General features: G+C 37.0%; 2 protein-coding genes across 2 annotated transcripts; both read right to left on the reverse strand.

Annotated features, from left to right (window-relative positions):
• Positions 1–544: 544 nt before the first annotated feature.
• TMPRSS11D (transmembrane serine protease 11D) lies at positions 545–50,729 on the reverse strand. The gene is made up of 10 exons (XM_038555116.1): positions 50,599–50,729; positions 31,012–31,133; positions 28,980–29,098; positions 20,162–20,229; positions 16,069–16,226; positions 12,359–12,397; positions 9,189–9,366; positions 5,630–5,889; positions 4,361–4,503; positions 545–739 (listed from the first exon to the last, which is right to left on the reverse strand). The coding sequence occupies exons 1-10, from the start codon at positions 50,604–50,606 to the stop codon at positions 578–580; spliced, it is 1,257 nt and encodes a 418-aa protein (XP_038411044.1). The 5' UTR covers positions 50,607–50,729; the 3' UTR covers positions 545–577.
• A 22,387-nt stretch (positions 50,730–73,116) lies between these two features.
• TMPRSS11A (transmembrane serine protease 11A) lies at positions 73,117–108,288 on the reverse strand (the record flags this gene model as incomplete). The annotated part of the gene is given in 10 exon segments (XM_038555080.1): positions 73,117–73,205; positions 77,791–77,944; positions 79,673–79,815; positions 81,350–81,609; positions 85,543–85,714; positions 87,640–87,678; positions 91,571–91,731; positions 93,701–93,768; positions 106,121–106,275; positions 108,159–108,288. Coding segments are annotated over 10 exon segments (1,371 nt in total), but the record flags the coding sequence as incomplete, so codon positions are not given.
• Positions 108,289–131,469: the final 23,181 nt, after the last annotated feature.

Consider the following 131,469-nt stretch of genomic DNA (forward strand, 5'->3'; position numbering starts at 1 on the left):
CAGTTCCTATGGGAGTGTGTTTTTATAGGATAATTAAGATTGCTGTAGGGATCTAGGACTTATACCACTTGTAGAATATTGAGTAAACAGAAATTTCAAGTAAATAGTATTTTTCTTGCCTCTTGCTGTTCTTTCTGTCTTGAAAGTTATCCTGCCACTTTTTCCCCTTGTGAGTTTCTCTATTTTGCCTACTTATCAGTTTCAGTGAGACTTTTTGGGGAATACTCCTCTAACCCTGCAGACTCATCCAGAGTCCTCTAATGTTTAACTCGCAGGGTACTGGTTTTTCTCACTCCTCGCTCTTATCACAACTGCTATAAAATTGTTACCTCTGTAGCTAGTTTACATGTTACCCCTGGCACAAGCCATGATACGAGGCAGCATTCATATAGCTTTCTTGACAAAACTTAAAATCCAGAGTAATAAAGAACATATAGTGTTGATGAAACCATATCTATGTAGTAACAGGATGTTAAAATAGGGAACTTTCGGTTTCTTTAGCAGCTGAAAAGGAAAGTCTTGGAATTTTAGATGTACATCTGCATACAGACTTTGCCACAAAGATGCATTTATTGTGCTAGACTCCAGTTTTTTCAGTTATCCAGTCACGGTAGGCTGTCACTCGAGTGTACACTCCTGGCTTATCTGGCAGACCGCATCGGTCCCCCCAGCTTACTATCCCCACGAGGAACCAGAGCCGCCGTGAGTCCTCTTGAACCAGTGGGCCACCCGAGTCACCCTGAGGGAAACACAATGATTAATTGCTTAAGTGTGAGACAACCTAAAGTATTAAGGAGTTTATTTCTATATCAGCAGAAGTCACATCCATTATGACAGTAAATAAATTTAGTCTAACATTCCCTATTGAGACATTATACAACGTTGAAATACTATACCAATTTTCAAGTGAAAATTACCAAAATCCTTCAAGACCACATGTTGTTCCTTCAGCAAATGTGAGAAGATGAGAAGCACGTTTCCCACTGTCCTCAGTTGCATGGCTGAGTGCTTCCCATCCCAGACGTTACCTCTTTTGGGGAGCCTTCCCTGGCCTGTATCTTCCTCCCCACTGTCACCCCTACTAGCTTTGGGCTGGATTAGTTTTTCATTGCCTGTGCTCCCATATCTGTGTACATCTCTTTCCCTCCTGTATTATTATTATTTTTTTTTTATTTTTATTTTTTATGATAGTCACAGAGAGAGAGAGAGAGGCAGAGACATAGGCAGAGGGAGAAGCAAGCTCCATGCACCGGGAGCCCAATGTGGGATTCCATCCCGGGTCTCCAGGATCACGCCCTGGGCCAAAGGCAGGCACCAAACTGCTGTGCCACCCAGGGATCCCCCCTCCTGTGTTATTTTTTATAAGCACCTCGGGTGACTGTTTGAACTTACTCCCTTGTACCAGTTCCCCTCGTGGCATCTGTGCATTGCTGCAAAACTCATGGCTTGTAGAATACTTGCTAATTGTCTGGTTTTTTGGCTACTCTAGAAGGCCTGCCAGGGAAGGCCTACCTATTCTGGACACTGCTGTATCCTAAACTTCTATCTCATTGGTGATGCTAAGGAAATATTTGTTGGATGAATGAGTCTTCAGAAGTCTCACTTATCTTCCTTTTCATAGTCCTGCATGGTGTCTGAGGCATAATATATTATCAAAAAGTATTCTTTGGTGAATAATGAAAAAGACATTTATATGGCAATGAGTAAAACATTCCTTATGAAATACCTACTCACCAATTATAATAAACTAACCAACAAATATTTTAATGCAGTAATCTAGATGGGGAGACAAATTTAGTCTGTTTGACATACTGCATGGTAGGTTAAGTCTGTGGCTTCTGGAGTTAGAGAGCCTGGGTTGGAATCCTCTGCTTATCAGCCATATGAACTTCAGTAACCTAGCTCTCTCTCTCTCTCTCTCTCTCTCTTTTTAATTGAAGTTCAATTTGCCAACGTATAGTATAACACCCAGTGCTCAGCTCTCTCTGCCTTGGTTTCCTCATCTGCAAATAATGCTTCTATAAATGAGTTTTACACACACAACACTTTCAGTGCAACCTGGCATATGGTCTGTACTAATAAAAGTTAGCTTTTACCACGTGTGAGTTTAAAATAGTTTGCTGTTCATTTGACTATGCTTAGTAGCTAGCTTTTCATACCTACTTAATTACTGGTCTAGATGGGGAGAAGGGTCAGTGTGTGAATCACCATGGTAAGCACTGCATAGAGCTAATTGGCACCTGCATCCTTTGGGTTGTGTGTTTGCACTTCAGTTAGCCAGTTCTCAGCACTTACTCATCATTGTGTTTTTGCTGTGATTTCTTCTCCTTTCTAGTAAGAAATTTCTCTGCATGTCTTACCAAGAGTGGCAAGCAGATGTTAACCTAAGAGGCACACATAATTTTCCTGATTCTGGACAGCTTCACTGCCTGATCAGACATTTGAGCTTGTGTTCTGTCTTCTAGACTATATAGCTTTCATGAATGCAAGGACTACATTGCTATGCTGGCACAGTATCTGGTGTACAGAAAGTAATTCATACGTTTTCTCTGAATGAATGAATGAATGAATGAATGGGTGGATGAACTGAAACAAGTATGATCTCATAAGCCTTTTTGTAAACTGTGATTTCTTTTTGAGGCACAAACTCTATGTATTGTTGTATTTCAGTGAAAATTATTGAGTTCTGGAGTGGAACACACAGGGGAAGTTTCATGATAAATTAGGGCTTGATCTGGGCTTAAAAGGAAGAGCAGAATTTGTGTATGAAGGTGGAAAGGGGCATCTTGAGTGAAGCATGAGTAACACCCTTTTATCTTTCAGGTGTTTCCTTAACTCAATCTAGTTAATGCTCTTAGTAGAACCAGAATTGTCAGCGTACAGGTATGTTGCTTATTTGATTGGTGAGTTTTTTTGAAAATCACTATGAAATTTGAGAATTTGTTGATACAGAGCTAGCAATAAAAAATAAACAGGAAGTGGAACAAGAAGTGTTCTCTATCACAAAGACATCTCCACTTAAAGGGAAAAGGCCAATGGGTAATTAATGGTATTTTCAAAATTGATAAACAATTCCTCTCCATTTACACAACCTTGCAGTCAATAAAAATGTTTAATTTTGGGAAAATGCTCATAGATTGGGATCTTTGAGAAAACTGTGGAAGAGCTACTTCTTATCTACTTTTTCAAGAATGTGAGCACTAAATAAAAAACTCAGTAATGTTTGAGGAAAGAATAAACCTGATTTTTTTGCATACTATCTGCCCCCCCCAAAACAGCAGCAGATTCCTCAAGAAAAGATTAATTTTTCTAAATTTCTAGAAATGTAATTTCTGATAGTAAGTAGTTGTTGCTGTTACAATATGGAGTTTCAGACTTAGGATTAAAATCTACTAAAAGACATAAACACGTTAATTGTTTAGATAATATAATTAAAATGTTAGTATTAAAATGCTATTCTGGGCAGCCCAGGTGGCTCAGCAGTTTAGCGCCGCCCTCAGTCCAGGGTGTGATCCTGGAGCGATCCAGTCCCATGTCAGGCTCCCTGCATGGAGCCTGCTTCTCCCTCTGCCTGTCTCTGCCTCTCTCTCTCTCTCTCTCTGTGTCTCTCATGAATAAATAAAATCTTAAAAAAAATGCTATTCTAATAACTTTAAGATTTCATAATTATTTGCATTTTTATGTTTGGTTGAAAATGACAGGCTAGATCTAATAGTTTCCCCCCCTCCTCATTTATGCTGTTTTACAGTTATGGAAACTGTTGTGACTATAGTAACTAAGCTTTTTGTGTACATTTTTTTTATCCTCAAGGTGCTGATATTCAGGTTTTATTTATATTTTAAAATCAATTATTGTCTATGACTCTCAGGGTACGGATTAATTTATTTAAACCTTTATAGTGTTTGAAAGTTTGAGATTGAATTTTTTTTTTTATCAGAGATTGAAATTACATCAGTGGTCATGGTCTAGGTTAAAAACAGGAAAAATAGCTGAGATGACTGAGATTTCTTTGTTTTTTAGCACAGGCCTGGCTAAAGTTCAGTACTATTATTATCCCCATTTTACAGATAAAAAAATTTGTCATAGAGGTTAAGGAATTCAATGCAGTTCTGTCCTGTTCTTGAACTTGGGTGGTTAACATTCTGGAATTTGGTTTCTCAAAATTGGTGTTCAATAACCACAGCAACAAAAATTGGTGTTCAACTGCATAAGAGAATTTTAACTCTAAAATCTAGTTAAGTTTTTAGAGGATCAAGGCTGTGTATTATAATTATGTTACCTCTATGCCTATCACAGTATCACATGCTAGTAAGTACTTACAAACTTGGATAATGATGTGATAATATTGTCATGAACTTACCCGGCATGCATCCACTCCACCTTGAGGTAGGCCAGCACAGAGCATTCCAGGCCTGACAGCTCCGTTATAACTAGTTGGTGCATTACATACATCATTACTTATTATTCTGACCCGTGCTTGCTGTAGATCTGAAACTGTGTTACCTGTGAAGTATAAAAGCAGAAATAAAATGGATAAATTAATAACCTTATGATAAATATGTGAAGGAATAAATGTATCCCAAACACTATTTCTTATGCAGCAAAGGAAGCTATGGAAGATATATGTCAGAGTTTCTTGTCAGAAGAGATTCCTATAGTAGAGTAGAATAACTCCTTTATACAGGTCAATTTTATTTTTTTCCTTTAGCTTTGCCATGCTGTGCCCCTTAGAACCTGAGAGCAAAATAAAACTGCTGTTTTAAGATCTACTAGTAGGATTTAAATTATTCACTGACTGACTTTGAATTGGGAAAATAACACATTGAATAACCTTTAGTCTAACAATGAAAGAGAAACCAGTTGGATTTCAAGGCTAGAGAACTGATTTATTTTATATTGATGTTCCTTCAAAGGGGCACTGCCATTTTTGTGATTGGCACAAATTTTATCTATTAAACTAAATTTTTTGGGTCATGAAAACACAGTGAAATATTTTCTAGGACAACTAAGCCTTCATATTACTCCTTGGAGACATGATCTACAACATGAGCTGAAGCATGTGGAAATTGTTAATGCCATCCTTCCACGCCCTGGCTGATATTCTTATTTTCACCATGGCCCTATTTGTTCTTTCACATTGCCCTCGTTTTTATTCCTATTTTATTCCTTCAATAAACAAGGGTGGGCAATGCACATGTAGAGTTTCTTGCTTTAGAGGCAGGATTCATTTCATCTCAGAATACCTTAATGGTTGTTAATACTTTAAAGGATGTTAAAACCCTTAGAGAATACCTATCCAAATATTCTATTCAATTATTTTTAATTTTCTTTATAGGGGAGACATTTGAGACCTAGGGCTTCTGCATCATTGAAGAACTCATATTTCTTCATCACTTTCTTTTACATGTCCCTATTAATATGTTTGAAAATTTCCTACAATTTGTAGGGACACTGCTTTGCTTTGCTGAGGAAACTCAGGAATAACCAGAGCTTGGGCTCATCAGAATATAGAATGGTTTCTTCCATAAAACATGTCCTTCACGTGTTCCCTAATTAAAAAATATTGCATAGCAGCAAGTACCAGGAGGTTTTGTTGCTGTTATTGTTTTATTTTTCCCGAGACACTTACCACCGTATTCTTGAGATCCCCATCCTGTTACATAAGCAGAAGAACCAGGTGGAATATTCTGGGTAGCCTCTGGGAGACACACCCTATGGATATTTTTGGTAAAGTTGATACCTCCTTCAAGTTGTATAGCTGCAATATCATTTTCATGAGTTGCAGGGTTATAATTGTTATGGATTAAAATAGTCCTTACTCTTCTTTTCTGTTTAGGAAATGCTATTGAAGCACCAAAGATGGCAGTCCACTGACGAGGATTAGATTGGCTAAAAAAATATGAAAACATACTTTGAATACGGAATTTGTGAGCATGTCAAACATTTGAATTTTGTGTCTGTCATCCCTGTCACCAGCTAGCAACTGTTTGATCAATATCTCTTTGGTATGTATTTCTGGATTACACAGCTAGTAAATGAATGATCATTTATCTAAAGGGTCTGTGATTTGGGCTTGATTAACTCAGTGTTGCTCCTAATGTTGAATAACAATAAAATGTAACCACATAATAATGTAAGAGTTTTGTGGAATTTAAATAGAGATGATACAGAAATAAAAATTTTATGTCCAGGAAATAATTTTATAAGGTAGAGTAGCTTGTGTGAGAGTGAATGCTAAGTAAAAAATTCTAAAGAAAAAAGTAGTAAAAAAATTAAAAAAGTAGTTTACAACAAGCAAATTACATGATTTTTTTTATATTGAACTTCTGCTCAGGATCTTTACAGAGAAGATTCTAAAGATATTCTTCATCTCTTCCTTCCCTCCTTTTTTCTCTCATCCAGCAAGTGAATAAGAGCATGATTTTGGAGCCAGTTAGATTTAGATTTAAATCTTGGCCATGCCATACATTAACAGTGTTATTTAGGGAAACTCATTTCATATCTCTAATTCTTAGTTTATTTTTGCATAAAATATGATTGATGATATCCTCTAACACAGTTGTAAGTATTGAGACGAGTGTGTCAAGCACAGTGTTTGGCACACAATAAGCATTCAATGAAGGTAACAATTATTTTCATCAGTTAGATTTGAACAAGGCATTACTAAGTGTCTACTTTGTATAAGAAACAGTGTGAATGTCTGGGAACAAAAATATAAATAAGTATGCTACAGCAATCAGACCCAAAAAATGACATAGAAGTCATCTGAATCAGCAAGGAAGAAGTACAACTTTCAGTATTCGCAGATGACATGATACATACTATATCTAGAAAACCTGAAAGACTCCACCAAAAAACTGCTAGAACTGATAAATGAATTTAGTAAAGTTGCAGGATACAAACTCAGTATATAGAAATCTTTTACATTTCTATACACCAGTAATGAAGTAGCAGAGGGAGACATTAGGGAATCAATCCCATTTACAATTGCACCAAAACCAATAAGATACCCAGGAATAAACCTAACCAAAGAGATGAAAGACCTATACTCTTAAAAACTATAAAACACCGATGAAATACATTGAAGAGGACACAAAGAAATGGAAATACATTCCATGCTCATGGATTGGAAGAGCAAATATTATTAAAATGTCTATGTACCCAAAGCAATCTACACATTTAATGAAATGTCTATCAAAATATCAAAGGCATTTTTCACAGAACTACAGAAAACAACCCTAAAATTTGTATGGAACCACAAAAGACCCCCAAGAGGCAAAGCAATCTTGAAAAAGAAAAGGAAAGCTGGAAGTATCACAATTCTGGACTTCAAGTTATATTAGAAAGCTCTAGTAATTAAAACGGTTTAGTGCCGGCACAAAGACACATAGATCAATAGAACAGTGAAAACCTAGAAATGAATAGAAAACCTAGAAATGAACCCACAATTATATGGTTAATTAATCTTTGACAAAGCAGGAAAGAAGATGTTTCAAGCATTTAAAATCATGAATTCCTTTGGTAATCGGTGATATTTATAACAGTGGTTTTCTTTATAGTGATATCCTTTACTTAGCATTTGGTGGTTGGATCTGTGTAGGGCTTAGAATACAGTACAGTTTGTATTATATCCCTGATGATGCTAAGTGCCTGCTAAATCCAGGTATTGCATTTAAGAGCAGTTGCTCAATCTGTTTCTTTTCCATAAGGTGTTAATATCCCTTTCCCCATTTCTTCCCTTTGGAATTCTGAAGAATCTTCACCATTTCTAAGGAGTCCTTTGCAGATTTGAGGGTACTGCTGCATAACATAGTGCCTGTTACAAAACTATTATGAGGGAGTTAAGTTTAACAAGACTACTGCACGATACTCTTAAATCCGAAAAAGTACGTAGAGTCCAGTAGAAGAGAATAATTCAGTCTGCTTGGGACTCAAGGTTCATGCTTTGAGAAATGTCTGGATTGATCGGATAGGAGGGCTCTGGGTATGTGGTAAGTTGGATTTTAGACTGTGGCTATTTAGTGAGTCTGAGAAGAGGATAGATATGGTCAGAGGCACATTTGATTTAGATCTTCACTTTTTTGAGTGAACATTTTGAGTTTAGTTCCCAGCAACTGTAGGGATCTAGGATGCTCCAATAATAAGGTTGTGTCTTTCCCTAACAGATTTACTCATCTGTCTAAAGTCCTTCTATTCTAAGTAAGTTTTTCATCCTACTCTACCCTGACAGTTTATTACTTTCATGTTAGCAATAACCTTCAGTCACATCAATGAAGAAATGAAGAACTTTAAGTAGTTTAAATTCATGTTATTTACGCTACTCATCATTATTGATCATTATTTTTGTGCATATCTATCTCTAACATTAGAATGTAGGCTCCTTTAAAGTATGAGCAGTGTTTAATTAGCTTCTCTGATAATACTATGCTCATAGTAGATATTCAATAATTGTTTTGAGAGAATTAGTTAATGGCATACAACAGTCTCAGATCAGCCATCAGCCCGCTGATCAGCTTTCATGATATAATGTGCAAACATCCTGTAGCAATTCATTTTTTTAAAATTTTTATTTATTTATGATAGTCACACAGAGAGAGAGAGAGAGAGAGGCAGAGACACAGGCAGAGGGAGAAGCAGGCTCCATGCACCGGGAGCCCGACGTGGGATTCGATCCCGGGTCTCCAGGATTGCGCCCTGGGCCAAAGGCAGGTGCTAAACCGCTGAGCCACCCAGGGATCCCCTGTAGCAATTCATTTTGCTACGATTTAACATATGTTTACATTAGTGTATTTAATCCTATCAAAAACACTAAGACATAGATAACAGTATGCCCTTAATTTGGAAGAAAAATAAAAGAGGCTTATAAAGGTTCAATAAATTTCCCAAGCTTTCATAGCTAGGATTTAAGTGAAACATTCTGACATATAAATCATTGTTCTTTATCATGATGGCATGCTATTGCCTGAAACAGAAAAAAATTGGATTAAATTTAGCAAGCTGAAGGGAGAAAAAAAAAGTTTGTTTTTGCTATTATGAATAGGAAGAAAACACTCATTAATTTTTTCTTTTTGCATTCAATTCCTTTTAGCATAATCCAATTACGTTCAGTCCTGGGAGGTATGGGTGGAGTTCTTCTATATATGTCTCTCCTAGTCATTCCTGGATGGGTAGGTAAGCTGTGGTCTCACCTTCTGAAGCAGTGAGCTGCTGACAGGATCCACATGCTACTGATCAGGACACCTCCACAGTGGTGAACATTATTCTTCTGTAGACTGACTTGCCATGGCCAATCTCCTTCTTCAGCCTTGTTGCCTCCTAGGATCCTCTCCTCAGACAAAGTTATTAGGTCTGGACGGGCCCCACATCCTAATGAGAAAAAGATATTAAAGTGCTGGAAGATCATGATTCATTTACTTTGGGGAAATGCTGCCAAGAATCTATCTTTTACAACTTGTCTTTTATGTATTCTTCCCCAGGACATGCTAGGCTTTCCAAAAGCATGATCAGTGTGTTATTTTTTAGGGTATTTATGTGACTACTATTGACTATAGACTGCATTTTATTTATTTTTTTAAAAAGATTTTATTCATTTATTCATGAGAGAGAGAGAGAGAGAGAGGCAGAGACACAGGCAGAGGGAGAAGCAGGCTCCATGCAGGGAGCCCGATGCGGAACTTGGGTCTCCAGGATCACACCCTGGGCTGAAGGCGGCGCTAAACCATAAACCACTGAGCCACCTGGGCTGCCCTATAGACTGCATTTTAGAGATTATTTCTGAATTTAATTGACATGGAGCTTCAAATTCTGGAGCAGCTTGTGTTCTCTGGAATTTTCCATGAAAATAAGTTAAGATAGGTCAGTGCTGGATATAACAGCTTGAGCCACAAGTTTACTAGGAAATTTCCATCTTCTCTATAGCTTTCCTATTCAAAAGTGCAGTCTGTGTACCTGCAGTACCGGCATACCCTGGAAATTTATTAGAAATGTTGCCATTGTGTGAAGATAGCCTAAGGGTCTATCAGTGGATGAATGGGTCAAAAGAATGTTTACACACACACACACACACACACACACACACACACACACACACACAGAGGGTTATTATTCAACCTTAAATAAGAAGGAAATTCTTCTGTTTGCAACAATGTGGATGAACTGGAGAGTATCATGCTAAGTAAAGTAAGTCAGACAAATAGTACCACCTATATGTTGTGGAATCTTTTTTTTTTTTTATGTTGTGGAATCTTAAAAAAAAAAAAATAGTCAAGCTCCTAAAAAGAATGAGTAGAAAGTAGTTGCCATGAGCTAGAGGGTTGGGGAAATGGAGAGAATTTGGTAAAAGTGTAAAAACTTTCAGGCATAAGGTAAATAAGGTCTGAGGATCTAGTGTAAAACATGATGACTATAGTTCATAACACTATTGTATAATTGAAATTTTCTAGGAGTATAGAACTTAAATGTTCTCACCAAAAAAGTGTGTGTGGAGAGGTGTTAAACATGTGAGGCTATGAATATGTTAACTAGATGGAATTTTTTCATAATGTATACATATAACAAATCATGATCTTGTGTACTTTAAATATCTTACAATATTGTCAATTATACCTCAAAGCTGAAAAAAATGGACTCTAAGACCCACACTAGGGAAGAATCAGAAGCTGTGTTCTCCTCCTCCTCAACTTTATTGTGGAATAATTGACAAATATAATTCTGTATATTTAAAGTGTACAGTGCAATGAGTTGATATACGTATACATTGTTGATTGCCAAGATCAAGGCAACCAACACCTCCATCAGCTCACATAGTTAACTCTTCTTGTGCATGTGTGGTGAGAATGATGAAGGTCTACTTTTAGCAACTTGCAAGCATACAATACTGTTATTGACCATAGGCACCGTGCTGTGTGTTAGATCCTCAGAACTTACTAGAAGCTGCATTCTAACAAGTGACTCATGTGTACACTGACGTTGGAAAACTGTTCTTATCAAGAAATCTTCATAGTGGTAATTCAACTCCTCATGTAATTCCCGGGCCATCTCCATAATCAACTCTACATTACCAGATGTGCCCTTGAAAAAGAGTTACTTCAGGTCCACAGACTATTCTTGAGGGTAAGTGACGGTCTCTCAGTATCTAGAGAGGCTTATTTACACATCATAAGAGAGAAAACCCATGAACACTCCAATGGGTGAAGCTGAAATGATCATTCAAGTCCTCCCAATTCCCATCCCCATGATTTGTTTCCATTTTTTAAGTTGATTACTAAGAAATTAGAAGTAAGTCACCAACAATAATTTCTATTGCTCTAAAGTAGTGAGATTGCTTCAATAGGACATCTATCCAAAGGTATTTTTTCCTAACAGACTTTCCAGATAAAGGAGGGCCAGACTTCCATTAAGAGTATACACAGAACATAAGTTCCTCCCCTGTATCCTTCAACCAAATTCCCTAGTAAATTACTGAAGCACGTTTTCATTAAAAGGAAGCATGAATTAAATACATAATGAAGTTGAAAAATACCCATAAAGGTAGCATAACCTTGTAACATCAATTAAGTATTTGATATAGGCCAGCTATTGAGGTACACTGAACTAGTTTCTAACTACTTTCATCACTAGAGAAGTAAAGAGCTCTTTTCTAGGGTTTATATTTCTGTTGTGGTAGCCTGAGAATATACTGAATTACATTGAAAAGTAGTGACTTTTCTTTCAGATTAGAGAAATTAAACTGACAATACTTTTATAATTTTTTTATTATTCCTTTTTATTTTTTATTTATTTTTTAAAATAAATTTTATTTATTTATTCACGAAAGACACAGAAAGAGAAAGGCAGAGACACAGGCAGAGGGAGAAGTAGGCTCCATGCTGGGAGCCTGATGTGGGACTCTATCCTGGGACCTGAACCGGAGGCAGATGCTTAACCTCTGAGCCACCCAGGCGTCCCTATTATTCTTTTTAATTAACTTAAATTACCCTAAACAACAAAGCAGACTATTCTAGTGGTTAGGGGGAGCCATATAAATGGTATCACCAAACATAATTTACAAGTCTACAGAAATGCCAACATAGAGCAGGATAAGAAAAGGTTCCCAAGGCTGCCACGAAAATTATCCTGAGGTCAGACTCGACCCAGAATGTCACTGCGGCCACCTCCTTTTAAAAGGAGGTGAAAACCTAAACATCACTCCATGGGCCAATGGAATCAGTGATGTTTTATCTCAACAGCAGGCACAAGAGTGAATTGAGAATAAAGATAACACCTTAACAGAAACTACCTTGGCAAACAGTGCAAACACTTGAACATTTACTATTCATATTTTGGTAAACCATTTTTATGAGATAATTTTGAAACTTACCTTCAGTGAAAATATTTACTGTATCCTGGTCAGTAATGGCTGGTGTTAAAAAAAAAAAAAAAGTGAGAGTAAGATCAATACCAGAAGGACTGTATATTATTTCACCTTAATTTCTTAAATGTAGTCCTCAGACAGCCATCATCAGAATCACTCAGAGAGCTGATAAGATACAGATTTCTAGGCTTCTTCCTAGACCTGCTAAAAGAACCTCTGAGTCATAAGCCCCAGAAATCTCTGCACTTACAATATTCCCCCAATTTATTGTTATTTATATTAAAGTTTGTGCTTTAATTTCTTATCAAACACTAAAAGATACTTAAAAGATATTTAAAAGATATTCCTGCCCTCAAGCTACTCGATTTAGTTGGGAAAACAGTATAAGAGAAGTTAAATTTTCATTTACTTGAATATATATGCGGGTATATAGAGATGTATGTACTACTTTAGTACAAGAATACTGATACTAATCTTGGTACTGCAGGTATAATAGTGAGCAAAACACAGGAGGTCTGCCCTCACATAATTTACAGCTAGAAATTATTCAAGGACTCATTCAAATAAATTTAAGTGGAGAGGAAAAGGGAGAGGGTTATCATGCTACCTGAGGGATTCACTGAGTTATCATGGTGAGAAAAACATTTCAGATGCATTTTGAAGACCTAAAAGGAACTTTCCAGGCAGACAAGCAGTGAAAAGGTATTCCAGGTGGAAAGTGTAGTGGGTCCAAGTGTATGGAGATGTATGATGTTGTGGAATCATCAAGTCAGTAGAGCAGTGCAAGTGCAGCAAAAGGGAAATGGTGGGAGGGCACAGACAGAAAAAATGTTTAGCAGATAGTAAAGGTCTGTCTATTCCAATTTAAGGTCTGCTTACAGAGCTGCTTTCTTTGCACGTCCTACAGCCATCTCAAACTCAACGTGACCAAATTTACCTCAAATTTGCTACTTATGTTATATTTCCTCCTTTAGGAAATGATCCCACTTCTACTGGTGGCTAGAAATCTGAAACAGTCTCTAATTCTTCCCTTCCTGTCATCTTCACCTCTTACTGTTTTTCAGATTTTGTACCTTCTAGCCTCTAACAAACCTTTGAATTAGGTGCATCCCATCCTCTCCATCCCCCTGGCTATAACTTTAATTCATACTTTCATCATTTGACATCTTTGCTAATTACAATAACTTTCAATCTGAATTCCCTGCCTCAACTTTTGTACTTTTCAGTATGTCTATCTCTACTTTGCCAGGCTGTTTTTTTTCTAAAAAATGTATGTCAGACATTTCCTTGCTTGAAAACTTTTAATGAGAAATCAGCTTACTTCCCATAAAATAAACGTAAAACGTCTCAGACAAGTTTTCATGCTCTCTAAAATCAGTTTATCCAAACTTAATTGCTGCCAAAAGTGTCACAGGGTTTGGGAATTATATCGCTTTGTGAGTGTCAGAGGAGCCAAAACATCCTTTTAGAGGCAGGAAAGAACTGACCACCCCTTTTTGTTCTTTGGATAAGAGACTTGAGTTCAAATCCTGCCTTCCCTACATGCTGATTGTATAACCCTGGGTAATTCTCTTCTTTTTTGAGTGGGAACAATAAAAGTATAAGACATGATTGTTCTGAGGATTAAGCAAACTGTAATGGATGAGCATTAGCCAGTCAGAAAGGACACAACAAACCTTGGAGCTAGAGCAGCGTCTTGGAAGTCCTAGCTATGCTAATCATTAACTCTTCAGTTACGGGGGATGAGCTGGGAGTCCAGGGTAGGGATGGGAGGATTTGAAGAGCCTGGGACGACACCTCTGTGGGCCTAGTGCAGTGGTGGTTTGTCAACACATAGGAAAACATTTCAATATCTTAACAGTTAGTGTAGCTGTCACAGGTGTATACTGATTGAATACCAGTCCAGCGTGGGGGCTACCAAAATCCTTTAATGTTGAGCTTATTATGAGGGAATCATGGTTTATTAAGATAGTAGTGCATGACAAAGTTGGAGGAGAGTCTTTAAATTTTATGCACATATTAAGTCTTTTTTTTAGTCATGCAAGAAATATTAATGGAGTATCTATTTTTTGTTAGATACTGGGTAGTAGAAGGACATTAGGATGAACAGGACAGACTGATTCTTGCCTTCAGGAAGCTTACAGAGTAGGATGAAGACAAACAATACAAAAATCACACAAAATGTTTTGTGGTTTCGATTGTGACGAATGTTATGAAGGAAAATGAAGTCAGTGATACAGGTAAATAATTGAGTAATGGAAGTTTAAAAAGGCTTATGTTAGAAAGCTGTGATTCAGGTAAGACCTATGGATTCAAGGGGGTGATCTAGTGAGTATCATAAGAAACTGGAACAATGGGGACTCCTGGATGGTTAAGTGCTTGCCTTTGGCTCAAATCGTGATCTGAGGGTTCAGGGATTGAGCCCTGTGTCAGGCTCCCTGCTCGGTGGGGAGACTGCTTCTCCCTTTCTCCTGCCTGTCTTTCTCTCTTGCTTTCTCTCTCTCCTTAAAATAAATAAATAAATAAATAAATATATATATATATATATATATATATATATATTTTTTTTTTTTTTTTTTTAAGAAACTGGAACAATGTATGCAAAAGCCCTGAGGCAGGAAGGAGAGGAGTTTGGCAGGTGGAAAAAAAATGAAAGTGTGACCGGATTATGGTGAATGAGGAAGAGTGGTAAGTGGTATAATAAGTAGCTGAAGGGTCAATTATGAACCAGATAATGCAGTGCTTTAGAACCGATGGTCATATCATTTAGTGTCGAGCCAGGATACCAAGGGATCAATATTAATAATGGTTCTTGGACAATTGGCATGAACTTGGACTGTCCCAGGTAAGCCAGGAAATTTGGTATCCTAGTTACAGGTATTTTTTGTTTGTTTATTTTATTTGTGGGAAGTCATGGGAAGCTTTTAAGTAATATTGAAATTATGTTTTAAAATATTTCCTTGATCAGCATGTGGACAGTATTTTGGAAGGGGCCAAGAAAATATTTAAAAGAATAGTATAGAGGCTACTGCAGTAGTTCAAGTCAGATATTATGTTGGCTTGGACCAAACAGGTAGCAATAGGGTGGGAAAAAAGTGGAAATAGACTGAAGACAAGCAGAGTTACAGATATTTTCAGAGAGGAGTTAGGGATGTCGCTAAATCTAATTTTCGTCTTTATTCTACAAGTATTTATCAGATACCTTCCAATTGCATTCTGTGTTCTGGATGAGGTGGAGTGGCAGTTAAATTGTTCTCTGATTTTTGTGGTAATTCTGAATGCTACCAAACAGCCTTACGTATCTACAGTCATCAAGACAAGTATGTATTCTACTGTAGAAAAATTGAAATGACATTTATTAAAATAAGTGTTCTTTAAAAAAAATTGTTCTGATCTTGAGCAGCTAGTTACCATTTCTATGGCATATCTACAGATTGAACATCTGGCAACAACATTTCTCATAAGGAGTGTTGAGATGGAAAATTACTAAAGAATTTTTAGCTAATAAAATTTACTATATGAATACTAAATGATTCTTTAAACTTTAGAATGTTTTATTTTGGAAAACTATGCATTATGTCTACCCTTATAATATATTGTTTTCTTAAAGGTTAATTTCAAGGAAATAAAAGGTCAGTTTCATTAAATTAAAACCTGAATTATACCTGGTTAAGTTGATATTTTAGTATAAAATGGCATATAAAAATGGTACTTGCATGTTATCTCAGTTGAAGGGCTTATTTCCAAGTTTCCAGAATTATTCAGCATTTGGTGTAAAACAGACTTAATTCTGCTTTTCATCAATGCTCCATTGTTATTTCTAGTGAATTTAAATTTCATGACAACATCTGCTATCACACCATTACCTTCTTGCCTAAAAACCATAAATATATTAAAAAATAAATAATTATAATTTTCTGCTATTCTGTTTATATATACTCTTATTGATTAAACATTAAAAAATTTACTTGGGGAATTTGACTTTAGAACAGATTCATATAACAGTGTTTGCATACTTACTGATATATCACAATGCTATTCCACAAATATTTGATTTCAGAGCGTAGTATACTACCCACCATGCAGTATAGCTGGCTTTGAAGTCGGAACACCAGAGGTTGAATATCAAATCTGCCATTTACTGTTCAACTTTGGTAAGTTATTGGTTCCTTAATCTTTCTGTATCTGAGTCTCTTCACGTTAAAATAAATTGTAATGAATGTTATGTGAATTAATACATGCTAAACTTTTGGGAAGAGTACATAGCATACAGTAAGTGAATAATTGTTAGCTATTATTAGACTTCACAAATCTTAAAAAAAATAGAAAACATTATCTCATTAAACAAAACTCTAAAGAGAAGAGGTTCCAAATTATGTGATTTAAAGGATCAGGTTAATTTTCTAGTACCTAAGTGTGTTAATGTGGCTACAAAAGCAAAATTTAACTTTTGTAGTCATATGTTAAAATTTTAACTCTTTGTCAGTTAGCCACAGATATTCTCCACAATGAGCCTTAGTAATTTGACTAAAGGCTATGATTATCATAAATCGATATAATTTCCACCTCCTTACATGAAAATTACCATGTAAATAATTTCTTCCACCTAACATTAGCCATTATCTTTTCTGAAAATGTGCATTAGATAAGTTTGTTCCTAGTATTTATTCTAGGTCTCTTCCTCTCCTCTCAATTGTCATTTCTAGAATAAAACTCATTCCAGATATTAATTTAATATTTACTTAGCAAATGTTAAATAGCCATCTTCTTGTACTAGGCATTGTTCTTAGTTTCAAAAATTACCTGTGACCAAGATTCATAGTTGCCATTCTCATGGATTTTGCAGTTTAGATAAAGGAGCAGACACTGAAGAAATAATTATAGCTTGCATTTCTAGCAACATGAAAGCCTAAATAGTTTTTAAAAACTTCTCCATATAAAATAACCAGAAATGCTCAATAAAATGTAATAAATGTCATTTGAAATATAGAACTAAGCTCACATTCAAGTAAGAGAAATCTTGGAAGACCAAACATAAAAAACATGAATATTATGTAGTAATCACTAGAATGTCCAACAGACTTGAGTTGTAGCATTTACATGTATGCTGGAGAGGAGGCTCTGGGCTAGTGCTAATTAGGGAGATGAATGTGAGGTTTCTAAATAAGACCAGGATTCTCAAAAAACTAAAAGTGAAAGCATGGATTGGAAAGAAAAAAATGTGCTCATCATATCATAAAAAAAAAAAAGAAGTTTATGTATCTCACAGTTCCAGGTCTAGACAGAAAAAAGAAGATTCTCCTGATAATTCATGATCATGAGCCTAGCTGCATGAAAGTTTTGGATTTGCATTATCACCATCAAAGCAAAACATAAAGGATACTTAAAGGTACATGGATTCGTGTGAAAATATGTAAAGGAAGTAATTCAGTAAGAAGGAGATTGAACCCAGGAGGTAGAGTAAGAAATAGGGAGCAAAGAAAATAGTAAACTGGTATTGTGTCATTACAATGACTAATTTGAGGTCATTACAAGTAGGATTGAACTAAAACATCATTCATAATAGCATGAACAAGAGTTCAAAATTCCCTCCATTATTTGGAAGAAGGATAGTGGATTAGGCCAACTCTCATTTAAATTTTAAGAAAATCACTAAAATAAGGCAAAGATGATCAGAATGCATTGGAAAATATAACTAGCTGTGTTTCTGTTTTAGGAGAAATGTATAACCTATAAGGATACATAAATATTGAAAATGAAATATTGAAAACTGCTCTTGAGGTTAGGCATAATGAAGAACTGAGTGAAGTCTAGTGAAACTGAGACTAGTCTAGATGGAGGGTAGTGAAAGATAAGCCCATAGAAGGAGATGGTAAGAGGAAGTCAGATAAAGGAAGATTCAGTAAGCTTTGTTACATATATATACACACACATTATATATATCAAGAATACATGTATGCTTGATATACATATATTTATATATAATATTTGACATATTGCAAGAAAGTGGTCAAGAAAAGGATTTTAACTAAGGGAGTATATATGTTTAGAATTTTGTTTCACAAAGTCTTTCTTGCTGCTGTGTAGAATGAGTGGAGCAAGACTAGGGGAAAGGAGACTCATTAGGGAGACTATTTATAGCCCAGGAAAGAGATGGTTGAGGGCACTATTTGAAGAAAAGTTGTGGATCTTAGAGACATTTAGGCAAATAGAATTGACATTAGGAAATAGAATTGAAAGATTAGATGATTGAGGGGGAGGAGAAATTAAAAATAACTTGCATATTTCTTTCTTGAGCAAGTAGATTGAAGGTGATGCCATTGATGGGAGGTAGGCAAGTAGAAGAACAACATTTGGTTGGGGAGAGATAATAGGTTCAGGTCTGGATACGGTAAAGCTGAGCTGACTGTGAGATATCTGTATGATGACGTCAAGTAGTGGCTATGTACAAGCATGTCTAGAGATGAGAAGACAGGACTGGCCCAGAAAGGCAATTTTGAGAATAAACAGATAGAACGTATAAAGGGCAATGAAGTCGCTGAAAAGAAAGAATGTAAACTGAGAAGACGAGAGGTTTATAGCACAGGGTGATATCCAATAATATTTGAAGGATGTGCAGAGAAGGAATTAGAGCTAGTGAAGAAAATTGAGGAGTAAATGGAGAGGTAAGGAAAAATAGAGGTATGCAGGGTCATAGAAACCCCGAAGTGCTACTATTTCAAGGATGATTGAAATAATTTACAACAGTATCAAATGCCATTGAGAGGTCCAAAAAGAAGACAAGTATAGTTTGTTTGGAGCTGGTGACCTGGAACTTGTTGAACTTGGCAAGGGTAATTAGCATTTTGTGGTAAGAAGTGAGACTGTAAGGGATTGAGCAGTAGGTGGGAAGGTGGAGGGGGAAATGCAGATGGTTCATCCGTCCTATGGATTTTGAGAGCTGGTGGCCAGTACAGAAATTTTCACAAGAAAGTGCAAAGGCGAATGTGCCCTGAACTGACTGAAATTCATTTTGATAAATACTCTTCCCATGGATTCTTCCTTCTCCACTCATTTCTTAACAAAATTTATCTGACCAGATGTTCATGCTCCTGGGACTTACTAAGTGATTCTACAAAAATAAGAAATGTTAATTTTCTTGTAGTGGTGTTATTTGAGAAATACCTCTCTCTCTTCCAAAGGACTTTGCTTATTTGAAGGATTGGGTAATGTGAGCATTTGAGGCATTTGTGGGAGGGTTGGTATTTTAGTTGAGAGGGCCTGTCTCATCACATCACACAGATAGGTACACATTCAACTAAGGCACGAATGTCAAATAACTACTGCTACTCCCCTTATTATTAATTCATGCAAAACATGCTTGGCTTTGGCCACAGCATCCTTTATATTATAGCATTCCATGCAGATACAAACCAAAAAGCTTGATGTTGGTCATAGACTTCTGATCTTTGTATGAATATGCCCATGACCAAAGCATTGCACAACTGTTTACCTACACTGTATTGTAAATGGGATCCACTGGATTTATACAGTAGGATGCCCTTGCTACCATACCTTCACCTGACTCTCTTTAACCTTTCTTCCTTTCCTATCAAGAATTGAAATGAGATGTGTAGCTACATTAGTAATTAGATCATATGTGGCATGTTTTGTTTTGGTTTTGGCATTGTTTTTTAAGCTGCCCAGGATACTACTTTCATAATATTGCGACAAATTGCACGAATGTCTCATTTATTATCCACGTTGTGAACAAGTCAAATGGGCCAAATTGTATCTAAACTCATATATTTTTTATATAGTTCCACTTACCTCAGTTTGACAACATGAGCTCTGATGAACTGATTTCTTAAATTTGATTCTCTGAATGTTTTAGTAATCTGTAGAAAGAAAGGAAAAGACCTCTTCATAGTTTCAGTTGTTCTTCCCCTTCCTTCTTCCTCCCAACCTTGCAACATAGGGCTTAAGTTAATGAGGAATAGGGACTAGAGTTTTCAGTTCAGTTCAATTCCATCTCAGAACACATGAGATTGATTTAGGCTGGTGATGCAGCCCTCTGATGCAATGCCTATTTCCTCATCTATGATACAAAGATGATAATGGACAAGATGTGTCTTCACTAGAAGTCATCTCAACATCAGATGTTTTACTTGGTGGCTCTCCCCATGAGTGTTCGGGTAGGTGCCAAGCCCACACTAGGGGAGTCCATGATACAATTTATATTTGTGTGATTCCCCAACCACTGTTTTTAAGTGGGTAAAACCAGAATAAAATGAGTGATGAAAAGGGGCACAAGATGCAAAGGGCAGTTTTTTCCTTGATAATTCTGACTAATATCTAAACATCAGAGATTATTTTTAACATCAGTTGGTAATTTCCTGACCTAACCTTAACCATTTCCCTGAATCATTTTTCAGTCCCAGCAAGGATGGTGCTCTTGAGTTATAAAGCTCAGCTTTGCAGTGAACTAGGGGCTGTTCTGTGACTGGAATGGTTCTTTCATGATGCAGGGTCAGTCAGAGGTACTGAGGTTTCCTATTAAGGGAGCAGATTCCACCAGCTTATATGGTAAGGCAGAAACAAGGGAGAGGTGGACATGGAAATTAAGTAGTATACTGAATGTTACATTAAACCAGGCTCTGACACCAATCCTTCTTGAGATTGTAATGTTTATGCAATCTCTATTACACCACATTGCATGTTTTAAAATATCTGTTCCTATAGGCTGGTATCAGACCAACCAGTTGTTCGACAAAATGATAATTTTCTTTCTTTTCATTACATTTTAAAGAGTAATGAGACTATTGGTTTTATGGAAATAGTTCATGTTTCTTTATTAAAAATCTTGGAAATACTAGTAAGTGTTAAGAAGAAAGAAAAAAAAACACTCTCCCCAAATTCTATGATCTAGAATTAATGGTTGTTGTTATTTGGTGAACTATATTCCAGTTAACTACAAAGAATGAGTTTTAATATGTTTATTAATATAGTATATTACAGGAGGTATCTTAATAAAATGATTTAACTTTAATTTTACTTGATTTTAACAGAAGTAAAAGGAACTGACTTAAAGCGAAAGAATTGCTAAAATTTGGATAAATGTTTCCTGTGATTATTTTTTAATTCATAGCTTGGCATTGCACCTGCACAGGTTAGATTGGACCAAAGTAAAAAATCCACCTCAATTATGACATTTTTGTTATGTGGAAAACTTTGGTGAAGACTAAGATAATAAGCAACATAAAGAAAGCAAGTTGATTCATTGGTTGATTTCAAGACACAAGGATAAAAGAAGAGGACCATGGATAAGATTTTATATTTCCCAGAGTGGAATGTTATTGACCCTTTCATTAGAAATTATCAAATGTTTGGTAGAAAATCAGTAAGCAGATGATTGAAGAGAATTCCAATAGGACAGTGAAAAAGGAAGCTGATGAAGAACACAGAGATAAGTTACTATGAGAACTTAAATGAGCCTTGTAACCTTTCTTCCTCTCAGTTTTTCCATCTGTAAAAGTACAGTCAAAAGGGGCACCTGGGTGGCTCAGTGGTCGAGCATCTGCCTTTGGCGTAGGTTGTGTTCCTGGGGTCCTAGGATGGAGTCCCACATGGGGCTGCCCCTGTAGGGAGCCTGCCTCTCCCTTTGCCTGCTCCCTGCCTTACTCTCTGTGTCTCTCATGAATACATAAATAAATAAAATCTTTAAAAAAGTACAGTCAAAAGTGTATTAAAAAATTATCTGTACACAGTTAACTACTACAACTTCCAAAGACTATGCACCTGCTTTTAGTGAGCTTTACAGTCAGCACTTAGCCTTTTCTCTTTTTTCAAAATTATTACTGTTCAAAAGGTAAAACAAGTTCACTTTCACACTTCTTTGATTTTGTCATCTGCACTATTAACACTTTCGTTACCTTGGACAAAAGTCAAGTACACAATGGAAAAAAAGAAATATTTTATATTTCCCTCCTGATTGAGGGGGACAATACTATCTTGGGATTCTAGTATGTAATAGAACTACCATACTTCAGTAATATTCATAGTTGATAAGAATTGAAGTGAGATGTTGATTATTTAAGGTCCAACAAAGTGAATCATTGAGTTTGTTAGTAGACAAGTCATTAAAAGGTAAAACATTACATACAGAAAGTTTGTAATTATCACACGTTTTCATCCTTAGAGAAAAAGATCTTATTAGCTACCCATAAAAATAAAGCACCTTATTTTCAGTGTCTTCTTCCTTAATACCTATAATTCTGTTGTTACTATTCATGAGCTGAATAATAGAAATAATGTTGTTTTGTGATTTCAACCACTTTCCAGTTACTACTTTCTTTTCTGTTTAACCAGAAGATCTGGAAAGCTCAGTTTTCAAGAAAAGATAAAATATGTAGCAATATGATCTGTTACTACAGTGGTCTCTAAATATTTTTGATTATGCACTCCTATGGGTAAAGCATTTTGGCATGAGTAGCCAAAACATGTATTATTTATTTATAAATTATATACATGTAATAATACCGTACTGCTGACAATATATATTATAAAACATTGACAAAATTAGAAATTAAAAAGGCTGAGTTATAGAACAAACATTAAGGAATTGTATTCCATTTATATTTAATAATAATATTTTCCCTGTTAATGTGACTGGATAGAATTTTTAATTTTTGAAACACTTTGTGATAAAATGACTCAAAGTTATGATTCTAAGTTTAATTTAAATACTTGGTTTGAAGTTCTGAAGAAGTTTCCACAGAATTATGTGGCTCATATGCATAAAGTACATCACCTGCAGAATTTAATAAATAATGACACAAAGCTGTCGGGCCATCCCACACATTGTGCAAAAGTTTTCTTGAAATTCAGCAAGTGACTTTCCATCTTCCCTGAGGTCAACTGGTTATCCTTGCAAACCAAATAAAATGTGTTTCATATTATATGTTTTTAAAGAAATGTGTTCCAAATCAACCAAGCATGATTGTTAATCCTTCTCCTCTGCTAATTTTTATGTGTGTACGTCTAAGCAGTTTCATAGATAACATGCATCATTTTCAGTAAGACAGAAGAAAATCCAAAAACCTAATGATGGACTCATTGCTAAACATGTTTTCAGTCTTCTCTCCATGGTATGAGTTTTATGTAAAATGTGGCTAATTTCTTTTACTTACACATGAAGAAACAGGATGTGTACATGTGTGTATGTGTCTTCAAAGAAAGGTATTGCTTCACCCGGTAATTTGGCTCTAGTCAGGAGCAGTAAAGTGTCAGTTCTGTCATTATGTTTCTGTTCTCTTACTGGTTCACTACTGTCCGTGCATATTAGAATGATCTCCACATTGTGGGTTTTAAAATTTGTGTTTTGCAGGATTTTCTGTTTTCCTTGTTGATTCAGTTTACTTTTAAAACTAGGTAATAGAATCTTTAAATCTAGCTGAAATTGCACATGATTGAAATCTATTCAGAGAACATAAATATACTGTAACCTAGTCAGTTCTGCTGTGTCACTGCTCTTCCCCTCTTCTCTCAAAATATCTTTGCGCACATTGTGTGGGAGCAGGTGACATAAAACCAAACAAGGGTGCCAGTGTCAATTCCCTTATTAAATAATAGGAAAGCGCTTCCTTTCTTCTAAAAAATATTCTTTGCGGGAAAAATACATGTAGAGTGATATCTGATTATTTGAGTATTCACAATTATTGTGAATCTCTTCCTGGAATGCACAACACCATTTTGGAGACCGCTGTGAGCCTAACTGCAATGATGTCTTTATTTTGTGTCCCTAAGAGTTGGCACAGGAACCAAAAGACAGAATGGATCATTTATTTATTCATTCAAAAAACATTTGAATGTCAAGTGTGTACCAAATTATTTTTTAGGCATTAAGTAACAATCGATGCTCATTAAATGAATGTACCTGAAATGAATTTTATCCAGAAGCCCTGCTGGTCTAAGTGATGCGATAAGATTAATCTCAAATTGATAACTGTTTTCTCTATCTTCCTATGTCCTAGTTTGTTTATGGGACTATAATTAGGTATATTTGGAAAAAATGGCAATTGTTTGCAGAATCTGTTGCAATAACAGTCCCGATACCAAAGGAGAGTTTCAACAGTTTAGCTGATCCCAGGTATGAATCCCAACTGAGGTCTTTTGTTTTACTTAGAAAGACCCATCCAATCAGAATGTACTCATAGTTTTGACGCATGTATTTTGCAAACAGTTTCTTTCATTATTTCTAGATGACCTTGTTCTTTTTTTCACTCATTCAACGACAGTTTTTGAGCACTTCCTGCACTGCACATCCCTTCTATCAAGCACTGGGATACAATGGTGATAGAAAATAAACAGTCTTTGTCATTATGGAGCTTATATTTAAGGGGGGGCAGACAAGTACCAATCAAGTTATTATTCACATTTGAATAAATTATAAGTACAATAATATTGTAGAGCCATTTGATCCAACCAATGAGATTAGAGAGATTCCTCAGAGGAAATGCTTATGGAGTTGAGATTTTTAGGAAGAATCAGTCAGCTAATTGAAGAGGAAGGAAAAGCCTCACAGATGAAGTCAGTGGTTCATGCAAAGTCCCGAGATGGGAACACACAGGTTGTTTTAGGAATGAAAGAAGGCCAGTGCAACAATAGCATGGAGAGCAAGGAGGCTAGGGTGACAGAAAGGCCAGACCATGCAGGTCTTGTTAGTGTGTAAAGATTTTGGCCTTTAACATAAATGGTGGCAGTCAGTGAAGTGTTTTAAACAAAAGGATAATATAGTTAGATTTGCAGTTTGAGAATAATTTCTTTTTTTGTAAAAGATTTATTTATTTTAGAGAGAGAAAGAGAGAGAGAAGAGCATGGTGGGAAAGGGCAGAGGGAGAGGGAGAGAGAATCTCAAGCAGACTCTACTGCTGAGTGGAGCCTGATGTAGGGCCTGATCTCAAGACTTTGAGATCATGACCTGAGCTGAAACCAAGAGTCAGACACTTAACTGACTGTGCCACTCAGGTGCCCCAAGAATAATTTCTTTTGTTGTATATGGAAATTCAACATTAGGGAAGAAATTGTGCAAATTAGTTGTGCTATTTTATTTATTTTTAATTTTTTTAAAGATCTTATTTATTTATCCATAGACACACACTGAGAGAGAGAGAGAGAGAGAGAGAGAGAGAGAGGCAGAGATACAGGTAGAGGGAGAAGCAGGCTCCATGCAGGGAGCTTGATTGGGACTTGATCCTGGGATTCCAGGATCACCAGAGGCCACCAGACTCCAGAATCCAGGCCACCCATGTGTCCCAGTTGTGCTATTTTAGTGCTTGAGAGTAGAAGTGGCTTTGGAAGAGCATGGTGTTAGGTATGAAGAGAAATGAATGGATATGAGGGACATAGAGGGGATAAAACTCACAAGGGTTGGTAATAGATTGGATATTTAGAATGATAGAGGACAGTAGGTCAAAGATGAATTCTAGGTTTTTGGTTTGGAAAAGTGAATAAATGTTGTTGTCCTTATGGGAACAGGGCTATTGGAAGAAGGCTACTATAATGTGGGGAGAACATGAGTTTGATTATGAGACATAATATATTTGAGATTTAAAAAACAACAACAGCCAGGTAGAGATATTAAGCTGGCAGTTGGGTGAAAAGGTCTGAAGTACAGAAGAAAAATCTGGGCTTGAGACCAAGTGAGTCATTAGATAAGTATTGGTTGAAGTAATATTCATGGATGAGATCATCTAAAGATACAAAAGTGTGACTGGAGAAAAGAGCAAGGTCAAAACCTTGGGGAATTTCAACATTGAATATTAGTGTACAGGAGGGTGATCCTGTAAGGACACAGAGGAGTGGCTGGAGAGGCAGGATAGGAAAAACAGATGAATGAATATCATGCTTGAAAGTCACAAAATCATAGACTTTTTATGTTAGAATGTACTATAAAAATCATCTGGTCTAATGATTTTATTTCACTGATGAGTAAACAGAGCTAGAAAATACATGTGAATTGCCTAATGTAATAGAATGTTCTGAGACTACTCTGCTTATTAAGTATAACAATGCTGTCTGTGGGACAAGGATAATGATGGTACTCATGTTACCATTGGGAAATGGTGTGATCCTTGGATTTGGAGTCAGGAGACCTTGGTTTGAATTCTGGTTCTACTACTCTTCACTTGACTGACCTGTTTCCTCATCTCACAACCTTTACTTTACCCATCTATAAAAATGATTTGTTAATTCATGTGGCTGTCGTAAACCGGAGGTTAGAAAGTGCCTTGTAAACTGTAAATTAACACTGCATTAGAGTATAATTCATATAGTGTTTTTTTATATAGTGTTTTTAATGTTCAAAGTGTTTTCACAGAAGGATAAATATTTCAAGGGAAATCTTTCTCTGCCAGATGTTTAGATATATTGTAAAACCACAGTACTCGAAATAGCATCGTACTGGTACAGGCAAAGATTAATCAATGAAGAAAAAGTACAGAAAAAAGAAAAGGAGCAATTTAGTGTATAATAAAGGTGGCCTGACAAATCCATTGCACTATTTAACACACTGTTTTGGTACTACCACCTACGTATTTTGGGAATAAAGCTGGATCTCTGCCCTATTGCAAAGTAAATTACAGATGAATAAAAGATAAAACTATAAAAACTGAAATAATAAAACTATAAAAAGAAAACGAAGGTGAATATTTTAAAGAGAATTTAGAGTGGAGAAAGCCATTTTTAGCTTGACACAAAAGTGAGCAATCATAAAAAAGATTGATAATTTGGCTATACGAAAAGTTAAATGTTTAACATTTAGAAAAACCTACAATATAAACAAGATTGAGAGTCAAATCATATTATTAGAGAAATATATGCAATTTGAATGATAGGCAGCTTTGATATTCTAGTAAGGATAAGTTTTTTATTTTTCCAAATCCACATAAAATAGACAAGAGCTCCAGAAGAAAATGGGAAAGGTCATGACCAGGCAATTCTCACCTATTGGATTAGCAACCATTAAAATGATTTACAATGCTGCATCATATTAATGCTGTGGGGAAATAAGCATACCTGTGTATACCTATGTACTGCTGTTGAGAATGTGAACTGGAGCACTTCTGGAGTTTAGTCTAAAAATTAATCTTAAAAATGCATTAGGCCACCAAATTTGATATAAGCAAGTGATTGAATAAATATATGGAGAGAATATACAAATAGAAGAATTTTAAATAGTCTTCAAATATTCAGAGCATAGCTCTCCACTCTTCTAACTCCTTATGTGTGGATTAGACATAGTATCTTCCTTCTAAAGAGTATGATATGGAAAAGGGAGGGAATAACTTTACAATGTTGAAACCTGATGATCACTGCTTCAGCTGGGTGATTAAGTCAACAGTGATAAGTCATATACTGACAGTGTAATGAACCCCCTTCATGTGATGGAATGAAAATGATACTTTTCCTCTTTGGTCTTCTTCCCTCCTCAAAACCTGTAACTCCACTCTAAACAAGAGAAAATATTGGGGAAAAAAAGGCCACTTGCAGTACTCTGCAAAATGTCAAGGTTCTCGAAAACAAGGAACATCTTAGGAACTGTCATAGAGTCTCTCCCCAAATCACTGATTCAGCTACTTATTCTGATCTCATTAAACATTTAAATGATATACCTAACTTCATTTGGTCTAATCCCATGCTAACTAAGCAGATGTTTCATAACTTGGCTTCCAGCGAAGTTTGCCTCTGGGGGAAAATGTGTTAGACAAGCCAATGATTCAGTCCTTCAGCCGTAAGAGTTCTCATTATAGATTAACTTAGTGGTTCCCAAAGTGTGGTCCTTGGACCATTAGCACCAGTATCACCTGGGAACTTAGAAATGCAAATTTTTGGATCCACCCTAGACCTACCTATTGAATCAGCAAGCTCTGACATCAGGACCCAGAAATCCATGTTTTGACAAGCATGACAGGTGACTCTGTTACATGCTAAAGTTTTAGAGCCATTGGATTAATTTGTATTCTTAGGACTCTTTAAAAAGGTAAGTAAGCAGCCTTGAGATTGGTCAACTCTGACTCTGTGGGTTAAAGACCAGACTCTAGTCCATGGTCATAAATGAATGCAAAAGGTCCACTTGTGGGGTTTCCTGGCAGGCCTCTTCAAGTGAAAGCCTGACCTTGCTTTGCATACTTTCTATGCCTATCATTGAACCAGAGTAAGATGTTGTCTAAACTATGTTATTATTGACATGCAAACATGTCTGTTAACACCTGCTACCTGTGTATTTAATTGGACAAGAAAAAAGGAAAGAAGGCAAAATGGAAAGAATTAAAAAGGCAATTTCAAGGAGAGCAGTCATAAATACTCAACTTGAACAAACAGCAGACTTCCAACCTTTGAAGTCATAATCATATAAAATAAGAATTTACTCAAGAGTTTTCTAATGCTTTTCACTTATAACTTAAAAAATGTAAAGAACCACTATACTAGCAAATTAACTTGGAGAAAGCCCAAAGAACCACATCTTTTACTATACAGGGAATTAAAATATGCAGAGCATTTAGTAATTACAAATAGATCACAAAATATTAGATTTATTATCAGACTTGTTTTATGATGGAATAAAGAGCAAAGACAAATATTAACTTACCAGAGATTCAATTCTTCCACTCAAAGTCCTGTATTCTTGTGTCCCTGGTGAATTTAATTGATTACTATATTGGACATTTAGGATTTGAAAACTGCTATGGTAAAAGTAAGACTTTTGATCTGGAAAACAAAGAAAAGGCAAAGTCAGTCTCACCACTAAGTACTTTAATTTACCCTGGATTACAGGATGCTATATTACACAATTAAAAAAATTTGGTTCTCTTAGAGAAAGCCCCAAACTTATTAGAAATGTAGCTATAATAAAATTATTTTCTTTCAGTTTTTTGAAAAACTGACAGATTTAAGAAATGTAAGGATGTAAGATGTAAGGATGTAATGATGTAAGGATGTAAGAAAACGAGAGCAGCATTATTTGTGAAATTAAACTGCTGAGATGTATCATAATTTTCATTTTTACTATGTTTTAGGGAGATTTATGATTGCTGATTTATTCATTCAAGAAGTATTAATGAATGTCTATAATATGCTATTATTCATTTATCACTAAGGAATAACCCAAATGAATTCTGAATAGTTTTAAAAATTATTTCAAATAATTATCATTGTAGAGGAATTGATGGCTTGTCCTTAGTTTTTTAGACTAAGCTAGAAAATAAGCCTTTGAACAAGATAACAGGTTGGTTGTCCAGTGTGAATTGTTTTTACCAAAAATAAGCCTTCCAGAGGACATATTCAGCCATGTGAAGAAAGTAAACATTTCCGAAACACGCTGTATACCTCTTAGAAACGTTATGAACATGAATGTAATTTAACCTGTCCCAGGAAAAATCTCTGCTTTCTTTTGATCATTCATATGTATAATTTATGCAGAGAATTACCTCAATCAGGGGAAAGAGCTGGAGAGCCTGGTGGAAGGGTAATATAGTCCTTTGTGGTGGAAGGACAAGTCTTTTGAGGGCAATGAATGGTCACTGGGACACATTCTGAAGAGCACTAACCTAGACTCCTCCACCTGTGTGATAATATAGTGCCATTAAGAGTGAAAATTCATTAATTTATTGGAAATTTGAGGTTTCATGCCTCTGTAATTCACCTTAGATGTAGTCAACTTCAGGTGATTTGATAGCAAAATGTAGCTATAATTTTATAATTAGCATGACAGAAAAGATTATTCATTATCACTGGTTTTCCTAATGTTGGTAATTTTATTATACCCTCAAGAGTTTTTCAACTTTCACATAAATAAACAGTTTTGCCGATTTACAAGAGAACATACAATAAATTATGTTCTGTCTCTCCATACTTATACATACCCATATACCTACACACACACTCACACATGTGATTTCAATGATTCACAGAATTATAACTGGAATAAAATAACCCCAAAGTGCATTTTAAAGTGAAAAAAGCAGATTATAGCATATATTATTTAGTGAATTTGACAGATTTTATTTATCTACATTAAAACATCTGAAAGAATATTCACTGGGATATTAAGAACATTATGAGTAAACAGGGTATCATGTATTCTTTATATTGTTTCTTGCTCATGTGTCCTATATTTTTGTATTATAATAATAATAAGAGAAATAATAAGAGATTCTTTTTAAATTTTGTTTTTACTTCTTATCTTTCATAATGGTCCTCTCAAGATTGTTTTATCTGGAGAAAGATCATGAATTAACAAATACTAACAGATTTTTAGATGTTGAAACTTAAAGTTCTTTGCAATATATCACTTTTACAATTTTATTGGGTTATTATATGAAGAAGGAAATAATGATATTAAATGAGAAAACAAAATAGGCAAATTTTGGCTATTTTGGCTAGAAAAATTCTTGCCTGGGTAATGATGTTTATTATGCTAAAAAAAGAGAGAGAAGAGAAAAAAGTACTGATTGAAGGAAAATATAGACATAAACACATATTTAGGGATATATAAGACATACAATTATGTTATATTAAGAAAGAAAAGTGGCAATAGAAGAGAGAATGCCAGACTTTTCATCTGAAGACATATTTAGTTATTTGGTTTGAAAAGTAGAACTTTGAGTCTTCTAAGTACTTACCAAACGCTAAGAAGTGGATGAGTAGAGCTATGGTTACGGCCAGGATTACCACCCCTGCCACAACAACGAAACACACTACATATGGATTCAGGAATCTTGAGCCTGATGGCACCCGTGCTGGCCTTAAAACAAGAGAAAATGATCAGAGACTAATCCTTTCACTCAGAGAAGCCATTACTTCAGTGCTCATGAACATTTTCTGCCTTCCTAAGTCTTTTAGCCTGAATATAGTTTTTTTTTTTAAGATTTTATTTATATATTCATGAGAGAATATATAATCCCCACAGGGAGCCTGATGAGGGGCTCGATCTCAGGACCCGGGGATCATGACCTGAGCCAAAGGCAGAGGCTCAACTCCTGAGCCACCCAGGTGCCCCAACATAGTTCTGTTTATAGGAAACAACATGATTCTTGATCAGGAGATGATCCTGAAATTGAACCTGAACTAACAACATTCTCCTTAATGACTTTTCTTTCAAAATTTTTTCAGCACAAAAATGCTGACATTTTGGTAGTTTGATGAAAAGATAAGTAAATCTGGCCTACGCTTTGCAATTATTTTCCCTTCTTCTGCCAGTTGATGAGGTTCTCAAGAGTAACAACTAATTGTACTGTTTTATTGTCTTTCCAAGACACTATGTTGGACACTTACTATAATAAATCTCCCTTAACTGGGCACCATCTCCACCAGTGTACAGAAGGGGAGTCATTCTGGGTGGGGAGAGGGGCGGAGGGATTCAGAACGTAGCATTTCTCACTGTCATATTCTCTATATTATTAAAAATGGGGTGTGACCAGAGGTTAAGTGCTCAGATCTAGGAGAGTAGCAAGCTCCTGAAGTGAATTAGAACTGTCCCAATAGCAGATTTGTGTGATTTATTATTTTCCCCCATGAATCTGTCAACTGCAGTCTAAGCCAATACATTTGTGCTAATATAATATCTGGTAATTATTAGGTCCTATCTTCTTCACCCCCTCCCCACAACCACATTCACTTGCACTGGGGAGGTAACCAGAAGGGCTGTGTGAATTTCTGTTTTATCACTTCTTTGCTTAGGGATCATGTTGTCATTTATCTGAGACTTTCCTATTCTGACAAATGGTATTAATAATATCTGCCTCACAGGCCGTCTTGAAGATCAATGAGGTTATGTTAGGAAATATATTTCTAGTTAAATAGGTTATCTACTAGGGCATGTGCTTCTTGAGGGGAAAGACAGTATGCATGTTTATGTTTCTGACACTTTGCAGAGTGCCTGGCACAAATAGGCAGTTCATAAATATTCATAATATTTAAAAATATTTGTTACATATGTTAACTTCTGAGCATGTTTCCGATATAAAGCCTTAACATAGCTGAAAAGCAGTTACATTTAGCAAGAATATAGTCTTTCATTTTTCCTATTTGTTTTGCCAACATTCTGATATAAGTGTAAAGAGAATACTCTGAGGGTCAGTGATTCCCAGACACTTAGTTTCCATAGCAGGGTTGCCTGATGTTGTTTGGCCTCTACACAACTCACAGACTTATAGAAGAGCACTTCCTGGTGTTTTGCAATGTACCAACTGCACATTGTATTCTGTGGTTCTGGGACCAGTAACATATCAGGTGATTGTTAGAAGCCAACCTAGACTTGGCCAACTTTCAGTTTTGGAGAATAAAGACATTAAACATACAGACCATGCTCAAACATTATCAGTTAGTGAAAGGTCATTCACGTGAAGTAGGAAGGACATAGTCTCAGGCTAACATAAAATGAGTGATTTAGCTTTAGCTTTATATCTTTTTACTATATTGCTCTTATTTGTTCATTTTGGTATACTGGTGAAAATCGACCTTTAATGACACCTGTCCAGAGTCCAACATTTGGAAACTCCTACTGTGGTAAGCTCCAAATGGAAAAAATTGGCACTTTAACCTTTGCTGATTCTAGAGACTCAGTTTACTTATCTGTCACCATATGTAGTCACGGAGCCAATGACATGCGATCACAAATGCACAGTGTTTGGCATTTGTGATGTCAGTAAATGTTAGTGGGTGCTGAGTAGTGGCAGAGCCAAAAGGAGACAGAATTGGGGTCCAGGGTAAACCCCAAAGCCTGAATAATTTCCAAACTGATTGATCCTTTTCCTCAACCGGAAATGAACTAATGTGTCAAGATTTATGAGTGTGGAGAAGAAGTGCTGACAAACAAGGAGTAAGCTGGAGGCCGAAAACAAAAACCGAAGGCTAGAGTCAGCATGTGCTGTGTTAGCTTGGATGAGGCTCCCATGGGAATGACTTTAGCGCCGACTTTGCTTCAGTTCATGGAAAACACCTTAAACTCAATGACTAAAAAAGCATCATGAGACATATGACTCAATAAACAATGGGTGTGTAGCTCAAATCACCTTAATCTCACATGCCATAACTAATTGCATAAGAATGGGATGTTCCACCCCGTAGAAACAGCTGAAGAATTATCTACTCTCTTGTTGGTAGCGCAACTTGTCATTGAACGTTTGTATGTGGTTGATGACAAAGCTTATGCTAACGCAAAGTACGTTGTGTGCAATATTTACTTTGTTGACTATTAGAGATAAATGTTTGCAAACACTGAATTTTGACTCGATGTGATGGAAATCTGTGCAAGAAAATACTTTGCTTTCAAAGCTGGTTCCTGATCAGTGAGATTTTTAGTGCTTGTGTTTGAACAAAGTAAAACAAATAATTCAGTTATAACATGTTTAGCCAGCTTCTCCTTCTCTTTCACTTTCTTTTATTGACTTGGAAAAGTTAACAATGTTGGAAAATTTATTCAATACCTTTGAGAGTCTAAGCATCAGGCATTGAACATGTATATCGCCAGTCTTCTCAATTGTAAAGCAGGTATTATGATCCCTGTTTTGAGGATAGGGAAACTGAGGCTCAGAGAGTAAATAACTCAAAATTACTCAGGAGTGGCAGAGCTGAGAACTGAAACTAGGTTGTTCTAAATCAACGCACATGCACTTCCTTTCACAGACAAGACCTCACTCACACTACGGAAGACAGGAAAGCTTTGGGACTCTCCTATCTCTTTTGACTTCATTTGGGGGAAGCAAAAGTGATCAACATCCACTGAGTGTTAGGACTCTGTCTCACACATAGCAAGTGTGCAATAAAATAATTATTCATTTAATTTTAATTTGAAAGAAAAATATTAATATATCAAAGTTATTTAGGAATATTAATTAATCTTTGCCATTGACACATAGTTATAACCAATATAGGGCTATGGATTAATAGAGCCAATTGGCAATCATTTCCATTATCTGCAAGAATGGAGGAAAACAGTGACAGGGTAATTGCAAATTCAAATGCATATGGTATGTATATAAAGGACTTATAGACAATTTTGTGTCCTTTTAAGTAAGATTTCAGGTATCATAGTAATCAAGATTTGGTCCACAGTCATCTTCTCCTGTGAAACATTCTTTCTTGATAATCCCAGTTAAAGACCATGGTATCAGGAAGCACTTTATAGGATAACATTTCCTAGGATAGATCCTCAGCCCAGAACTCTGTCTTTGAGCTCCATGCCATCATTGCCAGTCACCACCAGACATCTTATGGATGCTTACAACTTCCCAAAATGTGAGAGGTCTGGGAATGGGGTGAAGGTGAGATGTTTTCTCCCTGGATTTTTACCAGTCTCAGAGGATTCCAACTGTCACTTGATCACCAAGCCTTGATTGGTGTTTCCAATTGTTGTCCCTCCAGAGAGGGATTTTGCAGCTCTTGGGCTGGAAGGAAGCTGTGTGTGTGTGTTGTATTTATGAGTGTATATCTCGCACTCACGCATTGTCCTCTGCTATTTTTATTTAGGTTGTAGGTGTGAGGAGAGACTGTGTGTAGGGGGAAAGAAAGGTGAGACAGCTTCATTGTCTCTGAAATGAGAGCTTCCTTTTGCTTTCTCTATTGCCTGAGAGCTTTGGGTCTGGAGGCCTGACTACCAGGCCATGGGCTGCCCAAGTATGAAACCTAGAGGTGGTGGTTCATACCCAAACCACAGCCTGTATGTCTCTGGGGAACTTCTTTCTTTAAAGGGAAGGAGATGAGGGGCTGTGAATTGGTTATTAGTTTCTGAGTTTTACCTAGTAAAGTAAAATCTAAGAAAAAAAAAAGAAAGAAAGAAACCCATTCTGAAACTGAACTTTTCTCCCAGCACCACACTCCCTACTATTTCTAAAATTGATGAATGTCACTACCATCTACCTGATGCCCTAATTTGGAGACCTAGGAATTAGCTGCACCTGATCCCTCCTGGTCACTTATCACATTCAAGAGGTCACCACACAGTTTTTATCTTATACTTAAATCTTTTTTTCCTATGCCCTCTATTTTATTCTTAATTTTGACTGTTACCACTTGACTTATATTACTTGAAATGCCTCTTAACTGGTCTCCCTTCTTCCATTAACTCAGTCATTATTACTGTTATTAATTAGTTAACACAAGAGGCATTTGGTGAGTGACTTCAATGTTCTAGGAACTGGAATACAATGAAAAGAAACAGACAAACATAGCAGTCCTAATGGTGAAGGGAAACAGAAATGAATAAGATAAATAAAATAAGGGGAAAAAGCATAGAGGTGGGAAAGGAAGTGTGTATATGGTGCTGAAAATTTAGGTAGAGTGGCCAAGAAAGCCCACACTGAGAAGGTGACATTTGAATAAAGACCAGAAGCAGGTGAATTAGCAAGCTATGAAGATACCAGGAGATGAATGATTTCAGCAGAGGTAAGAATAGGTGCCGAGCCAGGAACTTGCTTGGTAAATTTGAGAAACAGCAGGGTGGGAGGGGGGGCAGCTGGACTGGGGTAGAATGAGCAAGGTAGAGAGGTGGTGAGCATGAAAAAGAGATAAGGTCAGAAAGATAGGAATAGGAGTTAGCAGGTGGGGCAGATCTTTTAGGGCTTTGCATGTAAGGGCTTTGGTCTGCCTTCTGAGTGAAATGAAAAGTCTTTGAGGGTTTTGAGCAAAGGAGTGACATCAGATCTATTTCTCTAATAGGATCACTGAGTGATGGGATGAAGAGGGGGATGACAGGTCATTCAGTAATTGAGGTGGGAAATAATAGTAGTTTAGACAAGCATGGTGGTAGGGGAGGTGGTGAGAAATGTCTAATTTGGATATATTTTTAATTTAGCCCCAAAAGGATTTGCTGATGATTCCCTTATGAAATATGGGAAAAAGAGGAATTTAGATTGAATTCAAGATTTTTACTTCATTCTAATCAACTTTTCAAATCCTTCCTGAGTTGTTTGAATTTACATCTTAAGTTTGGACACTCTCCCCTTCCCCTGCCTCACTTGACATTTATCTGTATAGCTTGTCAGATCCTCAGGATGTCATCCAAACCTTCCACATGCCACTGAAAGCCCTTCACAGTCCCCTGTGCAGCTTCAGCTCCTGCCATATCCCCCTCTTAACCCCAGCCAGCCCAAATGAGACAGCCACTTCTCTATGTGATGACCCTTTGCCTAGAAAATCTTATGCCTCAACTGTGTGCTAGATTCCCATTTTGTTCTTAAGGTAATTCAACCATCTTTCTTTTCCCTCCAGGTAGATACCTTCTTCTCCCAGAGCTTCCCCTCATCCGATCTCATACCGCCCAGTGAATTTCTCTATTCTAGTCCTTATTGCACCTGCCTCTAGGCTCTAACTCATGAAGAGTAGACGTATATCTTGTCTGTCAGGACATATCCCATCCCTAGCACAACACCCATTACAGAGTCCACATCAGGAATTATTTATGAAAAAATTGATGAATAACAATGCAAAGAGGGGTTTAAAAAATTTGACTATAATTTGGAGGAACTTTATATAGGATTATATAATGTGCATTTTTGTTTTAAATACTGGCAAAATATAGACTGGAGAATAATCTCTGCCATCTAATGAGTGCTTGCCATGTACCTGGCACTGTGTTGAGTTTTTCTACATCATTTAATTTAATCCTTGTAAATAAGCTTAGTTTACAGATGTTGAAATAGAAGCTTACTTACTCAGCTAGTAAGTGATGAGCTGGAATGTGAATCCAGGTCTGTCAAGCTCAAATTGCAAATGTCCACATCAAATGGGAAGAGATTTTTCTGTTAATTATGTTGTTGTTGTTATTCATTTCTATCACTCTACCTTATTGTTGATGCAAGGAAATGGAAGGTTCAAAAATACTGCTGTAGACCTTAGGTTACAGGATATTCAAACACAAATATTTGAATATGTGTGTGTTTATGTTACATTATACATTGGAGTTATGAAGACTATGAGAAATAGTCCAAAGTAAAGGGACTTAGTTTATTTTAGTCCATTTCATTAACTCTAGATGTTTATCACTAGGCAGGAAGTAGAGACTACCTAATTCAGGATATTAACTTTTTTCAGTTGAGAAACACTGCGTTTAAACAAGGTCTTGTTTAGAAGCTCAACAATGGAAAACACATTAAATGGAATAGATTTTCTGCTTTAATTTGGGATGGGAGAAAAGGATCCCCTCCTCCTCTTTCCAGCAAATTTTCACTGATCTAGTGCAATATTTTTCTTTTTTTCTTAAGGTTTTTTCTTCTTGGTAAACTCAAGTCCAGTGTAAAAGGAAAGAGAGACACGAGGATTATTCTGATTGCATGGTGGCAGAGTCAGTGCCACAGTTTTAAGACCTCTTGAATATATTTATTTTATTAAACCATGGTGCATTCTGAAAACTCTAGGTTCATATGGAAGATTAGAATCTTATCCTTGAATCACAAACCCACACCACTTTATGTGTGTATGCCTTTGGAATGTACTATGTGACTTTCTTTTAATTTAGGGACTTATGTGCCAGTTTATTTTTAGTAGTTTTTAAATAAGTTTTTTTTTATTTTTTATTTTTTATTTTTTTAGTTTTTAAATAAGTTTAAAATCACCTTATACTTTCTGAGGATACAGAGGCTGCTCAAGTAGTCAGGGACCTGAGCTAACTTATGTAATACTTTGGTGAGAATTAAGAAAAGGCAGCTTTTCTGGGAGACAGAGACAATTATAAAAGGGTGCTCCTTGGGTTGCATGCAGCTACCCTCTGGGACAGACAACTTGGCAAGAAGCATAGGCTCCTTCCTTCTCAGCTTCCAATCTTCCCCTGAGCCATGCAATTTTGTCCATTGCACAAACTTCACAACTGTATATAGCAGACCTGAAGTGGTGTGTTGAAGTTCTGGAATCTTCTACGTATAGGAAAAGCCAATCCAGGATTCAAATTCTTCTCACAAAGTTTGCAAGTTGATATGAACAAATGACTAGTGTGTGTGTGTGTGTGTGTGTGTGCTCACACACGTGCGTGCGTGCATGCATATATGTATGTATCTAGTAGTGGAGTTGGGAGGTGATGATGTTTTATGAGATCCTGCCGTTAATGAAGTTAAGAGTGTGGACTCAATTGCTTCACAGGCTAGTTAAGCTTTTTCTTTCGTAGGATTTCATATATACTCTGGAACTCAGATTCTTCTAAATAAATCAAGGTCATAGAATGAATCCCAGGAGAGAGTGTGGCCACAAGAAGGCAAATCTACCTTTATTGCTGGGGGGAAAATTGCCTTCTCTAATGATGCTCTATTCATACTTGTCTAATTGGTCCTAAAATTGAAGGAATCGTTTTCTTATACTGAAGTCCATGGGCCTTTTCTCCATTTTATTTTATTATACTATTGAAATGTATTTCAAGATAATTTACCACAATTATTGCCTGATTTAGAAAAATTTCATTGAGTCCTAGTGATTGAGGCTGCATTAAACAACTACTAGAGAAAGAATATGATGGTCATGCTCCATCATAGTGTATCAAATCTTAATTTATTTGGACCCTGATAAGTTGAAAAATGGTTTTAGTTTTATAATATTTTCTTTGTTAATAATGTTCACTTTATGTTTCTGCAATAAATAAGGCAGAAACTGACATTTTTTGCAATTAAAAATGATTTCTTCTTTGATGAGATTTTCTTTGCTCCAATAGCAGTCATATTTTTGAAATAAAAGATTTGAGATATAAAAGATTTGTTTAGTTGACTTTAAACTTCTGAGTATCGTGTTTCGTTCTCACATTGTAAAAGATTTCTACGGGGATGTGGAGAAAGACCTGGAGTTAGGGGATTTACATTGTAGAGTTAATCTTGTGTAATTATTAGTAGAAGATGTCTAAAGATTATTGACAGAGTCAGTTAAGGACTTGGAGGCATATTCTGGTTATTGCTTTGCTACACTTAATTTATACTTGCTTTTATAAGAAAGGCCATCTTTGCTGGAACTCAACAGCTGCCCAAAGGGTAGGTTCTGGCTCCCCTAATTGAGATTATGGAGGCTTCGCAGTATGCAAATGGGCACAGTGGCATTATGGTAGATGGTGGCATCTACGAAGGTGAGCCTACCTAGATGATTTGGAAACAACAGAACAGATAGAAATATTTCTTCTCATGGTGCTGATACTTTAAATGCATTTCTGTAGAATTCATCAATCTAGAAAGTAATGGGAGCAATATTTTGTTGACTCTACCATTGTCGAAGAATATATACCTAGTGTTTCAATACCAACAGTCATGACAGAAATTCCTGAGAGAAGTTACTTATCCATCTCCTTGCTAATTAATGTTAGGGAGAGCCTAGCATGTACTCTATGTACTCTGGAGGGCACTGCTATTCAATGTGAGTATTCCTTCTGAGCTCTAGAAAGTTAGCTATCGACAGAACCATTGAACCTAGAGCAGGTTCTAAGCAATGAACAATTATTTAGTTGAAGATTTGCTTCCATGTCTGCTTTCCGCCAAACAAAATTTTTGTCCTTAACTAGATTTAGTTTTCAAGAAATTAGGTGTTTTTCTCCCGCCCTTCTCTTTTCTTTATTCTTTTCCTTGTTTTCCTTTCCTTTTGTTCTTTATTTTTGACTGAAGATGATCTGTAACCTCTATTGGCATCAACATGATTTAGCCGACTTTCTGAAAATTATAAGGAAATATTCATGACAGTATAAATATGTGATATTTTATTTTCAAAAGGCTCTTTGGGAAATGAGTACCTGAGATTTTTAAATTTAAGCATATCTGCTGGGATGATTTTGATGATGGTGGCACAACTCCATAATATGCTAGTAACCACTGGATTGTACCCTTAAACAAGTGAGCTTTATGGTATAGAATTACATCTCAAAAAACTGTTAAAAATTAAAGTCATTTTTATTTTTATTTATTTATTTTTAAGATTTTATTTATTTATTTCTAAGAGACACAGAGAGAGAGGTAGAGACATAGGCAGAGGGAGAAGCAGGCTCACTGTGGTGAGCCTGATGTGGACTCAATCCCAGGACCCCAGGATCATGACCTAAGCCAAAAGCAGATGCTCAACCACTGAGCACCCAGGTGCCCTTAAAGTCATTTTTAAATGATTGTTATCTTCCTCCAGTAACACAATTATTAAGCTGTCAGTGAATAATTGACAGTGAGGGTAGGCTTGAACTCCCAGAAGCAGCAAAGGACTCAATAACCCATTCAATTCAAGTTTCAATCCCAGTGCCATGCAATTCTCAGTGAGGTACTGGGATCCAGTGGTGTAATATTGTTGATAGCAAGCAATTGGTTTCAAATAATAGTTAAAGCCTCAGAGTTTTGAAATGTTTACTTCTTACACAATTCAGAGCAGATAATTCTAGCATAACATTGCTCTTACTGACTTGCATTTTCTTATATTTTGGGGTGGAGTTACAAGTAGTGCATGGGGAATTGCTTATAAGCCTGGTTAGATACATGGGAGTGTGTCACACATATTATTGTCATGTGTCAGGGTGGGGAAGAAAGGCTGGTAAGCCTCAGAAGTAAGCTTATATTTAAATTCAAGCTGTGAAATGATAAAACCCATTTGTTCTTTACATATTCTCCAATTCTCCTGTTTCTTCCTTCCCACATGTGCCATGACCTGACTTGACAGCAATGTTTCCCAAGCTTAGTTGAGCACAGAAGTATTTATTCCTGAAATACCTTACATTTTGAGGAATACAATGTTCCCAGAATGCATATAAGAAAATGCTGCTCTGTGAGTTCTAACTTGCCCAAAGCCTTAAGTGTTTCTGCAGGAGAGGCATGGGAACTATTGCACACCCAGCTTAGAGGGCATGCTTATTCATATCTAAATATACAAGGATGCTTCTTGCTTACCTCTCTCCCCATTTTGGATACGTGAGAAATGACTGTTTAGCTGTTAAGTTTAATTGTAGTTGTTTAGTGCATTGTCAAAATTACTGACCCTAACATGGAACTAGATACATATTTCTTTCTACAGAAAATAAATGAGTAAAGGATTTAGGGGCCCTTACATCCAGTTCAATCTGACTTGATTTTTAATGGGAAACTGACAGTGTCAGGATATTTCATTATTTCTACAAAGTGAGTCCCACTGAGGCGAAGAATTTGGTACATCACACTCTAAAGAAGCACAAGGCAGCATTTTTGGCCCTAAATGTGTTTGATATGATTATTATATATAGACCCAAATACAAAAAAAAAAATCTAAAGATTGCCAGGAAACCATCCTGCTTAATTTGTATAGAAGGATATATGCCACGTTTTGCTTGGGGAGGGGAGCAGGGAGGCAGGGAAGGAGATACTGTGAATGACAGGGTAGAAGAAAGAAAAAAGAAAAGTATTTTTAAATGCATAGGTTAAGGAAGTAAAAATATACTAGTGAAGGGTCTAAAGCAAAAAAGACATTTCAGTACAATCTGGATGGCATAGGTTAATGGGCTGGATAGAATCTACCCAAGAATTTCCTGGAATGCTTCTCTCAGGAGAGGGTTATTATCTGTAACTCAGAGGGGATGAGTGGAGAATGGAATCAGAGCCCCACATCTATTCATTATAGTTAGTTATATTTTATTATATCTAGTACATGATAATTGTTCTCATGGAAAAAAAGGTGACTTCTAGTGAATCATGGAGAAAAACCGAGATTAGGTGTTTCAAATGCTCTTGAGTAATATTTAGTTACATCAATATGTTTTTTAAAACATCTAGTACTTAACCTCTTCTGAATTTAATTCTAGAGGCTCCCTGCCCACATTGTCTACAGAAGCAGAAGAAAGAATTGATACTCTCAGTATCATTTTCCCAGGATGGTTTTGTGTCATAATGAAATGAACAGTGATACTAATATTTTTGAGGCCTACACAATAAAATATGTTCCTCAGAGCTTAGGAAAAATGCAGACACATCACTTATCTTGGGAAGTAGTACGTATAGCGGTGGGTAAAAAACACTGTTGAAGTGGTTAGAAAAACTGCTTGACGTGAGGCAAATCACTTCTCTGGACTCCAGTTTTCTCATTTGTCATTATACAAAGAATCAGTGAGTTTTCTTGTCACCTTCCCACTATTCTTTCTTCCTTTAAAAAGATGGCTCCTTCTCATTTCCATGAGCACTTTATTGGTACATGTTCTCACTTTTACTGCCCGCTCTATTTTTGCAAACACTGTATTTTTTAAGAAAGTCTGCTTACAAAGTCCTTATCTCCCTCCCTTTCCCCCTCACCCCTCCTCCCTAGTAGCCTGTAAGCTCCATGAGTGGCAGCAGTTGAGAGCGTAGACACTGAAGCTCTACTAACTGGGTTCTAATCCATGTCTGCTATTTACTTTGTGAAACTGGGAAGTCACTTAACTTCTTGATTTCCTGACCTGCAAAATGAAGGTACCAGTAGTATCTACTTCCAGATTTTTGTGAGGACGAATGAATTAAACATTTGTTAACAGAACTAGAATTATGTCTGGTGCTTGGCCCTGTGTCAGTGCTTGGTCAATCGAATAAAGGAGGGCAGGCACTTCTGGTGATTAGTTCTCCATTGTATCTCCCAAAGTTTTTAAGTGGGGCTCTATAGGGGAGGATGGATTTGATGATGGAAGTGAGGCCCTGTCGACTCTGTAAACATGGCTCCTGTCATGGGCATGAAGAGATACACACATAGGGATTCTTTTCTGTCTCTTGAACTGGGTTTCTTCTATTTTTATATAAATCTTCTATGAAACACCAGTCCTGTCCATAATCTGTATTTTTAGTTACTACACAAGTAATATAGAAAGATAATATAGTACAATCGTGATAATCATGACTTTTTGTAATCAGACATGCCTAAGTGACCCATTGGCAAGTGATAAAACCCCTCTGAGCCTTAGTTTCCTAATTCATAAAATAAGGATTATCACATGCCTCAGAGTGTTGTGAGATTAAATGGGATGCTATTTGTAAAGTGCTTTAGAACTCTGACATGTGTTCAATAAATGGTAAATTTACATTCCTCTTTTAGGTATAACCTAGCTTTAGCTGCAAATAATATAATTTTTTATAAATGGCATTTCTCAAGAGTGATAACATCCTATAGAATCACAGAATGTTAGCAATAGAAGAGAGCTTCAGGAAGAACCACTCTGACTTCCCATTATGCAGAAGGATACACTGATCTGCAGAGAGATTAGATGATGCTATGGGGAGGCCTGTTGACTTTTTTGCCTGATATATATTTTTTAAAACCCAGGACATGGTGGGCACTCTATTAACAGTATTTATTAAATATATGTTAGAGAAATCAATAGTAACTGATTACTTATAATACCATTCTGCTAAGAACTGGGGAGATCTTAAAAATGGCCAAAATGTGCCTTGCCTTAAAGCATTCCTGTCTTTCTGGGGGAGGATAAGATGTCTGTTAGCAACGTTTTCCACAGCTGACCAATTCTTTTTTTTTTTTTTTTTATTGAAATACTGTCTTTTTTTTTTTTTTTTAATTTCCATGATTCCACATTCTTTCTATCCTTCTTATTCCCTTTTATATGTCTTTTGCTGGTTGCTTCCCCTCTATTTAATCTTAAGTTTCTGATGTTGCTTCATGCTCTGTCTGGGTGTTCTCTTTTCTCTCTAGCTGATCTCATTCAATTAGTTTCAATTACCATCTAAACCAACTGTTCTCAAGTTCTTGTGTGCATAAGAATCAATAGAGAAGCTTGGAAAAACAGATTCTTGCATCCAACATCCAGGCAGACTGTTTCAGTAGATCTGGTCTTGCTACTCAGAAACCTTCATTTAAAAAAAAAAATATTTATGTATTTTAGAGAGGGGGGGGAAGTACTCACATAAGAGGGAGGGGCAGAGGGAGAGGGAGAGAGAATCTGAAGCAGATTCCCCGCTGAGTGCAGAGCCCAATGTGGGGCTCCAAGCCAGGCTTGACGCAGGGCTCAGCCTCATGACCCAAGATCTTGATCTGAGCTGAAACAAAGAGTTGGACGCTCAACCAACTGCATCACCCAGGTGCCTCAGAAACCTTCATTTTTAAATAAGTATTTTAGGGGATTGAGATGGAGATTATATACTCTGAAACATACACTCCGGAAAACACTGATCTACACATGATTTTAAAGCCACAATACCAATTACATCTTTCACATATTACCACTTGATATTTAGAACTCAACATTTCTAAAGCTGAATTGATTGTCTGCTCCCTCCTAACACTCACAAAGTCTTTCTGTGCCATCAAATAGACCCATTGTCGGCATTTTCTTTTTCAGTAAATGACACCAACATCCATATAGTTACTCCTGTGGAAAAACTGAAAGTCCTATTCACCACCTCTCTCACCTCTTATATCCAATCAAGCACCAAGTCTCATCCTTTCTATTTATGTCTGTCTTCAGTTTTATTGCCATTCCCACCACTTTTGTCCATGCCATCTTCATCCCTCTCCTGAAATAATGAACTAGCCTTCAACTGGTCTTTCTTCATCAATCTTCTTTCCCCAATGATTATCCTTTATAGACAACCAGAATGATCTGGGAAAAATCCTAATATAATAATGTCTCTGCCCTCATTGTATTTTTTAAAAAGATTTTATTCATTCATTTATGAGAGAGGCAGAGACATAAGCAGAGGAAAAAGCAGGCTCCCTAATTGGGAGCCCAATTAGGGATTCAATCCCTGGACCTTGGGATCATGACTTGAGCCAAAGGCAGATGCTCGACCACTGAGCCACCTAGGTGCCCCTGCCCTCATCAAATTTTTAACAGTTTTACATTTCTCTCATGATATAATCCCAACTCCTTAATATGGCATTTGAAGACCAGTATGATCTGTTTCTTGCCTGCATCATCTTATTAAACAAATCAAAATGAAATCACATATTTTCATATGAATCACTGATAGGGTTTTGTCTAGGAAGGTTGTGATTTTCATCAAAGACTATCTTTTGCTCTCCTGAGATTTCCATAGACTAAATGTGTTCAATGACAGTTGTTTCCTTCCATTCATCTTAATTAGTAAAAGCCACCCTCTCAAACTTTTTTTCATAGTATTACCACAGCTATAACTAGATAGATCCTTGCTTATTTAAATGTTTTAGTGCTAGTCTTCCCAATAAACAATATGGGATCAGGGTTAAGGACTATGTGTTCTGTTTTTTATGTCTAGCGCACTACACAGCTACTCTCAGGTATTATGCCCTCAAAAAAGCATATATTTTTTAATGGATGAATAATGAATGAATGAATGAATGAATGATCATGAGTACTCATAGTACTTATAAGGAATACTAAAATATAAAAGTATAAATAAAGTGTTTATGTATATAAGATTCAAAATGGCTTATTTTGCCACATTGAATTAAAAGTTGCTTTAAAGCAAGAGCACTTTGGGTTTACCAATGAATAATTGAGGACTTGAGGGAACACTGCTTGTCCTTGGATACCATCAGCTTATATAGTATTAAAAACCTTGGAACCAGTTGGAATCACACAGAAGCTAAGTGTAGCTACAGAAGAGAAATTGTACCTCAAATTACTCAGAATTTGGGGACTAGAAAAATGAAAAAAATCCAGTAACAGAAACTCAGAAAGTTTGACAAGTGGGCTAGGATAAAAATTAAGAACAATGGTGTCTGAGGAGCTTTGTGAATATTGTATTTCAAGGAGGGAATGATCTGCTCTGGAGTAGTTAATTAACAATGAGTGCTGAGGTCTTACTATTGGATTTTGCAATGCAGACAATCACTGATGATCTGAAAAGAGCTATTTCAGTGCTGTAGGGATGAGAACCTTTTTTGAAGTGAGATAAGAGGGAATGGGTTAAAGCTAAACAGGTGCACACTCTATGACCCAGAAAATCCATTTTCAGGAGAAACTCTAGCATGTTTGTGCCATGAGATCCATTTGAGAATGTTCAGAGCTGCAGTGTTTGTAATGGCAAAGGACCAGAAGAGCAGCTATGTAAGTTTGAGTATATTCTTAAAATGGAACATCATATAGTTGTGTGAATGAACAAATTATTACTATGTGTTTTATGAAACGTAATTTTGATTCCATTTATATTAATTTTACATATAGGTAGAACCAAATGATTTGGTATTTGGGGTTCTGTCTATGAACAGTAAAAGTGTAAAGAAAATCAAGGACATTTAGATAACATGTCAGATTACAGATTGGGCAAGATCGGAGAGGGCAGTTAGCAGACAGGATGTTAACTGGTGATGCTATTTTTCTTAATGATGACTACTTTGGGATTAATTTTTAAAATTAGTCTTGATGTGATACATTTCCCAATAAAAAGTATAAAAAGTGAAGGGACTGACTAGGGTAGGAAAATTGAAACAGAGGCAATGGGTCTAGAGAAACGTTTGGAAGAGTTTTGCTATTGAGGGGAGGAAATGAGAAATAAGGCAGTAGCTGGAAGGGGGCTGTAGGTCAAAGAAGAAGGTTTTTGCTTTGTTTTATTGTTTAACTGGATATAGTGTGGTATGTCTTTATGCTGATGGTAATTTTTTAGCAGAGAAGCAAACTGTTTTAATTCACTCTTTGCAATATTGAACTCAGGCGATTATCCTGGCTAAGAAGTAAGATTGGCAGAATAAAAATTTGTCTAGGTTAGAAAAAATATGTTCAATGGCTCTTTTTAATATACTTCCTTGAAGCTTGAGCTCACATATTCTTTTATTAATCACTAAGACACTTGTTCATAAGTCTGGCAAATGGATACTCTAAATGTTCAATAGAATCTGCCATTTTCTTTCTGCTGAGTTAGTCGTTAGTGTATAAACTTTTCAAAAGTTAGTTTTATTTTCAATCATTTTAGATAGCTACCCAGTGAATGGTTTTATTAGGACGGTGCTTCTATTTTACATATTATAAGCATATGCTGTATTTAGGCTTAAAGCATACTCTGAAAAACTGAGATTATGGCAAGTTTTCTTTGCTCAAGAGAATGAGATCCTTCAAGTTGGAGCAATACCTTTTAAGGAATTGGATTGAATATCTTTAACTTTCCTTACAATAGTGGATGTTGATTTTTATCCTCATGACTTATTCTAGAGGTTTCAACCATAGTCATGTTAGGGGTTTAAGCATCATAAAAATCAGGTAAGTAACAAATTTTGGAGGATTAGAAAAAAAATTCTGGCTCAATATGGCAACTGTGTTAGCATGCAGCCTGAGGTGTTTGTGGGCAGAACTTGAACTTTAAATCCACAATTTTGGGGCTCTGTGACTGTAAAGATAAGGCCCATTTGTCTAATTGCTATTAAGAGATACATTCTTTGCCTAATGCTTTGCAATTTTAAGCATGGTTTTTGAAAGTTAACATAGCAATTCATAAAGCAGGATTAAAGCAAAAGGCAGAGTTTGAAATGTATTTTTGACAGCTATGGCTTTTTTTCCCTACTTTTGTCTCATGTTGTTTTGGGTTGGTAGAAGGCAAGCCACCTGATTGGCTTTGGCATGTCCGTTTAGTCAGTTAATCATATCACAAGCACAGACAAAAGGGAAGAAAATGGAAATAAGATTTGTTATGGTCTGAGGCATTCTGCTAAGACTTGTCTCTTCCTGAGCTGAGATATGCTCCCTACCTTAAGTCTTTCCTTAAACTGCATTCTGAATTCCAGCCTACAAATCTTTATCTTGTTTTTCAAACCTCATTTCATACTTTCATACTGTAATCTGGTGGACATACGCACACCTTATGTAGACTTGACAAAGTCTGGAATACACAGAGATTTGAAGTGAATAACAATTATATCATGATAATGTAGCTGTCCAGGTTCCTGAGCCCTGTGATAGGATTTCCTTCTTTGGAGAGGTGTAAAAAAGGTGGGTAACCTTTAGGAAAGGACAACCTGGAAGGGCCTGGGGCTTTAATTTATATATAAAAGTAAGCAAACTGTCCAAGAGCATCTATTTTCCATCTGGAGATCTACCAAAAATTACCTCGAATCACCTAAAAAATATATTATACACTTTTATTTTCCTCCCCTTATCCAATTTGGATGCTTTCTCAGAGCATATGGAGGAATTGGAAAATCATGGAGGTTGAGATTTAAGTTGGAGATAGCATAGCATACCTTTATGCTGATAGGAATATTCCAGCAGAGAAGGAAACTCTATGATTTAATTTATTGCTTGTAATATTAAACTGGCTTTGCAGTAAAACTATCAGACTGCAAATTTGTCTAATTTTAATTCCCCAGTCCACTTGAATATGCTTTCTGCTTTCTACTGAAAAGTCTGCTCTTTATTCAGGTTGGTGGATGGCATAGTTTTCTAGCCATGGATCCTCAAATTGGTGGATGAGGATCCGTAAGTTATTTTCCAGATTTCATCAATTTGACATGGTAACCCTGATGATCTCATTTTGGTAAAAACAAACCAACCCATGAAATTAATTGGGAATTACATAAATTTTAGGTTAAAAAAGGAACAATGAATTGGTTTTTAATAGATGTAGGCTATTAAGGGGATAAAATATCTCGGACTGTGATCTGTAGAAATCAAGGTTTCAAAGAGTCTTTTGTAATCAGAAAATTTGGTTCTGATTGAGTGTCATTTAATGTAAGGGTAAATCAATTTAGGAATTAGATACAGTCAAGGCATTCTGAAATTGTATATCTCTTTCATTTATTTGCATTGTTTATCTTTCTTTATTATCCCTTGAATGATATTTTGATGTACATTTAGCTGCTTTTAAGGGTCAATTTTTGAAAAATCAGAGAAACTTCTTTACGGAATTAAAAATGTTTCAGCAAAATGCATTTCAGACTGTATTGTGATTATCAAGACAATATTACATTGTTATAGAAATTTTAAAATAATGGAAAAAATATAATTCATAAGCTTGCCACCTTATTCCTTTTTTAAGATTTATTTATTTATTTTAGAGAAAGAGGGTGGGGGAAGGGGCAGAGGGAGAGAAAATTCTGAAGCAGACTCCTCGCTGAGCATGAAGCCCAACACAGGGCTCCTCTTGGGACTTGACATGGGGCTTGTCACTGGGGCTTGATCTAAGGACCCTGAGATCATGACCTGAGCTGAAATCAAGAGCCAGCTGCTCAACTGACTAAGCCACCCAGGTGCCCCAAGCTTACCACTGTAATCCAACAAATATGATTAGTGTTTTATATACTTCATTAGACTTTCTCAGATGTATACTTTCTGAAGTGATAGTCAATAAATAAATACAATTCTGTGATTTTTTTTGTATAAAGTGAGGACAGGTATAGTATATAACAAATTCATAGGCTTTAACCTCTTTTAATGAATTCATCATATCCGTTATGGAATATGAAATTATTTTATTTATATTACTGTTAATTCTTAATTATTTCTTGTTAGAAACTTAGATGGCTACCCATTTTTCACTTGTGTATTTATTTATATTCAAATGCGAATAACTGTATACATATTTTACTAAAATAATTTAAATTTTGATTGAGTTTTCTAAAGTTTGGTAGATTTAAAGTAAACTGAGCTACACAACATAGCTAATGCATTGCTTATGCTTTTATCACCTTTTTAAAATGGCTTATATCATATTTTTCTGTGTTCACGGAAAAACAAAATGAACAATATGTTCACTCATAGATGCACATACAAACACATCAAATTATATCATGACTGAGATTGCACCGACAGTAGATGATACCACAATTTGTTGCCTTTTTTGTGTGTGCATGTATATAAAAATCAGTATTCATTAACTAAAAGGAAAACTAAACAAATACTATTTTTTCTTACATATTAATAAAAATTTACTCAAAAATAGTGATATGGCAGGTATATGAAAAGTAGACAAATGTTATCTTATTTTCTTCAAGAGGACTTCAGGTTTCATTGTGTATTTCAAGCTAGTAATAATACAGAAGTCAAAATACAGAATCCTGGAAAAATTCTAGAACAACAGAGGATTTTTTTTACTGATTACATTTTTTTAAATCTACACATCACTCTTCGCACAGTTAAGCATGAGAGAACAAAAACACTTCCTTAAAGTTATAACCCTCAACTGTATTATTTACTCATTTTGTAAAAATAGTCACACAGCAAGTACCTTATTTAAACAATATCAAACATATTATCTAAACAATCAAATGTATTCTCTAAACAATATAAGTTTCAGTGAAGGCTCTGGAAAAGTAACAAGAAGATTGCTAGACACAGCCAAATTTCTTCAGCTTCTGTGTATTTTTCACATGCCCTAAGTGAATCATAAAATTTCTAAAACTACAGAGACAAAAACAGGACTTACCTATACATTTTGATCCTGAATAATGAAGAGATCCTTTCTGCTGCCTATCTAACTTCTCTGAGATTTCTACACAAATGAATGACTCTCATGTATTATGTGTGATCTATGAAGGAGCTGAAGACAAAGGAGGAAATCCCACATAATTAAAATCTAACTTGTTAAACAAGTCTGAAGGAATCAACTTGAACCAATAGTATGACTTGCGGGATGAAATCAGAAACAGGTGACTTCACAAATCAGTAAAAACTTTATTTATTCTGGTAAATTGTGACAAAACATGATAGCAGGTGATAACTATTTTGAGAAAGCTTGCAACTACTCCACGTGAATTTTTAATTCAAGAGGATATGACAACCTCTTACCTGTGTGGTGTTGTTACACACCTCCTTCTCTGCAAGCTGAGGGTGATCAGAAAATACTTTCTAAGCACTCATGGTAGTACTACCTCTGACTTCACTCTTTTCTGTGATTAAAATACTGTTTTTCTTATAGAATGTGAAACAGAGATTTAGAGAAGTAACTGAGTAGGAGTACACGTTGTTGGATAAGGAAGCAGAACAGTTGTAACTAAAGTTGACTTTGTCTTTTTTCAAGTATGTCTTTTGCAAAAAGTATTCTAACTCACTACCGGTAGCAGATGAGTGGATGGTAGACTGTAGTCAGAGCATGTGTGGGGTGAGGGTAAGGAGGGGGATGTCGGCAGTGTTTGCAGGCCAGGGCAGAGCCCATGAAAACACAGAGGCAGGGACAGTGTGGAAGTGAGGAAGGACATCTCTGTCTCATGTGTTGGGAAGGAGTAGGAAATATATCTGGAAAGTTGTGCTGAGGTAACTGTGTGGGAATTCCTGCATATTATAGAATTGGAATGTGGAATTGAATTAGACGGCGTACTAAAATTTAAATTTTATTCTTAGTTTATTCACCAACTAATTGTGTAGTCTAAGGGGAAAAATCACTTATTCCTTTATGAATCTGATTAACCTACTGAGAAAGAAAGCTGAATCAGGTGGCTTTAGAGGACTGTTTTCAACTCAAATTCTATGCCTTTATCTTGTAAATCACTGATAGCTAATGGCTAATGAATTCATTCTAGGACTTCAACTAGACAAGTGTTCAATTTCTTATATAATGTGTACATCAGACAAGAGGAACTGAAGGAGTGGGTCCTCCCCATCCTTCCCTTATATATTTTCATCAGATCCTATATTTCATGCCTGATAATCTAATTTTTTTAGTAAAAACATGAAAAAATATTTTAAAAACTTTTGTGAGTTACCTAAGCAAACTATCTTCATTTTGCATGTTAACCTTTAAGCAAGTATAAGCTTTTTTCATACAGTTATATCATAGTGTATAACTTTGTATTATGCTTTTTATACTTAATGTAATTTTTAAGTATACCTCTGTTATTAAATTTTTATGTCTAATAGCTATATATATATATTATTTTAGTAGTTGTATATGGACTTAATAGTTGTTTAGAATGTGCATTATAACTTTATTTTGTTGTAATTTCAAACTTCAAGAAAACTTACTGATATAATATATAGATTCATCAATTATTAACAATTTCAATGTTTGCATTTTAAAGGGTAAATCATCTTATACTGAATAGATTTATCATAAAATCTGTAGGTGATTCTTTTTTTGAGATTTTATTTATTTATTAACTTTAGGGTTTCTTTTTAAGATTTTACATATTTATTTGAGGAGGGGAACACAATGGGGAAAGCAGACTCCCCAGTGAGCAGGGAGCCCATAATAGGGCTCGATCCTAGGACCCTGAGTTCAGGACCTGAGCTGAAGGCAGACTGAGCCACCCAGGCACCCCAAGTAGGTGATTCTTTCAATGACTATCATTAACTAATATACTTTTTATTTTTCACTCCACTGCTAAATTTTCCCTTGAAATAAATGGAAAGGAAAAATAATGTATTGGGCCAAACTATATAAATATTTTAATGGGTTTTACAAATTTACTTTTTTAAAAATAATTTTTTCAAGGATGTGAAGTATTTGCCTTCTGTTTTTTGTTGACAGCACTTTCCCCCAATGATGCATGCTCTTTCTCCTCCATCTTTATATTTCCTGGAAATTTAGCAAAAGCCTTTTTTAGTGAGTCAGTACTTAGTCAACACATATTATTTAAATGTTCAGTAACTGAGTGTATTAACACAGACCCTAGTGCCCTATCACTATTCACAACAGATCTTGGGAGTGAATCAGAGGAGTGGCATGGGGAAAAAAACTGCATACAGTCTGAAAGCAACTTCCTGCTTGCCTGTGATGAGCTCAACACAGAAAGAGAGGTGGGGCATGAAATTATAGTTTGTGAGGCAAAGGAATTGCTCTTAATAGAGATTAGTTCTAAAGATGTTGAATCTTAATCTTCAGATCCTCAGAGAGTGGCGGGATAGTCTTGACTTTTCTATTCTTGAGGGGCAACCTATTGTAAGAATAAGGAATATAGAATGACATTATACCAAAAATAACAGAATCTTCTGTTTCCTTGTCATATGCTTGATTTTACTTCTCCAGTTGTGCATTCACAAAACCAAGACAACCCAACTTAAGGGGACTGACATGAATAGGGTTCGGGAAAATAGAAGAGATAATTTATTTTAGTGGAAGATAAATCATGCCCTGTATGAGCTATCAAAATTGGTCTTTTGCCTGCCTAGGCTGAGGGGGAGATATCATGGTAAAGAGAATATCTCCAAATATGCAAATGTGTACTAATAAACCTTGCTTTGACAGAAGTATGAATCATTCAGTGGAGCCCGTCATAACAATATGAGCAGAGAAAACAACCAAAAAGCAGATGATCTAAGAAAGTGTGGGCCAGTGGTATCTTCTTTGAATTTGGAACTTAAATGTTTAGTCATCAGGTTCAGGGTAGCGCAGTCATATGGCTATGGTTAGTAGTGAATGTGTCATGGGCTCCCTCACAGAATTATTATATAGATACAGAAAGAAAGATAATTGATGTGCCCACCATTTGAAAGTTGTAAAGTGTTATTTAAATATACACACTTACATTTATTATAAAGGTACATTTTAAAATCAGGTAATAATTGGATTTTGTTTGTGTGGCCAAATTTAGTTTTGCATATTATCATTTGTAGGTAGTTGGAAGTTAGGGAATCAGCATATCTCACTATGTTTCAGTGGCCTTTGTCTATTCAGAAGGCACGTTGCAGTGCAAACAGGACACTCTTAGGAGTTAGAATACACCTAGAATCAAATCTAAATTCCTCTGCTTACTACCCAACAGGGTTCAGAAAAATTGTTTATAAGCCTCAGATTTCCTACATGTACAAATGGAGTTAAAGTACTACTCTCATAGAGTCGTAAAACTTAAATTCAGTCAAATCAAATCAAATGAATGAACAAATTCGTTTAAAGCAGGGGCATGTTCAACATGTAATGTAGTCATTCCTTCACCTCTGATGCTCAAGGTAGTATGTGCATGTATGTGTGTAGGGGTTAAAATTACCTCAGATGTGGAGAGCATGTACTTTGGAAATGGCCCTGAATGTTTCTAAAATCCCCACCCACCTAGATTTGCACATGTGATCTTGCTTCTCCAAACCAATCTTATTCTTAAGGCATTTGTTCAAATGTGGTTCAAGTAATCCAGAGCTTATTACCTCCTCTGATGGCTTTCAGGTTGGCAGCCAGTGATTTCTTGTGCTTTCCTCCTGTAAGTTTTTTAAACCAGTTTCTAATAGTAAGAGGTCAAAGATGCATCTTGGTCATAGGTTCCTTTTAATCTTTTTTTAAATTTTTTTAAATTTTTATTTATTTATGATAGAGAGAGAGAGAGAGAGAGAGAGGCAGAGACACAGGCAGAGGGAGAAGCAGGTTCCATGTACCGGGAGCCCGACGTGGGACTTGATCCCGGGTCTCCAGGATCGTGCCCTGGGCCAAAGGCAGGCGCCAAACCCCTGTGCCACCCAGGGATCCCCTCCTTTTAATCTTATTAAAGGAAGAAGTATGTATCATTTACCCCTCTGTGAAGGTTTCCACATTAATCTCCCTTGTGCTGCATAGAATTATTTTCTCCTATGGAGGGTAAATTCCTGAACATAAACACAAATTTGGTTCTTGCACTTCTTCTTTACCTTCAGAAAAGCAATCCAGGCAAATTAATCTAATACATGTTAATATATAATGTAAGTGATCTTATCAACTGAAGGTTCTGGCTGATAAACTCAAAGTTATCCAGTATATCCACAAAAGTCTCCTAGGTGATTTTTTTTATTTGGTTGATAACAAGGGACTAATATGAACACCTGCAAATGTTTTAAGTAGTATCTATTTTCAGATTGATTGCATTATCGATTAACGACCGTTGGGCTTAACTGGTTCTTCAGTGTTGTCCAGCAATATAGCTAGGTTTCTCTGGTCAGTTTCTAGGTTAGTGTTTATAAAAACCATTTCAGATCTTCTCTACTCTTCCCCAAATATTTATTTTCTATTCTTTATTCCCTGTTCTTGCTTTTAACAGATTATTTACAGTTCTATTGTTGGAGAAAGATATAGACACTCTCAGATGGCCACTCCTTCGACTACTTATTGTCATATCCATATATCTTATGTGTCTGCCTATATCCTTCCTATTATAGTGGAAGAGGTTTCTGTCCTCCTTTGGGAGGCTAATCTTTCCATTTGTGCTTGGTGTTCACATCTTCATCTTTCCTCTTCCTAAACCTGCTTCTCCAGTATTCCCCATGTTCCCTCCCATTCACTCAGTTTCTCACACTAGAATCTGGATATCATTCTTGACTCCATCTCTAAATGTCTTATGTACATAGTTATTGAACCCATTTCCTTTCTGTCTTCAGCCCCACTGCCTCCATGTGATTCCAGACCACCACAATCCCTCAGCTGGTTTACTACCATTCTTCTGATTAGCTTCCCTATCTCTAATCTTTTCTCACTGTAGTACATTCTCCATACCTATAAGAATGACCATTTGCAAATTGAGTTATGTCACCATCCTAAAAACTCTTCAGTAGCTTTTTTGCATTTAACATACAGTTCATTCTCCTTTACATGGGTGGCAAAGTCCCACAGACTCTAGGCCTTGTCTATTCCTTTTTACCTTCCTCTCCTACCTTTTCCCCCCTCACTCTATATCCTATCCATTGTACTTCCTTTATTTTTTAAAAAGATTTTATTTATTTATTCATGAGAGACAGACAGACAGACACACACACACACACACACACAGAGGCTGAGACACAGGCAGAGGGAGAAGCAGGTGCCATTCAGGGAGCCCGACGTGGGACTCAATCCCTAGTCTCCAGGATCAGGCCCTGGGCTGAAGGCAGCACTAAACCACTGAGCCACCAGGGCTGCCCTTGAGTCTCCTTTAGATACTTGAATATACTGCCCTCTCTGTCTCCTCCAGTTCTATTCCCTTGGCTTTCACCATCCTTTTCCACCTTTTTAAATAAATTTCTTTTAAATTCTCAAATCTGATTCGTCTTTAAGGTATGCTTATATGCTTCTTTCTCCACCAGAACATCTTAATTGCTAGGATAGGTTGGTTGGTTCCTCTTCAGGATGATCCACATCAATTTGCTTCTCCTTTTATACTCATTTCAGAACTCAATACACATTCTGACATTCTTCCACAGTAGACCATAGGCCCGTGGGGGAAAGGACTGTTAAGTTTTCAGAGCTTGTCATCTCTGCCTGGCAGGTGGTTAAGCATTCATTCATATGGATGAGAAGTACCATAGCTATGTTTGAGCTTTTTAAAAAGATCATTCTTGTAGGATACATGGAGATATCCTTCAGATCATTTTTCAAGATAAAGTGTTCAGCTGCAAAGTATATGAGTAACTGTATTTTAAAATATAGATTTATAAATTTTATGTTTGTTTAGGTATTTTAAGGCCAGCAGATCAGGAGATGGTGGCTATTGAAAAGATTGTTATTTACTGCTCCCAAAAGGAAGGAGCATGCCATACTAGGTGGGGCCACCTGGGGAAGCACCAGGGTTAGTCAGGAGGCAGAGAGAAAAAGGAGGAACTATGAACAAAAGCCTTTCTTGTAATTTCATCAGAAGAAGCAAGTGAGGTAAGATAAGCAACTACAGGATGTAGGTCTGAATAATTTCAGTGAGCCCTGTGGTATAGGAGCTGTCCCTAAATTGTCTGGTACACAGCCCGGGTACATTCACTATAATAGAGGGCGCATTCCTCTATGGCAGAGGAATAATAGCTCAGAGTGTAAGAGCTCAAAAAAGGAGATGTTTGGGATATGAGCTCTGGCTTGGCTGGTTTGCCTATGAAGGACTCGCTCATGGGTGGAGCTATTTGCTGTCTCTAGGTATTAGCTAGCCCTGGGAGCAGCAGTCCCTCTAGGGCTAGCAAAGTCCCAGATATCAAATCATGAGAATAAAAAGATATGCTTAATACAACCCTGACAGGCCGTAGCTGCTACCTTTGTCCAGGTTTGCCTCAGTTTTAAAGTCAAGGGCATTTTCTTCTCTTGGTGGCTCCCATTCAATGACTGAGTGAGGTGGTGATATAAAAGTACAGCTATTGCCACATAATATGCATTTCTCTAACAGGTCATATTTACTCCAGAGTTCCCAGCTGGTAGGCAGAGATTTTGTCAGATAGGCATTGCTGTCTGATAACTCCCCTGCCCAATCCCACTTCCTTTTCCTTTAACAGGGAAAGGAAACTCACCTTTGTACTTCGTTTCCGAAGTGTTTGTTTCCAGAAAATCCAACTTGCATTAGGTGGTAGTGAGAGAGCTCCAAGAAAACAGGCATTAAGATGAGATTGGTGGGGGAGGGGTGCCTGAGTGGCTTAGTCAGTTAAATGTCTACCTTCAGCTCAGGTTATGATCCCAGGGTCCTCGGATGGAGCCCTGCATCAGACACCTGCCAGGTGGGAAGCCTGCTTCTCCATCTCCTCTCCACTTGTGCTCTTTATTGCTATCTCTGTCTCTCTCTCAAATAAATAAATGAAATCTTAAAAAAAAAAAAGGAATAAAATGAGATTTGGGGCCTGGATGACTCACCTCCCAGCTGGTAATGAGGACTTGGTGGTAGGTGGCAGGCCGACAGCCTCTAACACAGGCGTGATATTAAAACTCTTACCACTAGTGAGCTAGGCCAGCATGTTAGTAGAGGTGAATGCACTGGTCAGTGTGCTGATTCATGTATTTGAAAGGTAGAGAGGAGGGGGTGGTAAACATAAGGACAGTCAAATTGCATGGTTGCTGCTAGGTTGTGTGTATGCTGCATAATGCAATAATAATAATAATGAAATTTTGAGGGAAATTAACATAATTGAAAGTTGAGTATGAGATCCAGAGGTTCTCTTTGTTCAATTATTAAGAAGTCCTCATCTCATGCAGTAGATAGGCAGGAAAACAATACCAAACACAGGATTGGATAGACTGGCTGAACTCCCATGATTGTTGAATGCTCAACAGAGACAGGTCTATTATTCTAAAATCAGAACCCTACTTGGGAAGACCTGGGACCTGATACATAGAATGTAGATATTTGGCTAGATGTCCCTGAAGATTTTGGCTCAGCAGACTTCTTTTGAGCCTTCTAAATCCACAGAAGTAGGTCTTTTCTCTCTTTTGAGAGTTAGTGTTCTGCAGAGATGCAGAGGCCTCTTTCCTAGAGGTGATAGCTGTCCTCTTCAGGAGCTGCATGCATCTCCTCTCCTGGCTGCCAGTCCTCTAACTAAGGCTTGGTCACAACATAACATTACATCTGGGCATGTGTCAGGGCTAAAGAGAGAGGAAAAAGTTGCTGCAAAAATTAGCAGTAGGTGCCATCAGGGGCTGTGTGAGTACTTTCTGTTTGACTGGATTTGGGTATGCTTGATCTACTTAAGTAGTCTGGAACATAAAGCTGGATAAGGAGGGGTTGATTGACTCGGGGCAGTCTCTCAGTATATAGGACTGAGTACCTACCAAGGTACTCAGGGAATGATGCCTATCTGCTGCTGGAGTGGCTCTTAGAGCCAGGAAAAAACAATGGCCCATATTAAACAAGGTCAAAATTCCAGAATTTTGGTTAGAGACAAGGGATTAAAGGCTCAGAGACTCAGGCATGGTGGAATGGATATATTATGCAACACCTCATCACAGAATTATTTTGCATGGGCGAGACCAGATAATACACCATTCACCAAGGCCATCAGGAATGTGCTGGTGAGAGGGGTATCAACAGGGGATTGACTTCTTCCATTTTGCCTGGAACTGCCAGGCTTTAAAACTCAAAAGTCTAACATTCTGGAAATTCAGTCTTAGGTAAACTGGCATAGTTGGTCACTCTAGTGCAGTATCACTAAGTGTTGGCATGATGGGTGCATAAATGAGATGGCTGCAGTGGGAGAGATGGGGGCTCCATATGAGTCCAACAGCATGTGCTTACCACTTAACCAACACCGGTCTAACAAATGCCTTCTTAGAATGTCCAACCTACCATCATCATCAAAGACACACACTGAATCCACAAGATGGCACTGTTCCATAAGGAGACCAACTGGCCACCTGATAACGTATTGACTGCATTGGAACCCTTCCATCCTGAAAGCATCAGCCATTTCTTTCTTATAGGACTAGACATCTATTCTGGATAGGAGTTTGTCTTGCCTACCCAGAAGGCCATAGCCAGCAGCACTGTTTGGAGTGTTGTGAACATTCTAATTGGGTCAATTCCATATAATCACGAGTATAACTTTTTCTTTTGTTTTCAAAATCTGGAGATACTTCTTTAATAACTGATTTCGTTGTGATTGTTTCAAGTCACTAAAAGTACTGCATATTGTCCTGTGCATTCAAAAGTGAAATGAGAATGTCTGAAAATACCACCTGCCATTTACTTTCACTTTTTTTGACATGTAGGGAAAAAAAAATAACCAGAGAAGTCACAGGTTTTTGGCTATGAAATATGTTCTCTTCAGGTTATGACTAAGTGTGATTTGGGGTGTGCAATGGGGAGGCTTGCTTTTTCTACCGTCATATTTTTTTGTATCTGTCTTCTCATTTTAGAAGTATTCTTGAGTAGTCATAAAACCATGCACTGGTCTTTAAAATTGATTTTAAAATTGTATCAAAAATAGTATAAAAATCCCACAAGCATTTGGACATGGCTCTTGCTCAGTGTTAAGATAGTATTATTTAGAATATTTTTTCTAATATCATTAATGGTATGAAAGATAGCAAAGATGATTAAAAAGTGGAAGGGATTTGATTATAATCTTAAGGTCCAAGACAATGCCTCATCAAATATTGACTTGAATATATGGTAACATTTTTTAAAGTAGTTATTTTTGAAAAATATATCTCTATCTGTGCAGTGTTGTAATTTAAGGACTTTAGAACCTATTAAGTTATGAGTATGGATTCCCATGGTGAGTATTTTTCCGAATACCCTGCTGGGAGCTACCATGACTCTAGAGTACAAACCAGGCCTCTGGCAAAGGAGGGATTTCCCTGGAGAGGAGGGAAGAGAGGAAGTGTTGTGGAAGATGACATTACATTAAGTATTGGCATAAAAATTTTTGTTTTCATATCTGTTTCAGAAGTTTTAAAGGAAACAATTTATATATGTTTAAAAGTTACTAGACCACTATGAATACCATGTAGAAAACCTCCCCCAAGTGAGGAAATACACAGAAATATTTAGTAGAGTCTCTGTTGCTCTGGGGATGGGCATGTTTTTTGGAGAATAAAATATAGATAATTAAGAAATTAGGGCAGCCCAGGTGGCTCAGCGGTTTACCTCCACCTTCAGCCCAGGGCGTGATCCTGGAGACCTGGAATCGAGTACCACGTCGGGCTCCCTGCATGGAGCCTGCTTCTCCCTCCACCTGTGTCTCTGCCTCTCTCTCTCTTTGTCTCTCATGAATAAAAAAAAAAAAAAAAAAAAAAAAAAATTAGCCAGGCAACACAAGAAAAAAACACAGTAGAAAGAAAGGCAACAGAAGTTATAACGAACATAAAAACTACGCCAATATATATGAATGGTTTCAACAGCTATAGCAAAAAGTGAAGTCTCTTCTAATGGTTTTAAAAGGAAAATTCAATTGTCAGAAACCTGTACATTATTAGATGCACAACTAATTCAAGAAGAAAGTTAAAGAGAAGAAAAATAAAGCAAGTGAATATACAGATAGGATAAGAATGGAGGTCCAAAGCTACGACATTAACCAGGATAAAGAGGGTAGCTTGCATTGATAAAAAAGTACACAGATACACGACAATTAAAAAGTTGAGAACGATAATAACAAGAGATGTAGAAGAGACAAATTATAATATGTGACACTATGCTAAAAGTATTTAGTGTTCAGAAAATAGATTTCCGAAAAAAATATGAAAATTATCAAAATTGATTCAAGAACTAGGAAACTTGGACAGGAAAACAAGTGTGGAAGAAATGAAAAACATATAAATATTTGTTTCCTAAAAGCATCTGGACTCCTGATTGTTTCAGGAAAACAGTTATTTTTCTATGCTATCTTGGCTGTTCCCTTGACTGCATGGAACATGCTGAAAACTTTTCAGTGAGTTTTATAAAGCTGACATTATCTTGATTAATTAAAATCTGATAGAACATTAAGTATACCAATCCCATTCTGAGAATTATTGGCTGTATTCAAATAAATAAACCCTGGGGTCTGTCTTATCTAGAAAAAGCTGCATAAGGTCACTTACATAGATTACAAATCAAACACTTGTAATTTACAGTGTTTGCCCTCATGATCTTCACTTCAGGGTTGGGATTTGAGAACTCCGTTTTTTAGTTATACTTACACCTAACATGTCCTACAAGATCTTTAGTCACGTAGACCTTTTATTGAACTTGGATTTTTCTTCCTGCCTTGGCCCTGGGGATTGCTAGAGTAAATTTCTTGATTTGGTTTTGTTAAATTTGTAGTTGTTATTTTGAATAGGTTAATTTTTCCCATTTCTTTTTATAGGTATTTAGGGCTAAATTCAAGGTAATCTCCTGGTTTTCCTCTAGCCTAATTGAGATATAATTGACACATAATATTGTGTAAGTTTAATGCGTGTCATGGGATGATGTGATACACATAAATATCGCAAAATGTGACCCTTCACCTCCATTGCTGTTGCTGTTGTTATGAGAACATTAAAGCTCTACTCTTACAGTAACTTTCAAGTATACAATCCAGTATTATTAGCTACTGTCACCATGCTATGCCTTAGATCATGGAACTTATTCATTTGATAACTGACAATTTGTACCCTTTAACCAATGTCTCCCATTAAACCCCTGAGAACATAATGTACACACATAGTAAGGACGATAGTGATTATAGTGAATAATTCTGTGTTGTATACTTGAAATTTTCTTAAAAGAGCAAATATTAAGTGTCCTCACTACAAAAACAAACAAACAACTGTGAGGTGATAGATGCGTTAATTAACTTAATATGCTAATCACTTCACAATGTATGTGTATTATCAAATTATCACGTTCTATACTTTAAATATATACAATTTTATTTGTCAGTTATATCTTAAACCTGGAAAAATGTTAACATCATCCAAACAATCTCATAGAAACATCCAAAATAAATTTTGACTGTACATCTGGGTACCGTGGCCCAGTTAAGATGCCACATAAAAGTAACCATCATGAAGTTCAAAGAACAGACCCGTCATCCCTCACCTGGTAGCTTGTGGGACTGGGATTTCAAATACATTCCACTGAACTTCATACTGTTTACTTCTGTGTTCCACTGTCCACCATTCAGCAAATGGGTGATTGGTAGTGTAATCTTTTACAAATACTTTAAAAGAATATTTGAACCTCTATTCAATTTCTGGTTGATTTAAATGAGCCATCAATGGTCAGGTTTTGTACTGTGTCTCACTCTTCCACTAAACCGTGAAATACGTGACTGTAGAGAGGTACTTAAACAGAACTTGGGGCCTTTTGGAGCCATGAATGTGCAGCATCACATCCTTCTGACACAAAGATCACAATTCTCACTTGACTGTCAGAAGAGCACCTACTTGAATTCTTTTTTGTTTTTGTTTCTGTTTTCAGTAATATTGGTGCATTTCCACCGATTCATCTTGGTTTGTTTTCCAGGACTTTTGAACATTTAATACTACGATGAATACTTTTAATACTATGACAGCTGTCCGGGATTAGGAATAGTCTGTAGTTATGGCAAAGGGAGGAGCTATCCAGCTCATCCTGGGATCCAGTCTGTGTTTTAGTGTCTGCGTATTTTTCGTCCTAGGCTCTAATCTTTTGATCTGATCTTTTCCTAATGAGAAAGAAATAAGGACTTCAGATCAAATAGGAGATGGTGTAATCAGAGCATGTTGTTAAGTTCTTTTTAAAACTGGCTCAGTGAAAGGCAATGTGAGGGCAAGGCTGTTTCTAGAGAGGTTTTCATGAAACACCAGGAGTGAAGTTTGTGCTTTTGCACCGGGGGTAGTATTCATTGCCTCGGACACAGTGGGAGAGTGGAGACAGAGCTGTGCTCAGCTGTGGGCAGGACTCCTGACCTAGACGAGGGTGCCCCCCCAGAGGGCTGGGAAAGCAGGAGGAGCTTTGACAGTTGAAGGCTCAGCCAGAGGCTTGTGCTAGACCACCGCTGTGTGTATGTGACCGAGCCAGACTGTTACCACGTTTAGTGTAGTTTCAAAAAGAGTGCTAAGAGGAGCCTCGAATGCTCTCTCCATCTAGGCAGGGTCCTAGCAAGGTAAGCAACACAACAGTTTTGTATGTGGGGATCTCCTACATTTATGGTTTCCCAGGGATTCGTTTTATACTTTAATGCCTTGGCCACTTAAACGAAGTGAAACAAACCTTTGTGTGGAAGGAAGGTTTGTTTGAAACCCCAGAGGTAACTGTGTAGTGTCTATAGATAATGACAGGGATTCCTCCGACCTCCTCCTATAAACTAACCCTGCCTTTTACCACTGAAACTGGAATTATCTCCATTTATACCCAGTTCACCAGGAAAGCATTCGCACAAAGATAAGATACCCTGAAGAAATATCATCTCTTCAACATTAAACATATTCCTTTGAGGGGAACCAGTATCATAGAACCTTGCGCCTAGACTTCTGCGGCCTGTACCACCCACAGTTACCACAGCTGTTTCTTTGAGTGTGTTGCTTTGGCTGAAGTAGACAGAGAATTTTGAGAATTTTGAAGTCCTCTAGCTGTCAGTTTCCAGCGAAAGCAGATGATCCTTCGAAGGACAGCGGGAGAATTCCTACGGATGATGGTGTGTAACTGAATGCCAGAACCTTCTGAGATGGCCCTGGGAGGCCCGGAGTGCAGACATAGTCTGCTCTATGAAGGCAGTGACCACATATCGGTCAGGGAAGTGCTCAACCTAGCATTCTCTCTGTACCATGATGTTACCCGAGGTGACCATTAGAGCCCATACAAAATATTCAACGGGCTATGCAGGGATTTTCAGGGACTGCATACCACGTAACATCATCTACAATGTCCAAACCTCTAACACCTTTTTTTTTGGCTTAGGACAGATTAGTACAATCTGAGGGAATATTGTTTTTTTCTTTTTCTCACCCCTGAAACCTGCATTCTATCTTTGATTTTGCTCACCAGCACTGATGTAGCACTCCCCTGGGGGTCTCCACTGCCCTCATGAGGCTGTCAGTCCCCGCACTGCGCCTCACTCCACACTATTACCCTCAGTTTGCATGGAATTTTAAGCTACATGATATTCAGGTATTCATTTAAGAAATATGCTTTTAGTTTTATTCTCTGCTCAATTCTACTGATAAACAGGATTTCAGCTTGATAATTAGAAAATGTGTTTTGTATTTTCTGCCAACAACACAATTCAGCTCCAGAAGGACTCATTCATACTAACTCCACTGTGAGTTAGAACCAGTATGCCTCTATACTATTTTATTACATTTCCAAGTGGCTTTTTAAAAAATATATTTTTGGGGGGACGGAGCCCCGTCCCGGAGGAGCAGGAGCTGCACCGACCTTCCCGGGTGGAAAGGGGCTTGCAGGGAGGTGGAGCAGGACCCAGGAGGGCGGGGATGCCCTCGGGCTCCCGGGGACACTGACAGACACCTGCGCCCCAGGAGATGGGCGGAGCTCCCTAAGGGCTGCAGCGCGCACGGGGAACCCGGAGCAGCTCGGAGGGGGGAGCGGGGAGGGCAGCGGCTCCGCGGAGGGGGCTGCGGGGCGGGAGCAGCTCGGAGAAATCTCACACAGGAAGACATAGACATGGCCAACATGCATATGAGAAAATGCTCTGCATCACTTGCCATCAGGGAAATACAAATCAAAACCACAATGAGATCCCACCTCACACCAGTGAGAATGGGGAAAATTAACAAGACAGGAAACAACAAATGTTGGAGAGGACGTGGAGAAAGGGGAACCCTCTTGCACTGTTGGTGGGAATGTGAACTGGTGCAGCCACTCTGGAAAACTGTGTGGAGGTTCCTCAAAGAGTTAAAAATAGACCTGCCCTACGACCCAGCAATTGCACTGTTGGGGATTTACCCCAAAGATACAAATGCAATGAAACGCCGGGACACTTGCACCCCGATGTTTATAGCAGCAATGGCCACGATAGCCAAACTGTGGAAGGAGCCTCGGTGTCCATGGAAAGATGATGGATAAAGAAGCTGTGGTCTATGTATACAATGGAATATTCCTCAGCTATTAGAAATGACAAATACCCACCATTTGCTTCGACGTAGATGGAACTGGAGGGTATTATGCTGAGTGAAGTAAGTCAATCGGAGAAGGACAAACATTATATGTTCTCATTCATTTGGGGAATATAAACAATAGTGAAAGGGAAAATAAGGGAAGGGAGAAGAAATGTGTGGGAAATATCAGAAAGGGAGACAGAACGTAAAGACTCCTAACTCTGGGAAACGAACTAGGGGTGGTGGAAGGGGAGGAGGGCGGGGGGTGGGAGTGAATGGGTGACGGGCACTGGGGGTTATTCTGTATGTTAGTAAATTGAACACCAATAAAAAATAAATTAAAAAAATTAAAAATAAATAAATAAAAAATATATTTTTCACATTCAGGGAAATTTTAGGTTTACAGTTAAACTGAGCAGAAAGTACAAAGAGCTCCCATACACCCACTGCTCCTGACACACGAAGCCTCCCCTCTATTGATTCTATTGATACCTGAGTCAGAGTGGTACCTCTGTTACAATCAGTGGACCTACAGTGATACATCATAATTACCCAAAGTCTGAAGTTTACATTTGGATTCACTCTTGATATGGACATTTTATGAGGTTTTTTTTTTCCTATGGGTTTTGACAAACATTATATATATCATTTAGAATAGTTTCACCTAAAAATCCTCAATGCCCTACCTGTTTATCCTTCACTCCCCTTAGTCCCTGGCAGCCACTGCTCTTTTAACTGTTTCCATAGTTTTGCCTTTTCAGAATGTCATATACTTGGGACCACACAGTATTTATCCTTCTCAGATTGGCTTCTTTTACTTAGTATGTATTAAATGTTCCTCCAAGTCTTTTCATGGCTTGATAGCTTGTTTCTTTTTATCATTGATATTCCACTGTCTGGATGTACCAGAGTTTATCTGCTCACCTACTGAAGGACATCTTGGTTGCTGACAAATTTTGGCAATTATGAATAAAGCTTCCATTAACATCTGTGTGCATAGTGTTTTTTTAAAAAAGATTTATTTATCTTAGAGAGGGAGAGAGTTGATGGGGAGGGGCAGAGGTAGACAGAATTTCGAGCAGACTTCCCACCGAGCAGGGAGGCTAATGACAGGTTTGAACTCATGACCCTGAAATCATGACCTGAGCCAAAACCAAGACTTGGGGCTTAACTGACTGCACCACCAAGGTGCCTCTGTGCATGCTTTTGTACTCACATAAGTTTTCAGTTCATTTGAGTAAATACTAAGGAACACAATTGCTGGATTGTTGGTAAAAATGCGTTCAGTTTTTATTTTTATTTTTTTAATAATAAATTTATTTTTTATTGGTGTTCAGTTTGCCAACATACAGAATAACACCCAGTGCTCATCCCATCAAGTGTCCCCCTCAGCGCTCGTCACCCATTCACCCCCACCCCCTGCCCTCCTCCCCTTCCACCACCCCTGGTTCATTTCACAGAGTTAGGAGTCTTTATGTTCTGTCTCCCTTTCTGATATTTCCTACCCATTTCTTCTCCCTTCCCTTCTATTCCCTTTCACTATTATTTATATTCCCCACATGAATGAGAACATATAATGTTTGTCCTTCTCCGACTGACTTTCTTCACTCAGCATAATACCCTCCAGTTCCATCCACATTGAAGCAAACGGTGGGTAGTTGTCATTTCTAATGGCTGAGGAATAGTCCATTGTATACATAAACCACATCTTCTTTACCCATTCATCTTTCGATGGACACCGAGGCTCCTTCCACAGTTTGGCTACTGTGGACATTGCTGCTATAAACATCAGGGTGCAGGTGTCCCTGCATTTCACTGCATCTGTATCTTTGGGGTAAATCCCCAGCAGTGCAACTGCTGGGTCGTAGGGCAGGTCTATTTTTAACTCTTTGAGGAACCTCCACACAGTTTTCCAGAGTGGCTGCACCAGTTCACATTCCCACCAACAGTGTAAGAGGGCTCCCTTTTCTCCGCATCCTCTCCATCCAGCACATCCTGTCTGCTTTTGTGCCAGTACCACACTGTCTTGATGACCACAGCTTTGTAGTACAACCTGAAATCTGGCATCGTGATGCCCCCAGATATGGTTTTCTTTTTTAATTCCCCTGGCTATTCGGGGTCTTTTCTGATTCCACACAAATCTTAGAATAATTTGTTCTAACTCTCTGAAGAAAGTCCATGGTATTTTTGATAGGGATTGCATTAAACGTGTATATTGCCCTGGGTAACATTGACATTTTCACAATATTAATTCTGCCAATCCATGAGCATGGAATATTTTTCCATCTCTTTGTGTCTTCCTCAATTTCTTTCAGAAGTGTTCTATAGTTTTGAGGGTATAAATCCTTTACCTCTTTGGTTAGGTTTATTGCTAGGTATCTTATGCTTTTGGGTGCAACTGTAAATGGGACTGACTCCTTTATTTCTCTTTCTTAAGTCTCATTGTTAGTGTATAGAAATGCCACTGATTTCTGGGCATTGATTTTGTATCCTGCCACGTTACCAAATTGCTGTATGAGTTCTAGCAATCTTGGGGTGGAGGCTTTTGGGTTTTCTATGTAGAGTATCACATCATCGGCGAAGAGAGAGAGTTTGACTTCTTCTTTGCCAATTTGAATGCCTTTAATGTCTTTTGTTGCCTGATTGCCTGAGGCTAGGACTTCCAGCACTATGTTGAATAGCAGTGGTGAGAGTGGACATCCCTGTCTTGTTCCTGATCTTAGGGGAAAGGCTCCCAGTGCTTCCCCATTGAGAATGATATTTGCTGTGGGCTTTTCGTAGATGGCTTTTAGGATGTCGAGGAATTTTCCCTCTATCCCTACACTCTGAAGAGTTTTGATCAGGAATGGATGCTCTATTTTGTCAAATGCTTTCTCTGCATCTAATGAGAGGATCATATTGTTCTTGCTTTTTCTCTTGCTGATATGATGAATCACATTGATTGTTTTACGAGTGTTGAACCAGCCTTGTGTCCCGGGAATAATTCCCACTTGGTCATGGTGAATAATTTTCTTAATGTATTGTTGGATCTTATTGGCTAGTGTCTTGTTGAGAATTTTTGCATCCATGTTCATCAGGGATATTGGTCTGTAATTCTCCTTTTTGGTGGGGTCTTTGTCTGGTTTTGGAATTAAGGTGATGCTGGCCTCATAGAACGAATTTGGAAGTACTCCATCTCTTTCTATCTTTCCAAACAGCTTTAGTAGGATAGGTATGGTTTCTTCTTTAAACGTTTAATAGAATTCCCCAGGGAAGCCATCTGGCCCTGGACTTTTGTGTCTTGGGAGGTTTTTGATGACTGCTTCAATTTCCTCCCTGGTTATTGGCCTGTTCAGGTTTTCTATTTCTTCCTGTTCCAGTTTTGGTAGTTTGTGGCTTTCCAGAAATGCGTCCATTTCTTCTAGATTGCCTAATTTATTGGCGTATAACTGTTCATAATATGTTTTTAAAATCGTTTGTATTTCCTTGGTGTTGGTAGTGATCTCTCCTTTCTCATTCATGATTTTATTAATTTGAGTCTTCTCTCTCTGCTTTTTAATAAGGCTGGCTAATGGTTTATCTATCTCATTAATTCTTTCAAAGAACCAACTCCTGGTTCTGTTGATCTGTTCCACAGTTCTTCTGGTCTCGATTTCGTTGAGTTCTGCTCGAATCTTTATTAACTCTCTTCTTCTGCTGGGTGTAGGATCTATTTGCTGTTCCTTCTCCAGCTCCTTTAGGTGCAAGGTTAGCTTTTGTATTTGAGTTCATTCCAGTTTTTGGATGGATGCTTGTATTGCGATGTATTTCCCCCTTAGGACTGCTTTTGCTGCATCCCAAAGATGTTGAACGGTTGTATCTTCATTCTCATTAGTTTCCATGAATCTTTTTAATTCTTCCTTAATTTCCTGATTGACCCTTTCATCTTTTAGCAGGATGGTCCTTAACCTCACATGTGTGAGGTCCTTCCAAACTTCTTGTTGTGATTTAGTTCTAATTTCAAGGCATTATGGTCTGAGAATATGCAGGGGACGATCCCAATCTTTTGGTATCGGTTCAGACCCGATTTGTGACCCAGTATGTGGTCTATTCTGGAGAAAGTTCCATGTGCACTTGCGAAGAATGTGTATTCAGTTGAGTTTGGATATAAAGTTCTGTAGATATCTGTGAAATCCATCTGGTCCAGTGTATCATTTAAAGCTCTCGTTTCTTTGGAGGTGTTGTGTTTAGAAGACCTATTGAGTGTAGAAAGTGCTAGATTGAAGTCACCAAGTATAAGTGTATTATTATCTAAGTACTTCTTCACCTTGGTTATTAATTGATTGATATATTTGGCAGCTCCCACATTCGGGCCATATATATTGAGGATTGTTAAGTCCTCTTGTTGGATAGATCCCTTAAGTATGATATAGTGTCCCTCTTCATCTCTCACTACAGTCTTCGGGGTAAATTTTAGTTTATCTGATATAAGGATGGCTACCCCTGCTTTCTTTTGAGGACCATTTGAATGGTAAATGGTTCTCCAACCTTTTATTTTCAGGCTGTAGGTGTCCTTCTGTCTCAAATGAGTCTCTTGTAGACAGCAAATAGATGGGTCCTGCTTTTTAATCCAGTCTGAAACTCTGCGCCTTTTGATGGGGTCATTAAGCCCGTTCACGTTCAGAGTTACTATTTAGAGATATGAGTTTAGTGTCATCATGATATCTATTCAGTCCTTGTTTTTGTGGATTGTTCCACTGAACTTCTTCTTAAAGGGGAATTTTAAGAGTCCCCCTTAAAATTTCTTGCAGAGCTGGTTTGGAGGTCACATATTCTTTCAGTTGCTGCCTGTCTTGGAAGCTCTTTATCTCTCCTTCCATTTTGAATGAGAGCCTTGCTGGATAAAGTATTCTTGGTTGCATGTTCTTCTCATTTAGGACCCTGAATATATCCTGCCAGCCCTTTCTGGGCTTCCAGGTCTCTGTGGAGAGGTCTGCTGTTACCCTAATACTCCTCCCCATAAAAGTCAGGGATTTCTTGTCTCTTGCTGCTTTAAGGATCTCTTTATCTTTGGATTTTGCAAGTTTCAGTATTAAATGTCAGGGTGTTGAACGGTTTTTATTGATTTTAGGGGGGGATCTCTCTATTTCCTGGATCTGAATGCCTGTTTCCCTTCCCAGATTAGGAAAGTTTTCAGCTATGATTTGTTCAAATACATATTCTGGCCCTCTGGCCCTTTCGGCGCCCTCGGGAACCCCAATGAAACGTAGGTTTTTCTTCCTCAGGCTGTCGTTTATTTCCCTTAATCTATCCTCATGGTCTTTTAATTGTTTGTCTCTTTTTTCCTCAGTTTCCCTCTTTGCCATCAACTTGTCTTCTATGTCACTCACTCGTTCTTCCACCTCGTTAATCCTCCTCGTTAGGACTTCTAGTTTGGATTGCATCTCATTCAATTGATTTTTAATTTCTGCCTGGTTAGATCTAAATTCTGCAGTCATGAAGTCTCTTGAGTCCTTTATGCTTTTTTCTAGAGCCACCCGTAGCTGTATAATAGTGCTTCTAAATTGGCTTTTTGACACTGAATTGTAATCCAGATTTTGTAACTCTGTGGGAGAGAGGAGTGTTTCTGATTCTTTCTTTTGAGGTGAGGTTTTCCTTCTAGTCATTTTTCTCAGTGCAGAGTGGCCAAAAACAAGTTGTATTGGGAAAAGGAGAAAAAGAGAGGAGAGAAATAAGGAAAGAAAAGAGAAAAAGAAAAAAAAAAGAGAAAAGAGAAAGAAAAAAAGGGTGGGGGTGGGGGAAGCAAACAGAAATCAAAAAGCAAAAACAAAAACAAAAACCCACAGGGGAGTATCTTCTGATTCTGTGTACTTTAAGTCCCTTGACTTCCCCTGGAACTTGTCCTTCTAGCTGGTCTTCTGGGGGAGGGGCCTGTTGTGCTGATTTTCAGGTGTTAGCACTTGGGGGAGCTGCTGTGCCCCTGCCTGGTGCAGGGCTCAGTGGGGGTTGTTTACCCCGTGAGGCCCCAGGAGGAACAACCGCAGTGGCGGGGCCAGCTCTGCAGCCCTGGAGTCAGCCCCCGCAGTAGCTCCGGAGCTCTCCGTCTGCAGGGCCTGGAGGCTCCGGGGCGGGGCCGCTGATCTGCTCAGCTGGGGCAGGAGCGTCCTCGCTGTCCTGGGCCCTCCCGGCCTCTGCCTGTCCCGGGGGAGGCCGGATCCTGGGCTGTGTCCGGGCGACCAGTGCTCTGGGTCCTGCGCTGTTTCATTAGCGCTCCTGGGGCTGCGCAGCCCCCTCCACCGAGCCGCCCCCGAGTCCCCCGAGCCCCCCGAGCTGCTCCTGCCCCGCAGCCCCCTCCGCGGAGCCGCCCCCGAGCCCCCCTGAGCTGCTCCGTGTCCCGCCGGGTCCCGCCGTGCGCGCTGCAGCCCTTAGGGAGCTTGGCGCATCTGCTGGGGCGCAGGTGCCTGTTAGTGTCCCCGGGAGCCCGAGGGCATCCCCGCCCTCCTGGGTCCTGCTCCACCTCCCTGCGAGCCCCTTTCCCCCGGGAAGGTTGGTGCAGCTCCTGCCTCTCCGGGACGGGGCTCTCCTGTCCTGGGGACACTCGCCCCGGCCTCAGCCCGGCTCCTCGCGGGGCCCCTCCCCCTTGGAGGCCTTTTGTTTCTTTATTTCTTTTTTTCTCCCGTCTTCCTACCTTGATAGAAGCGCTAACTCTTCTCACTGTAGCGTTCCAGCTGGTCTCTCTAAGTCTCAGGCTGAATTCGTAGATTTTCAGGATGATCTGAAGGTTTTCTAGGTAATTTGGTGGGGACAGGTGACTTGGGGACCCTAGTCTTCCGCCGTCTTGCCCCTCCCCTCGAGTTTAGTTTTTAAAGAAATTGCCAAACTCTTCCAAAGTGGCCATACCATTCTTCATTCCTCTGGCTGTTGTTTTGTTTTGTTTTGTTTTAGCATTTGAGAGGTGTACATACAGGCCGTGCAGAAATGCCACCACCATAGTCTCTGGAGTATCAAGATCAGGTGCCAACAGTATGTCAACTATGTAGCATCCTTAGGGATGCTGAATTTGCAAACTTAGGAAGACTACTGTGCTGAATACACTCTCAGACTGTCCCTATGGCTCGTCCAGGATCTAGAGGTCTGCTGGGCCCCTTTGAGGTGATAGTAACTATTAATATTAATCTCTGAACTTTCAGCCTTAATTTTCCCATTCATCCCCATCCCTTCTTTCTTCCTCAGCTCTTCCCTATGCCAATTAATTAAGACGTCACTCTAGCTTCTATCTACATATCCCAATAATATTAACCTGAGTTAGAAAACCCAAGTATATGAAGAGGCCTATTTTGTCTCCTGAGAAGTATACAGGCTAATGATGTTACTATAGCAGCCCACCTCCCACTTTAGAAACGTAGCAAGCAATGTGGGTTTTTCAATGAAAAAACCTGAGACTGGATCTTTAATCATCTACCGTTATTTGTGCAAAGAATAACTATGTTATTCTATTAAATTATGCCTCACTTTGCCATTATTATTCTAAGAATTAGGTTCTGAGTTTCCAGACTTTCCTTTGAACTTACTCTTTCAGACTTTTCTTGTTTCTACCTAAGCAGATTTGTATCTAGATTCCCCTCCCCACTGGCTTTCATCTTTAGATTAAAAACTTGTAAAATGGCTTTTGATATAACCTCTCTAAAATAGGACCTCCATAATTCTAACTTTAGCTCAAAATACCACAGTTCTGGACAAGTGATTTTTCAGTTACCCATCTAAAATGTGGCATTTTTCTTACAGTTTGGGTATTCCTGGCATGTACTTACATACCAAGTCTTCACACTCTTGAGTTTCTCCATCCTTCATTAGCCCATGAGCCCCAGATCACCATTAGCATATTCTTGGATTACATTGTTGCATTTGGGGGTTTTGCCTTGTATTTAATTTAGTGACTTCTGGTGTGGAAGGAGTCTCCTCAACTTGGAAAACAGCAAAAACAATTTTAAAAAGTTAATCAGTCAAACCTTGATTACTAATGGAAATGAAAAGGACAGTTGTATATGGAAAATTAAAATCAATAAGTCAAATGTCCTCTTTTTCAAGAGGAAATTCAAAGTCCTTTATTTCTATGAACTTTTAAAAATGTAGGTGTACTTCATGTGAGTTTTAGTTTTATCTCACATTGTCTCCTATCAGGCAAATTCGACAGAGAAGGGCCTCGATCAGAAGAATATATATATATATATATATTCTTATATGAAATTTTATATATATGTATATATATAACATGACCATTTGGAAGTATCCAGATTTGTGAAGTCCATGAGAGAAAAAGGAAGAAAGAACAGTCCTAGCAGATCAAATAAAAATGATGAAAGGGGAAGGGAGATTTTTAGCCTTATTTCCATATATCCCTATGGGTTTGAGTTGCACTCATTTAAAGTAATATGGGGAACAGTTTTTGGGTTAGAGGGCCTCCTGAAAGGCCACTGTCATCCATACTTTTCTGTATCTTGATTAATTCTGGTGCAGGTGGGGAGCAGGAGGTCTTTAGGAACATTTGGGAATATGCAAAGCAGGATCAGCACAGGTTGGAAAGGTGAGTAAAGTGACATGGGGGAAGCAGTTAGTAACTGAGGACTGAAGTGTCTTGCCCTTATAGGAATCATAATTTGCCTCTGTGAATTTATTCCTTCACTAAACACAATACATACAGAATCCTGTAATACTGTGGGTAATACAAAAATGAATAAAGCAGTCCTTAGCCTTATGAAACTTAAAAGTGTATTTTGTAGAGATAATACATGTATTTAAAACTATAATGCAAAGTATGAGAAATGCTTTAGAAGAGGAACAAACAAATTCACAAAGGTTTTGAATGGAGAGTAAATTTATTTTTTTAATTTATTTATTTTTATTGGAGTCCAATTTGCCAACATATAGTATATCACCCACTGCTCATCCCGTCAAGTGCCCCCCTCAGTGCTCATCACCCAGTCACCCCAACCCCGGCCCACCTCCCCTTCCACTACCCCTTGTTCGTTTCCCAGAGTTAGGAGTCTCTCATGTTCTGTCACCCTCACTGTGGAGAGTAAATTTATCGAGAAAATAAAAGTATTCTTGGTAGAGGTAATATTTGGGTTAGATCTTGTAGAGTGAAGAGAACATTGCATGACCAGAGGAGAATGTATTTAGAGAATGAAGTGTAACATTCAGTGTTACAGGAGTACTGAGTACAAGCAAAATAAAAAGTCTGTTCATTGTTGTCAGATTGTACAGGGACTTAAAAGCTATGGTGACATAGATTTAGACTATTTGTTAGGCAAAGGGGAAAGCAGTGAAGATTTGAATGCGTGGGAACAATGGTATTGAATAGTGTCATAACTGAGCTGCAATTTACTAAATGGATAGAGTGGGGAGAGGATGAAGGTGGGAAGAGCAGTAGAGGTAGATGAGATAATAACAATATGGTATTCATAATTGTGGATTATTCTAGAATGTTTTATAGGCACTGCAGATCATGGTCCACTAGGTTTTGAAATAAACTTACTTGGTGGGGCAAGCATTATAAAAAAACTAAAAGAATAGAATAGAAAATATTGGATTTTTTATTGTACTCAGTAGGATAAGTATTGTTTTATGAAACTTTTGTTTCAGTTTTTAATATTTTAAATATATATGAATTTTGTTATATTTTTATAGAGCTGTGGTGTGGAATATATTTTCTATGGTGGATTGTGGTCAAGATAGAGGAACTCTACTAGAGGATATGTTTACAAAGTCTATCTTCATGGTAATGGTTATTGGCACTCCATAAATATGCTCTAGTCTAGGCAAGGGTATGAGAGAAATCCTTCAAGCACATTGTATATAGGGAGATCTGTCTGTATTTGAAATAGCCACTGTTTTATTTCACTACTTCTTTTAGAAGCATGGTAGTGAATGTTCAGTTTGATCAGGAAACCATAATTTTTGAATACTCAGTGTCATAATTTTGAGGTATCTCTTGCATTATTTTCCCAAAGATTTTATTTATTCGTATATTTTAGAGACAGAGAGAGTGGCAGAGGGAGGAGAGAGAGAATCTCAAGCAGGCTCATGGTGATCATGACCTGAGTTGAAACCAAGTTTCAGATGCTTAACCAATTGGAGCCACCAGGTGCTCCATCTCTTGCATTTCTAAAAATGATCAACTGCCTTCAGAACTGTAGTTCTCAAGAGGGGACAGTTTGCCCCTTAGGGATATTTGTCAATGTGTGGAGATATTTTTGTTTATCACAATGACCAAAATGCCCTAAACTAGTTATTTAAAAGAAATGCAATTCTTAATAGCAGTTGTAAGATTCATGCTAAGATTTGGCCTAACACAGATTCAGTGATATTATTTGTAGAATGCTCTGATCATCAACTTTATTATTAGATTTAAAATGATATATCAATATTTGCCTATATGTAGGCCAGAATGAAAAGCTGCACAAAACAGTTTAGCAATACAAAGTTTATAACTCTAGGATCATTTCTTGAAACTTAACATTAAAAAGTCAGAATTATATCTTACCACCATAATATCGACTAATTTATAATCCTATATATATTTTTATATGTGGAGAAGCAACTTTACCCTGAAATGAGTTCAGAGAATTGGCAGCCTGCTGCCCAAGTAAGTGAATCACATCATTTAAAATTCTTAAGAGTTTTTAAATTTAAAATAGATTCAACAGAAGTCACTGAAATTCTTATAGATCTGAGTATTTAATAAATATAGATGATCAGAAAGAGACATTTTTTTAAAAATTTAAATTCATTTAGCCAACATAAAGAAAGGGACTTTGTAAGGGAAAAGGCATGTGAAATTGGTACCTAGGTTCTAGGCCCACTGTGGGTACAAACTACCTATAGGTTCACCAGGTCATTTACGTTTCCTGGGTTGAGCTGGCTGAACTGTAGGTGTATTGGCCTGCATGATTTGCAGTCTTTCCTAAGCTTTAAAATTCTACGAGTCTAGGTTATGGATTTGTGTGTGTGTGTGTGTGTGTGTGTGTGTGTGTGTGTGAATAAATTGTTAGTGTCTTTTAGATTATTATAGAACTATTTTCATGCCTTATCAATAGCCCATGGGGAGATATTATTAGAAAGTAACTCAATTTTTCAATGGTTTGGCTTATATTTGGACTCCATACATGAGCCTGACTTTCCTAATGTCTTCATGACACACTTTACTAAGGCAGTATATGTGGTTTCTCAGATCACTTTGTTCATGTGTTCTGTGTGGTAGGTCCCTAAAATTTATATTTATTAAATATTTTAAAAATTGGTGTTTCATGGTCGCAATAATTAGACTACTGCCATAAAGATAATTGGCTGCAGCAATTCAAAGGTATAAATATTTTTTTCTATGGAGAAAGGCAAGGTTCATTAAGTCTTCAACATATTAGCAAATTATCAATTTTTTTTTCAAGGCATTTAACCTTACAGTAATGTGCACAGCCACCTCCTGGTGGCTCAAACACGGTAAATGTATCTATGAAATGTCAAATTTTTGGGCCATTGTTTTGTAATGATTCATGAAATTACATCATCTTCCCCCCAGCTTTTGTAACAAAGATACATTTTTGATTAGCTAATTATTATGTATATTCTTTTATTAATCAGGTTTTCTCTGGATATATTTGAGGGTAGGGTTATTTCTCTTTCTCTGTGTGTTGTTTTAAAAAAATCACCAAAAAATTAGGGAAGTTTCATAATAGAGAAAGTTTAGAAGATCTCTGGCTTGATTTATCACCATAATTTGTTTCCTAGATATAACTTTTTTTCCCCAAGCATCCTTCCAAAGGGTTTATAAGTAGAAAATGTTTTATGGTGAAAAATCTCTTTGGAAAACTTGGAATAATAAGGAAAAAGAAAAGGAAGTATTTGTGAGCTCAGGAGAAATGATAAAAAAAATTATGTAAGGTTTTCCTGAACTCCAAGAGATCAAAAAATTTCCCACTTAAGGGGACCTCCTTGACAAAGCCATTCTAAAAATCTCATGGATTATTTTCAAAAGTTTTCATTACATCTTTTTTATACTTCAACTTGCATGATGTAACAACTGAGTGTCTCTGCTGTATGAGAGACTCCTAATTCAGACTAAACTGACCCACTCCTTTACAAATCTATAAGGACTTAAACTCCTTATAAATGGGCTATAGGTTATTGCTTGATTGAGGTGATCTAAAATAAATAATGTCATTTAATCTTACTTCATTGTACTACATTCTCTGAATATTTAAATTCTGATACACGTATAGCCTACTTAAAGCTCTCAATATTTAACTTTTATAGCAAATTAAAGGCCTGTTTTTGGGATCCCTGGGTGGCGCAGCGGTTTAGCGCCTGCCTTTGGCCCAGGGCGCGATCCTGGAGACCCGGGATCGAATCCCACGTCGGGCTCCCAGTGCATGGAGCCTGCTTCTCCCTCTGCCTATGTCTCTGCCTCTCTCTCTCTCTCTCTCTCTCTGTGTGAATATCATAAATAAATAAATAAAATTAAAAAAATTTAAAAAAAAAATAAAAAAAAAAGGCCTGTTTTTGAAGTGATCCAGTTTCGGTAATAAACCACTTTTGTGTAGACTCCAGGTTTATTCTTTTGACCACAATTATCTCCCCAGCTCACAATTCCAATGAGATACCAGGTATCCTTAAGATCCTTTACAACTAAAGGTCCCCCAGAATCACCCTGAAAATAAAAGAAAGAAAATTAGTTAAATATAAAACTTATTACTTAAAATATTCTGATGAATCACATATTTTATTATTAGAAAGCATATATATTGATTACCAGTTATAGATAATTAATTGAAATGTAGATTTCAAGTTATAAAAGCCTTAAATTTCAATTTCCACATTTTAACTTTCTCAGCTTTATGGACATATAATTGAGAAATAAAATTGTATATATTAATGTGAACAAGATATTTAACATACTTATACTTTGTGAAATGGTTACCACAGTCAGGTTAATTAACACATCTATCACTTCACACAGGTACTCTGTGTGTGTGTGTGTGTGTGTGTATTTTGAGAATGACTAAGGTCTACTGGCAAATTTGAAGTACACAACACAGAAAGTCTAGCTGGTGTTGGTTTTTTTCTGACTCCAGGCAGGGTGTTTGGACCTCGGTTTTATTGGACAAACTAAACCCCTCACCATGCACCTCAATTATAATCACTGTATTCCTGTCTTGGACTCTGTTCCTAATTCACTTTCTCGATAATTTCCCCAATTTTTCTATGGTTATAGAAATTCACTTGCACAGTCATGGAGCAGGAATCTTACCTCTGCTCCTCAATTCAGTGAAATTTCTTTATGACCACGTCCTTCCTGAGACATATCACTAATCTCACCATTTGCCTAGACTCCCATATCTTGTCTGCAAACGGACTCCTGTTACCACCTTCCTCTTGTCCATCATGGTTTGGAATTTTCTGTGCATTCTCTGAATTCCAACTGCCTTCCTCCACATTCTCAGCAACTGAGTAGTCTGGATATGTACCAGATTCTGCTCCTGCCCCACCTGTACACTACAAAACTCCCTGCTCCTTTTCCAACAGAAGTTTCCATGTGTAACTTGTGGGACTCTGGGCAGAGCTTTCTGCTACCTGATTTCAAAACAATTTTGATCCTTTCATCATGGAGCATCACCTCCTTGGAGTTTTCAAGAATCCTATGTTATAAAGCAAGTACTTCCAGGAAGAAATAGACTTTCGATCTTTGTCTGAAAATATACATTCAGAATAGCTATTGGACAGCAGAGGAAGGCACTGGAAAGGGCACCAAGTAGTCTCAACATGGTCTAATCCACCTTCTCACTAAGCATTAACTGCTTCTCCCCTATCATCCTCTTTATGCTGAGACCCAACTAATTACTTGGAATTCCCTCAAATATGAATTATAATTTCATGCCTTCATAATTTTTGCTGCACTCTTTCTATACACGGACAATTGTGCTTTTATTCTATACTGGGCAAGGGCCATTTATCCTTCAGGCCTCATACCCTTCAGTATGATCTCTCTGATACTTGCTGCAAAATGTTCCCTTCACCCTAAAAATATTTGCTCTCCATTATATTATTTAAAACTTCTCATCACAGTTCATTGTTCATGATTATTTCCTTTCTAGATGAAAGCCCTTTAAAGAAGGGGACTGCTTTATGAATCTTTGGACTTCTGGTACTAAGAAAATTTAATTTTGGTGGTTAGTTGTTTGATAGGATCAAAGAAACTCTGCTTATATCATTTTGCTTAATAAAACACCTAAAAATGTTTGTGTTGTGAAATTTGCATTTAGAAATTACTGAACTGACAAGATATTTGTGTAGGTACTAACATAAAGAACATAGACTATTTCTTGAAAGAGATAAACATGTTTTGAATTAATGATATTAAAATAATCTCTCTACCTACCCTGCAAGCATCATATATTCCTTCCAGATATCCAGCACAAAACATTCCAGATTTTATATCATGGCCATATACATGTGGTTGCTTGCACACTTCATCACTTATGATTTTCAGTTTGGCTTCTTGAAGATTATTTTGGGATTTCCCTTCAGGGAAAACAAAGGAGTTTTAGAGTTTACAATCAACATCTTAGCTAGAATGAAGTGAGTGGACTTTTTTCTAAACTATTTCATACTAAAATTATCAACACAAAATGAGGTTAATGTAAGCAGTTTCTAGAGAATAAACTTCCCTTTGGAATCTGACACATTTAAATGATAATTATTGGGATGCCTGGGTGGCTCAGTGGTCTGCCTTTGGCTCAGGGCATGATCCCAGGGTCCAGGGATTCCCACAGGGAGCCTGCTTCTCTCTCTGTCTCTGTCTCTGTCTCTGTCTCTGCCTCTCTCTCTCTGTGTCTCTCATGAATAAACAAATAAAATATTTTTTAAAATGATAATTATTATGCTTATCACATTTTATAAATACCTATATTAGGAAGAAAAACATTTCCCAGAGTTAAGCAAACTCTCTTGCTGTTGTTATGTATCTGTAACTAGGTGAGATTTTACAATCCAGAGTGTATCTGACTACATTTGCCCCCAAAACAAAAACAAAATCATTTTTTATTCATGAAAAGTTTAAGTTAGCATATCAAGTTAAATCATTTTAGAGAAGGCCATGGAAGCTTTGTTATCAGAGACTCTCTACACAGCATTCTTATTGCTGATCATTTTTCAATTAATCTCTGTAGTTCTGAAGCAGATTTTGCTGCAACTGGACATTGTAGCTGAGCAATGGGGAAACTCGTAAGGTGGCCGAGGAAAGTGAAAAGGAGTAGTGGAATAAACAAGGGGGAGGAGGAGATGAAAAGGATAGAGGGAGGCTCACAAAGGTGGGCATAAAGGGAGGGAGTCTTGGAGTGAAGGTGGATATGAGGATGACAACACATCGATGTACGGCTGGCATTGTGTAGAGAACAGAACATAGACATAGGCTCTAGTGTTGCTGAGGGAACATTTGCTTTTTTTATGTCTTCCTTGAAGCCCACCCTTTTGGAACTGCCTCTCCCTTACTCCATGTGATTCTGACCAGGCTGCCTCTCACAAACCTGGCTTTCTTGGAATGGGCACAGAAGTGAGTATTGAGTTAGCTAGTCAATCCAAGTACCCCTGGACACAAGCAGGGCCAAAAGAGACCTTTTCAGGGATTAGTGTAGATTCTGGCAAAGAAGACATGTTCTTCCCTCCACATCTACTAGGAGAAGATGACATAAACCCTGAGCTGTTGGCCACCTTTGACACTATGTGGAGCTAGAATCCCTCCACATGAAGGCAACCTAGGGGAAAACAGAGCCAGAAATGGGAAGATTCAGAACCTAATGGCATCATACAGACTCCTGAATCCAGCTATGCCTGAAACCAGGCTCATATCTCTATTGACTTCTAAATTACAAGGGCCAAGTTTGCCATTTTATTATTATCTTTGCTTTAGTGAAAGTTGAATTTCTGTTATGTACAAAATAAGAACTCTAATTTAATCAAGCTGTGCAGGAATGGCTGGCAAGATAATATTAATGGAGATTAAATCATATTGTCCTAAATCGGACATAGTGCCCGTGGTCCTTTTTGAGATACCTACCACCATAGAAGAGTGCTCCAAATCCTGTGATATAGACAGTAGAATTTGGTTGGAAGGATGCAGAGGCTTCTGGCAGACAAACCCGGCGGATGTTATCAGTAAAGGTGACCCTAGGAGAGAACTGCACAACAGCAATGTCGTATTCTCTTGCTGGGGAGTGATATCTCTCATGGACAATAATTCTTCTGATACTTCTTTTCATTAACGGAGGATTGATTGTTGTTCCAAAGCTAACAGTCCACTGATGTGGATTTGCACTACTGGAAAAGGTTAGAAATGAACAGAATATATAAACTGCACTATAATAATTGCATGAAGGCTAATTTAAAAATTCTATCTTAAAAATATTTGGTTGTAGTGATAGTTTCCTTTGACCTTTAAATATAGTCTATTGCTATTTTGAAAGATAAACTGTGTACAAACAGCATCTTAGAGCTAAAATCCAAAAAAGAATGATTGAATTTTAGAACTGTAAAGCATATAAACTATCATTCATTTATCTCTTCAACAAATATTTATTGAAATTCTATATGGTGAGACTTATTTGAAGTGCTGGAGTTAAAGTAGTGAACCAGACAGAAAATGTGCCTGCTGGTGGCTATATTCAATTCCAGGGAAGGAAAAAGAGCAAAGCAGATAAATAATTAACAGATAAATAAATCCAAGCAGTAATAATGGCTTTGAATAAAATAAAATAGGGCACTTGAATAGAGTACGGGGGGGGGGGGTAGTTAGATAATTCTCTTTTGAGAATATGATTTTTTAAAAGATTTTATTTATTTATTCATGAGAAACACACACAGAGAGAGACAGAGAGAGAGAAGCAGGCTCCATGCAGGGAGGCTGACATGGAACTTGATCCCCGGTCTCGAGTATCACACCCTGGGCTGAAGGTAGCGCTAAACCAATCATTCTATGGGGAAAGAAAGAAATTTGATATCTTCTCTTCTAGGTGAAAGAACAAATATCAATGGGTGGAAGTTATAAGGTTGCAGATTTGGTTTTCAGCGTTTAAAGATATTTGCAAAGTAGAACAGTCTACCACAAAATTGGCAAACTTTGGAGCTAGTAAGCTCTCTATTACTTTGAGATATTCAATGCCAAACTAGGCATCTGCATAAGGGATTTCTGTGCATTCTAAAATACTGACCTATTGAACTCTGATGTCTTTCAAACTTTAAGAATCTAAGTCTCTATGCAGATTTAGACTCAGGTAGGCAGAATTTACTATGGTATCAAAAGTCAGAATTTAATTTGCAAATATCTTCTCCCATTTGATGGGTTGTCTTTTATTTTGTTAATGGTTTCTTCACCATGCAAAAGCTCTTTATTTTGGTGTAGTCTCAAAATAGTAGTGTTTTGGTGTAGTTTAATTTTGCTTTTTGTTCCTTTACCCAAGGAGACATGTCTAGAAAAATGTTTCTAAAGCTGATGACAAAGAGATTGCTACCTGTGCTTTCTACTAGGAATTTTACAGTTTCAGGTCTCACGTTTAGGTCTCTAACCCACTTTGAGTTGATTTTTGCGTATGATATAAGATAGTGGTCCAGTTTCATTCTTTTGCATGTAGTTGTATGGTTTTCCCAACACCATTTGTTGAAAAGACTGTCTTTTTCCTATTGTATATTCTTGCCTCCTTTGTTGTAGATTAATTGACCACATAATGGTGGGTTTATTTCCGGGAACTTTATTCAGCTATATTGATCTATGTGTCTATTTTTGTGCCGGTATCAAACTTTATTGGCTACAACTTTGTAATATATCTTGAAATCTGGGATTGTGATTCCTCCAGCCCTGTTCTTTCTCCAGATTGCCTTGGGTATTTGGGATCTTTTGCACAGTGAAAGAAACCATCAACAAAACATAAAGGAAACCTACTGAATGGGAGAATATATCTGCAAATGATATATCTGATAAAAGGTTAATATTCAAAATATAAAAAAAGGACTTATACATCTAAACACCAAAGAAACTGACAAATGGGCTGAGGGCCCAAATAGACATTTTTCCAGAGAAGACTTATGGATGGCTCAACATGCCTGGTCATCAGAGAAATGTAAATCAAAACCAAATGAGACATCACCTTAAACCTGTCAGAATTGCTAAAATGAAAAATATAAGAAACAACTGTTGGCTAGGATGTGGAGAAAAAAGGAACTCTTGGTTGACAAGAATGTAAATTGGTACAGCTATTGTGGAAAACCATATGGAGGTTCCTCAAAAAGTTAAAAATAGAATTAACATATGACACAGTAATCCCACTACTGGGTAATCATTCAAAGAAAACAAAAACACTAATTAAAAAAAATATATATGCATTCTAAATCAAAACTACGATGTCACCTTATATGCAAAATGTCTAATTGTTTTTGAACCAGGGCTCAATCAAGACTGATGCATTTTACTTGATTATGTTTCTTCAGCCTCTTAATCTAAAATGTCCACCTGTTTTTATTTTTATTTTTTAATTCTTTTCCTGTGTGACATTGTCTTCTTAAAGAAACCAGGTTGGTTCTATTAGGATTTTGAAAGTCCTGCCATTGTTAGGGGAAAGTTAATGATCTGTGGAGGTGTATTTGTATTTCTATATGTAATTGATGTGATAACTTACACTGTCCTTAAATTTCACTTTAAAAAGTTTGATTTTACGTACTAGAGCACATATTGTATATATATTTTCCCTCTAGCTAGTGTGACTGGTGTCTATTTTAAAGCACTTATTTAGGGCAGCCCTGGTGGCTCAGCGGGTTTAGTGCCGCCTTCAGTCCAGGGTGTGATCCTGGAGACCCAGGATCCAGTCCCACATCAGGCTCCCTGCATGGAGCCTGCTTCTCCCTCTGCCTGTGTCTCTGCATTTCTCTCTCTGTGTCTCTATGAATAAATAAACAAAATGTTTAAAAAAATAAAGTATATTTAAAATTTAGCATTTTTTATATAAATTACTGTATGGAAACATGAATATAGATATGATTTGTTAAAATTGGAATGTGAATAAAGGTTTATTTACTTAAAAAATATATATATATATATACACACAACGGAATATTACTTAGCCATAAAAAATGAAATCTTGCCATCTGCAATGACGTGGATGGAACTAGAGATTATGCTAAGTGAAATGAACCAGTGATTTCACTCATATGTGAAATTTAAACAAAACAAATAAGCAAAGGGAAAAAAGAGAGGCAAACCAAGAATTAGACTCTTAACTGTAGAGAACAAACTGTTGGTTACCAGAGGGGAGGTGTATAGTGGGATGGGTTGGATGGGTGGTGGGAATTAAGGAGTACAACTATTATGATGAGCACTGGGTATTGTATGTAAGTGTTGAAACACTAAATTGTACAGCTGACACTAATATTACACTGTACATTAACTGGAATTTAAATAAAAACTTAAAAAAGAAACTAAAAGAAAAAGGATATATGCACCCCTATGTCTTATTGCAGCATTATTTATAATATCCCAGATATGGTAGCAACCGAAGTATCCACTGATAAACGAATAAAGAAGCTGTCAGATGTGTACACACATGCACACAGACACACACAGAGGAATATTACACAGCCATAAAGAGGATGAGATCATGCTATTTGCAGCAGCATGGATGGACCTAGAGAATATTATGCTAATAATAAATAATTTGGACTGAGAAAGACAAATACCGTATTATTTCACTTGTATGTGGAATATATATTAAAAAAAGAATAAACAAGCAGAATCAGACCTATAAATACAGAGAACAAACTGGTGGTTGCCAGATGGGAAGGGCATTGAGAGATGGGAAAAATATGGAATGAACAAGTCAGAGGAATAAGTGGCACAGCATAAGAAATATAGTCGATGATACGGTAATAGCATTCTGTGGTGATACATGGCAGACACACTCGTGGTGAGCATAGCATAACATATAGAAAAATTGAATCACCTGAAACTAATGTAACATTTGTGTCAACTATACTCTAAACACCCCCAAGCCCTGTAGGGCCATGACCAATGAGTGCTAGGATAATGACTGCTACCCCCACTGACTTTGCAAATAAGTATGCAACTATAACATTATATTAGAAAAGAACCAGAAAGAAAATTTTCTCATTTATTTCAGTAATACCTGGGGGCATTGATTATTACTCAGAACATAATAAAACTCAGTTTTTCTACAGTAGTGAAAACTGTTACAGTCAGTAACTTACTTCGTAAAGCAGTGTGCTGCGGTGAGGAGCCATGTATTACTGATCAAGGTGGCTCCACACTGATGAATGTTATTACGCTGAAGGGAAGCTTGCCAAGGCCAGGCAGCTTTGGCTGCAATGTCTCCAGACATTATTCTATTGACTATTAATGGAACAACTCGTTTACCACAACCTATAAGAGATAAGATCATTAAGTTATAAGAAACGTCTCTATTGTCTTTGATTCAGAGAACCTAAGAGAGAACTGTAATGTACTGCATTTGTCATTATATAAACATATGCAATACTAATATCTATCCTCTGTGCTTCCTGGTATATTGATGTTTTTTGCTCATCCTGTATTTAGAGATGTGGATATATATTGCCTACTAAAACTATGTTAAATTACAAAGGGTTGACATATCACAAAGTATGTGCCCTGAGGACTTAGGTGGTATCCATCATCTAGATGTCCTGGGAGCTCCTACCAAGATTATTGCTTCCCAGTTTCAGATGATCCAGTGTGTGTCTTTACCAGAAGAACTCGCCAGACAAGTAATTGCCCATTTTTTGGAACTCTTTCTCCCATACATTTTTCTGCATGACTGCATGACTTCCTAAGGTGTGCCTGGGTTAATGTCGAATAACCAGTTTCTCACTCTTCAGGATGAAGAGTTCCATGTTTCCACATAAACACCCCATTCAATATTGGTGGGAATAAATATGTACTCTATAATATGCATCAGATCAGAGATTACTCTGCTGCTTAGGGTTCCTAAGAATTAAGACTGTTTAGAATTTGGTGCTAATAAAAAAAATATATGGTAGTTCAATTCTTGTTCCAACTAATTGGATATCAAAAGAAAAAAAACTCATTTTACTGATATTGAGTATGCTGCATTGTGGCTAGTCATTTTAAAAATCTACCACTCTGCCACTACTCTAGTTTGGAGTACTATTTTTCTCATCTGGAGGACAGCAACAGCTTCCCAGCTCATCTCCCTGCTTCCGGGCTTGCTCTGCTAATCTATTCTCTGTACTGAAAACTGAATGATCTTTCTTATATGTGTAAATCCTTCAGTGACTTCCCATAGTCCTCCAAATAAAGTCAAAATGTTTCATCATTGTTCTGATCCTTGATCACTATTAATCATACCCATTTCCTATATTCACCAACCTCCATTCTATTTCCCAGTTACATTGACATTTTTCAGTTGCAAGAAATGACCATGTTCTTGCTTTTCTGAAGACATTTTTACATAATACTGCCCCTTCCCAGGACATTCTTCTCACTTGTCTCTTGACTCATGGCCTCTCCACTCTTTCCTCTCTTAGGGATCACTTTCTGATGCTATAAGACCAGGTTAAGCAGACTCTATGATTGACTGTCAATTGCATTGTGAACTTTGTCTGTTGTAGCATTTATCACACCATTTTAACATTTCCTGATTTATGTCTTCCCCTACCTTCAAATTCTTCATTTTTGAGAAGGGATTGTGTCTTATTCATAGTGGTATTCACTTTCTGGCACTTGGTAGTTGTGAAAAAGATACTCATTTGATGAATGAATGAATGAATGAATAGAAACATATAATGTGTTTGCAAGACACAGAGGCAAATGCATGAATACCTTTGCTCAAATTCATCACCACTTTGATAAATCTTTCAAAATTTAGGTCACAGTGATATGAAGTGAGTGGGTAGAGCTGCTATAAACCATGAAAATGAACCTATTAAGAAAACTTTATAGCTCAATCACAGTCAATACTGTCTATATCCTCCCCATTTATGCTTTCTCATGATTTTCTCAGCAGAAAGAATATTTCATAGCATTTTTAAAAATTAGAAAAGCAAGCCCAAGACAGAAATACATTCCAAGACAGAAATACATAATTTCTTCAGATTGCCCCCAAATTCCCACCATATAATATGTTTTTCTTGAACATGATGAAAAAGATCAATCTCAGAGTTGGAAAAAAGTCCAACTCTATTGTCCAATTGTTACTCTCTTCCAAAGAAAATATGTGACATTGATGAAAAATCATGAGGTAATACTTGAAGATATTGTCTTTTCTGACGTGGAAATTTAACTTGCTTTTATAAGCTAACTGGACTTACATGCTTGGACAGTTTGCTTTCCTGTTGATGAGCTCATCGCTGAAAAAAAAAAGTAGAACAAAATGATAATGTGATATTCTCTTAGTTGTCCTCAACGACCAGAAATTATCAGAGAATATTGACTATATCCATATAGACATTGAGTATAATATAATCAGGAGAATGACAGCCCAATACATAGGATATGTATACAATTTTTATAGAGATTCACAGACAGTCTCTAATTAGGTTGATACATTCTCAAGCAGTAGGTGATTAAGGGACAAATAGTGGATGATTAAAACCCACACATAGTTTGTAATAATACAGAACTATGTTTTCCTAATGGTGCAGGGTATAGCCTCTTTGGATTTTCTTCAGGAGATAGAGAAAATGGGGTAAGAGGGAGCAAGAAGATGGGATTTCCAGGCTTACACCCAGCCTTAGTCAGAGCAGCTCTGCTTTTGTCTCCTCTATTTAAGAATTCACATAAGCCTTTACTTAGTCAAAGCGTTTAGGAAGAAAAAAATCGTTGAAACCACCCACATAAACTATATTTAAAATACTTTTAAAACACAATTACTAAGTTATCAAAATGTTTTTTTTGGAAGAATAAACTATTGTATATTTGTATCCAACATCTGCTGAATATTGGTAAAGACAGAATGTAAATTAAATTGTCAATTTCCAAAAAAGTTAGGAATCTGACAAAGGACACATGAACATTTAAACCTCAGTTGGTGGAAGGTTATTTTGAAAACTGTGATGATTTCCAAGATAAAAAGGCTTATTGAGTAGAATGAGGATAAACTGTTTTACTTAATTCAACCGGTGTTACGTTTCTCAGACTCATATTCTCTGTCCCTAACTTTACATTGTACAAAACAAGAATGTTTCTTTCTACTCACCTTCAATAAATTCCATTTAGAAACTAGTACCAAGGAATTTGGTAAAGTGGAAATTTTGAAAATATCCAATTCAAGAATACCCTTACATGCATGCTCAAGTCATTATACAGTGAAGAATTGGTTGCTCAAGATAGATTCCCAGTATTTACTCTATGGAAGAACTCAATTTTCTATCAAATGTATTTTTAAGATAGGTAAATTTCTTGTTTCATTTTTTAAAAAGCTAATTTAATATGCCCTATATTAGTTAGTAATGCATTAAAATAGAAAATAGTATAATGTTAGAATTCTTCAGTTAAAATTTCATCTTAGTTTGAGCAAGATGCAAATTTCCCCTTTCCAAGAATGATACCAGGTTGCTCAAAATGGTTGTGAGTGTAATTGGATTTTTGAGGATTGAATTTTTAGGGAGAATGGTTATACCTAGAGTTACACCTGGGTGGCTCAGGGGTTGAGCGTCTGCCTTTGGTCCAGGGCATGATCTAGGTAGGAATCCTGGGATGGAGTCCCACATCGGGTTCTCTGCATGGACCCTGCTTCTCTCTCTGCCTATGTCTCAGTCTCTGTGTGTCTCTCATGAATAAATAAATATTTTATTTAAAAAAAGAAGATATCTAATTTTTACCAAATAGTTTTACTTTTCATATGTAGGAGTGAAATAAACATTAACACCTTAGTCATAAAAATGACCCTCCAGCATACTTCTGAGTTGAGAGTGATCCAGTTAGTATTCAGTGCTTCATATGCTACAAACCACATAAGGGGAACTGGAGCACACAGGAACCAAATGTAGGCAGTGAGCTGCTCTTCCAGAGCCATGGTGTTTGCAATTCAAAGAGGTTGATTTCAGGTTTGCTTTGACACACTGCATCCTATAAAGGACCCATATAGCACAGTTTTTGTTTTTCCAACCCCCCCCCAAAAAATAAAAACAAAAACAACCCACAGATTCCTGACAAATAACAGATAATCTTGGGTTACAGGGTTATTTCTGGACTTGGTCTAGAATTTCGACAGTTTTTCACTCATTGGGAATCACCCGGAGAGTGTTCCTGGAAAGCAGTGATTTTTGCCTGAAAGAATTGCCTTGAGGATTCTGCTGAGCTTTTCGCTAAATGGGTTTTCCTACATGCTAGTAAACACTGCTCTTTTTACACTTGGAAATTTGGAAACTTTCAAGGTTCCAGCTTTTTCGACTACTACTCATATTAATGCTTTTAGGTTTCCAAAGCACGTGTAGAACTTATTAGCTTTCTAAGTCGTAATGGCCTATATGTTTCACATTTTCTATTTTCTTGTATATTCTCATGTTATTTCTATGATTGCAGGACGAACAAACATTATCATTGCAATTTTACAGATGAGAGAATGGAAGTAAAAGTTACAGGCCAATTACTTGGGTGGTCTTGCAGTGACTCTATGGGGTTAGAATTGGGTAACTTTCTTACTTTATTTATTTATTCATGAGAGACACACACAGAGAGAAGCAGAGACATAGGCAGAGGGAGAAGCAAGCTCCATGAAGGAAGCCCGACGCGGGACTTGATCCTGGGACTCCGGGATCACACCCTGAACCAAAGGCAGATGCTCAACCGCTGAGCCACCCAGGCATCCCCAGAATTGGGTAACTTTCAAATCAGGTTCTCCATCAGCACACCCAGGCTTTTAAGATACTAGTCATTAAAATAAGCTGTAGCACACAAACTGAGCCTGTAAAAAACAAAAAGGCCAGGCAACCGATCACCATTTCATGCTTCAGTGCTGGTTTCAGATAGATCAGGCTTTTAAATTTCTGGCTAATTAACTGGCTATTGGAAATCACATCATATAATTTATCAGAATTGCCACTATTTCACAACCTCAATTCATTTGTTTCCCCACCTTACAAGGTGGATTAAGCCCTTGACAGGTTCTTCCCTCCTGGGTTGGGAGAGGTCCCCAGCTTTATTCCCGGAGTAGTTGACTCTTCACCAGCAAACTCCTGCCCATCCCATTCCCTCAGATTTTCACTTCCTGATCAGGTTTCCTCTTGAAGAGTCAGCCAGACTCTTACAAAGGTAGGGCATCCTGTTTTACCTCTGATATTAATCCCTTACTCTGCAACTCTCTTAAGTCTGGTGTTGATTGGAATTTGTAGGGGAAATCTGCACTTGTGTGACAGAAGCAGGTGCTTGTGGACGCAGCTTAATGCACAAGGGCAAATACGTCTCTATCTAGTTGGACTCCTCGGAGCCTTTAATATGCTAATGTAAGAGATGAATATCATAGAATTTCTAAGATGTGTTTGACTACAGAACACTATATTATATAGAGCCTTTAGGAAATTAGAGATCTATATTTGAAACTTACATCTTTTAGTTATTAGGGTCCTTAATTTTTTGTCTTTCTTTTATATTTATAAAAGTGTATTTGCCTACTTCCTAAGAATATAAAAATTAGATGTTGCATTGGAAGGGTGTAGAAAAGGGCCTTGATAAAGAGTAGTTTTCCTTTTTAGAGCAATGATAATGGTATAATAGTTCCAGTGATTTTTTTTCTAGCTCTGTGATTTTTAAAACATTGCTTATAAGGTGGCTTTCGTGGCTCCAAAGTTGGTTTATCATTTTCCCAAATGCCCACAGGAAAAAAAGTTAAGGGAAACTTTATAATTCCATTATATACAGAAACCATCCATATTCTTAAAAGGCAACAAATGAGTTTGTTTTAGGAAGATCTCACCCAGAGAAATGGTTGTTGCTAAATGCTTAGTCATGGAGGCAGTGGGTAGGTCAGATTAATTCTGTTAGTGGTGATGTTTGCTTTTATTTTAGGATGACTGCCAGTCAGTACCTACAGGAAAAACCACTTGACAACTAATCTCAGACATGCTTTCATCAGAGAAACATAAAACCTCGAAATGTCATTTTTTTAACTTGAAAAATTTTTCCCATCTAAATTCTAGCTGTTATTTGGAATGGAAATAATCGCAAGTAAGTTTAAGATTAGATCTTTAAAATGGACCTGATAGAAAATTTCACGTCCCATAGAAAGGTATACCTACTTACCATTAACTTGAACGGAAGAGGCATTTACGGGTAAGGCTCTTGTGTTCCTTATCTTCTGATTTAAGATGCTAAGGATTTTCTCCCTTAGTAGGGCCTTTTGCTCGGTAGAGGGAAACTGGAACACCATAATGATATCTGCTTTCACACCATCTTCCTCTGGACTACAACATACAAGAGAAAGCTGTTTATTCAAAGAATAAATCAGTTATTATACTCTTTCCTGGATTTAATGCCCCTGAATTATATCTTAATTGCTAAAAGTGTCAAGGACTAATCCTTTGGTTTTGACATTCATTTGTATGTCACTGTCTGAACCAAGATCATTTCATACAATCCCTCTTCAAGTTTCCATTATGTTTTGAGTAGATTTTCCCCATTAATTTGAAGGCTTGTTATAGCGGTTAAGATTCACATATCAAAAAAATTTTCATCAAAATCATAAAATCTGAATATTGGAAGAAACATTAGTGGTCCATTTGGCCAGTTGCTCGTGTATCTGATACCTGAATCACCTCTACAGCATCCCTGGCCCTCTGACCCCAGTACAGTAATTAAAATAATAGGAAATTTGCTGCCCTCCTGAGGCTGTTTCTCTTTGCCCAGCTCTGATTTTAAGACAGTCCTTCATTTTGAGTTGAAATATGTCTCCTTATATCTTTCATTACAATAGGCTTAGGTCTACCAGTTGGGACATATATAAAACATCAAGTTCCTCTTCCACATAAAATATTTAAAGACAATGGCTTTCTTGGTTCCTGACTCTTCTTCAGATTAAACATGTCCAGTTCCTTGAACTTTTTTTCATATAAAAAAATTCAAATCCCTTTACCTGTAGTAGTCAGTTTTTCCTCTTAAATTAGGAAAACCAAACAAGTAAAAGTCTTTCAAAAAAATGAAATCTATGTATTGATCTGGCATGTCTCTTATTTTTACATTTCAAAAGACCCAAGCCATGAAAAGCAGGAGACCTAATTCTCCTGAATCCTTTGACTAAAAAAAAAAAAGGAAATCATATTGATTCTGAGGCATTTTATATATTGTGGTCCATTTAGGCTCTAGAATGTAAAGATACAAATAATCAGAATTTTATGTCAAATTGACAAATGTATGACCAAGTAATTTTCCCTCTTGAAACAGAAAGAAAACATTGTTTATGAGGTAGAATTTCTCTGGACCCACACAAAAACTTACATTGTGATAACGACCGTATATTCAAAGGAGTTCACAGACTGTAATAATGTTGTTAGAACGTTACAGTAAATCAGAATTTGAAAATAGAGGATATGAAATCCAGAGAATTTCTGCAAATATGTGTTTTTTATTTCCTAAACATTGTAGAATTTGTCCGATTTATATAATAAAATCCTTCTGGAGGTCACTAGCTATTTAGTAAAGATGTAAGGAACTTGGAATATGTCTTCCAATAAGGCATTAGTCTATTGGTGAGAAAAATTATTTCCTTTATGTAAATCTATCTGAATATGCTCATTTTTTTAATATGCTCATTTTTAAAAAGGGTGAGTCCTACAGGCCCATAGGTTTGCATCTATTATGTATTTATGTTCTGCTACGTGCTTTCCAAATAACACAACTGAAACCTCTGAGCAATTTATACAATTGATATGAGCCTTCCCCCTTTACCATAACAAACAGAAAATCTGTTAGAACATGAACATCTTTTTGTTTGGGCATGCCTCCTGGGGCTTCATTACAGGTAAAATTTATGATCCCATCCTGTAGTCAACTTTGCCTTCTTATTTTTGAAATGACACATCTGTCAAAAACAGACAACTTGGTAGGTTTTCCCATGGCCACAGGTTCTGGTAGTCTTGGGCTTTACAATCAGTCCATGGGGTTTGAGTCCTTTTTCTGTCACTTGGGGAACTTTGAATGTATCACTTAACTTCCTGTATCTTTGTTTTTGCATTTAGAAAATGATGGTCAGCCCTCTATATCTCCAGACTGCTATAGAGATACTATTCATGAGAAATCCTAGGCAAGAGCAAGCCCACAGAGGCAACAATATATGAGAGTTCCCATCTTTTTTTTTTTTTTTTTTTTGAGCGTTCCCATCTTTTTTGCCCTATATCCCTCCAGGCTGGGAGTCCACCTTTGCCCAAATATACATACGTCAGTCTGACTACTTGGTTCTTGATATAATGCTTGTTCAAGGCTGAATCTATAAATATCTCATCCACCTATGATTACAACAAGAGAAAAAGTCTGTGTTAATAAGATATTTTATAATAAGAATATCCTTCTGATTAAATACTAAAGCAATAGAAAAGAGTTTTAACATGAGTAATATTATTTATACTGATGGTTTTCAACTCTCACAATGAAACAATCAATGACAGATTTTTTTAAAAAAAATTATAGATACTGGAGTCCCTCTCTCAGAGTTTTGGATAAAATTGATCAGGAGGGAATCTAGGCATTCATATTTTTAAAAGCCTTCCCAGGTGATTCTAATGTGCTAACATAGGTATTTTGAATAGAAGATATCCTCCCAAATTCTACAGAAGATGAAGCCAAAAGACACAGAGCCAAGATGTGACATGGAGGGAGGCCTTGAGAGATGATGGAGACAACCTTGGTTGAGAGCTGGGTTTGAAGCCTATCCTGCTGCCTATGAACTGGGCAATGTTGGAAGTTCTTGAATCAATCTGAGCTTCAATTTCCTAACCTGTAAAACAAAGATATTGATGTGCTACTCATAGGGTATAAAGATTAAACACACATAAAATGCCGGGTATATTTTGGTAGTGAACTACATGCAGGTGGTTCCCTACCCCTCATCCTGGCATTGCCGTCTCAGATTTCCCTGCAGCTTTTTGGTTTAAGTACAGAGAATAGGCATTAGGGATTTGGGAGAGAGCCAATGATTTTTAAATGGTTGATTGTGGGCCCTAGGGTAAATCAGAGAGGAAGAAAGAGTAATATGGTGTTGCATATTTAGATCAAAGTTGTATTACTTAGTTTATATAACCAAGGAAGGAAAAGATAAGCTACGGTTTTTTGGTTCATTTGCACAGAATTTTAATTGACTGATCCAGCTCTGTGTGGCTGTGGTTTATCACACCTGGATTTTGGCTTGCATATCTCCTAGTGCCACTGGGTGGCAACAGTGTCATCTGAACTAAACGTTGAGCACTGCATTTCACACTTGGTAGAAGAACCAAAGGTACAAAAACCATGTCCTAAATCCTTAAGGAAGGAGCAGTCACCAACTTTCATTTGGAAAAAGACAAAAACATAAAAATTAATGAAAGGCTATTTCAGAGATCAAGGAACCACTGGGCATTCACAAATACTTAATTGGGACACAAAATATTCCTCATCTCCTTTAACCCTTACAATAACTGGTATGGAATAAACATTATTTTGATCCATATTTTATTTGAAAAGGAGATTGTAAATTTCCCTGGCATTGGGTGGATAATAAATTGGGAATTAAATTTAGATCTTCAATTTGCCAGTGTGTCTCTTCTCATTGATCGCACAGACTCTTTGTTAATTGTGATGTGCATTTTACTTCAAGTTCTTTCAGAGATTATGAAACAATAAGTTATAAAATAAACATTTGGTTGACTTAAGGTATAAAGCTTGTCAAAATATAATTTTTTAAAAAGATTTTATTAATGAGAGACACACAGAGAGAGAGGCAGAGACACAGGCAGAGGGAGAAGCAGGCTCCATGCAGGGAGCCCGACGTGGGACTCGATCCCAGGTCTCCAGGACCAGGCCCTGGGCTGAAGGTGACACTAAACTGCTGAGCCACCAGGGCTGCCCGTCGATATAATTAATCATGTATTTGTAAACCTGAAGATCAAAGGCAGTATTTAGAAAATAGAAAAATTGTTAGTATCCAAAATATATACTTATTTTCATTTACATAAGAAAAGCTTAAATGGACTGGGGAGGTGTGAGGTTTATAAACTAGAACTGTCTTGGAAGATACGTTTTTGCAGGAGTGGCATGGTTGTAACCATTTCTCTTCTTGTTACACATACCTAGTCTTGTTACAGTATCTGGGGGAAAAAATCCAAAAGGAAAGAAAAGGCAAAACAAAACAAAACAACCCAACAACAACAAAACACCAACCCAACAGGAAGAAAAGTGCTAAATATGAAAGGGAAGAAAAGTAAATGACAGTTGAGTATTTACAGAAGTTTGGTTTGTAATTATCCTCTGAAATTCTACCCACGATCATTCCTTTGGCTGTTTGTAATTGTTGGTGAAGGTATGAGATTAAGTTTTGACTATGTGTGACATCATTCTAAAGTCACATGGCTACTGAGAAGAGTATCTACACCCAGTGTCCTTCCCGTCTTTGCATGGTTCAGTTGTCTGGAAAGATAGAAGCTGAAAGAATGTCATTAACAAGAATCTAGGTATAAGTGACTTCAGTAATCAGAGAAATAAAATTTTCCTCTAATACAAATTCCAGGACCCTGCCCCTCTAAAGCCTCTTTGATTAGCTTGGGGTGAGGCCCAGGATGTTTAGGTGATCCAAGTAGCCTGAGGAAAACACAGAAATACTGCAGCACAGGGACTGGCTACAATAAAGAAATTTTCGAAGGGGGGAGATCAGAGAAAACATGAGCATAAACCTTATTGCTGAATGGATCTTATATATGAACTAACTTTCTAGGGACGAGTCACTAAAATAATTATTAATTTTTCCTAAAAGTTGAAAGCTTGCCTCATAAGGAACATTCTGCTGACACTTTGGCATTCTAAATGTGAAGAAGTTTTGTTTTTAAAAAATTGCATGTGGGTTTTTATAAATGTGTTATTTACACAAGCTAATAGAGAGTGATTTATAAATCTAACCTACCTCCCATTCTGGGGCATTTGCAGAGTTTGCTGGTTGAACTTAGTCACTTAACATTAAACACAGACCCCACCCCTTTCAGGGTAGTACTTCTTTATTTTGATGATGTTGAAATGCTGGCAGTTGCACTGAGATTAAGTTCTCAAAGGGCAATTGAACGTTAGTGGGGTGTTTAATGAAAGAGTTAGGGAGAGGCTGTAACTCCAACTAACAGACTGCGCCCAACCGTTCAGTTCTCATTCCTGACCCAAGTCTGTTTATACATGTTGCTTGCCTTTCACTGTCAGATGCTTCCCAACTTGACTTCTCTCTCAGCAACCCCAGTGTTTACATAGGAGGTGTTTCATGACTGAGACTGCAAACTTCAGAAAGATGCCACCAAAAATTGGCCAATGGAGTATAAAAACAGTTTATTTCAATGTCACACCACATGAGCACCAGAAATTAAAGAATCCACAAACATGCCATGAAGAAGACTTCAGATCCTGTTGCTGTCTCCTAATTATAATAAGAGTAGCACGCAAAGAACAGTATAAGAGATGCTTTAAACACACACACACACACACACACACACACACGTTTAGTCTTAAATAAGACTTAATTGACTTTGTGGTTATTCTTTATACCTCAGAGTAATCTTTCCTCTTCCTGTCTTAATTTTTCTTATCCCTTCAACTCCCTCCTTAACATAGTCATTTATGCAAATAAGTTATCTCCGTTACTATACTGCACACCCTGTATGGATCAGTATGGTGATTTTTTTCATGCCCTACAATATATAGGAATACAGCATGTTTTTGGAGAAAGAAAAGAAAGAAAGAAAGAAGAAAGAAAGAAAGAAAGAAAGAAAGAAAGAAAGAAAGAAAGAAAGAAAGAAAAGAAAGAAAGAATTTATCAGAAAGACCTGCATTTACTAAGAAATTTGCAAGAGTTTTTAATGAGCTTTTCATTAGATTTAGACTAATGCTTCTGAAGAAAAAAACAAATTGACTATGAATTACTGATGGGTACTCTTCCTCCTTTTGGACATTTTCAGGTAATTTGATTGCTTGTGGAAAGCTCCTCCATGATGAGACTACAATAGTTATAAGAGTAAGAATAGTCATCACAGTTGTGTGTCACCTGTTCACCAAGCACTAACTCCATTGTATTTGTGAGCTCATTTGCTTTTCTCATCAACCCTCTGAGGTGAATACTATTATTATCTGAATTATATAGATGAGGAAGTGACTTGCCCAATGTGACAAAGTAGTGAACCAGCTGACCTTGGGATGAGAATACACGTGTGTTTTTACTAAAGGCTCCTACCCACTGATGTGTAGCAGGTAGCATGTAAAGAGTCAAGAAACTGTTATAACACCAATCTGTTTTCTTTGCTCTCTAAAAATGAGGAATAAAATCTTGGTAGTTCTTACTGCAATTTTTAAAGTTGTATCTATTTATAATTCTAGATTTTTGGCAAAACCCAAGAATCAAGAAGTCAGCTATGAATAATTTTTCTAAACCTACAAAGAGCATGGCCAAACCTGAGCAGTAATGGTGTTTATAGGATTCTGAAGCTTGATAGCCTTCTGGATATTGAGTCATTTTGTGTTAAAAAAAAAAGTCCTTAAAAAAAAAAACAAAAAAACAAAAAATAAGACCTTGCCACAGTTTTGAACCCAGTGCTATGTCTATTAGATATGGCATTTGGATCCAGTGTCATATGGGGTCTATGGGTGTGTGGGTGAGTGCCATGGAAATATGACTTTCTGATTACTCTAAACCAGGAGGTAATGATCTCAACAAGTGGGGTGTGACACTATGCGATATTATCAAAGTTATTTCTTTGATTGTACTAGTCATTCCTCAGTATCTCCTTGTAGGATATCAGAAAGAAACAGATGGACATCTGTGACTCTCTAATCACACTTACCAAGCAACAATATAGTGGATAATCTTACTCCAAATTGGTTTTTATTCTTGAGATCGAGAGGCAAAGTAAATTCAGTAAATTAAAATGTTTACAATTAAGAGTGATAAAAGATAAATTATTAACTTGGTATAACACAAAAGCTTAGATCTCTGAATTACCATTTTAGAAGAGGAAAATATATAATTTGTGTCTTTTTAAACTGTACTAAAGATATTTAAACCAGAATACCTGAGGCAAAGAAAGGTCATTTTTTAGAAGGTTCCTGTTCTCTCCAGGTGTGCTGTCCTTGAAATTTCTAAATTTAATTATTCAGTGAGAATGAGAAAAAGAGAGGATATGAATCATTACTGTTAGACACTGTTATAGTTCCTGAGTGATGAGCAATAATCTAAATAGATTATCTAGTAAAGATTGTGCTGTAGTCTTTGTCAGGAAGTTTAGAGATGGTTAATATTGCTTCTTTTTTCAAAAAAAACTTTTCTCAGAAAACACCTATCCACATTTTTTTCCCAATCATGGATTGTTTATGCTAAACATACATATGCAGATATTTTTATCAACCTCCTTCCTCTATTATCATTGTTTCTGTTGTCTTCCTCCTCAAAGACCTGATACAGACAAGAGACAAGAAGCCAAAATTGGGGGGTGGTGCAGCAGCTTAGAGCATTGAGCGCAGCCTGCGGCCGGGGCAGTGATCCTGGAGACCTGGAATGGAGTCCCACGTCGGGCTCCCTGCATGGAGTCTGCTTCTCCCTCTGCCTGTGTCTCTGCCTCTCTCTCTCTCTCTCTCTGTCTCTCATGAATAAATAAATAAAATCTTAAAAAAAAAAAAAAAAAAGGAAGCCAAAACTGGTAACAAGAGACAAAGAAAGTCATTTTATAATGATAAAGGAGTCAATTCATTGAGAAGATATAATCATAATAAATATTTTACCTAACATTAGAGTACTTAAATAAATCAAGCAAATATAAACAGATCTGAAGAGAAAAATAGACTATACAACAATAGTAGAGGACTTCAATACCCCATTTTTAGTGTGGATCCATCATCCAGACAGAAAATCAACAAGAAAACTTTGGACTTGACCACACTTTAGACCAAGGACTTAACAGACATATATAGAACATTTCACCCAACAGCAAGAAAATACACATTCTTCTCAAGCACACACAGAACATTCTTTATGATAGATCATCATAGGTCACAAAACAAGTCTTAGCAAATATTTAAGACTGAAATCATACTGTTTTGTGACTACAATGGTATGAAACTAGAAGCTAGTAACTGGAGGAAAGCCAGAAAATTCACAAATTAAGCAATACACTTCTGAGCAACCAATGGGTCAGAGGAGAAACCAAAAGGAAAATAAATAATCTTGAAACAAATGAAAATGGAAACATATGCCAAAACTATGTTTGAACCAAAACAGCTCTAAGATATAAGTTCATGGTGATAAATACCTATATTGAGAAAAAGGAAAGATCTTAAATAAACAACGAACTTCACACCTCAAAGAATTAGAAAAGAAGAAAAACTATTATGCACCTGAAACTTATATAACACTATGTTAACAATAGTGGAATTAAAATTTTAAAAAAGAAGTAGAAGAAAACACAAAGCCCAGAGTTAGCAGAAAGAAGGAAATAACAAAGGTTAAAGCAGAAATAAATGAAAGACTAACAGACAAGAGAAAAGACCAACAAAACTAAGGTTGGTTTTATGGAAAGGTAAACAAAATTGACAAACCTTTGGCTAAACTAAGAGAGGGAGAAGACTCAAAATCAGAAAATGAAAGAAGGAATATTATAACAGATACTACAGAAATACAAACGATCATAAGAGACTACTGTGAATAATTATATACTAAAAATTGGATAACCTAAAAGATGGATAAACTCCTGGAAACATACAACCTACCAAGATTAAGTCATGAAGAAATAGAAAATCTGAACAGATCAATAAGGAGTAAGGAGGTTGAATCAGTAATCAAAACCTCCCAGTACAGAAAAACCCAAGACAATGGTTTCACTAGTGAATGCTACCAAATACCTAAAGAAAATTAACACTAGTTCTTCTCAAACTCTTCCAAAAAATTGAAGAAGGAAAGCTTCCAAATACTTCCAAATACTTGGATAAAGCTTCCAAATACTTGATACCAAAGCCAGATAATGACACAAGAAAACTACAGATTAAAATCTCTGATGAACATAGATGCATAAATTCTCAACAAAATTAGCAAATCATATTCAACAATATATTAAAGGGATGATACATTATGATCAAGTAGTATTTATTCCTGAGGTACAAGGATGCTTCAACATACACAAACCAATAAATGTGACACCCACATTCATAGAATGAAAGATAAAAATCATATGATTATCTCAATAGGTGCAGAAAGATCATTTGACAAATACAACATCATTTTATGATAAAAAATGCTCAACAAATTGTATATAGAAAGAACAAACCTCAACATAATAAAGGCCATCTATGGAAAGCCCACAGATCATAGCTTATATAATATTTCACAGGGAAACGTTGAAATCTTCCTCTCTAAAATCAGGAACAGAACCCTTAGGGTGCCTACTTTCACCACTCCTATTCAACATGTTACTGGAGTTCTAGCCAGAGCAATTAAGCAGGAAAAAGAAATAAGAGGCATCCAAATCAGAAGGAAATAAGTTATTTTTATTTGAAGATCTACGATCTTATATAGAGAAAATCCTAAAGATTTCACATATATGATCAGCTAATATTTAACAAGGCAGCCAAGAATACTCAATGAGGAAAGGGTAATCTCTACAATATATAGTGTTGAAAAGCCGGAAAACCACATACAGAAGAATGAAATAGGGCCTCTATACACCATCTCAAAAATAATTCGAAAGGGATTAAAGACTTAAACATAAGACCTGAAACCATAAAACTTATAGAAGAAATCATAGGGGAAAAGCTTCTTGGCGTTGGTGTGGCGACAGTTATTTGAATAAGACATTAAAAGCACGAGCAACAAAAGCAAAAATTAGTATGTGGGACTCCATCAAACTAAAAAGCTCCAGCACATCAAACGAAGTCACCAACAGAATGTAAAGGAAACCTAAGGAATGCAAGAAAATATTTGCAAATCATGTATCTGATAAAAGGTTAATATCCAAGTATATAAAGAGCTAGCTATCCCACCTCTGTGTATATATATCCAAAAGAAATGAAAAGAGGATACAGAAGAGGTATCTGAACTCCTATGTTCATTAGGGTATTAATTCACCATAGTTAAGATGTGGAAACAACCTAAGTGTTTGTGGATGGATAAATGGATAAAGAAGATGTGGTGTCTGTGTGCGTGTGTGTGTGTGTATACAAATGTGCATGCACACACAGGAATATTCAGCCACAAAAAGGAAGGAAATCCCGCTATTTGGGACAACATGGCTAGAACTTAAGGGCATTACGCTAAGTGAAATAAATCAGACAAAGACAAATACTGTATGATATCACTTAAGTGGACTCCAAAAAGCTGAATTCATGGAAACAGAGTAGGCTGGGGGTGGGGGCAGGGGTGTGGGAGAAGCAGGAAAATGTTGATCAAAGGGTACAAACTGATCTAATGTACAATATGGGGAGTATAGCTAATAGTAGTGTGTTATACACTTGCATGTGGCTAAAAGAATAAGATCTGAAATGTTCTCACCACAAAAGAAAGGGTAATTATGTGACATGATGGAGGTGTTACGGTGATAATCATTTTGCAGTATATCAAATCAACATGTTTTATACCATACAATAACACAATGTTACCTCTAAATTATCTCAATAAAGCTGAACACAAAGCCGATATCCGGAAATGAGGAAACTGGAGGACATACTTATAATAAATAAATCTGGCATGTTGCTTACGTAAAAGTTACCTAGCACAACATATGTAATTTTTTTAACATATGTAATTTTTAACTAACAAAATTTAAATTAAAAAAATAGGAAAAAAATAAATTTAAATATTAAATGGAAGAAGAATTGATGTAGAACTGAGCTTCCTATCTTAGCTGAGCTCCTTCCTGACAAGTAGAACAATTTAATAAAAGAGCACATGTTCAAATTGCCTCTATGGCTTCACATCTCCCCCTGTCATTTACCGGCTGAGGACCTTAATTTCAGAGGTTTCATTCTCTTATCAGCAAAGTGTAGATAATCATGCCTCCTTTGCACTGTTACACTGCAGATTAGACATGAAATATACAACAATTATCTTTTTCTTCCAGGATTCACATTAAACACATTGAAGGTAGAGGTGCAGTGATACACATCTTCCTCTTCCAGATATGCCTCATCTTTAATTACAAAATAAATTTAAGTCCATGTTCTCAAGTAAGGACTCAGCCGTACTCTACATCCAATTTTTCTAACTCTGAACGTGAAGTTTCCTGATAATGTCTGCTTAGTTTTCTCTCAAATCTTCCAAATCCAATTTCTTCTCTCTAGGCATAGGATCACAGCCCTCCACCAAGCATGGAACATCTTTTACTTCTCTTACCTTATGCAACTCCAAACTTTAAGACAAACACCTTTGCTAAGTTTGTTTGTCTTGACTCAGTTGACTTTTCTTGGTAGAGACACTTCCTGACTCAGTGTTGATCAGAGCCAGATCTCTTACTTTTGTCTTCTAATTCTTTTAGAGAATGTTTCTAATTGGTTTATGTCCTTGCATCTCTTTGTTTCCAAGTTCCTTGTTTCTACAGTTGTAGACACAAAGTATCAAGGATATTTTGAGAATCATTTTAGGCTCTTTTCTGGTGTCCTTGGGCACAGGAGCAGTATTTTTCTGGAAGAGACAACCTTAAGAAAATACCCAACTATTGGTATTGTTAATGCAAACAATGGTCACTGGCCCATGTTGACAGTGTAATTGAAAGCGACTAATGTGCCAGGGATAATTACTTGATATCTGGAATTTTGTGGAATTGTAGTTAGGAGTCAAATCACACAGATGAGTTTTAGGATTGACTGAAATTTATTAAGAACATGTAATCTCAAATCTTAAATGTTATTTACTAGCCGTATGATCTTGAGTAAATTAACTTTTTAGTACCTTGATTTTTCTCATCTGTAAAATTGTGATACTAATTGAACCTACCTCATAAAGTTGTTTTTGAGGATTAACTAAAATAATATATATATATAAGATGCTCAATGTAGTACTTGGCACTCAACACATATTACTTATTGTTCTGATATTACAAGCTTATAACTTTCACATTTGTAATGACCCTATAGTTTAAAAATATTTCCTGATATTTCTGAAATATGTTTCTTCAAATAAAGTACTATCTCAGCCAGTGACCCCACCCAAACTTATAATAATTAAAGTAGATGACTACCTGTTTGGGAGTGTCATGAATTACTGGTGTCTGGTTCTTTTAGCAGTATCTGAACATGAACTCAATTTACTTTTGCATCTCTGTTTGCCTTCAAATCAGTAAATCCCAAATTATGAGGAAGAACAGGACCTGCAACCTGTCTTTCTTGGCTGTCTAATTAGCACTCATATAGGGCAGAGACAGGAATCTGGGTTTTATTCATTGGGATTTTAGCAACAATAAACAGGAGTGGCTCAGGATGAGGCATGAACCTTTTGTGTAGTTCTTCTAAAGGTGACTGGGTGAGTGGAGGAAAAAGGATACCTGTCTCATTTAAACAGGGCTAAATAATACAAAGCCTTTCTTGACTATGGCAAACCTAGTTGAACTTCCCTTTCTTTGAAGTTATTCTGCACTTAAGGTCCTCAACATACAATTTAGTCCTTAATTATGTCATGCTGTTCAGTTTCAGGTGTGTCACTCTCATCTCTCCAAAGAGATTGGAAGCAATTTGAGGAGATAGATCATGTTTCCTTTTCTGCAAGACTCAAGTGCAAAGAAATGTAAAGAGCTGAACAATCATACCATATATTGGGAAGGAAGGCTGTTTAGTTAAATTGAGAAAAGTAGCTCACTTACATGGAAAATAAAACATGGGTCCCTACCTAACATTATACACAAAGGTGGACTTTATTTTTTTTTAAAGGTGGACTTTAGATACATTGAAAGCAAAGAAAATTGATGAAGATGATTATTTCAAAATTATGGATTTCTATATCATGAAGGATAACACGGTCCAAATTAATAGAAAACAGAATGGATAATTGTAGTTTCTACAACCAGCAAACTGTTCACATCTAGGAAATATAAGGAACTCCTGAAAAATAACAAGTAAAAAAATAACTCTAATAGAGAAACAGATAAAGCCTAGATATAGGCAATTTATAAAAATGAAAACTCAAAGGGCTATCAAGTATATTTAGTAGTGCACAAACTCATTAGTAATTAGAAAAATGTAAATTAAATCATAAATACAATATAACTTCTTGCTTGTTAGGCCGGCAGAAATCAACAAGCCAGATAATACCAAGCACTGGCAAAGATGTGCGGACATGAAAGATCTAAATGTGAGACAAGATTCCATCAAAATCCTAGAGGAGAACACAGGAAACAGCCTTTTTGAACTCAGCCACAGTAACTTCTTGAAAGATACATCCACGAAGGCAAAAGAAACAAAAGCAAAAGACAGTGTCTTGATTAGCCTAAAACAACAGCAGTGTTGACTATAAAATGTAAAGAAAACAGATTTTAAACTTTCTTGATTTATTATAAATGTTTCTCAAGTTCAAAGACTTTGTATATCAAAGACAGATTTTTTATTACTGCTTTTACATTGAAGAAGTTGTGTAGTCACTCAGGATTAGAGGAATAAAGGAAGTACTAGGGTATGTATCCAAGGTTTTTTTGGCATTCCTCAAGAAATGATTGCAAATGCTGTTTTCTAAGGTGCTGTGGATATGAAAGAATGGAGGATATATTTCAGCTTATGAACATTAATTAATATTTGGGGGGACAAGACTGCAAGATGGAACACAACCGTATGATTTAGTGAGAACTGAAATTATAGGTTATAACTCGATATTATTGCAATTATGGGCAATTGAGTATGCATAAGGGTAAAGATCAGATGGTGATTTGAAAACATGAAAATTGATTAGAGAAAGAAAGGAAATGTTTTGAACTAAAAAGATTCTTTGACTACTAAAACCAATACACCTGCCATTCTCACCCTTTTGAAATAACTGTATTCCTGTGCTTTCTTGTCAAAGGAGTTAAATTGAGCTTAGTTTTTGAGTGATGGTTCACAAGCATCCTGAGCAGAACTATTATATAACTGAATTTACTTTTTCCTTTTTGGGGGTAGTCTTGTATTTAGTTTTAACAAATTTATTAGCATTGCATTAGAATATTATGCAATAGGTATGGGTATTTTATCCTTATTAGCATGTCTGTGAGATAAAATGAATACTTGTGATTATCTTTCTTTCTCTCATATATTTTAAAAATATTTTAGATCTTAAAATGGGATCCTACAAATAAGTCATGTGGTTTTACAAATAACCACTTCTGATATGGTTAAACTCTACCATTTGGATGATATTATGGGGCAATGGGGGAAGCCATAAGCTGGGATACAGTTGGCCTCAGTTCTCTCACCTTCAAATGAGGAGTTTGAGTTAGAAAGAGTGGTTTATCAGAATTGCTATTTGTTAGAATGCAAATTCCTTTACTCCCCATCCCTGCCTACCCATCCCATTAGATACTGATTCAGTGGTCTGGAGTGGGGGCTTAGGAACCTTCAAGGTGATTTGGATGCAAATGGTCAGAAGATCATCTATTGAGAAATATTGAGTGAAATGATCCACAAATCCCTTCCATCTACATTATTTTACAACAGAAAGGATATCATTTGGCTTACCATATTCTCGCTCATCTCCCGTAAGTCCTTAAGTTGGTATGTGCTGTTTTGTTCAGAATGACTATTAACTTGTAGATCTGAAATTTTAAAGGTGCCATGATAATACTCCATTTTCTGGCCTGTGATACCAAGGAAAAGTAAGAAATCACATGATATGGGAATAGCTTTCAGGATCTAAGGCACAAATATAATGGGGCTAACATAAAGTGTTAAATTATTACTGAGATTTTTAAAAATTTACTTTCGTAATACTACTAATGAAAATGATAATTAATGTTTTATGTTAATAATAGCTGATATTTATTGAGTGTCTACCATGTTGTCAAACACTATTCTGGGTATTTTACATGTATTAATTTATTTGGTACTCACTCTAGCTCTCTAAGATTGGTGTTACCTCCATTTCACAGATGAAGTTAAGTGAGACTCAGAGGTGTTAAGTAACTTGCTCTATGCTATAATAACTAGTAAGTTGCCTGAGTTTAAACCTAGACAGTGTGGTTCTAGAGCTGGAACAATTAATTCAATTAATTCTTATTATGTCCCTTGCTGATGGACAATGAAATGTATACCACCTTATAATCAACTGGAAGTAGTAGTAATGAGTGTCCTTGTGAATTTTGATTTGTAATGGGAGAGCCAGGCCCAATAAGAAAGACAGGAAAAGAAAGGGAAACAACCTGTTTAAGGTGAGAGGTAAGAACATTGTGTAATTGGGGTGAAACAATCAGATCTCTGCTTGACTACTGGGAAAGGTAAGAAAACAGAGAGCAGTGGAGACTCCTGGGAAATCTCGTAATCTTAGGAGTATGGCCTTGGGGAGGCGGGTGGACAAGAAAGCTACAAAGAGTTAAATATAGAGAAAGATGAAGAATGAAGCAACCACAGAACAGTATCTCTCCCAGGGGAGCCTGAGTCAGGGAAGATAAAATGAATTTCCCAGCTATGGACCTAGGAAAGAAGGAGGGATCTCAGGATGGTACATCTGTGTGGGACATCTCCAGACTCTGTAGTGCTTTTTTGATCCCCCTGATACTTACCTATGCAATCCATATTGTTATCAAACCTTATAGTCATAATAAAGGGGTTTTTGTGCAATCAAATTAACTGACCTAAGAGTCTTTGGCCATTGGTGGGATTGTCATAGGAAGCCCAGAACCGTGTTCTTAAAACCTTGAAAGCTCCTAATGGAGTCTTCATCACTCCACATCAAGTCTGAGGAAGATGACAATAGATGAAACCATTCAAGTAAGCAGCCTGAGCTAGTTGTTTTATCATATACATCTGTGTGAGTGGCGCTATGGAGATTTGTCAAAAAATACTAATGGTTTGCAGTCTGTGCAGAGAAAGATGCAATTTTAGAAAGAATTCTGAAAAAAAAAAAGAATTCTGACATGCAGTATTTACATGATTATAAATATGCTAATTTTATTTATTTATTTACACAATTTTTAAAAATAGCTGAATATCATTTTGGAAAGAATAAAATTTTCTCTAAAAATAAGTAGCAAAATTCTATCATATCTATAGTTTACTAATTTCAAAATTCATTATTTCATTAGACATGTTTTTCTTTTGCCTTTGCAATGTTGGTGGATAGAATGATGAGTGAATGAGCCAATTTTAATAACTAATTTATCAGAGTTATTCACTTGAGTGACTAGAGTTCTTTATTATGATTGCTAGTAAATTTCAGTTACTATTTTTGATCTTTTGTGTAGAGGCGCAAAAGGATACTAAGTTGTGAGCTCTAGGTAGATAGGTACCTGGTCTGCTTTACTTAATACTGTGTCCTGAGTCATCCAGAAAGGTACTCATATATAATAGGCGGTCAGTAATTATTTATTGATAAAATGGTTGAATAAATTTAAAAAATTCTAAATGGGGGCATTTGTTGGTAAGTACAAATCTGTTTTGGGATGAAATTACATATACAGATGTACAAATGAAGGTTTGCAGAAAAATGAAATCAGACTGAGTGGAATCCATAATTTTTACATACCAGAGACTAACAAGTGAGCCAGAAGACCAATGGTTACTGCCACCACTGTCAGTAATAACACAGCAAGAAGGGCAATCATCCATGGTTTCAAATCTCTATTTTGGGTGCGAAATCCTACTGTTCTGCGAAAAAGAAAAGTCACCAGTTACTCTTACATTTCAACAGTTAAAGGCTTTCTGGTTCTCTTTTGGATAAAATTAGGTTGCTTTGGTCTGCCTTTCCCAGCAAGAAGACATTTGTCTTCAATTTTCATCAAGGTCATCTTGGTGTGAAAGAGGTGTTAAAAATATCAGGATCTGAGAATCCATGATATTTTTATGCTCCTGGTTTCTATTTCTGGAGGCACTGGTTCTCTGTGGTGGCCAGGTCTGACTTCTCTTAGCAGTGTGGTCCAAAGTAGCACACATGCTTGAAAAAACACCATTCCTTCTTCCTCCTTTTTTTCTCTCTTTTCTCTATCTATCCTTTTAGAGTTTACAAAGTGATTTCAAATCTAATATCCCATTTACTTTTTGTCTTTTAAGTCTTTATTACGAAATATTTCAGACACATAGAAATTTAGAGTGGTAGAGTAGAACACCCTTGTATTTATCACATCATTTTTCAATTGTTAATATTTTTGCCATTTTGCTTCATTCATTTTGCTGCCATATTTTAATGTGAAATAGGACATTATGATTTTTCACTAAATCACTATTATAAACCGAGTTTTTCCCACATAACCACAATACTATAACACTCCTAAAAATTAACAATATTTCTTCAGTATCTCCCACTATCCAGTCCATCTTCAAACTCACTCTATTATCTGCATTATATTTAATAATGGTTTGTACAAATCAGGACATTATCAAGAACAATGTAGTATATTTGATTGTTATATCTTCTAAGTCTTTCAGTCTAAAAGAAGAGTCCTGCTTCCTTTTATTTTTAATGACATTGAATTGTAGACATCAAACCAGTCGTCTTTTAGAACACCCCACCTTATTGCTTGTCTCAGTGCTTTCTTACAGTTTCACTAATTCTTTCATCTATCCCTCTCACTTACTGTAAGGTTAAAAATATCTAAAGACTTGATTAGATTTTAGTTAAATTCATTTGACAAGACTACTTCAAATGGGATGGTATATATATATTATATTTTTATCACATGAAGGTTAGAGGAAATTCCCACAATTTAGGAGGAAAAAAATAACTCGTTGCTTTTTTTTTTTTTCTAGAACCATATGATTAACAATACTGCTAATGACATTGTGTCAAGTATTTGTTTGCATGTATATTAATCTAAACTTAACTGTGAACTCCTTAATGGGCTAGACTAGCGTTGTTCATATTTTTATCATCAACATTTAATAAGATACCTGGTAAAGAGTGGGAATTTTATAAATCCATGAGAGGAAGATATTATACCAGCTTTACATATGAAATAACAGAGACTGAGAGGATGGGTCCTGGTCATCTAACTCATTTTGTAGTGCACCTTCTCTGCAATTTGCCATTGTAGTCAGCTTTATTTATCCCTTTCATTTAGCTTTGGGGGTAGAAAGTATTTTTTATATTTCCTCACAAGGTTTAGTGCAATGTTTTGCACTGAATGTAATTTTAAATAGATATTAGTTGATTTATAGGAATTTTTTCTTTTGAACATAAATATATTTTATATGTAAATCCAAGCACAAAAGATTCAGTGTATGGACCTAAATACTTAAGAAGATGATAGTTTTGGCCAAAGTAATACATTTGCCTAATAAATCTAGTGGAACTTGAGAGATCTGAATTCTGTTGAGTATAGGAAATATTGAAAATGTGTGCATTGACTGATTAAAAAGAACCTAGACAACTGACTATGGAAAGGCAGCATGTCTTCCAATGGACAAAAGCTAAAGTGCCAGAATATAATAACAAACATAAGCTCCATGTAGTATAATATTACTGCCTCTTAAATAGCTTAAAATCTAAAATCAGAAGGGAAGGATAACTTAGAGGCTACTTGGTAAAATTCAGCACATTTTCCAGGTGAGGAAACTGAGCCTGGAGATGATTAAATGACTTCTCTGATATAACAGCAGTCATCTCAAACTCATGTCTTCTAACGTTAGGGCACTATTTTTTTTTTTTTTTCAGATCCAGATTGCTTTTCCACTGAATGCACATTAAAATTCTTAAATTGATTTATTATTCATACATTCATCTATTCACTCATTTATTCATTCTTCATTTATTTGAACATTCCTTTTCTCAGAGAATCTTAGTATGTCTCTAAGTCATTCAAACACAAAAACAAAGAAGAAAAGCTAGAATTTAAGGAGATTTACAAGCTTTGAAATCTATCTTCCCATCACAGCAGAGTTCCTCTGAGTAGGACAAATGAAGAAAATCAGTGACAGGAAGATCATATCCTACTACTGAGATGTACACAAACTCACACTGTTACAGACTGAACGGTGAGACTCTTAGCAGAAGAGTGGTTCAATAATCAATGACACACTGCTTCAAGTGCTGTGGCAGTCATATCTATAAATCCCATACAAGGAGTTGCAGACTCCTTGGAGTCTGGGGAATGATGACTAATGAATGGGGGTATTAAGATGTTTCTTCCTTTGAGAAAATGTCTGGGGAATAACAGATGTACAATAGCAAATTACAAAAGCTTCAGGAGCCATGAGACAAAGCTGCAGCTACTTAATCCTTATATGAATAAACTTTCAACTCAGAGTCACTTTTATGAATACAAATAAGAAATGCATGAAAGCAAACATGCATCATTGACTTTCCATTCTGGAGAGGTCCTGCTAGTAATGTGCATGTCACTTCAGATTTGAAAAGAAATAGGCTTAGTAAAGCCTTGGAAATCTAGCCTAATTTTAAGTAGAGATGCAATGAACCGTGGTGTTCATACATTTTTTCTTCCTGCTTTACTTGCACCATAAAACAAACACTAGTGTATCAATTTTCAATTGCCACAAATTACCAAAGTTAGCACCATAAAGCAAATACCACTTATTAGTTCACAATTCTGTCTGTGTCATGTCTGAGTTCTCTGCTCAGGATCTCTTAAGTTGAAATCAAGTTGTTGGTTGAAGCAGCTTTCTTATCTGACAGTAGTGATCATCTCCTAAGCTCACTTAGGTTATAGGCAGAGCTCAGTTCTTTGAAGATTGTATGTATGTATGTATCCATTTATTTTAGAGAGTGAGTGTGTGTGAGCAGGGGGAGAGGCAAAGGGAGAGGGAGAGAGAGAATCTCAAGTAGACTCTGAGCTAAGCAGGGAGCCCAACTTAGGGTTCGATCTTACCATCTGATCGTGATGTGAACCAAAAGAGTCAGGTGCCCAACTGACTAAACCACCGAGGCACCCCAGAGCTCAGTTCCTTGAAGCTGAACTGGGGTCCCTGTTTTTTTGCTGGCTGTCGCAGACCTCTCTTTCAGCTCCTAAATTCCATCCCCATTCTTTGCACGTGGCCCATTCCATCTCTATAGCCAGCAGTGGAGAATCACCCTCCTAACAAATCTCTCTTGAATCTCTCTTTCTCCAGGTAGAGCTTAGTTCTTTCCAAAGGTGTCACATGATTAGAATAGGCCCACCAAGGATAATCTCCCCATCTTAAAGTTCACTGATTTGAGACCTTAAGTATATCTGTAAAATTCCCTTACAACAGCACATAAATAAGTACTTGAATAATTGGGAGAAGAAATGTGTACACCAGGAGATGGGAATCTTAGGGATCCATTTAAAATTTTTTCACAGCTGGAAATATTATGAATTCATAAAAATAGAAATCTGTATAGCATCCAGAGAGAGCATATTCAAATAGGTTTGGAAAAAATGGGTTAAATGAAGTTAGATAGAATCCTCACTTCTAGAAGTCTCAGAATCTGGTTTTAAATGGAGGTATAGGTGAACACTATATTTCTCTTGGTTTTGTATATATTCTAATCTGTTCACGGATGCAACCCCAGTGCTGTATACATCATCTGACTCTTAGTAAATACTTGAAAACTGTTATCAAATTGGACTGAAATGAAAGTTTTTCAAATATACTTTTTAAAACAGCACAATATCTACTGATATCTTGTGGGATTCTGATGTTCCACAGAATAGTTTAGAAAACATAGCTCTAGATGTATTTATACCACTGTGATGCTCATGGAATGCTTGTCTGGAGGTTATAAAAAGAAAAACAAGGGAGAGGAGTTAAGATGGTGGAGTAGTAAGAGAACCCTATGCTTGCCTTGTCCATCAAACACAGCTAGATGAATATCAAATCATTTTGAACACTCAGGAAATAAACTGAGGAATGAGAAAACAAACTGCAATTAGAGGGAGAAGAGAGGCCACATCATGGAAGGTAGGAGATGCAGAGACCTGATTTGGAGGAGAAAATAATCACTAATGCTGTGGAGGAGAGGAAACCCTGATGTGGAAGAAGGGAGAGAGAGAGACTGAAGAAGTGGGGAACAGAGAAGGGCATTGCCCAAGAAAAACACTTCCCCAAAACCATTGATGGGGAAAACAATAAAGCCTGATTACTGCAAGTTTTTACAAGCAGTGGAGCACAAAGACTGAAGTTTTAGAAGTCCATGCCATCACCAGACAGAGCTGTGAGCTTACAGGTGCTCCTGTGGAAAAGAAGGGTAGAGGCTCAGGAGCAGAGAGTGTGCTCTGAGGATCCCCTGGGTGGCACTGGGAGAGATAGTTCCCCTTCTTGGAGTGTATTTGGGAGAGGTGGCACTGCCTTTCAGGGGACAAAACAGCTGGCAGGCACCATTGAGCTGCCCTGTTCATTAACATATGAGCAGAGATGCCTGCTAAGGGCAACTAATCTGGACATTGGCTTTTGCTGTGCTTTAACATAAACTCTACACCTCTGCATGTTCTTGCAACTGCCCATCTGGGACAATCAGCGCCAGACATATTGTGGCAAGACCTTCCCCCAGAGGCTAAGTTCAGGTCCTTGTCACACTGGATCCCTAAAACTTGGAGTTTGGAAGCCCAGCTGTTGTGCCTGAGAGAAAATACAGGAGCACTGTACTGCCAGATGGGCAGACAGCTCAGACACAGACAAGATGAAGGCAAGGATCGGAGGGATTCTGGGACACACAAGGGAAGATTGGTAGCTCTTCTATGAGGGCTTTCTGAATAGCAGCCAGCATGAACTCACTCCGGGCATTAGAGAGCAGGCTGATGCCATTTTCCCCCACACCCCATTAGCATGGAAGGACTTCAATGAGCAGCATAGCACCCACAGTAGAGACTTGGGCCACTTTCACTAAGCCCCATGCCTCTGTGCTCTGCAGATGTTTCTAAATTAGGGCAAGTGTGCCTGAGAGTCAGAGCACCAGAGACCCCTCCCCCAGAAGACCACATAGCACAACAGTGGCTCACCTGCCCCTATCAGCACTCACCAAGTCTACTGACTATAGAGTACTGCAGAGTTTCACCTCTAGGGGAAATAGGACCTAGATCCTTTTAACAAGCAAAAGACACCTAGTTAAAACTTGCCACACAGTGGACAAGATCCAAACACTCCTCATGTAGACAAGGAGAAACTCTGCATAGGCCTGACCTGAGGAAAAAAGCACCCAAAACACAACAGCAGATTGTACACAGCACACACCAGAAACACTTCCTTGAAGAACCAGATCCTGGACAGTATATGATCTCTTCTTAATACAGCCATTACTCTCAGAAGCAGGAAACATAACAGGCTTTCCAACATACAGAAGACTATGCCTGACTGGAATTTAAAACAACAATCATAAGGATACTAGCTGGGCTTGAGAAAAGCATAGGAGACACCAAGGAGTACCTTACCACAGAGATAAAACACTTAAAAACTAGTCAGGCCAAAATAAAACATGCTATAACCAACTTGACGTAATGACTGCAAGGACTGAAGAAACAGATGAATGAATAAGTGATATAGAAGATAAAATTATGGAAAAAATGAAGGTGAAAAGAAGAGGAAAGAAAAATATTGGATCACAAAGATAGACTTAGAGAAATCAGTGACTTCATAAAGTGTAATTACATGTGTATCATAGGAGTCCTAGAAGAAGAGGAGAGGGAAAAAGGACAGAAGGCTTATTTGAGCAAATTATAGCCGAAAACTTCCCTAACCTGGGGAATAAAACAGATATCCAAATACAGGTGATACAGAGAACTCATCAAATCAATAAAATCAGGCCAACACCAAGACATATTGTAGTACAATTTGCAAAATACAGTGATAAGGAAAGAATCCTGAAAGCGGCAAGAGAAAAGAAACCCTAACCCACAAGGGAAGACAAATAAGGTTAGCAGCAGATCTTTCAACAGGAACTTGACAGGCCAGAAGAGAGTGGCATGATATATTCAACATGCTGAATGATAAAAATATGTAGCCAAGAATACTCTATCCAGCAAGGCTGTCATTCAGAATAGAAGGAGAGATGAAGAGTTTCCAAGACAAACAAAAGTTAAAGGAGTTTGTGACACTAAACCAGCCCTGCAGGAAATATTTAAAGGGACCCCTTGAGTGAGAAATTAAGACTAAAAGCAACAAAGACTAGAAAGGAATAGAGAAAATCTCCAGAAACACCAACTCTACAGGTAATATAATGGCACTAAATTCATATCTATCAATACTCTCTCTGAATGTAAATGAACTAAATGCTCCAATCAAGACACAGTGTATCAGAATGGATAAAACAAACAAACAAACAAACAAACAAGATCCATCAATATGCTTCCTACAAGAGACTCATTTTAGACCTAAAGGCACCTACAGATTGAAAGAAAGAGGTTGGAGAACCATTTATCATGCTAATAGAGTTAATGGAGTTAAATGAAAGTCAGCATAACCACACACATAAGACAAGCTGGATTTTAAAAAGAGATGAAGAGTACTATATTATAACAAGAGGATCTATCCAACAGGAATGAAGCTCTAACAATTATAAATATTTATGCCGCCAACTTGGAAGCGCCCAAATATATAAATCAATTAATAATAAACATAAAGAAACTTATTGTCAGGGATTTTAATACCCCACTTACATAAATGGACAGATCATGTAAGCAGAAAATTAATAGAAAACCAATGGCTTTGAATGACACACTGAACCTGATGGATTTCACAGATATATTCAGAATGTTTCATCCTAAAGCAGCAGAATACACATTCTTTTCAAGTGCACATGGAACATTCTCCAGAATAGATCACATACTGCATCACAAATCAGGCCTCAACAAGCACAAAAACATAGAGATCATATCATGCATATTTTCATAATACAACGTTATGAAATTTGAAGTCAACCACAAGAAAACATTTGGAAAGACCTCAAATATATGGAGGTTAAAGAACATCCTACTAAGGAATGAATGGGTTAACCAGGAAATTAAAGAAGAAAAAGAATACATAGAAGAAAATGCAAATGAAAACAATTACAGTTCAAAACCTTTGCAATCCAGTAAAAGTGGTCATTAGAGGGAAGTATATTGCAATACAGGCCTACCTCAAGAAGCAAGAAAAGTCTCAAATGCACAGTCTAACCTTACACCTAAAAGACCTAGAAAGGAATAGGAAATAAAGCCTAATGCCAGCAGAAGAAGGGAAATAATAAACAGTAAAGCAGAAATAAATGATATAGAAACAGACAAAAAGCCCAATAGACAGATCAGTGAAACTAGGAGTTGGTTCTTTGACAGAATTAATAAAATTGATAAACTCTAGCCAGACTTATCAAAAAGAAAAGAGAAAGGATCCAAATAAATAAAATCACAAATGAAAAGGAGATATCACAACCAACACCACAGAAATACAAACAATGTATAAAAGAATATTATGAAAAATTATATGCCAACAAATTGGGCAATCTGAAAAAATTGATAAATTCCTAGAAACATACAAACTACCAAAACTGAAAAAGGAGGAAATAGAAAATTTGAATAGACCCATAATCAGCAAAGAAATTGAATCAGAAATCTAAAATCTCCCAACAAACAAAAGTCCAGGGCCAGATGGCTTCCCAGGGGAATTCTGTCAGACATTTAAAGAAGAATTAATACCTATTCTTCCCAAACTGTTCCAAAAAATAGAAATGGAAGGAAAACTTTTTCTATAAGGTCAGCATTACCTTGATTCCAAAATCAAAGAGACCATTAAAAAGAATTACAGACCAATATCCCTTATGAACATAGAAACAAAAATTCTCAACAAGATACTAGCAAATCTAATCCAACAGTATATTAAAAGAATAATTCATGCATTTAAGCTGCGAGTGTGGTTCAATATTTTCAAATCAATCAACATGATACACCATATTAGTAAAAGAAAGGTTAAGAACCATATATATGATCCTCTCAATAGGTGCAGAAAAATCATTTGACAAAACACAGCATCCATTCTTGATTTAAAAAAAAAATACCCTCAACAAAGTAGGGATAGATGGAACATACTTCAACATCAAAAAGGGCATATATGAAAGACACACAATTAATATCATCCCCAATGGATAAAAACTGGGAGCTTTGCTTCTTATGGTCAGGAACAAGGCAGGATGTCCACTTGCACCATTATTATTTAACATAGTAATGTAAGTCCTAGCAATCAGACAACAGACAACAAAAAGAAATAAAAGGCATCCAAGCCAACAAGGAAGAAATAAAACTTTCATTATTTGCAGACAACATGATACTCTATGTAGAAAACCCAAAAGACTCTACCAAAAAGTTGCTAGAACTGATACACAAATTCAGCAAAGTGGAAGGATACAAAATCAATGTACAGGAATCTGTTGCATTTCTATACACCAATAATGAAGTGGAAGAAAAATCAAGGAACTGACCCCATTTATAGTTACACCAAAACACATTAAGAGACCTAGGAATAAAACTAATAAAAGAGATAAAAGATCTGTGCTCTGAAAACTATAGAAAACTTATGAAATAAATTGAAGAAGACACAAAGAAATGGAAAAACAGTCTATGCTTATGGATTGGAAGGACAAATGTTATCAAAATGTCTATTCTACCCAAAGTAATCTATACATTCGGTGCGATCTCTATCAAAATACCACCAGCATTTTTCACAGAGCTGGAACAAATAACCCTAAAACTTGTATGGAACCACAACAGACCCGAATAGCCAAAGGAATGTCAAAAAGAAAATCAAAGCTGGTGGCATCATAATTCTGGACTCCAAAGCTTGAAATCATCAAGACAATATGGTACTGGCACATAAAAAGACACATAGGTCAATGGAACATTCTGTTCCAGAATGTTACAGAACCCAGAAATGGACCCTCAGCCCTATGGTCAACTCCTCTTTAACAAAGCAGAAAAGAATATCCAACGGGAAAAAAGACAGTCTCTTCAACAAATGGTTTTGAGAATATTGGACAGCCACATGCAGAAGAATGAAATTGGACCACTTTCTTACACCACACACAAAAATAAATTCAAAGTGAATGAAAGACCTAAATATGAGACAAGAATCCGTAAAAGTCCTAAAGGAGAACACAGTCAGAAGCTTCTTTGACCTTGGCTGTAGCACCTTCTTACTAGATATGTCTCTGGAGGCACAGGAGACAAAAACAAATATGAACTATTGGAACTTCATCAAGATAAAAAGTTTTCTCACAGTGAAGGAAACAATCAACAAGACTAAAAGCCTATGGAAATTTGCAAATGTCTTATCAGATAAAGGGCTTGTATCCAAAATCTATAAAGAATTTATCAAACTAAACACTAAAAAAAAAAAAACCCAAAATCCAATCAAGAAATGGTCAGAAGACATGTATAGACATTTTTTCAAAGAAGACATACAGATGACATATGAAAAGATACTCAAATCACTCATCATCAGGGAAATACAAATCAAAACTACAGTGAGGTATCACCTCATACCAGACAGAATGTCTAAAATGACTGATACAGGAAACAGCAGATGTTGGTGAGAATGTGGAGAAAGAGGAACCATATTATACTGTTGGTGGGAATGTAAACTGGTGCAGCCACTCTAGAAAACAGCATGGAGGTTCCTCAAAAAGTTAAAAATAGATCTACCCTATGACCTAGTAATTACACTACTACTTATCCAAAGGATACAAAAATACTGAATCAAAGGGGTGCACGCACTCTGATGCTTACTTATAGCAGCAATGTCCACAATAGCCAAACTATGAAAAGAGCCCGAATTGTCCATTGACTAATAAACGGGTAAAGAAGATGTGGTACACATATACACAATGGCATATTACTCAGCCATCAAAAGGAATGAAGTCTTGTCATTTACAAGGTGAGTGGAGTTAGAATGTATTATGCTAAGTGAAATAAGTTAGAGAAAGACAAATATCATATGATTTCACTCACATGTGGAATTTAAGAAACAAAACAGGTGAACATAGTGGAGTGGGGTTAAAAAAAGAGAGGAAGGCAAACTGTAAGAGGCTCTTAACTATAGAGAACAAACTGAAGGTTGATGGAGGGAGGTGGAAAGGGGATGGGTTAAATGGCTGATGGACATTAAGGTCGAAACTTGTGATGAGCATGGGTGTTATATATAAGTGATATGTCACTAAATTCTACTCCTAAAACCAATAGTACAGTATATGTTAACTAACTAGAATTTAAATAATAATTTGAAAAAAAAAGGAGAAACAGAACTTTGATACTCCTTCTTTGTTTAACTCCTAGTAATGGGTGGGAGTGAGGGGTGGGGAAATGGGAGGATGGGGAAAATTGAATATCATTGTGAGTCTAGAGCAAAGAAAATTTTTTGTGGAAAATGATGAAATTATTCAAGCTGAGCTGAATTCAGGTGACTCAAAAGGAAAATGAGGACCTCAGAAAAAGAAAAGACTCTATTTCTTCTTCTATCTAAGGAAACGTTTTCACTTTGGCCCCAGAAATGGAAGTGGCAAAAAAAAAAGGGGGAGCATAACTGAGAATTTTGAGGCTGGGTCATCTGTGGGCTCAGTCAGTTAAGCAAGCGACTGACTCTTGATTTCAACTCAGGTCATGATCTCAGGATTTTGAGATGGAGCCCTGTGTCGGGCTCTGTGCTGGGTGTGGAGCCTGCTTAAGATTCTCTATCTTCCACTTCTTTTGCCTCTCCCCTCTTAAAAAAAAAAAAGAAAAAAAAAGAAAAAAAAAAGGATTTTGATGCTAAAAGAGGAAAGCATGAACTAAAGCGAATTGAGAACACCTTTCCCACAGGGACACCTACACCCCGATGTTCGTAGCAGTAATGTCCACAATAGCCAAAATGTGGAAGGAGCCTCGGTGTCCATCGAAAGATGAATGGATAAAGAAGATGTGGTCTATGTATACAATGGAATATTCCTCAGCCATTAGAAGCGACAAATACCCACCATTTGCTTCGACGTGGATGGAACTGGAGGGTATTATGCTGAGTGAAGTAAGTCAATCGGAGAAGGGCAAACATTATATGGTCTCATTCATTTGGGGGATATAAAAAATAGTGAAAGGGATTATAGGGGAAAGGAGAAAAAATTAGTGGGAAATATCAGAAAGGGAGAAAGAACATGAGAGACTCCTAACTCTGGGAAACGAACAGGGTGGTGGAAAGGGAAGTGGGTGGGGGATGGGGGTGACTGGGTGACGGGTACTGAGGAGGGCACTTGATGGGATGAGCACTGGGTGTTATGCTATATGTTGGCAAATTGAACTCCAATTAAAAAAAAAAAAGAAAAGAAAAAAAAGAAAAAAATTGGGCAAATGATATGAACAGGTACTTCACAGAAAATGAAGTACCAATAATCAATAAATATATGAAATGGACTTGAACTTCTCAATTAAAGAAATCAAAAAAAAAAAAAAAGAGAGAGAGAGAACACCTTTCCTGGATCCCCATGGATACTTCATCCCCATGGAGTGAGCCTCCCACTTCCTGCCACTTCTCTGCACAGTTACTCCCTGCTTAATCACGTCTGGCTTGCTGAGCTGGATTTACTCCAAAGTCTTGCAGCCCTGTTTTTTTTTTTTTTTTCTACCCAACCCTAATGAGTGAGATTGATTTCAAATTCTTGTCTGTTCTAGATCTTCCAGTCTTAATTGTTTAAAAGGGTCTTCTCTCACTGTATTCTAGGATAGGATAGGTATTTTGCCTTCAGATATTAGCAAAATATGAAGTTTTATGGTGCTGGTTTATAGCTGCAAAGACTTTTTTTAAAAAGATTTTTATTTATTTATTAATTAGATAGCCAGAGAAAGAGAGAGAGAGAGAGAGGCAGAGGGAGAAGGAGGCTCCATGCAGGGAGCCCACGTGGGACTCGATCCCAGGACTTCAGGATCACGCCATGGGCTGAAGGCAGGCGCTAAACCGCTGAGCCACCCAGGGATCCCCTAAAGCCTTTCTTAAATAGATTAGAACTTATACTTTGGGTTAAAGATACAGCACCATCACATGTTAGTTTAAATTAATGCAACATAATTGAACTGACTTCTAATTGAGAATGGTAGAGCATTAATGATAAGAAACCAATCTCTGGAGCTAGACTACCTGTGTTCAAGTCCTAGCCCTGCCATTTGCTAGCTCTGCAATATGAAGCAGGGTATTTGGGTCTTTTGTGTCTCAGTCTTCCCATTTGTAAAATGGAAATGAAATTACTACATACCTCATAGGATTTATATGAAAAATAAGCGCATTAATCCATGTCAAGTGACCAGAACATAATAAATACCATATAAATATGAATTATTATTATTATTATTATTACTACACACTTGATAGAAATCAGCCATGCTAAGAGAATGGGCATCTTACTAATAAGAATATTTATGGTAGGTAATTTTGAGACAAGTAGAATTTTAGATTTTAGGATCATCTTGGAGTGGCCCCACAGGAAAGAGCTCATATGGGAAGGGTATTAGGAAATACCTAAAATATCTTTTTTTTTAAGATTTTATTTATTCATTCATGAGAGAAGAGAGGGAGAGAGAGAGGCAGAGACATAGGCAGAGGGAGAAGCAGGCTGCACGCAAGGAGCCCGAGGCAGGACTCGATCCTGGGACTCCAGGATGACGCCCTGGGCCGAAGGCAGGCGCTAAACCGCTGCGCCACCCAGGGATCCCCCCAAAATATTTTTAATGCAGTATTAATCAAGAAAAATGTGTTACACTGTGATCCAGAGTGATAACAAAATGGAGATGCTGTTTTACAAGTACAATATTAATGGAGGAATATGAAATTGAATAACAAAACAGAAACTTATTACAGAATGTTGTACTTTACTAGAAAAGATAGCATCAAATGTTATGTGGTATGTGTGCACGTGCATTTGTGTGTGTGTGTGTGTGTGTGTGTGTGTGTCTGTGTGGTTTAGTCCTAACATGTTTTCGGCGCAAGATGCAATCCTCTTATTAAAGTCGTAAATAAAAAAAAATAAAAAAAAAAAATAAAGTCGTAAATATATATCAGATTAGAGGTTAAGGTCCAGGCTGAGATGCTATGCATGTGTGAAAAATAAATTGTATTCAAATGCCTTATATACTATAAATATGTCCTAACAAACTTCTTCTAAGAATTGATCAGTTATTATAATATTTCTTATTCCTCTTTTGTCCTTTTGTTTTTCCATCTGTCTATCCAATTATCCATCCATGTGTCCTTCTATCCACTTATTTTTCTTTTTTTTTCTCTTTTTTCACCATCTTTTATTGAACCTCTATTTTGTTTTAAGGCATCATGCAGTGCTTAGAAAGGCATGGATGAATAAGACTTGGATTCTATCCTCATGAGCTCTTGGTACGACCTACAGTGCTTTTGTCTCAATTTGTGCCATATGATTGAAAAAAATGAAGCATTGTAAACTTTTCTATAAATATTTTAAATAGCACAAATAATAAATTTCTACTAAAGTAATAAAAATGAACATTAAAAATTGTGAAATAGTAGAATATGTATTGGTCTCTGGCCCCAGTTCCTGACATAGGGTCCTAAAACCTTTGTAATGCCTAAGTGATAAGAGCACTAGGAGCATATTTTGTTCTAATATTTGGTCTTTAACCTCAGTTCCTGACAGAGAGCCCTTACATCTCTTGGAATTTCCTGGTTAATAGCAATGTCTTTTGTCCCAATGGGGTAACTCTGGGTGGATTTCTAGATAGCTTCAGGATTGGGCCTAGTCACCAGAAAGACCAAGCTATGGTTACAGACTTGGAACTTTCAACTTCATTCTCCCACCCCCCACCTGCCATAATCCTCTTAGTAGGGCAGAGGGGCTGAAGATTGAGTTCATAATTGGTCATGTCTATGTGATGATGCCTCCAAAAATCCTAATAGTATGAGGTTCGGAGACCTTCTGGGTTAGTATAGCGTGTGCTGGGAGGGTGGTACACCCCAATTCTATAAAGACAAAATCTCCTACATTAGAAACCCTTCTGGACCTTGTTATATTTATCTCTTCATTTGGCTGTTCATACATATCCTTTAATATCATTTGGAACAAATTGGTAATCCTGTAGGTAAACTGTTTTCTTGAGTTCTATGAGCCATCCTAGCATATTAAAAAAACTAGAGGAGCGGATTGTGGGAAGCTCCAATTTATAGTCAGTTGTCAGGAACTCAGGTAACAACAACCTGGACTTGTGATTTCTGTCTGAAGTAGGGGCAGAGAAGGTCTTATAAGACTGAGTCCTTAACTGGTGGAGCCTGTGCTAATTCCAGTTAATGCCAGAATGGAATTGTATAACACCTGGATGGTGTGGAGAATTGCTCGGAGGAAACCCCCACATAGCTGGTGTCAGAAGTGTTGTGAGTGTGGTAGTGGACTAGGAAAGGAGTTCAGTAATTTAGTAAAGGAAAACACAGGGAATTTTTCTTTGACAAAGATTTTTAAAAATTCCTTTAAGTCTTCACCTGCCTAGACAAATCCTCTCCAAGTCCCGGTATTACAGATAGACTCTACCTTTTAGGATCAGAAGACTTTGGCTACAGTTCCTGCTTGTAATTCTTTGAGATATATTTTGAAAAGTTTATGAAACCTCTCTGAATTTCAGTTTCTCTATTTGTAAAGTGCTGTTAATAAATACTACCCAGAGTCATGAGGCAATAGATTGAGTAAATGAAGGGCTCTAGCACATATCAAATTTCTACTTCTGGTCAGGAGTTCTCATAGGATTGTTATCACAGCTTTGTGGAGTGGGCCTTACCTAACCTTATCACCAGCTCATTAATGAAACTAAGGATCAGAGAGGTGAAGCAAAATAGTTAACAGAGCTGAAGAGAGGGAAGGCCTGAGCGAGCAGTCTGACTTCAAGGCTATCTGCCCCATTTGTAACCAGACCTTGGTGATAATGAATGTGAAAGCCCTTTGTAGTATACTGTTCAAATGTCGCTTATTTTTAGACTCCTGGTGGGTCAACCTGTTGTCATTGCCCAATATGTTTCACAGGCCTGTGAATATATCGGGGATAGGATGGTGTGGATAGCTTGAGTTTAAAGTTGGCAATCATGATCTGCGGCACCTCTCTTTTTCTTTAAAAGAGGGTAATAATAGCTAACTCATATGAGGATTGCAAACAATAAATGAGATACTGTATGGAAAACGATTCACATTTTGTAAGTAGATAATAAGTGACAGGTGTTATTATATAATTAAAAATAACTACCACCCAATAAGGATTTATATACTCATCTGATCATAAATTCCTAACATCTGGGTTTCCATATACTTTATATACATATCTGCCAACCTGCCTGCTTTATCTACAAGTATATTATTCCCTGTATGACATATAATTGGAAAAGAGGGAAAGCAGAACAAAGAAGATGCTATAAATAGCTTTTAACTCTTAATGATATGAATACATATTTCAATTTGTTGACTATAGATAAGCCCTACCGAGTGAACCTTTTTTAGTGCTATGAATCTTTTACTCAGTTTTTAAATTAAAAAACAAAAAGTTATTGTCTCTTGAAAATTATCAAAAAGAAGGAAAAGCAGGATATACTAATAATTAAGCTCAGATTCTGTCTCCAGACTGCCTGAAATCCCTACCCTTTTACTCCTTTGCCTGTGATGTATGGCCAGTTATTTTTTTCATCTATACAGTAGAGAGAATAGAGGCATCTAATCATAGGATTGTTGCAAGAATTAAATAAGCCAATAGGTAGTCCATATGAGGCACTGTGAGTTTGTTGAAAATGAACCAAACAGTAAAGTGTAGTTGACAATTTATACAAAGTTTAGTGTTCAGTAGGTAAAATGGAGGTTTTACTTCGTTATTTTGGTTTTAACCCTGAAGATAGCATTTTTGAATATATTAGAGAATAAACTTGGTGATTTAACAGTTGATTGACATGAGTATCCAAAATTAATGAAATTAAAATTTAAATCATCAATATTTGTAACGTTTTCCCTAGGACTATGTTTTTCTCTAAAGAATGATAATGAGAAGGAACCCTAATATTTGTATTTATTAACAAGCAATGCTGAAGATAATAAGCTGTAGGAAGAAAACAATGCCAGACTTTTGGGAACAGGACAGTAATCTCAGGTGAAGCCATTTGGTATAGGAAAAATAATTGATATTTTATGTGAATGAATCACCCAATTAATTTATAGGAAAGAGTTGGGGTTTGGATACTTCTAATGCAAAGGCAAATACAAATGGGTATTCATAGAAAAGTCTGAACACTAAGGACTATCTCTGAAATGTAGAGATGTTCCCAAAACTTATAGTGAAGAGATCCAAGTTTCAGTGCAGCAGAAACAGTGAAGATATGAATCAAATATATTTTGAGAAAACTTCCACATTGTATTTCTTATCAATAGAGAAAAATGGTGATCACGGCTATGAAATATATTGTAGAAATACTGTAGGTAAAACACAGAATATCATAGTAATTATTAAGCATTTGCTCTTTTGTAGTCCTTCAGTCTTCCTATTAGTGTGACTTGCTATTTCCTGCAAATCCTCCAAATCCTGGATGAGTGTTGTATGAAGTTACGTTAAAGAAACCATACACATCCAGTGTCTCCCACTGTCCTCTTTCTTTGCCAAATGTCACAGATATCCTGAACAATAGCACTGACCCCCAATATTACTCCTGTAATCTTTTCCTTAAACCAAAAACATTTCTATAAACACACAAATATTCATTAGAAAAGAGGACTTTTGGTGTCTATAATCATGGTACTTGATATTTTTAAAAGAATAATTTGGATGGGACACCTCGGTGGCTCAGTGGTTGAGCGTCTGCCTTTGGCTCAGGTCATGATCCCCAGAGTCCTGGGTTTGAGTCCCACACCAGGCTCCCTGTGGGGAGCCTACTTCTCCCTTGCCTATGTCTCTGCCTCTCTGTGTCTCTCATGAATAAATAAATAAAATCTTTTTTAAAAAAAGAATAATTTGGAGAATGTGCCATATGAAAGTTTGGAACTATTTCTTTACAAAATCATGGTTTCCATAAACATGAAATATGCATTTTTTAATTCAATGACTTTTAAAGAATAAGCAAAATATTATACTAGAATTTACACGTGTGTACTCATTCATTTGTTCAACAAATATTTGTGGAGTGCTGATTATGTGTGAAGCCTGTAAACCCTGTCTAAGGATCTCAGAAACTCTTTTACAATTACTGTGTGCTCACTAAAGAACTAAAACAAATGTGTATTTTATTAGTGGGAAGCAAGCCCAGGGAAGTCTACTAACTTAGTGGCTGAGCTAGTGTTAAACTCTCATCTCTGAAATTCCCCTGGTTAGAATCCTTGCCACCTAGGGATGCTGAAAAAGTCCAGTAAGTCTTGGGATTTGTGGATGGCAGGTCTCGGACTGTGTCATCATACAACTTCATAGATCTAAAGAAGCTCCTTAATTTGTTTTGCTCAGACTCCTCATTTTAAAATGGGAGTTAATGATACCCATTCTGATCTCACAAGGGTGTCTTGACTATCAAATGAAATAATGTATGTAAAAATGTTTTGAAAGTGGCATAAATCTAAGCAATAATGAGGTATTATTGTCATCATGGATATTTAAAATCGCTATTTTAATTGCATATAAAGTTATCCTAAAGAATATTATTTTCCCTCTCCTTTGCATGTAGCAAACCCCTTTTAGAAAGAAAAGACCTTGAAATAATTGAGATTTTTTTCTTTAATATTTAAAATTAAAATTTTAGAAAGTAAACAGGCTTTCCCCAGTCTGGATCTCCTGTTTCCCTTCTTCCCACAGGAATCCTGGGATTTCTATGAGGAAGGCAGGTGTCTCTGCAGCTACGGACCTCCCAATCCATGTTAGTTCCCAGGACTGACTATAAGGTATAACGAAAAGTAACAAAAGAGAAATGCTATAGAAGCTAAATTAAGTCAGATTTCTTTTTTTTAACACTTTTAAAAAAGATTTTTATTTACTTATTAATGAAAGACACGGGGGGTGGGGGAGAGAAAGGCAGAGACACAGGCAGAGGGAGAAGCAGGCTCCATGTAGGGAGCCCAATGTGGGACATGATCCCAGGACTCCAGGATCACGCCCTGGGCTGAAGGCAGGCGCTAAACTGCTGCACCACCCAGGGATCCCCCCTTCAGTCAGATTTCTTAAAGGATGCTGTGCTTAAAACAAATGAACATCTTTCCCAACCTCCCAAAGCCAGAATCAATCAGAACATAAGGCAATATGGTTTTTCAATAACTTCCAAAATCCAGCTGTTGAACTTGGCAACATGAAATAATAAGAATGATTTTTAATACAAAAATATTGATTTCATCTAGAGATTAATTAATGCAGCTGTTATAATAATTCCAGAAATCTCACAGGACCCATGCAGAATGAATCCATTGAGGACACCTCACAGGCAGTGCTCTGACATATTGAAAATCTAGCCACGGACAGTAGAGCAAACAAGCCATTTGCTAAATGAAACTGAACTTACCGATACATCATCTGCAGGAGGAAGAATATGATCTTGAAGGTCTGACCCCCCTGAGCTTGACTTTCTAATCAACTGCATGCCATGTCTAGATGTATTAGAGGTCCACGGCTGAAAGAAATTAAAACAAATTACAAATAATTGAAATGAAACTAGTTAGACAAGTCTGAACAGAGAAACTTCAACCCATAGAATGGCTTGAAGAAAACAGCCTAGAGATAGTATAGTTCCAACAAGAAAGCAACATATTTTTTTCGTATTGACTAATTTCGTTAAAGGAAAAGAAACTGGTTGTGAGGATTTGAATGAGAAATACTTTAGGAATGCACTAGGATTAAGAGTTTAAAGAAGATTATTGGTAGATATATAAGTATGTTAAAGAAGCCTTCACATTAAAAGCTCTTAATAAAAACAATAGGTGGGCAGCCCGGGTGGCTTGATCCGGGATCAAGTCCCACATCGGGCTCCCTGCATGGAGCCTGCTTCTCCCTCTGCCTGTGTCTCTCTGCCTCTCTCTCTCTGTGTGTCTCTCATGAATAAATAAATAAAATCTTAAAAAAAAAAAACACAATAGGTATCCTTAAAACCTAGAGTCATAATGTAATTCAAGAAATAGGTTTTAATTTTTTGTTGAATAGTTATCTCCATGTATCCAAGGAGTATAATAAATTTATTTTATTTTTATTTTTTTAAAGATTTTATTTATTTATTCAGGAGAGAAACACAGAGAGAGGCAGAGACATAGGCAGAGGGAGAAGCAGGCTCCTCGCAAGGAGTGGGACTCCAGGGATCATGGGATCAGGACCCGGGCCAAAGGCAGATGCTCAAGCACTGAGCCACCCAAGCGTCCCGTGAATTTATTAATGAATGTAATTATTTTTCTTTTAAAAAATATCTACTTCTGAGAGTACATACAAATAAAATCATACCACACCAGACTTTCCCCCAAAATTGCTTAATGTAATAAATACACCTGCTACAATTCATATCTAAGTAATACAAATTTCAAATATATCTACTCTCTCTATGTGTGTGTGTGTGTACACACACACACACACACACACACACACACAATAAATGTATATATAGAGAGAGCACACGCAAGAGAGAGACATTTACCAGAAAGAAGAAAATAAAAAGATTGGGAAACAAATGACCTGAACTGAGATAAGAAACAGTGGTTTAATGGCTGACCCATCCAGGGACCCCAGGGAAACACTATCTTAAATGAAGATTTTCAGTGGTTATTGCTTCTAACACTTAGGAAAAGTACACTCAAAATAGCCTTAGAACCGTAGAATGCTTTAAGTGCATAGACTCTAGAATCAGAAGTGAGGTTCAAATCTTAGCAGTTTTCATGTCTGTAAGATGGAACCATACTAGTGACAACCTTATAAGGTTTTCTGTAATGTAAGCATGTTAATATATGTAAAATGCTTAGAGTGGTGCCTTGTGCAGCGGAAACACTACAGAAATATTAATGCGGGGCTTGAACTCGCGACCCTGAGATCAAGACCTGAGCTGAGATCAAGAGTCAGACACTCAACCAACTGAGCCAACCAGGTGCTCCCAGAAATGTTAACTTTTAGTATTAGGACCTTAATTTATTTTCTTATGCTGTCTTACTATTTAACAGAGAAACACTTAGTGAAGCTGATTCTATTGAACTCTACACTCATAGATACGTTTTTCCCTTCCATTTTTTCCCTCCTTTTCCTCCGACACAGTGCTCCATGGACTCATGAACCATGGCACACACTCTTAGAATGGAATTCTGATTCCTTGGTGGTTATGGGAACCTTTTGCACAGACTACTTAAGCCTTTTGAGCATCAATTTCCTCCTTTTTGAAATGAGCTGATACCATGTATGTGCAGGACCTTCATCAGAATTAAATGACTTGGTGTCTATAAAACTGCCCAGCATACTGTCTAATAATAAATGGCAGCTTCCATTGTGGGTAGCAGAAGGCCTGGTAAACAAAGCCCAGACTTTGGAGAGAGATACACCTGCCTGTAAATCCTGGCTCCTCGAACATAGCTGCTGCTTGGCCTTTCTGCATCTTAGCTTCCTCAGCTGTACACAGGATTAATGATATCTCTCCAGACTATTGTAGGAATTAAATGAAAGAGTAATGTAAAATGTTCCCCAAACTGTGTGACAAATACATGTAAGAACTGAATAGTGAACTGTATTAAGATAAAATGGTGACCTACTCTGGGCATCTGCATGGCAAAACCTGGCAGTTTGCTCAGACCTCCCCTTTGTGCCCTGATGTCATCTGGCTTGTTAGCTTTCCCGGTCTTTGTTTACAGGAAGGTGGAGGAATAGTGGCTGGATGTGAAGATAAATTCCAGAACTGATCGTGGGAGTGTGTAATAAGCTATAGGCTAACGGAAGGCAAGATGACATAGCAGACGTGAAACACACAGCTTGAAACAAGTGAAGCTGGGGCCAGATTTCTATCTCGCTAACTATAATTTTAAGTTATTTAACTTTTTTTAATATAATTTTTCTTCTTTGAGAATGGCAATGTATATGCAAATTAAATGAGATGACCTCAAAACCATTACGCTGATAAAAGAACCCAGACTCAAAAGGAGGCATGGGGTGTGATTCCATGAATATGCTATTCCAGAAAAGGCCCAGCTTTATAAACACAAAAATCAGAGTTTGCAGAATCTGGTAGTGCCAGGAGAGCATTCACTACAAGGGAGTTTTGGAGATGATGAAAGTGTTTTATGTTTGTGGGGTGGTTCTAAGGCTGTATATATTTGTCAAAATTTACTCAACTACTCACTGTAGAGGGTGTATTTTACTGAATATAAATTATGCTTCAATACAAATCTATGATCAAAATAGTAAAACCATTTAGTTAGACTATAATAATTATAAATCAACAGTACTTGTCAAAAGCCGGACATTATCATCAATGTTTAATGTTTAACAACTCTCCTTTGGGGTACAGATGAAACCCATTTTACAGAAATAGAAACTGAAGCTCATAGATGTTAAATAATTTGCCTAATCTCTCCTTTGAATGTGGTAAAGATGGCATTTCCCCCTTCAGGTGTCTCTGATTCAAAAAGGCCCTGATCTCTATCAGTTAGATCTACTATATGAATGGCTCTTGATACAAATCTGGCCCTTAAAAATAGATTTCAGTAATTCACTATGTCAAAAAATTGTATACAGTTGTTCATGCCCAAACCTATACTTTTAAAGTTAGAATTTGGGATGCTTGGGTGGCTCAGCAGCTGAGCGACTGCCTTCAGCTCAGGGCGTGATCCTGGCATCCTGGGATCAAGTCCCACATCGGGATCCCCACAGGGAGCCTGCTTCTCCCTCTGCCTGTGTCTCTGCCTCTCTCTGTGTGTCTCTCATGAATAAATAACATCTTTAAAAAAATAAAGTTGGGATTTGTCACAAAATATTCTTACTAAAAAAAGGTTGTCAATGTAATTTAAATTGGCATGCTACTCTCCTAGTGTCTCCTATTGTGCTATTACGTGATAAAAGCTCTTATAGCACATGAGGACTATAGAAGGAGGCAATAGCAATATGCCTGCCTTGAGTGAATATTTTTCTTCGATTGATATTTTTGTCCTTTTTGTGCTCAGGGGAAATTACAAAACTGATCCCACTTTTTCTAGAGATCTCTCCTCTTAGTAAGTGCTTGCCCTGATACTCTCAAAATTGATAGTCTGGATTGCTGTGATTAGTTTCTGGAATGAAAGGCAGGTGAATGTGGGGCACCTGGGTGGCTCAGTCATGATCTCAAGATCCTTCTGCTCAGGTCATGATTCCAGGGTCCTGAGAGGGAATTGAGGGTGGCATTGGGGTCCCTCCTCAGCGGGGAGCCTGCTTTTCCCTTTTCCCCTCTCTTCCACGACCCCATGCTTTCTCTCTCTCTCTCTCTCTCTCTAAAGAAAGGCAAGTGAATGCATTGTTTTTAAAAGGTTTTTATTTGATTTTTTAAAAAGATATGTATTTATTTATTAATTTATTTTTATTTATTTATTTATGATAGAATGAGCACAAGCAGAGGGTGGGGGAGTGGCAGAGGGAGAAGAAGAAGCAGACTCCTCACTGAGCAGGGATCCCAATGCAGGGCTTGATCCCAGGACCCCAAAATCATGACCTGAGCCAAAGGCAGATGCTTAACTGACTGAGCCACCCAGGCGCCCAAGTGAATGCATTGTTAAGGCAGTACAGGGCAGGCAGGGTGGTTGGGGGCCGCAAGACTACAACTTAAAACATGTTTTTCAACTATTCTCTCATTCCACTCTGAGACACCTATGCTCCCTCCATAATTCAATTCAAGAGGGCCCAGTGTCCTAGCCTCTTACTTTTATTATTATTTCCTGGCCAGGAATCCATGTTTGCCTCTTTCTTCTAAAGCTTATCTGATCTGGTTGATTTGGAAGG

This window comes from Canis lupus, chromosome 13, assembly GCF_011100685.1.
Source record: "Canis lupus familiaris isolate Mischka breed German Shepherd chromosome 13, alternate assembly UU_Cfam_GSD_1.0, whole genome shotgun sequence".
NCBI classification, from domain to species: domain Eukaryota; kingdom Metazoa; phylum Chordata; class Mammalia; order Carnivora; family Canidae; genus Canis; species Canis lupus.

Excerpts from the sequence above, each read along its gene's own strand:
- TMPRSS11D (XM_038555116.1), bottom strand. Across the intron at positions 20,230-28,979 it reads GTGGAAGAATTGAATCTCTG|ATTACTAAAACATTCAGAGA; the intron begins GTAAGTTAATAT and ends TTCTTTCTACAG. Across the intron at positions 740-4,360 it reads GTGGAGTGGATGCATGCCGG|GGTGACTCGGGTGGCCCACT; the intron begins GTAAGTTCATGA and ends TGTTTCCCTCAG.